This window comes from Solea senegalensis, linkage group LG13, assembly GCF_019176455.1.
Source record: "Solea senegalensis isolate Sse05_10M linkage group LG13, IFAPA_SoseM_1, whole genome shotgun sequence".
NCBI lineage: Eukaryota > Metazoa > Chordata > Actinopteri > Pleuronectiformes > Soleidae > Solea > Solea senegalensis.
Genome location: NC_058033.1, coordinates 11,282,534 through 11,403,727, shown reverse-complemented (window position 1 = coordinate 11,403,727; position 121,194 = coordinate 11,282,534). Strand labels below are relative to the sequence as shown.

At 41.4% G+C, this 121,194-nt stretch overlaps 2 protein-coding genes and 1 long non-coding RNA gene across 5 annotated transcripts; 2 read left to right on the top strand and 1 right to left on the bottom strand.

Moving 5' to 3' along the window:
* Positions 1-666: 666 nt before the first annotated feature.
* On the top strand, positions 667-30,951 carry zzef1 (zinc finger, ZZ-type with EF hand domain 1). The gene is made up of 54 exons (XM_044042012.1): positions 667-1,225; positions 2,234-2,378; positions 2,495-2,689; positions 2,837-3,020; positions 3,147-3,346; positions 4,792-5,002; positions 5,127-5,243; positions 5,737-5,915; positions 6,021-6,119; positions 6,205-6,296; positions 6,393-6,538; positions 6,766-6,871; positions 7,345-7,563; positions 7,695-7,786; positions 7,892-8,115; positions 9,159-9,292; positions 9,381-9,451; positions 9,541-9,655; positions 9,811-9,976; positions 10,619-10,740; positions 10,832-10,954; positions 11,287-11,456; positions 11,546-11,627; positions 11,741-11,942; positions 12,186-12,310; positions 12,427-12,667; positions 12,801-12,880; positions 12,974-13,064; positions 13,167-13,653; positions 13,730-13,894; positions 14,501-14,620; positions 14,748-14,909; positions 15,062-15,194; positions 15,552-15,690; positions 15,792-15,957; positions 16,046-16,308; positions 17,052-17,224; positions 17,909-18,104; positions 18,205-18,368; positions 18,565-18,845; positions 19,157-19,331; positions 19,432-19,564; positions 19,644-19,870; positions 20,002-20,310; positions 20,712-20,812; positions 20,928-21,063; positions 21,312-21,671; positions 21,775-21,918; positions 22,083-22,251; positions 22,362-22,460; positions 22,602-22,767; positions 23,513-23,663; positions 26,381-26,452; positions 28,622-30,951. The coding sequence occupies exons 1-54, from the start codon at positions 812-814 to the stop codon at positions 28,700-28,702; spliced, it is 9,117 nt and encodes a 3,038-aa protein (XP_043897947.1). The 5' UTR covers positions 667-811; the 3' UTR covers positions 28,703-30,951.
* A 34,180-nt stretch (positions 30,952-65,131) lies between these two features.
* On the top strand, positions 65,132-118,581 carry atp2a3 (ATPase sarcoplasmic/endoplasmic reticulum Ca2+ transporting 3). 2 transcript variants are annotated; one of them, XM_044042005.1, is made up of 22 exons: positions 65,132-65,510; positions 78,912-78,929; positions 79,278-79,360; positions 86,436-86,540; positions 87,357-87,495; positions 95,557-95,637; positions 95,861-95,946; positions 96,585-97,049; positions 102,193-102,281; positions 103,487-103,589; positions 104,898-105,029; positions 109,007-109,123; positions 109,237-109,455; positions 109,716-110,051; positions 110,863-111,083; positions 111,174-111,376; positions 112,788-112,873; positions 113,205-113,338; positions 113,887-114,004; positions 114,570-114,687; positions 114,884-114,917; positions 115,044-115,111. In XM_044042005.1, exons 1-21 carry the CDS (start codon positions 65,393-65,395, stop codon positions 114,886-114,888), a joined length of 2,976 nt encoding a protein of 991 aa, XP_043897940.1. In that variant the 5' UTR covers positions 65,132-65,392; the 3' UTR covers positions 114,889-114,917; positions 115,044-115,111. The 2 variants fall into 2 exon arrangements, with proteins under 2 accessions (XP_043897940.1, XP_043897939.1); XM_044042004.1 differs by lacking the exon at positions 114,884-114,917 and having other exon boundaries at positions 115,044-118,581.
* Positions 66,064-68,050, bottom strand: LOC122779538. 2 transcript variants are annotated; one of them, XR_006361579.1, is made up of 2 exons: positions 67,215-68,050; positions 66,064-66,242 (listed from the first exon to the last, which is right to left on the bottom strand). It is a non-coding gene; the product is annotated as an uncharacterized LOC122779538 (long non-coding RNA). The 2 variants fall into 2 exon arrangements; XR_006361578.1 differs by having other exon boundaries at positions 67,579-68,050.
* Positions 118,582-121,194: the final 2,613 nt, after the last annotated feature.

Below are 121,194 nucleotides of genomic sequence, written 5' to 3'. Positions count from 1 at the left end.
TCTGCATTTTGTCCCTTTCAAAGGGACGTCTTATGAAGACCAACATAGAGATAATTACAGCAGTGTAGTCGAGATGCAATGAAGGCATGAATTGATCTCGTAAAGTCTTTCAAGGGAAGGTAAGCCTTCACATTTGCAAGGAGCCTTAACTGGAGTTTAAAGGCTTAAAGGTGCTGTCCATAATCACATCAGTCAAGCTGGCGGATTTAATCAGTAAGTCCTGATTTTCACCAAATATGTAGTTGCTACCTTTTAAATGACTCGACTTTAATGAAGTATAATGTCAGGGGAAAAAAAAATCAAGTTATTGTTTTACAAAGAATGTGGTCAACCATGGTTTTATATGGATTCAAAATCCAGAGGGGCAGCTACAAGTTTTTACAATTGGAACACATATTCACAAAACACTATATAAACATGCCTGTGAATGTGTCTTAATGAGGGCAATTTTCCATTAAACAAGAAGATTATGGTGTAAATAAGAATAAGAGAAATAAATAAATGTGCAGTACGTCATAATATTTATTCTACAACAGCACTCAATAAAGTGAATGAGAAAAACGAACATAATGAACTGACACTCCGTATCACTTGGTGGCGGTAATGCTTCGAGTTTTGCTGTACAACCGCCCAAAAAAGAACAACAAGGAAGAAGAAAAGGCTGACGTACAGTACGTCAATGCGGTAGTAGTGAACGGCAGAGTTTCGCTGTAGGTGAATGTTGGAAAGGTCTGACCGGCTCTACGTCGCTAAACTGACAGCCAACGGGCCGCGGGGATTGTCGGAGCCGCCGTAGGTCGGTGAAACAGTCATGGGGAACGTAGAGAGCGGCTGCGGTGGAGGCAGCGGTGACGAGGAAGACGTAGAAACGGAGAGCCCCGGCTTCGCGGAAGACAGTCCGGCCTCTGCGGCCACTGGCGGCGGTGTTGGAGCAGTCGGAGGCTCCGGTTCTGCCAAAAGCGGAAGGGGATCGAATAACGTGGCCGTGCCTACCGGTGGACCACCCACCCCCGGTGTACTCTTAGAACAAGTGAAACTGAGAGAAGCGGCGGCCCGTATCGGTGACTCGGGGGTCGCCATTCAGGAATCTGTCTTGGCAGGGAATGAAGGGGCCCTGGTGCGGTGGCTGGAGGACCGTTTAAACCGAGGAGAGGAGTCTGTTAATGTCGAACAATTCTGTGAGATGTTGGAGGGCAGAGATGCTCCGAGAGAAGAATGTGAAGAGGTATAAAGACAGACAAGTGTGCCTGTCGCAGAAGTGCAGTGAAATGCCATAATTGTAGATATGTCCCCTCGCAGCTGAGAGAGCAGAACTGCTGATAGCTGATGCCATGCCCATTTACGATGACAGATCAGGAAATATCGAGCAGTGAGCTCGAGATATGAGCCGCAGATATGCTACATAATCATTTCAGGTTGGCAGTGAAACGATGGGAATGAGCTGTCAACATGTCACCTTTGCCTGCCAGGTTTTTTGTCTCTGGCAATTGTGCCCTGGTCTCTTTGGGCATAAAGAGTTGCTTAGTTGTCAGTTTGCTGTCATTTGACGTTTAACCAATGGATGCAAATGAATGGTTTAACTTAATGCATGTGCACTTTATTTCACTTTTGGCTCTGTGTGACTATTGCTCATTGATTTTCTCAAAGTATTCAGATGTACAGTACCACTTCTCCTTTTAAATTCTGAAGACACAGTATATAACGTAACAAGAAGAAGTACTCCACCAGGGCTGATCTTATTCTCCTCAATGTCAATCCATGTCTGTATCACCACCAAAATCTAATAGTTTTGGGCCATAACTTATGTCCCCAGAAAATGTGATCATAACAATGTGTGTAGTCAAAAACATAATGTCAAGAGAAAGCACTCAGAGAGTGTCTCAGTCCAGATTTCTACCCAACTACATGGTAACATAGACCTAATTGATCTACTATAACTTCATGTTTTTTCAAAGCAAAATTGATATTAATTGACAGAGTTATTAACAAAAGACTCTCCTAAGGTTGCAAGGTTAACAGTTAACACATATAAACCTGTTATCAGATATCTATACTCACAAAATATAATAATTCCTTCCTTGTACCATAACCTACATCTACTGAAAATACATTTGAATCTGTCTGTTTCTTCCTGATTTAGTCCATTTTTAAGAGTCACTGTTTGTTGTTTTGTTTTTTGATTATGTGTATACTCAAAGTTTCTCCATGTTTATTGTCCTTGTTCCCATCTCAGGCTTTTGGGCAGTTTGACGCCGAGGGTGATGGGGTGGTGGATGTCGAGAGCATGCTGATTGCATTGAAGAACTCCAATGGAGCTAATCTACAGGGAGAGCTCAGTCATGTGATAAGACAGCTACAGTCTTGCTCTCTAACCCCAGGTACAAGATATGATTTGTTTACCTGGCTGAATAAGATCGACCTCATTTGAGTAGGCACTGTAGAGGAGTTAACCCTTTAAACTAATGTGGCCTTGTTTCTTGAATTTCTTCCACAGGATTTGTTGACATTTTCTCCAAGACCAAAGACCGGTTAGGGGCACATGCATCTAAGATCCTTAAGTTCTTACACAGGAATCGTATCCCCAGCAGTGCCATTCCATTCCCTGTCTTAGAGGGCTACAATAATATCTGCACCATGAGGTCCAGTGTGGTCCAGGACTACTTGGAATTCCTTTTGCAAAAAGAGAAAGGTGAACTTTAACTTTAAACTTTAAAATTCTAAACAATATCATTTGTATTTTAAGCATATGGTAACCATAGACTGTATATAAAAATGAACATTGCTTTTTGTTTGAAAAATGTAATTTAACCACACAGTCTGTATTTGTTTCTTTCAGATTTAGATATCCAATACAGAGCGGAACTGGACCGCGACCCAGAGGTGGACAAGGTCAAGGTGGTCACGCAGTGCTACAGCGCAATAGAAGCTTCATCTAATGTTGCTGACGTTTACAAGATAACAAATGGTGAAACTTCAACTTTCTGGCAGTCAGATGGCAGTCCACGCTCACACTGGATCAGGTAATGATATGTGACTCAAGACTTTGCCGCTTGCTTGATCCTTGATATATGGATGATTTATTGCATGTGTTCTGAATATTAATAATACATCTGAAGGAGGAATCCTAACGCTTTTCTGTTTTCCAGGTTGAAAATGAAACCAGATGTGGTTTTGAGACGGCTGGCCATTGCTGTGGCTTCAAATGACCACAGCTACATGCCTCAGCTGATCTCACTGGCTGTGGGGAAAAAACGTCGTTCCCTGCAAGAAATCAAAGAGGTCCGCATCCCCAGCAATGTCACAGGCTATGTTGTTCTCCTGGAGAATGCCAACATAACACTCCCCTGTGAGTAACTACCTTACTATGTGTGGCTGTGTAGTTGAGTGTTTATTTTATCTATTTTTTTAATCTGTGGCTTGTGTTTTACTTTACTGATGCCTGCAGAAAACACCCTGCAGAGACAGGGATGGGTTCTTCATTACTGGTTATGTGAAACACCTCACTTTTGAATCAGCATATCAGCTGCCATTTGCCACACTCCTGAAATAACACCTGTGTTGCCACACGTTTACTTAATAGAAGCTGTCAATCCAGACCACTGTGGACTAAAACTGCCAAGCCTGGTTTTTGTTCATGGGGATCATTTAATTAAAATCAGATTCAGCTATAAGATGGAACAGAGCAATATTAGCATAGATTAAAAACATGGTGGAAAGCACCCCATCTGTATTTTAAAAGCAATCTTGTATTATTTGGCTCCAACTATAGGCTACTCTTGTTGTTTCTAATCAAAACCTTGTTTTTCAATTGAAGAAGCAGCCAATGTTTTCATCTCTTAAGGGCAGATACCCAGGGTGAACACATCTGCTCTTTAGAGATGTAAATTACAGAGGATTAAAGGGACTATCTCTTACTTTAACGTAATTTCCTGCTTAACTCATCTATCCACATTAGTCTTACCTTACCAGTAGTCTCATAGAGCTATCCACAGTGAAGGAGTTGATACTAGTTTCACAGACATTGTGAATACTCATCTTGATCTCTGATCTTCAGGGTCCAGTTTTGACAAATAGTTTATTTTGCCAATCTCCAAAAGATGACATGCACTTGTCTCTGGAGAAGGGAAGCAATAAGGATATTACATCTATCTAAATTCAGATTATTCTGAATTAATAATGTGTCCCCCTACTAACCTTGGTTGTTCCCAGCCCTAAATTGAAAATCTATACTATTCTTATAAAAGCCATAGTCTGCGTTCCCAGCATTCTTTCCCTCATTTTGACATTGTTGCTTTCACAACTCTCTCTTTCATTCAAGTTATAACTTAAATTTGAAAGACAAGGTTGTGCGCTTCAACAGTGAAATTTTCTTTTGCTGAACCAAAAATCCAAAAACCATGTAAAAAAAAAGAAAGAAAGAAAAGAAATCATCCCAAATCAAAAAGTGGAAAAGGACAAAATACTCACATTTCTGTGGTTTATTTTGGCTCACATCACAAACAAACACTTCAAACCTGGCAGGTGACTTATTAAGAGCACAATGTGTGCCGTGCCAAATTTGTCATAGTTTGGATAAGATACACTAGTATAATGAGTGAAACACTTGCTGCTTGTAGGCATTTTTGTGTCTGTGAAAATGGTTGTTTGTAGCAGTGATGTGTTTCACTCTTGGCTCCCTTCGTCAAGATCTTTTTATAGCCTTCTCAGAAGATCGAGCAATGACTGCTGCATTTTTGCACTATGTATTCCATCAGTGTACCCTAACAATATTATCTCTTCAACAAATCCCAGACATCCAAATCAACATCAAGCGATGTCTGAGTGACGGATGTGACACCAGGATTCATGGCTTGAAGACTCTCGGTTATCAGATTACCAAGAGTAAAGAGGTGTCTGTTTCGGATGCTTCAGCCATCTGGTACCTGTCTCTCCTCACTTCCTTGGTCACTGCTTCTATGGAGACTAACCCTGCACTGGCCCAGACTGTCCTTCAGAGCACGCAGTAAGATACTCAATTTTGCCTTTACATGTAAATGTTGGAAGGAAACATCAATAACCTTTGTATTAAAAGCAATATGATGTTTTCACTTTGTAGCTTTTCAGGTTTGTTTGTTTTCTCCTTCTAGAAAAGCCTTGCGCCACATGCCACCATTGTCCCTGACACCAACATCCACGGAGTTTCCCAAGTTCTTCTCTTTGAACATCCTAGAGGAGGTGGATGGATTTCTGCTCAGGATAGCAGAGTAATGACCTCAACACACACATTCATTGCTGCCACACTGAGCTCATAATGCCGATGTCATCACAATGAAAGCAATGGAGTTGATCAACAATAGCTGCAACAACAGGGCTGAAACCCTCTCGATAGTCATTTAATTATCATGTTACTGGCTCTGAGGACAAATGGCTAATGACTAATGGCTGCACAGTTGAAGGATTTAAATTGGAATTGTAGATGGTATAGCAGTTATATTTTGATGGTATCTCATGATGTAAAGTAAATATTAACCAATGCTTTACTTTACCGATGTTTTATCACAACTTAAATTGCAATGCAATGTACTGTATATCTGAAACATTACAATTAGGTATTTTACTCAAATTGGTGAGTGGTTTACAACAGTCACTAAACTTTACCACAACCTGGAATTACTTGGGACACAAAAATCACCTCCTGAATATCACCCACTGCACCTCAAAACTAACTAACACTTTTGCTGTTTTGTTCCTGTGTAGCTGCTGTGTGAGCCGTGATGCAGAACTGACCCTGCTGGCCTTCGCTCTGGCCAGAGGCAGCGTGGCAAAAGTGCTCCAGGCCTTGTCCTGCCTCAACAATCATTTAAATACCGAGTACAAGGCGTCCTCCCTCATTGCATCTATGGCCTCGGTTAGGCTGCGACTACACTACCACAACGGTAAAGTAACTAAGCTAACTTAGTTACGTTAAGTTAGCTTAGTTAACTGACTTGTATGATTGAAACGCTGTTATCATTGTCATAATGACTTGTATTGCGCTGCAGGAAAGCCCCTCCAGCTGCACCTACAGGCCTGTGATGTGAAGAGTAAAGAGGAGAAATCCGGACCAGAGAACATGCTCACAGAGTCTTCCACTGGTGATGGTACAACTGAGACAAATAACACTTTATCTCTCTTGCTTAAGTGCAGTACAAACATGCCAAGTATAACAGAAATGGTCCTCTGCAGGTTTTCTCACAGAGACTGGCAGAAAGAAAGCCAGTGTGATACTGTCCACTGAGGACCAGAGCAACTTCCAGGTCACTCAGATGAAGATCAAAGTAAGGCTCCCTATGATTTGACAGAATTTGTGGCACCACAGACATTAATGGAGAAGTTATTGTTGTTAAATGCTGCTGTCTGATTGGTGTAACAAGGTGCGGAAAGGAGCCATTGGAGCAAAATGTGGCTTGGTGTTTGCGTACAAAGACGAGGACCCTTTTGATGCAGAGAAACATTTCAGGAGGTTCAAAAAGTATGACTCGTGGAACTACAAGGACTATAAAAAGTTTGTTCAGGCCAGGTAAGGATCCATTATTAAATATTTTACTTTGGATTTTTGTGTTTACAACTTGTACATGTAACAAACTTTAAGAGAAGGCAGCTGTGATTAGCAAATTTATGACTTTAGTGAAGATAGTGGTACAACTCGTTTACTCATATTGTGTATACACCTAAGCAGGGTGAGGGTCTATCTTAGTGAATGTGAATGTGAGTGGCTGACACACCATGCTGTCACCTGACCTGCAGTGTGAAGATTCCAGCAGAGACTGAGGACGAGCCGATTGGCTGGTTCGAGCTTGAGGAGGACTGGAACGGCGTTGAGATCAAGCTGCAGCAGTATCGAGTTGCAAAGGTACTGTACTGCATCCAGTGAAAACAGTAGCGTGTAATGATTTGAACCTCACTGTCATATTTTGTATCTCACCCCTCGAGTATTTTTATTCTTTTTTTAAAATAACATGGTATTTTTCTTGTGGTTAGCAAATCCCACAGTGGGAAAATAAACGATGAACTTATTCTACTACTGGATATTTTCTGAGTATGTGAAACATTATATCATACCATATATCATATTCCACTGAACCATAGAGTTTGTTGTTGATCACAACTGGTAAATGTACGTCATGTTAGGCTGATACCAAAGCACTGGGTGGCGTGTTGTGTCGTTATAGAAAACACAGGCATTGTGTTATGTGTCAGTCAAACACATGTTCCTTCTCCAGTTTAAACACTTAACTTAAAACTTTAGTTCCCAGCTGTTTTATGGAAACGAATTTACACCTTGAATTGTTAAACATTTTGTTTGTTTGTTTTTTGTCTTTCTAGTTCCTGATGGTGAAATTCCTCTGCACCAGGCAGGACTCTGCTGAGCGTCTGGGTGTACAGTCCATCAGCTTTAGTGGCTACTTGTGCCCTGGGATGGAGAAGCTGGGGGACCTGGATGACCTCAGTCTAAAGGGAGAGCGCTTCGACTGTGATGCTGTCACTGGCCTTTGTCTACTTAACAAGACACTTTTCTTCATTCAGCAGCTTACACGAGACATGGTAACTACTGATCACTGCTTGAGGGACAGTATGAGTATAAGTACTTGTTTTTTTTCCTGCACTTTTAAAATGATCTGTTGTTACACAAACAAAGATCTAAAAACAATCTAATCCATCCTCTGTTTCTGTAGAATACTTCTCAATTCAAGCAGAAATGTCTCCTGGACTTCAGTGGCCTCACCCTCAACCTCTTCTGGAAATTCTACAGTAAACTCAGAGAAATGTGAGTGAAATGGCACCTTGTTGTCTGTATGCTCTTTACATCAGTTATTACCACTTTAAGCCATATTAAGGTAAGGCCTGTATAAAGCTCATTTCTTTGTTTCAGTGAGGGAGAAGAGGTGTTGAAGAGTAGAGTTCTGCTGCTCCAGTTGATGGAGAACTGTTTCCCTGTGCTGCCCAACCCACTGGAGTACGAAGGCGCACAGGAGAGTAGGGTGCCGGATGCAGAAGGTGCTGCAGCAGCAGCTTGTCCATCCACATCCAGCAGTGAAGAGCCTCTGAATGACTCAGTTAAGGCTGTGTGTGAATTTTACACTCACCTCTGCCAAAGTAAGGACATGTTCTATTTCATTCAAGTTTAAGACGTTGATGAAAAGTATTTGTTTTCCTATGTTGATTTTTAAAATGTTCTTCTGATTTATTCTGTTTTGTAATTATGTTATGGCAAGCTGTCTTAGTCAGGATTCCCTCAAAAAATCTAAATCTAAAAGGACTTCCTGGTTGATAAAAGGCTTTATTAAAATAATTATGAAAAACATCAGGAAAAGTATTTGATTAAAAGGTTTTTCTCTCTCGCGTGACTTGTTTGATGATAGTAGTATGTCATGCTAGATGTCTGAGAGAATCTGTGTTAAATAATAATAATAGTAATAATGATCCATTTTATTATAACAGATTTTAAAATGAACAACGGTGAAACAATCTAAGAACAAAAACTTTTTGTTTGGGAATGGACTTGAGAGAGACTAAAGAGAAGGGAGTTACAGTAGTCTGTGCAGGTGTAAACTAGTTTAGCAGCACGACAGGGTGTGAGGGATGGGTGGAGGCAATTAATGTCGTGTACGAAGTGTGCAGACTCGGTGACCTTATTGATATGAGCTTGTAATGACAGTGCTATTAAGGATGACACCCAGACTTTAAACCTGAGTGGAATGGAAAAACTTTCAACTCTGATTTGGAGCCAGTGAGGAGAAAAGTGAGAGGTTTTATCACTATTCAATTTGAGAAAATGAGAACCAGTATTTGATTTCATGAAGGCAAGATTCAAGAATTTTTATTGTCATTATGAGGACATAATGAAATTTTTGCAAAGACTCCCGAGAAATTTTTGCAGAGACTCCCGAATTGGAGAGGGACTTTGGAGGGAGGTAGGAGTTAGGTTTGACTGACGGGTAGAGCTGGGTGTCATTGGCATAGCAATGGAAATTGATGTTAAATGTATGGAAGCTATGGCCAAGAGTTAGTAGATAGATTATGAACAGAAGTAGCCCCAGGATAGAACCGTGGGGAACACCGGTGGTAACTGGAAATGGCTGTGATTTGAAAGGTTTGAGCTGGATGTTGTGATAATATTTATTATGTTTGTGTTTTAGTTGTGGACGATCCAGTGGGTGAAACATTGGTGGAGAAAGCTTTGCACAGTGAAGCAGTCAAGGCCATTCTTAATGGTGCTGCTGTTTTCTTTCCTGATAAACGCGTACGTCGAGACAGACTCTTCCACATGATGGTTAGTGGCCTAACATTAATAATGATAACAATTTGTTAACAACAGCACTATAATAATAATAGTGATATAATCCATGTTCTTTGTTCAGAAACATATTACTGAAGAGGATCAGCCAGAGTCAGTAAAGGTGACATTTGAGTCACTCTGTAATTACTTCAGGTAGGTATGCTATAGGAATGTAAATACACCAACTTTCTCATCACAAATCACAATGGATCAGTAACACATCAGTGTTTTTTACTACGTAGTGATCAGGATCCAAGTGGCCTTCTTCTGCTACCACCTAAAGGAGCTCCTGCAGACTTTGACATCAGCCCCATGCTGTCAGTCATGGAGACACTGCTTCTGGTGGCAACCCGAGAGGTAAGACTTCTAGGCTAAGTCTCATATGTTTCATCAACTTGTTTACTATTTATCAACAACCCTCACTGTCTTATATTGCCTTGGTGTTAAATCACATGTTTTTCTAATCTATTTTTCTATGTCCTGCTTTGTTGGACGTGTCTCCCATCTCTCAGTGTGAAGTTATTATGGTGGATGGGAGTAGTGGACCCAGCAGGGCGGTGTTGTTGTCCTTGTTCTGGGCACTGCAAGGAAGTCTGCTCTCCTGGTGCTACCTGCAGCTTAAAGGAGGAACTTCAACAGCCATCGCCATGGAGTTGGCAAGAGACATCCTGCTAAAATGTGAGATACAGAGATGGTAGCTAGGTTTTTCACTAAGATGTATTGCAAATGTTGTCCACATTTTCAAAAATCTAGTAAAAGAAAAAGAGCCTTAATTTGTGTTTCCAATCCACTGCTGTTGAAAAAATATTCAGAGTAACCAGTGTAAGCAGTAGGTGGTGCAAAAGTCCAGGTTACCACAGAAGGATAAAAAGGCACAACTTGATGACATAATTTAAGAGTACCAAGCAAGCTTGTGATGATAAAGCATACTGTTGCTGCTTCCCATCTATTATTAGTAGTAATAATTGCTTCTTGCACTAAGTGGAGGGATGCTGTGGTTTCCTCATTAGTCCATGCAGCATGCCTCCAGAAGATGGAATAGCACTTCAGTCTTGTGATTTCTAAACGTTATCCTTTATTCACTGAATTATTTTTCCATAGCACTTACTCACATTTAGCTTTAATTGATAAACCAACCTTTCGACCTTCCTCAATCATAAAACCGTAAAGATTTTTTGGAATTTTCATTCAGTTTTTTTTGTGCAAATCAAAATGTGAGGTGGAGTAGTGGAGTAGTGAAGATCAGTGTAATCTAACAGATACCAGTTTTAGCTTAAGGGTAGAATAGAAAAAGTAATTATCAACCTGTCTTCTCAACAGATGTGGATCAGTTCTTGGGAAATGTTAAGACTGCCTTTCTTTCCCTCCTGGAGAGATACACTGGTGCTGAAATTACTGACAAACTTGGCAACTCCATCCTAGCCACAGTCTTCAGACAACTGGTAACGGATTTTGAAATGCACTCTGGCACAGATTTTCTTGTTGATCTGCCAAATGTGAATGTGTTAATAAAATGTTTTCTGTTCCTGGTAGTTGATCTTCTTCCTGGAGTTGTGTTCTTTGGACATCCCTCACAGTGTGCTGCTGAAGAGCTTCTCTTCCCTTGTTGAGCTCTTCAAAAACCTGACCACTGACACTGGAGACATACTTTCAAAGGTCAGTCCACTTCAACTTTAGATGTTAATGCTCCTGACTTTGCATGAATGCAGTGTCCCATCCCACTGTAAGAGATTCGTTGGAAAGTACAGTCCAGCATTTAGTGCATGGGGTACAAGAAGTTCAGTAGCATTACTGTAACTATTTAAATGGCCATCTATCCATCATCAGAAATTACAAAATTAGAAATGACTATTTATATTAATGTTTTCATAATTTTTTTATAACCTACAGATTTAGAAGTGATGTCTTTTTTTATCTTAGACTGTGGCATTCATGTTGTAAATGTGTATTATTTCACTATAAGTTGCAATGTTGCTCTGCACTGTTAGGTGGATCAAGAGAGCTGGCACCAGCCGCAGCAGCCAGTGGTGTTGAGAACCTGGAACATGGAATCTCCTCACAACTATGAGAACAGCCGCCATGAGACCACCATCTTTGCGTGTCCCGGTGCTACTTCCTTTGAGGTCGAGTTCGATGAGCGCTGTGAGACAGAGAAGAGGTGAATTATGTAAAATATTTTATGACCTTTTTTTATAACCCACAATGGGGATTTTACTTACCCATCATGTATGCTTTTTATATTAACAGATATGATTACCTAGAATTTACAGATTCTAGAGGTGGCAAAGTTCGCTATGACATGAAAGTTGGAACTGAGAAGTGGCCAAAGGTAGGATATGGGAAACTTATGAATTTGTGCCCATATGAAACACTATTGTTGTTGAATTCCTTTCATATATATATATATATATATATATTAATTGTTTCACGTTGCTCCTCCAGAAAGTGACGTTTGATGCTGGCCCTCAGCTCCAGTTCCTCTTCCACTCTGACAGCAATAATAATGAGTGGGGTTATAAGTTCACTGTGACAGCCATGGGGTTGCCGGACATCACCATTTCCTGGATGTCAGACCTTCAGCTGCTTGTGGCTCGCCTGATGGGTCGTCTTGCATCTAGAACTCTTGCACTGAAATCCCCTCATGGTAAAACTGTTTATTGCTTTATTTATTTTACTAAACACAATAATCTCTGTGTTCTAAACTGTCTCTCTGAACCGTAATTGGAACATTTCTAATCTTAACTGACAAGATCTAAACTGCAAAATATACTGTCTGAAATTATTTGATGGTCCAGTATGTTCCAGAGTGTTTCAGAATGATGTTGTAGTCCAGCAATTGCAGACTTTTTATGCTATGCTGACATTTGTGGTGTTTTCTCTATTACAGAGATACGCACCATTAAAGAGCTTCCATTAGGGAAAATGTCCCATGTTCACTCATCTCCTTTGTGGAAACCCATCCTGCGACACGGCCTGTGTGAAACAAATCAGAAGAAAATACACTCAGATCAGGTATAGTCAATTCTGCTTCATGTCATACAGTTATGTAAAAGAAGAAAAATCAATTTTTCCATTTCCTCAGCTGGTCAGTATTATTCCATGTCTGTTTTTGTTTTCCTATGTGGTAGACAAATACATGGACTCTTGATGATGTAATGAGCTTCCTGGAGGACTTTGCTCGATGGAATCCTTCACAGGAAATGACAGACAGCAGAACAGAGTTGATGAAGACACTCATGCACTCCTGCAGAAAACAGACAATGAGGAATGAGATTGCAGCCGGGTCAAAGACGGACCAAGCTGTGAATGCCATTTGGGCAGTTATGGTTTACCACACACCGGCCCTCAACCAAGCCCTGATGACATATGGTAATAGTTGACTGTAATTGGTAACCACAGAATAAAAACTGTTTCTCACTGTCTTTTAGATTTTCATTCCACATGATGGATTATTTTAGCTGATTCACTTTGTTGATCTCTGTTTTTTTTTCCAAATGTGTAGTTAATCAGGATTGCAAGTGCTGTCTTAGTGAAGAGTTTGTGCAGGTGTATTCATTAGCAGACAGCATCAGAATGTGGATGGTGAGTGATAATCTTTGATTATATGCTGCTGAAGTTCTTTGATGGTTGCATTACTTGACTGTTGTGCTGATGATGTGTTTTTTTCCCTGTCAGCTGGAGATGAAGCAGCGACACCTAGTTGGCAAAATGAATGTTCCTGATGAGAATGAAGGGGTTACTGATGAGGTTACTGCGGAGACTTTATGTAAGGATTTTAGAAAATGCAAATCCAAATTCCATGTTTGTTCTCTTACTCGTAAGGTAATCTCCTGAATATTTCTGACTGTGTAAATTTGTTTCATTCTAGCTGAGATGTGTATCGAGAAGAGCCTCTTACTGTTCAGATTTGCCCCTTGTGGAGTAACATACCAGGACAGTGAGTCATTGAAAGCTGCAGGGGGGAGCAGTGTGCCACTCTTCCACTCCAGTTCGATCGTGGAAGGAGACTTCCAGCCCAGCTCCTCTCCAGGAGCTCAGACTACAGGGGTTGATGAGGGCAGTGAGAGCAAGGCCGCACAGGACAACTCCCACGGTGCTCAAGTCCAAAACTCTACTACTTGTTTGCACAGCAGGCAAGGCCACAGAGGCTCCACAGAGAGCCTCTCATCTCAGACAGCAGACCCAGCCTCACCCTCAGCTTTCCCCCGTAAACCCCCATTCAGTCGGGCACGCCTACGACTCCTGTCCTGCCGATCGATGGAGGAGCCCCACATGACTCCTTCCGTCAAGGATCGCCACCCGATACTCAAACACATACTAAACTTTATCAGGGACCAGGCTCTAACAACTGCAAGGTTACTGTCTTTTGCATTTTATGTTAGTGTAATTTGTCACATGCATGGTTAGGTTAACAGATTCCTCTTCTTTTAGCATTCTGCAGACACTCTCTCTGAACAAAGCCCAGGCTCTGAGCGTGTGCAAGGTCCTTGAGATGGTGCAGCAGTGTTTGCATTCCCTTGGAAAGCCACATCTATTCCAAGCCCCCTGCATCTTATTCCTACAAGAACTAGTGGCATGCCAGAAAGACTTCACCAGGTACATCCACAGGAAATCTTTTCAGTTTAAAACTGTGATGTTTCTTATGTTATTATTCAACCTCTGTTTGGCCTTCATCAACAGAAATGTTAACTTTATTTGTATGTTGGAAATGGGCTCTGTCAAACAAAACTATCAGACCTGACTGTGGGAGCATTTATATGTATACAGCGGCAGTGTATACACTTACTAAACTTTTATTTATATGGCACTTTTCTTTACAAATGTTACAAAACTGCTTAACAGTCCAATCAAGACTAATGTTGCTGTTGCCTCCACCTGTCTCAACATAAATAAATCACTTCCTGTGTGCATTGCAGGAATGTCTCCAGGTGACACAAGTTTAAGCATCGCTATACACAGAGAGTCAATTTTATAAGGTGTAGGTAAATAGATAAATAGGATAAATTGTTTTGATTTGAACGTATGTCTTAAAAATGTATCGTATACTGTAGGAACTGTAGTTTCTACAGTATATACGATACATTTATAGGATAGTATTGGAGATACCAAACTTGTGTCTCTGAGGATTGTTACCATTCACTAAAATTGTCTGTTCAAAGGTATTTGAAGTAAAGTGTTTTCCTTTGACTTGGTCTTTTTCAGTTATTTCTCCCACCTGTCAGACAGTGGGCAGAAGCTAGGAGAGGAGGTGCGGCGTTCCTACCATCATTTGATGCTCATGCTTGTAGAAGCGGTACAAGGCTTCAGCAGCCTCAATGAGAAGTAAGCTCTTATCCTTGGAACCCTACCATGTTCACATACAGAATTTAAAAAGCGATTGCAGAAGTGGTTTGTGTAATTCCAAGCGTTTATCCTGTAGTGAATAGTGACCAGCAACTCTTTTCTCCAGAGCGCTGCTTCCAGCCCTGTCATGTGTGCAGACATGCTTGTTGCACCTTCTAGACATGAGCTGGGAGCTGCAGGACCTACCTCTTTTCCTGAACATCAAGCTTCCTGACCTCCTACTTAGCATGTCCCAGGAGAACATCAGTGTCCATGACATTGCCATCAGGTAAAATCCCTTTATTGAAATGAATTGCATTTCCTTGTGTTAACATTCGTATGGCTATCAAAAAACCTTTTAAAGATATTTAATAGTTTCCCGAAATTGTAGTCATATTGCAGAAGTGATTTGATTCTGTTGTGGTTTGAATTTACCATCAGTCAGTGGACAGAGGAAGATGAAATTGCAGACTACAAGAAGAACCAGGAGTGGATGGATGAGTGTATGGACGGGATGTTTGAGAAGTGGTACGACAAAATAGATGAGGAGGAGTCCACGGAAGACAGGAGAAAGGTAATGTACATTCCATTGCATATACAAGTGTATGCAATGATACAAGAAATAAAAGTGCAACCATTAGTAAACCATTAAATAAACCAGCGAAACAAAAGGCCCACACTGTTTCCCTGTGCATGACAGAGCAGATATAGACTTGTAGGTCTTGTAATGAAAAACAACCTTCCATTTAAACATTATGGGTTTAAAGCCATGCCCGAGCAGCTCTGCCATGCTTATGTGCATATGTGTTGTGTGTTCAGGTAATTAAATGTTTCAAAAATGATTGATCATATGTCTGTGTGCAAAGGTTTACTTGATGTTTTGATGATAATGCTTTTTTTGAAAAACAAATGCACCTGGCCTTATTCACAGATGCACATGTTCATTGCACGCTATTGTGACCTGCTCAATGTCGTCATCTCCTGTGACGGCTGTGAGAGGATGGCACCGTGGCACCGCTACCGATGTCTGCAGTGCATGGATATGGACCTCTGCAAGACCTGCTTCCTGAGTGAGCTCACACACTTCACTGTCTCACTCATACACTCGTGGTACTTGCACTAATCGTAAGATGGATAAAATAAAAATGTTGACGTGTGTGCATTGAACTAGGTGGTGCCAAACCTGAAGGCCACGAGGATGACCATGAGATGGTGAACATGGAATATGCGTGTGACCACTGCCAGGGTCTCATTGTTGGCAGCAGGATCAACTGCAACGTGTGCGAAGACTTTGACCTGTGCTTCGGGTGTTATAATGCTAAGAAGTATCCTGACAGGTGAAACATTTGAACTTTACACTTTTTTTTGCAGTATTTTACCTCAGACCTTTCAACTTAATGGTGTTTTTATTATTCCCGTCTCTAGCCATCTTCCCACCCATCGGATCACAGTGTACCCCATGGTGACCATACGAATCAGCGACCGCCACCGTCTGATCCAGCCCTACATCCACAACTACTCGTGGCTCCTGTTTGCTGCGTTGGCCCTGTACACATCAGAACTGAGCAGCGAGAGGCAGATGGAGGGAGAGATGTTGGACAGCAGCACGTTGAGTGAGGCCTCAGCCCTGCAGACACGCTGCTCACAACTCATCACTGATTGTTTGCTCAAGGGGCAAACAGGAAAAGGTGAGGCCTATGTCGAATTATGTTGCCATTTTTTAAACAACAAGGTCTTACTTAGACCATAGAGTATTAACAATGTTGTATTATTCTTGTATTGAAAGATCCTAAACCACTGATTTATGTGCTGGTTTAATTTTTTGTGTCAAAAAGACATGAATTGGCTTAAAGTTGTTATCTTAGAAATGACTGGCCAAACACAAAAATATCCCATGCACCTTTATTCAGAACAGGTCCTCAGAAAGGCATATAAAACTATTAGTGACCCCAGTCTTGTACTTTATGAGAAGAGTATATTTAAATTCAATTAGTTTGTCAAGATTTAGTTGAAAAAATATATTGCTAAATGTGATGCTAGACTGAGCAGTTAGTTTAAGGCAACCCCCCCAAAAAAGAGAAATGGGCTAGTCTTGCTTCGTTCAACCTTAAAAAACATAAAAACAATAACATGGATAGATTATTTCTTATCTGGGAGCATTGACACCTGCTGGTCATCTGGCAAACTTACAGCAATGACACAACAGTCTTGTTGAGCATCTCATCAAACTGTAAATGAAAACCTTTGTTTTTACCTGCCTGAAAAAAGACATCCCCTGCCATTAATACTCAAGATTTTTTAAACTTGCATCTTTTCTTCTAGCTTACATCATTGTTAAGGGGTGTTGCTTAAATCAGTTTGTCACATACTGTCTTCTGACTCTTATACCTGTCATTTTAAGGCCAACTTTTCAATGCCTCTCTCTGTGTAGGTCTACGTTCCTCGGCTTTGCTTGCACTGCTGTCTTCCACTGAATCGGCATCTGATAGTGAGCTGTGTCCAGTCTCTCCTGAGTCGTCTCAGGAGCTCAGCACAGCCACTGACACCTCCTCTCTTCCTGGCAGCACTGCAGCGATCTGCTCCCCCTCATCACCCAAGGGCACGGTAACGAACCACAGTCATTTTAAAATAATAATATTACAGTCCGAGCAAGGATACTTGTTTAATACACATTAAACAAAGAGCAGGCCCTCAAGTAAAACATGACTGGAAGTATTATAGCTGTATGTATAAAGGGGATACAGTACATACATGTAACAAGGTCTGCTTTGGATCAATATCTTGTTGTAAAAGCCAGACTTCTCCGCCATTTTATAAATGCCAGAGTTGTCACTTTTGTCACCTTTCTCCTGCTTCAGCTTGAAGCATGGTGTGAGCGATTGAGGGGCTTGTCTCACAGACCACCTCACACGGCTACAACTCAGTCAGATTTTAACACCAGACCGTGCCCCCTGCACTACACCACTCTCCTTCCCTCCTCCTCTCCCTCATTCAGCTCTCAGACCACTTCTTGTCATTTTACAAACTCAAGCATTAGGCGGAATTAGCATCAGAAGAGATCTTATAGCCTCCTCCTGCTTTGTCATTATTTAGGGTTCTTGTCAGAGCTTCAGTCTGTTACAAGTCCTAGTTAGATTTGATATGATAATTACATTTTTTTAGTTCATTCTAATATGGTTTTAACTTGTTTTTGCTTCCAAAATGTGTTATTTGACCAGGAGTTTTCAAATGTGCATGCAACTGTACAGAATATTTAATTATTCTATCAAATGGTCCTCTCTCCACCAGAGTAAACCACCAGGAAAGGAGAAACATTTAAAAGAGGTGGGCTCTCCTGCCCCTGCTCCCCCTGAGGTGTTGTCACCTCCAAGCACCGTAGAAGGAGAGAAAAACAAGCTGGTTACTCAAGATACTCTGGATTCCTCGAGTCTTAGCCAGACACCCTCCGTATCCAGTGAGGATCCTCTCTCTCCAGTGATCCGACGTAAGAACATAGATTACCTCCACCACTCTGATTATAAGGCTGGTTATGGCTGTCCCTCAGTCGACCACATTAATCATGTATGTTTTATTATAACTTTCAGTTTCAGAATCTGGACCAGGAACAGTCAACTCCCCATCATCTGAACTTGTCAAGGAGACAGATGGGAGGGTGCCACAGGTTCCCCTTCAGGAGCATGTGTTTTCAGAGTGTTCCAGAGAGAGGATCCTGGGACTTCTCGCAGCCATGCTGCCGCCAGCCAAACCAGTATGTCAACATCAAAGACCAGTACTTATGGTATAGATTTTATATAAAGTGAGATACTGTAGACATTGGTGTCATAGTAAAGGAGAAAAAATGTTGTTTATTAGTAATGAAATCATATCCAGCAGCCAGCTAGCTTAACTTATTCACTTTCTTAAAATTGTGTAATGTAATCTAATGTTATTTATTGTATCCTCAGGGCAGGACACTGTCTCTTCGCAGTCTGAGTTCCATCCTGCCCCAGCTTTTCAGGGCCATCATTTCCAATGCTGGTTCTCTCAACGAGACCTACCACCTCACCCTGGGGCTGCTGGGTCAGCTGCTGCTCCAAGTCCCTCCACTGGAGGCCGACGTTGCTGTTACAGAAGCACTGGCTGACAAGTATGAGTTGTTGACACAAGGAGAGAGGGTCACTTCAGACGCTGAGGGTTGGAAGACAACACAGCTGCTATTCAGCCTCGGAGCCATCTGTTTAGACAGGTAATATAAAGCGAACCATAGCCGGGAAGTTTTTCTTGCTGGCACAGCTGCAGACATTGATACGTTTTGCACTTTTTGGCACCTACATGGATTTTATTGTGTCCAGAAAAGTGATATTTTCCCACCTTGATGAAAGCCAAATGTTTGTCCAAATAGTTTCAGTTTTCCCAGTGTCAACATGCATGAAGCAGCTATGTGGTTTTAACCGTAAGATTTTAGTTTGGATCTTATTTTGTTTACCAAGATCTTTGTGAAGAAACAGTTGCCATCTGTCATTTGTTTACATGAAATTATCTTCCGTTCTTGTGCAGTCGCATCGGTCTGGATTGGGCCTGCACAGTTGCAGATATTTTACACAGTCTGAATGCTTGTCCCGAGTGGAGCCCAGTCATTGCTGCCTTCACTGACCATTGCGTTCAGCAGTTGCCACAAACTCTCAAACGCACCAACCTCTTCACCCTGCTGGTGCTGGTTGGCTTCCCTGAGGTAGGGAGAATACACTTGTTACTGCTTCACTGGGTTCTACACCTATTTCCAGTATTCCAGATCATAGTATGCCTACACTCTGTGTGCGTATGTTCGTCAGGTGCTGTGTGTGGGCACTCAGACGGTGTTTATCGACAACGCCAATGAGCAGCACAACATGATTTTGCTCAAACACTTCACAGAAAAGAACCATGCCGCAGTGGTTGATGTTAAGACTCGCAAGAGGAAAACAGGTTAGTGTTATAAAATGCAAACAACAACATTGATCTAAACATAGAATTAGTCCTATCTGAGCTGTTCCTTCTTTTATAGTGAAGGACTACCAACTCATTCAGTCTCAGGACTCCACAACAGCCACTCTCCCAGGACAGCCAGAGGGCCAAGAGTGCCCAAAGACACTTCTCAGCCGCTACTTGAGTAATTTCACCTCCATCATCAGCCACCTACTGCAGGCCAGTCAGGATAATGGTTCACATGATGCTGTGGAGGCCTCCTGGGTCCTGTCCTTGGCCCTCAAAGGTCTCTACAACACACTCAAGGTACCTGTACAGATCTAACAGAGTGGTAATGGATTTTATCCCCATTGTAGAACTTGACTTGTGGGCAGTAATATCCAGTAACAATATTGATTTTATGTTTGTTTGTTTTTTTCCTTCTTTTTCCTGCATAGAAACATGGAGTGGAGCAATCTCAAGAGGCCATCCAGCAGTCAGGACTGACCCAGCTTCTGGTGAGGAAGTGCAGCAAGGGGACAGGCTTTAGCAAGCTCTGGTTGCTGCGAGACCTCGAGATTCTCTCCATCATGCTCTACTCCTCAAAGAGGGAGATCCACTCCATGGCCCAGGACCCAGAGAGAGACCAAAGAGAGCAGGACAAAGAGCACGACTCAGACCATTCCAGTTGCTGCACTGATGAAGCTGATGTCAACAGGCCAGATCCTTTAGAAGGTCTCGATGAGGAGACCAAGATTTGCTTCCAGGTGATGAAGGATACTACAATTTATTTGGTACAGGGGTAAACTAACAAAGTGGTGTGGTCTTCTGCTGCATGTAGCCCAACTGTGTCAAGATTCAGTGTGTGGTTCCTGCAGTTACTTCAGTTATCATTTTAAACCAGACTTTTAAACCAGACAGCATTTTACTCTGACCTCAAGCATCAAAAAAGCACTCAGAGAATAGCAGCTCACTGGAATTTGTTGGGCCCTTCTCAGTAAACACTAGAGGTAGTTGTGCTTAAAAATCTCAGTAGATCAGCCGATCTGTCACCAACAACCATACTATGTTCAAAGACATTTACTGTAGATCAACTTTCTTCCACAAGTGGCTCGTGAGTGAATACAATATGGTGTGAAATAATCCTAAATCGTTGTTTTCAACACAGATCACCCATGATGCCTTAAACGCCCCTCTGCCCATCCTGCGGGCAATGTACGAGTTGCAAATGAAGAGAACTGACTCTTTCTTCCTGGAAGTACAAAAGAGGTTAGGCCCCAATTTCCCACAGAGAGAATTTCCTGGCGAAAAACATTTCTATATGCAAGCCACCAATTACAAACCTGCCTCCATTTTATGCATTGTGCCTTTCTGTTGTTGTCAGATTTGATGGCGAAGAGATCAAAACAGATGAGACAATTCGCACGCTGGCTCAGAAGTGGCAGCCGAACAGACGGCCTCACTCGGAGGAGAGGAACACCAGGGCTGTGGACACTGATATGATTGTGGTGTCCTGTGTGGTACGACTTTTATGCTTCTAAACAGCAGACATTATGAGCAGCTAACTGCATTCAGTAACATTTCAGTCACAGCTGTGCTTGTTTTTTTATTTGGTAAAGGCTGTTTGGAATTTGGAATTACAATACCAATACAATACAATGCAGTACAATATACATATATACAAAAATAATGACACAATGACAGAAAGTTTGAGGAAAAGTTTTTCCATGTTACCTTACATATCCTAATCAATACCTTCCTCCCACAGTCGAAACCCAGTCACTGTGAAAAGGCCACAGACGAGCTCAACGTAGTGGCCCAGAAGCTCATCACTTATTCAGAGAGTGACCTCCAGCTCAGCTATGCCAAACAGAGGCGCACCAAAAGCTCAGCTCTTTTGCACAAGGAACTGGATGTGCGCAGCAATCGGGCAGTGCGTCAATATCTGGTGAAGGTCAACCAGGCCATTGCAACGCTGTATGCCAGGCACGTGCTGGCCTCTCTGCTGGCTGACTGGCCTGCTGAAGCTGCACTCAGCGAGGAGGCACTGGAACTGAGTGGTGCCTCACACATGGCTTACATCCTGGACATGCTGATGCAGCTGGAAGAGAGGCCTCTCTGGGAGAGGGTAAGCACAAGAGTGGTTCAGTTGGTTAAGTGAAAGTTTGTCTTATACGCAAAGGTTACTCATATCACATTATTGCTGATTGTGATGCTCTGTTTATGATCAGATTCTCCAGAGGGTGCTGAAGGGTTGCAGTCAGAGTATGCTGTGCAGTCTGTCTCTCACTGCTTGCCAGTTCATGGAGGAGCCGGGTATGGCTGTGCAGATGAAAGAGTCCAAACACCCATATGACAACAACACCAACTTTGAGGTTAGAAAATGTCATATTTTTGGTCCTCACCAGCTATAACCCAAGTTTTCCATCTTCTCATTTATCCTACTTTTTTCTCAGGATCATTTAATGATGATCGGAATAATATATATCCTTTTTTCTGTTAACTTGAAGACTTAGTTATGTCCATCATCTCTTTGCAGGACAAGGTGCACATCCCAGGGGCCATCTACCTGTCCATAAAATTTGACTCCCGTTGCTACACAGAAGAAGGCTGTGATGAGCTCACCATGTCCAGCACCAGTGATTTTGTCCAGGATGTCCACAATTTCAGTGGCTCTCCTCAGAAATGGTCTGATTTTGAGATCCCTGGTGAGGCCATTTCTTCAAGATCAATAATTTCTTTTCATTTCCTTCACTGTAAAGTATGCGATTGAATATTTATGTGCACCATATGTGATTCATGTGTGGGTTTCCCTCAGGTGATACGGTGTACTACAGATTTATGTCGGATATGAGCAACACTGAGTGGGGCTACAAATTCACTGTTACAGGAGGCCACAGAGGACGATTTCAGACAGGTACCTTACATTAAATCTGATGCACAACTTTACATTTGTGAAAGCTGCTTCAGTTACTCTGCATAGATAAAACTCAACATTATGATTACTCAGCTGGATCTAATTGTCATTCTCTCTGAACATTTCCATGTCTCTAATTAGGGTTTGAGATCCTGAAACAAATGTTAGCTGATGAGCAAGTGCTCAGTCACCTGCCACTGGCTGACATATGGGAGTGGCAGGTGGGTGTGGCCTGTCGCCAGACTGGGAACCAGCGACTCAAAGCCATTCACTTGTTGCTCCGCCTCTTGCAGTGTCAATCCGAGACGTAAGCCTGGCCATGCTTATACACTTTTCTTTCCAATTCTTTCCCTTTCTTCTCACACTTCTCACACGTCATGATTCAAATACTTTTACATTTTTTTGGATTATATTGTCACGCAAATCCAAATTTGGGTATCAATCCTGTACCAGATCCAGTACAAATTTTTACCTCGGCAGTGTGTTTTGCCTCAAAGGTGCAGGATTGCATCACCACACAGGGTTTTCATAAAAGCCGTCAATAATCCCTCATGTAGTTCCGGGGTATTAGTAGTGGTCATCTCCACGGAAATGAGGTTACGGATGTGTTTAGGGATTTGCATATGTGCAGAATAACCCAGCCACTGCCTGACATCAAACAACATGTAAGAACAAAGATGGCAGTGCAGTCACGTCATTAGCTGTCTCCACAATGATGATGTAAGCCGCTCATTAAAGTCATGCAAATTGAATCCTCCAGTTCATAATGTAGCTGAGGAGGGACTCATTAGAGATATCAATGTGAAAGAGTACAAATTTATTTACAATAAAACCATTTTATATGTATAGTTCTCCAGACACCCGTTGCCTTATAAATGTGTATATGTGTTAATAATAGTGTACTTCACATAGTGCTATAAATATTATGATTAATTCAATGATTATGTTACAGAATGTTGCATAGGTATTGTTCAGTTAGTGGACATTAGTTTAATTTTCAGTTTTTGCTTCTGGCAGAAAAAGAACAGAACAGAATTTTTGTGTCTCTCCAGAGCCTGTGAGCTGACACTGCTGCGACCTCTGTGGCAGCTCTTCATGACTATGGAAAACACCCTTAACCAGGATCCCACCTGTATCACTGTGCTGCTGCCTCTTCACAGAGCCCTCACTGAACTCTTCTTTATTGCAGAGGCCCGAGCTATGGTGAGTGATGCACACACACACACACACAGGTACATGTGCACACAAGGTCAAAAAAACAGGTCTCATGTTTTGTGAGACCTGTGTATGTGTTGTTGTCGAAGCTGGGTGTGTGGAAAAGTGACATTTACATATTTATTTAGTCATGTTTGTTTTTTCTCTTGTGCTCACAACATTATTGACTTTGTAGGCAACATGTAAAGTGGATTCAACGACAGTGAATGTGTTGGAACTAGGGCTGCACAAAAAACGTTTAAAAAAATCGCAATCTCGATTCACAACTACACATGATCTAATTTCAACGATTTTATTTCATGAGCTACATCGCAAATAAACAATCCTATTTTCCTCTCTGGAGTTTCTCAGCCTCTCAACAAGTGCCTTTACATCACATGATTCAGTAGAGCATTTTCCCTGGTTATGACGTCATGTGTTGAGCTAGTGGAAACACTCCATATGTCACTTAAGCCACTACAATATAATAATAATAATAATAATAATAATAACAATAAGCCCATCATGCAGAGCCATGTTCAGGGCCTAAAGAAAACTGTGTTTTTGATTTGAGATTTCAGAGAATTGTGATCTCAGTTCTAAGCAAAAAAAAAAAACGTGATTCACATTTTCTCTAGAATCGTGCAGCCCGAGTAGGAACCATCTTTCCATGCTGCCCTCCTTTAATACAACCTGTCCATTTTATGCTTTATCCTAACTGTTTGATACAATGGCATGTGCAGAATGAGGGAATTTGAATGAAAAGAGGAGAGTAGTAATTACTGAACATTTTATTCTTAACCTTTACCCCACCAACTCTCTGTCTGTATATGTCTCTCAGTGAGATTAGCATGTTTTTCTTCAACCCACCTGTTCTGTGCTGGGCATTGAGCCAAAGCCTGGCCCTGCCATCTGCCAGGCAGCAGAGTCCCACACAGCTTGGGAGAGCAAGAGATTCTATCCATCCTGCGATGAGCTTGGGTTCTCTCGCCTTCTAAATTGTCATAAATTATTAATTTAGAGACATCTCAAGGACTGTGAGCGCGTTGTCAGCCTGGAGTTTCCCATCTGTGTGGATGTAATTGAACCAGACAGTCTCCGAAAAGTTGCTCTCTTCAGAACTGTCGTGGAGGCCTGAGGCTGCTGATCTGACAGTAGAATTACATCATCCGACTTTTCATTCATGACGGATTCTATGCTCCCATCTGCACCCACTGAAAACAGTTGAATGAGATGATGCTCAGGTGGAGCGTTGCACGTTGACAAACCACTAGGGGGCAGTAGAAGCACTCAGCATCCACGCTCAGTGGTTTTAAGCCTCACAAAATGAATTCAGTATTTGAAATGGTCTGAGATGGAGGTCTCACTAGTATACACACGCACTTTCTGTGTTTTGTAGCAGTGGTTGAAGTTAGTTGCAGACATCTGTGTTATCCTTGGTTCAGTATGTGGTTTTAAGTCTGAATAGCCACTAAAAGGCAGTGTTGATTGCTGCAAAAAGAACTCCATTTGAACGGAATGGAATGGTCAATTAGAAAATGAGCCCACTTATCAGTTGATTTATAATGTAAATTTAAGCTTAGATAATGGACTCAATGGCTAGTGTCAGGCCTTCTTTAATAAAACATCATGTCAGTTTTGTAAATTATGTTCCCATTTAGAATAGACTTTTGGAGTAGACACCAGTGTGACTGACATTTAGTATTGCCGAATGGGAGCCTGTTTGCAGGAGACATTTAAACTTTCAGTTGCAAATCATTTTGTCTGGACCCTAAGTGAACCTGAACTTTGAACCTGGACATCACATCACGTCATAATGTGACAGGACTGCTGCGGTGCTAATATATAGAGGGAAACATCTGTGAGGGTCACTGCTCTACTTGGAACAAAGTGCACCATCTGTCAGCTTCCTCCCCAACAGTAAAGATTGTTGTGGACTGAGGTTATTGTCAGTCATGTCATGTTGACATATGAGCTTAATAATTAATAGAACAGTTCATCAGCTTTATGTGACCTATAAAATCATGAATGACTAATTATGACACATCTGTGGTCATCACAGTTCTGAGGCCAGAAGGAGATTCTTTTAGGTCACCAGCATCATTTACATACTGCCATCTCGTCTTTGAATTGCTTGCATCCACATATAGATCATGGCCATATTGACAAAGATTCAATGCACTCTGTACCCCAGGAAGTTAGTTATATTTAGGAATCAAAACAGTATGGCATGTGCTATTGACTGTACAAATTGTCCGAGGATATTGCCCAGCATAAACATCTGGGGTGCCGTGAGATGGATGACGGACTCTGGCTCTGGACTGTGTCTTCAGCTCCATTTGGCCTGTCTCAGTCCATTTAGCCTCTATGCAGTTTTTTCTCTGTAGCCTTATCTGTTTTCCCCAACTCAAGGTACGTCTTTCCACTGGGCTTCAGTGGAAGATGTTTTCAGTTTGTTTATAACTTTGAAGAAGTTTTCCAACATTCCACTGTTCAGTCTGACACTGAGATGAAAGGGAAGAGCGCTTAGGGAACCAAGCCTCATTTATGACTGCATTCATCTCATTATGTAACCTCTTATGACGGTGTGTCTCAGGAAGTTCATTCTCTTCTTTTATCCACTTATGTTACCTGTGAGGCTCACTGTGTTTCTTTTGGAAGCTGCTTGTGGGGATGCTGTGTGAAATGAAGTACTAATTATTAACAACATTTGATCCATTCCCCAGGCAAAGGGCATCCTTCAGGAGTACTTATTAGCCATGACTACTGATGAGCAGCTCCTCAATCACACTGCTATGGTAAGACTTTTACTCTTTGTTTGTCTTGACATAAAACGCTTGCCTTTATAAATGTAAAGACTTTCATCCAACCGTGCTCCTTCAGGTCATCTCTGATTGTTTCACTTGGGAGCTGTTATCTGATGTGTAGGAAACCTCCGAGTAGTTGCCTGCACCCTGAAATGTTGTGATATTATGCAACTGTCTTACTTAACCACGTAGTCCCATTGACTGAATGGTCTTTAGTTGCCGTGAGTCAGCTAGCAGCCAGAATCTCTCTTGCTAGTGAATCACCAAGCTGTGCTGACACCCAGCAGATCCCTTGGTGCCTCCCTCCCCTTGTTTTGAATGTGTGGGCCGCACTTAGGACTAATGCACTTGGTAATTACAGTCCATTAGCATTTGTGGCAATATGCGAGCCACAGCTCTGTACTCGGGACCCAGTGTAACAGTAGAGGAACCTGAAGGCAGCAACAGGAGCAGAGGATTGTGGGTGATGAAAAAACACTGTGGGTGGCTCTGTTGAGCAGTTACCCAATACCTGTCCTTGAATACCTTGAAAACAAAACCATGGGTGACTTGGCTCATCTAGTTAAATCATAACTATAATTATAACAATGATTGAGTCCAAGAGTAAATTAGCTGAGGTATAAAGGACTATGTGGCAATGCTGCCCAATATAAAACATTTCTACCTGTGTTTAACTATGGACTACATTCACATTAGGACACAGTTATTTTTTCTTCTTCACCAAAAGGATGATTTGCTTTTTTCTACCATCTGTTTTTGAGCAGCATAAAAGTTATGATGTAGGTTTTGGCTCAAGGAAGAAATTATTTTACTGTGGTGGTGATCCAAATTTAGTTTTTGAAAACAATATTTAATTTTACGTGTGGGAAAATGAGCACCTTTGGCAGAGGTTTGCAGAGCTCTGCTTTTGCTAATTTCATTTTTCTTTCTTAAGTACCATAACACAGACTGCAGATTGTTTAGAGGATGTTGTTCACGTCTACTCACTGTCAATGTGCCCGTTTGTTATGACACCACCTACTGTTTCATGCATTGCTTGGCTTGATGTGCGTAGACGAGGCCTATGTAGAACAGACAGCGAGTCCTAATTCTTAGCGGTGTTGTGGACACTTTACACTGTCTTTCTCCGCCGTGGCCATGAGATTTCATGCAGAACAATGAACAAGTAACGTTAAGCAAGAGGAAGGGAATTACGTGACGCTCGGGAAATGTAAATTCCAAGATCTCTGACTCAACAAAGAAAATTACAAAGACCGGCTTGTCCAAGATCTCAAGGACAATCACTTGGCCAGATGCAGAGCACAGCAAATCAATAAAAGTGAACGCCACGGGCAAAGCGGCAGTTGCCCCTCCAATCTTAAGCTGTTTCAGCACATTCTGATCTTGAATATAAGGACATTGGTCCTGGAAAGTCCTTTAAATGTCCTTGAACTTGATATCACCCAAGGTGTGGGAATTATTATTATATTATATTATTATATTATATTATTATAGTTATTATATAAAAATATATATATATGTACAGCGGTTACGGTTGAATTGTGTTTTATTTAAGCCTTAAGAGCTCTGTAGCTGTAGCTGTGCCTCTACCCCTCTGCTGTCCCTCCTTTGCAGACAGAAATATTAGGAAACTCTGAAACAGTGAAATAAATAATTGAATTTCATGCCGTGTAAGGCGTTTAAGCTGCAGGTGATGTTAAAGAAAGGTATTTATCCTCTGGAGATTCTTCAGTGAATTCAAAGAAAAAAAAGAGCTGAATGAAAACAAATGACACCACAACTATAACAAATTCTCCCCCTGAAAAATCCATACCAAGTCCTCTGGTCAGTTAGAGCACTAAACCAATGCAGGACACTTTAAGTAAACAACAGAAGCACCAACCTGCAGCTGGAGGTGAACGGATGCCAAGGAAGAAAACTACAGCACTGTCTGCAGCTCAGCACAATCTGTCAAGCACTTAGCTTTTAAAGAAGGTGAAGTAAACCACGTTAGTGTCCTCACATCATTTATCCACCCTCACTTTGCCTTTTCATCATCATTCAACATGCAGAGCAGGACGTTGATACAGAACATGACATCTCACTGCTGGATTTTTCTCCTTGTGCCAGTTCCTTTGTGTCATTCACTTACTAATGCACTTTTGTTATTGTTTTTTTTAGGCTCTGAAGAACATCGCTGCCATCAGCCTGGCTATAAATTACCCCAATAAATCTACCAAGCTACTCAACATGTCCCCCTGAGCTATCTACAGAGAGAGGAGGACGAGGAGGACGAAGAAGAGAGCAATCTGAAGGGGGACACGTCGTGCCTTGGCCAGTTTACTCTAGTCAAGGTGCAGAGATGTGATAGAGGGGAAGCCTCTCTCTGACCACCCAGTACTTTTCTTCTAACAGGACCCCCCTGTCCCCCGCCTTCCACACTGGTAACTCCCTGAAGTGCTGTGGACATGAGCTGTGGCGGTGATGGTGGTGGGGACACACAGTGCACTTTCCACACTTATTTACAATCCTTTTTGCCTTAGGTGAATCCAGTATATCAGCATGTTCATTCACTGGAACAGGAACAGAATCATTATTTTTTATTTTTTTTTCCCTATGTTTTTACTTGAAGATGCCATGCAAAAGGACACGATGCGTGCCAAATTCTTGACCTTTGCTACATTATTCCTTTTTGTCCCTGGTTTTCATTATCTCCATCCTCAACATTAGCCACATTACATAGTTGATGATGCTGAAAACAGGTCACCTTGGTGACTTGCGTGCCTCGGTGGACATGTAGAGCATCCTAAAAATACTGTCCAGGACAGAAGAGTCTCATTAGTCACCACTGGGAGAGAGTACTGACCTAGTAGCTCCCTCCACTCCACTCCTTTCTTTCCGTCCTTCTGTCCTTTTAGCCCAACCTTTTCTCTCATTCCTCCTTTGCTTCTCAGGCAGCAGAGGTAGACGATGGCATTTTTGGGGCTCTGGGTGGAAATCAGGATCATTACATCATCCTAAATATACGAAACACGTGTCACATCTGCAACTTCCTGCTAGTGTAGTTGGAAGAGTGTCCCACTTCTGATTGATATTAGTTTAATCAGATTGAACAAGATAAGGATGATACTCGCGTACAGTCGCTAAAGTCTTTGCATAGGATAAGAATTGACATTACAGCTGAGGGAAAACTGTGGTATTACACCATTGCAATGCATTCCTCCACATTATTCTGTTAATATGTCAAATCATTTTCATTGGGACATCCTGAATTCATGGTTTTATCCACCATTATTTTTCTTTTTTTATTATTAATTGCTTTATTTAATGTATACTTAGATTTCAGCAGTGAATCATTAATCGTAGTCTATGACACTATGATGTTCCACTTCGGAAAAGAATCACTCAAATGCCAATATCATAGTTCGAGACAGAAAATCTTGCCACTGTTAAGAATTGAAGCTTATCCATTGATAAATAGGAAGGTGACTGACCCAATCCACTTGTCCACCTTTAACACAGCTATCGCTAAAAAGGCTGGGTTCTTAAGTACTGAGTAACATAATCTTTTGTAATCACACACACACACATTTGGTGTGAAGCTTCCTCAGATGTTATAATTAAATAGTGATTTTAACTCTACATGCGATAAAAACTGAAATCCAGTCGAAGCCACATCTGTCACATCGTACATAATATCAGTCGTAAATATCATATATATACACTCGTACAGTTTAGACTGTTGGTGCATTTAGTTACAAAGAGAGTGTTTTCCAATCACCGCTGTAAGAACTTCAAATGGAGAGGTTTTTAGCTGTAAGAGATGGTGGTGGTTTTATACCAAAGAAACCAGTCATTGTGAGCCATGAAACATCCGTGACAGAGTTCTGTTTCTGTTAGTCACCTATCAGAAACCCTGTGAGACGCTGGAGCAAAAGACACCTTTAGACATTGTTCAGTTTCTTTTTTTATTTTATTTTTTTACTTTTGAACCGGTCCGTACAAGGACCCAGTGATAGATCAGTGATTTTGTTTACACAAGCATTGGCTGCAGTGGTGGGAAAAGAGGAAGAGTTAATAGTTCCTGCATTTGGCTTCTACAATGCCTCACCTATCTACAACGTGCCTATGGTTAAAAATGAAGCAATCATAATTTAACTCATGTTCGTGGAATAATTATTAATTATATTTTAAAGAGAAATATATTGTTTAATTTGAGGTTTTTGTAACTTTTTACTTTTAATGTTGGTTTCTTTTTTCGCGAGGATGCTTGATATTCGAAGCTGACTAATTTGAATGTACATATCTGTGAATATTAATTGCACAAAAGAAAAAAAAGACTTTGATATTTACTCCTTACAAATGTAAACTTCATTGGGCACTAACAGATGGATACTGATTTTGATTTTGTATGCATGGCACATTGAAGGTATGGAAGAAAAAAAAATCAACAAAAGTACAGCTTGGGTTGAAATGTGATTCATTTGTAATTAAAATAGAAATTACTTGAATGTAACTTCTGATGTCATTTTTATGATGCACTGGCTCTGTAAAGCATGAAATAATGTATTGATCCCTTAGTTTGCACTGAATAATTTCTGCTGTTAGGTGTCTCTCAATCTGACCAGGATGGATGGGATTTAAAATGAGCATTTTCGAGGGACAGCTCAGGTTGAATGGTTTGGAATTAAAGGGAGTCAGGGTTGAGATGGTTTGGTCATAGAGGAGGAATATTCCTAGACAAAGAATGTTAAGACGTTGTTGTAAGTCGCTTTGGATAAAAGCGATAAAAGCGTCTGCTAAATGACATGTAATGTAATGTAATGTAATGTTAAGGATGGAGCTGCCAGACAAGCCATGGCCAAGAGGAAAGGAAATGGGTGCGTTACCAGAAGGTCACCATTTCAAAGGCACCCAATCCCCAAAGTTTCCCCCGGGTATAGATAAGTGCCTAGGTCACATTCACTACTTGGTATGTGTTCAAAATTCTTCTAATTCTTCTCTAACTCGAAGGAGGAAAAGAGGAAGACCACAGAGGAGGAGGAGGAGCTTCATGGATGTTGTGAAGCAGGACATGAGGACAGTTGGTGTAGCAGAAGAGGACACGAGGGTTGATTTGCTGTGTCTCTCAATCAAAACAATAACATCAGGTAATGGCTTGGGGTCATGGGAATTGTTGTCACTTCTTGTAGTCAAATACACACAATAAAATACAAAAACAAAACAAAATACACTCACTAACCAGTAGGGCTGATAATTTCTTATCTCCATGAAAGTGTAGCAGAGACATTAAAGCAGGTAAGACATTGAATGCCGACCAAAATAAAATGGCATGGTTTGGTCAACAAAATATACAACATTTTTCAGCATTTTGAGTTATTTTAATGCTGAAAAGTGACATAGTTTATGTTAAAGCCCACACACTCGCCTCCAGCAGATACTGTACATCTCTTGCCTTTTTTTTTTTTTTACAAATTCCCCGTACAGTATGTGCACGTTTGCATCTGCCTCCATCTTGCCCTCTTTCTTGTGTCCTGCTCTGTTACACCAACTGTCCTCATGTCCTCCTTCACAGCATCCATGAACCTCCTCTGTGGTCTTTCTCTTTTCCTCCTGCCTGGCTGCTCCATTTTCAACATCCTCTGTACAATATAATCACTATCCCTCCTCTGCACGTGACCAAACCATCTCAAGTTCATGTTGGCTCTTTTCTACTCTCTAATATTGAGTCCATTTCTGTGCTTTTGTGGCCAGACAGAACACGGGTATGTCTCTCTTCTGTTTATTTCCTCTTGTACACTTGGTTTTGACCTCAGAAGCCCCTCAGCCTCTGGTGTTCCTCTCTATTTCCTCCATTGCTCCACTTGCTTATAATCTGGACTCTCTGGGAGGGTGCTGATGACGGGAGAGATGCTCACTGTGGCGATAATGACATCAAATAGAGGAAATGTTCAATAAGGTAACAGATGATTCAGTGCCCCTCTGCGCCACCAAACCAAAGCCCCCACACCAGAGTGAGTCAGCTCTCCTCACCCCTCTCACCCTCCTTTCCCTTCCCTCCTACTGCGTCTCCTCTCTCTGCTCTGACTCCTTCTTGTGCTGATTGTTCACCCAGGATCCCACTGCTGTCATTTACTCCAGATGACAAGAACCAGCTGTGAAGGTTCGAGATAAAAAGAAGAGGCTGATAGTAGCTGCAGTGCCATTGTGAGGGGGGGGTGCCTGGAAAAGACGTGTGAGGCTCTGTTGAGATCGTGCGTTTGTGATACAGGTGAGAGTGTTTCTGTGATCTTTATGAGAAATGTATGAATCACAGGTATTCAATCAGCAGTCGGTGAATATGATAAACCATACAGGCAAATGCACCATCGACAAATTAATTATCAAAAGAGTGTATAGTATATCAACTAAGAAAAAAACAACAACATTCAAAGCACACAATAGTAATAAATGAACCAATTAGAGAAACACAATTTGTCTTGTCTATATCTGTTTAAAATGACATGTTTTCATTTCTTCAGCACAGTTTTTCCATAGATTAACTCCACCAATATTACATCAAAATGCCCATAATTGAATCAATAAATACACAAGCATGTAACTATTATTATACAATACATTCAAACTGAACTTGTAATTATACATTTTCATTATCATGGCGTGCGTGTTACTGCTTTCTAACATTTCATCCAATTCAACTAGCAAGGTGAACAACTGCTTTCAGAAATATAGAGTTCTCAGCACTTATGCTGCTCTTATTATATATATATATACATATATATATATATATGTATATATATATATATATATATATATATATATATATATATATATATATATATATGTCACTTATACACTGCCATCTATGATTTCTTTCATCATCATTATTTGGTTAATTTCAAGTTAATAGTTCATTCCTTTCCTTTCAAGAGCTTTTAAGAGACATTTGCACGTGGACTCGACTGCTTCACTAATGTGGAGCGAGGACGCTCAGAGGAGACAGACGCAGTATTTTAAAAAATGCCAGGTGTAATTTGTGTTGGAGGGAACGTGGAGCAATCTGTGTAAAACCTTCAACTTATTTTGGTCATGTGAAGTGTTACAGTCGTACTCAAATGGTGTGAAAAGGAACAGAATGTGTTTTTTTTTATATACAGTACTTTATACATATTAGGTGTGAAAAAAATAATGTAAAACAAAAAGGGCACACACACAGTTACTTAATTGAATCAGTTAAAGTTAAAGATACTGTTTGTCAAACGTTATGAGTGAAGTTGCAGGTTGCGGCTGAATATCCCTTACCTCACCCGTCCCTACATGGTATGTTGGAGAACCTTTGTAGCCTTCAGTCAGCATCAATACTCAAAAGATTTTCCATTGTGGTCTATTGTAAAAACATGATGGTCCAAAATGGCTGCCTCTAAAAAGCTGACCCAGCTTCTTATATAAATACAAAAGGCTCATGCTGGAGTAATACAAAAAAAACAAATTAGAGGAGCTGAACAAATGGCTATTACCTAACAAATTACCTAAATAAATAGACTGTATATAAAAAGGGAAAATAAAAATGGACGATTTGAAAAATGAAACCGAGGAATTAGAGAGGGAGAGAAACTCCCCTTGAGATGTATGACAGATTAGTTTTTACAGAGCTTTTTTTCCACACACTTAAACATGACAGCAGCGTCATGCCTCACACTCACTGGCCATTTATGTTCGTCCCCATCAGCTGTTTACACACATGAATCACAAAGCGCCATTAGGAATCAAATGAATCAAAAACGTTAATGTTTTCCAAAACATTGCCTCCAGCACTAACACAGCAGCGCCCTCCCTATACCGCATCCTTAAATGTATACGGTATGTCGCCTCACTTCCTCTCACCTCATTTTACTGCAAGAACGTTGAGATAAATTAAGCCACTGCAGCTCGACTCCCATTGTCAAGGTCAGCTGAGGGACATGTTTTTTCCATTTGAATGTCTTCATCTCGTCTCTCTCTCCTGCTGTGTGGATCATTTGTGACCACCAGTGTGTTCTGGTTGGCTGTCCACTGGTCTCTGAGACTTTATGGTTATTGTTTCAGCATCTGTCTGTATTACTGTGTCAGGAGAAACATGTGAATAGTGGTTATAGGTCAACTTTAAGGTAAGGTACTGAGTGAGGATTCAGGATAGGTAGGACTTCTTAAATAAGCTGTGTGGACCGTTAACAAACTTATCTGTGTGGGGACATTTTCACTGTGTGGGGACATTTTAGCTGGTCCACACAACTTTAATGGTCTTTTACTACTAGTATTGGTTTTAGGGTTAGAATTAGGTTTAGGTAAGGTTAAAGGTTAGGGTTAGGCATTTAAGGTTAGGGTAAGGGGCTAGGGAATCCATTATGTATGTGTGTGTGCCTGCAGCTAATTTGGGAGACAAATTTCAGACAAGTCCAGCTAATTGGGGACAAAAGCCAAGTTTGCAATTTTCCCAATTGAGGAATAAGGGGCTCAAGCATGTCAGGTAATGTCCTCTACTTGCACGTTTCCAAAATTTAATTTAACGAGGATTCTTTGTGACACTGATCAACAGAAAGTGTCTCATTAAAGTCACACCATGCAACCTTTTCAACCTTAAAATAACAGCCTCAATGTCATTTGATGGCTGACTGGGTTGCAATAAGGAGAATGGAGCCTCTTTCATTAACACTCTTGTAACTGAACCCTGGGTTTGGTGAGTGTGCAGGAACACTGTGAGAAGTGTGTAACTTAATGATAGTCTGCCACAATCAGACCCTGCAGGTTTAAGGAGTAATGCCCCACTGAGGTCTCTTAAAAAGAGGAAAAAAAGAGGTCGTCAAAGATCTGCCTTCATTGTTGAGCGTTTGCGTCAGAGACGGCTCATGAAGCAAAAGTGACACAGTGACATTGTGTCGCTTGTCTTTTTCTGGGCTTTTCCCGTCCTTGTGCTCGTCATTTTCCCATCACCTCTGACTCCACCTGAACCTGCAGCTCTGCTGATCAAACTGTTGCAACGCTGCAGGAGACTCCACCTCCATTTGTCATAATGAGTCCTACTTCCTGTCAACCTTCTGGGACAGAAGCCCATGTGGGTCACCTCTCCTGAGGCCTGGGGATAATTGCTTAGTTAAAACAATCCAGTGAGAATAAGACACAAGGCTACCCCTATTTAGCAGCTCTGCACATGCTATTGTCTGATTGCACTGCAGGAGAGAAACATTTGCTGTTTTTGATCTAATTTCTCTGGCCTGCCTCCTATCTGGGTTAGAGGTGGGCTGTTATTGGAACAGCCACCTGTGGCACCAGGAGAAGGTGCACTATAATGGATAGCTGGGGCTTCCAGCATGACAGCATCTGTGCCAGGCCTCTTTACTAATATGGACCATTGAAAGAGCGACTGTGTGTGACTAAAAAGGAGACAATAGCTCTAATGTGATGGGGATCAGAGGAGCCGTGCACAGAGCTGGTGTCAAATGGAATCCTGCGCTGTTATTTCTGAAAGCAACTGGTCTCTTAACAGCCAAAGTTGCTTGAGGACAGGCTGACACACTGATCCTGCAGGGCCAGAGACAATGTTTAGCTTACAGTGAGACGAGGGTTGCTGGTTTAATGGTTTGTATCACTCAAATAAATCTGAGCAAAAGACTTCTTGAACTCTGAAGTCACAAATAAAAGAACACATTTGAGCTTGTGGGTGGAGGCAGCAGTGGATCAACAACTCCTGTGTGACGTGATGTGAAGTTGCTGATTTTCTCTTTGGGGCAGGGAGTGGTGTTTTTGTCTTGTGTCCCTCCTGGCAACCATGTTTCCAGTCAGAGCAAGTGTGTTAGTACCAAATCCAACCAACTAGGACAATTAGGAAAATGTCTCCAGTTGTGTATCCTAAATGGGTGTTGTCTGCGTCCTGACCTGGGTGTGTGTTTCTAGTGTTGGCTGCAGCACCTGATGTCCCCGAAGTTTCTTTTTTTTTTTGTCTTTGAACAGCCTCGTGTTGGATGTTGCAGTAAAGCCCCTGCAGCCAACCTCTGCTGGCTGGAACATTGCTTTATTAGCCATGTTGTTACTCCTCACTCTTGTGTCGTCTCCCTTTGTAAACAAAATTCAAAAGCTTTAGATACTGTATGACAACACCAGAAACCAGTCTTGTAAAAAATACCTAAAAGGGTAAAAGTAGTTTATTACCAGAAACTACACTTTGGTAGAAGATGAAGTCACTTTTTTATAATATTACTTATGTGAGAGTCATAGGACATAGGACATTTACTGTCCTAAAGTATCAGAAGTAATTTTCTGATATAAAATGTGCTGAGTTGTCTTTCAACTGGAAGGTTGTGGGTTCCATTCCTGGCCATGCGGGTCTATAGTCAACCCCATGTTAAAGTGTGTGAATGAGTGAATGGTAAAACTGTAGTGTAAAGCAGCTCATCAATACTAGAAAAGGGTGGAGTGGCTCAGTGGTTAACACCCTACCTTGTGTACCAAAGACATCATGGTCGCAAGTTCGATTCCACCCCTGGCTAATTTTACTTGATTCCATTGTAAGTCGCTTTGGTTAAAAGCGTCTGCTAAATGACATGTAATGTAATGTAATGTAGAAAAGCTCTATATAAATACAGACCATTACTGCACCAACTCTTCTTCTTCTGATTTTATTTGGTAGTAAGGACTAACAAAGATAGTTAGATGAAATATAGTGGAGCAAAAGTAAAAGCTGCTAGAAATTTACAGAGATATGTTGTTACATCTCCCCTCTTGTATTTCTCCTTATTGGAAACAAGAATCCACCTTGTTTTTAACCATTTTCAGACAGCCCTTCAGTGTGTTGATTCTTTCTCCAGCTACAGTATAAACATGGCTCCAGAGGAAATCAGTGACTCTTAAACATCAAGTGGGCTGTCTGTGGCTCCAGAGTTGACTTTGTGTATCCTGCTTCCTCCTTTCTACATCTCAGAGCCTGTAAAAGAAAAAAAAAAAAAAAGAAGAAAAAAAAGCAGATCGAGTAAGAAATCACCACAGGATACAGTGTCATCAGCTGAAGACACAGGAGGCCCGTTTGTTGTGATGCCGTTGCTTGTAGGAGGCTGTTTGTTGCTAAAAGACGCCTGAAAGCTTGTATGGCCGTAAGATATAAACCCTCATAAACCCTCCATTAATATGTGTCTCCACATTGCTGAAGCAGCTGCCCACGCCAGGTGAACTGTACGCCTGAAGGACAGCAGCGTCGATCCTTCATCTCTCTTTTATCTGCGTTCTGTGTTTGTTTTCTAGTCATGGCTCCCTCTCTTGTTTCTCCCTTTGTTTGTTTTCCTCTCTTCTTTTGAAGGTCAGTGTATTCATTTATTTTTTGTTCTCAGTTCTAAAGCTACAAACTTGCACAGCTATTCATTAGAGAGCGCTTACACTAACTCACTGATCCTGTAACTTTGTTGTTATAATATATACAAATTTATTGATTTGTTTGGGACAATGCAAAAAACCATTGTGTAATTTGCAATTCCTGTCCCTGGTTAAACCTTTTCCTTGTTAAAAAAAGAGGCCATTATGAAATGGAAGAATACTTATGTATGTCCACTTCCTCCAAAGGAAGTGGGCATATATTGAATAGCCACTAGGGGGTGACGCCGCTGGTTGCAACAAGAATTTAGAAGTCTAAAAATAAGTCTAATTACCACTTGATTTATAAGGTCAGTAACATTTTCCTCAGGATTTGTATTATCTCAAAAGAATTAGGATCCAGGCGACATTCGCTTGCAATATCTCAACACCTTCCAATTTAATGATTCTGGAAGTTTTAAAATAGGAGTTCTGTGTTCATTATGTTGATAGGTGTGTCTTAAAATGTGCTTGTGTGCGCTCGTCTGTCTCTGTCTGCGTATTTAAGTAAGACAGTTTATGTTTTTATAGTACATTTCAAGATTGCAAATATGTCACAATGTGCATCACCAAGGCAAGCAAACATACACCTATGGAGACATCAAACGTGATAAAGGTAAAATAAACAGAACATTGAGAAATAACACACATGCACGGATAAAGAAAACTGAGCCAAGCAGCATTTGAGCACTGGCAACAGCTGCCTCTGCTGTAAAGTAACCTACAAAATAACAACAGAACAAGGATAGGAAAGTAAATGCAACAACACATGTGGTAGTGGTCTCTGATAAGTGCAAATACACATGAACACTGTGTGTTTTCCTCACATTAATGCAAAATCATGTTCTTTTGGGTAAATGTTCTGTTAAAGATCCTCTGCCTGCAGGGAATTCAGCTGACCATAGTAGACTGCCATTTACAGTATTTAGCAACTGGCGGCACGTGGGCCAAAACAACGTTAATGTGCGGCCCAGTGGGCCACATTTTTGAAAATGTAATTTAAATTGTTTACTTTGAAAAATATATTGTCCTTAGCTAAATTTACTTGCCGGCCCCTGCTTTAGATGATGGATAAGATGGAGACACATAGAGGAAGGATGTGATGTGTGGTGGATGTGATGTGACTGAAAGTTGGTCTTATTGCTTGTTTTGAACGAGTTTAACTCACACCACATACGTACATGGTGCTCAATCATGTCTTGAATAAACCTCACTTTTTTATAGCAGATATTTTTCAACATGAAATAGAAGGTTTAACATTAGTTATGGTTCCACTCCAGAGCCAGTGTCGTGCTATTTTTCAAGTGTAGGTTGACATTAAATATACATTTTTAAACTGCATGGCTCCTGTATCTAGATGGGTTCCAAGAAAGTAATTGAGAAATAATGATGCTGTATGGTCAGTATAGCATTGCCAAATCAAGAAATCAAATGGTGGCCTTAGACTTTTTCACAACAAGTGCCTTTGTTTTATGAGTTTGGCTATAGTGCCAGGTATTCCTTTTATTAAATTAAGGAGCTGTGCGCATCTCATCTCGGTCTCTTAAAGATATTATATGTAACATTTCTGCCAAGATTAATGAGACTAATGAGTCTTTATTGTAATATATTTATTGAACTTGCTTCAGAATAAAAGTCCAACCCTTTTTTAAATCCAGGAAAATCTGCATTTTTATTAAAGGTAATGGACTGTTTCATTTTGGGAACCTTTTAGTGTCCACTTTACTATCTCTGCTGTAAATTCCAGTGCAAACCCTCCATGAAACATCAGAGTGAGTACGGAAATGTTCGGCACCATGAGTGAGTCGGTGTGTTTTCTTAGTTTTTTTTTTTGTTTTTTTCATTTTATTGTGTGTATTTTTCACAGATGCATCACAACAACTTAGAGCGGTTTGCTGCGAGTTCTGCCACAGCAGCTCCCCCTGTTAAGTACAAACTCACAGGGGAACCAAAGACAATAAGACAACAATTTCCATGAGCCCCTGCTGCTTCCTGACATCCTCAAACTAAGTCTTTTGTTTTTGTTTTTACTGAGAGACGTCTGGCGGGAAGGGTTTGCAAACTGTGCATTCAAGTGCGGTTTATAAAAGGAAAATCTTGTCGGGGTGAGGAGTGTCGGGCTTATTTTAGCTCTTGGTTAAAAAGGAAAAGGTTGGCCACATTCACATCCAGTTCATACAGTCCGTCTTTTCTCTCACTGATAGTAACAGCGCGCTGCAAATCGTGCCTCACTCGTTCCACATCCTGCCCTCGATTCAGGTCACAATTTGGTGCACAGCAATGTGCTGCAGTGGTCTACTTCTAACTCTATCATTAACTCGGAGCCCTGCTTCACAATGTGATATTCGTGAGTGCTCACTGTACTAGAACACATTCAGGTTGAATAGCAATGCATCAGCGGAGTCATGGCCGTGTAAGATGATATTTTAATTCCCTCATTTTTACACAGGCCCTCCTGCCTCGGTATCTTTTCTCAGACAATGACCTTGACGGACAAAGACGAGGCCCAACAGAAATGAAAAGGAGCTGCTTAATAGTTAATGATCACCTCTATTATTACTTGGAGCCATGCCGATGGGTTTGTTTGTTAGGTTATTGAGCATGTGTTTGACCGAGAACGATGGGGCTTTTGCAAGGAAAAGGAAACCTTCTTGTTTACAAACGACAAAAGGAAAATGTCTTAAATAGATGTTTTAAATAAATGGCCAAATTTATTGGAAATTTCACTGTCAGCGGGAATGACTCTGGAAAACAGATCATTAAAGAACTGAGAGGGAAAAATAACCCTGGATGATCGTGTCTTTGGGATTTCCCTTTCCCAAATTGGCATGTTTTTTTTCTTCTGACAGAGAGAATTACGAGGTAATTGTGCTTACAATGTAGCATGCAGCATCTGTCAGAGGCAGCTGCTGTGTCACTGCAGTCAGGAGTCGGGTGTCTCAGCCACCTGTGTGAGCGCTCAGCACATAAACCAAAGAAATGTTCCATTACACATGCTCTAATGGAGTCCAGGAATAAGAAGTGCAGACATGGAACTTCCTTCCTTTCGGCACATCTTTATAGACCGCTTCCTTTTAACACATCACAACATCCATCAAATAATCTGTTCCCTCTGTGCTGTATCACTCTCACATCGTCCTGTTTTTAATCAACTGTTAATGTGGATAATTGAATGACTGAATGAAATGTTGCTTCCGACACAGTTTTACCTCATCCGGTGTTTTTTAGTTTACTTGTGAAAACGAGCGCACCGTCATGTTCATGACAATTTAACTAACCGTGCAGAGTCAGAGTTCTCTCAACCAGATGAAGATGAATGAATAAACTTAACAATAAAGGCAGCTCTTAGTGTTTAGTGCTAACAAATGAGGTTGACCTTTTGGTGAAGATGTGTCGTTAAACATTCCCTTTCATTGTAAATAGCCTGCGTAAATAGAGTTGGTCCCTCTTTTGCGGTTTCAGCTTCCACACTTTCTTCAAGATGTTGAAGTGTTTCTATGTGAATTTTGTGTCCATTCATTCTGTGAAGCATTTATGAGGTCAGACGCTGATGTTGGACGAGACACCAAACTCATTAAACCACGTGCACTGGGGCACAGTTCATGTTGCACTAGAAAAGGTGCCTTCCTCAAACTGTTGCCACAAAGTTGGAAGCATAGCATTGTCTGAAATATCCTGGTATGCTGAAGCGTTAAGATTGTCCTTCACTGGAGATGGTGTGGCCAAATAATTTTGTCCATATAGTGTATCTCATTATGGGAAGCGCCCCCCCTGCTTGACCTTTTCAGAAGCACAAATGTCATTATGCCAGCCCTAATTGGCTGGCACTTGTGATGTCTTTGTAAGGAGAGGCTGGCACTCTCCTAATAGGAGGGTAGGCTGATTTAACAGAGGTTGACTATATGCTTGGTCACTTCCTGGCTTTCAGATGTTCTCCAGTACAGGTGCAGAAGTTACCAAGAGTATTGAGTCACAACGCTGAAATTTAAACACCTTTTTTCATTTTAGACCATGTTAAATCCCTCTCGGCTAACTGCTAAAACAACTATTATGTTTTCTCTCGATAATTAATAACCTCTTTTATGTAAGTTTATGACCTGTCGTGGCCCACTTGCAGTACCAATGTAGCCCACTAGGGGGCACAGCCCTCACTTCCACTTCATTGATTTGAGTATTTTGTTCTTTGTTGGGTATTTCTACAGTGGGGTATATGACGTACTTGTCCATACATTGTTCTGCTGTAAACTGGTCCAGCAAAGATGTAGCCCTGTGACGGAAGGCCCAACTGACAGAAAAACAAAAATGACGAACACAGACATTCGTTGGTAGAATATTACTGGATTTTCGTGTTGGGGCTGATAATCACCCACAGCATGTCATTAATGTCTTCTGAAAATGGCCCTTTTAGATTGACTGCATGTCTGAAAGCGTAGAACAGAAATTAATCTTATCTCAGCAGGTATAGACTCTCGTCACAGCTGATGTTTTTTTGTTTTTTTTTAATCTCTAAATGATGACACTGTGTGACACACAGAGACCAGACTCAGTCCCTGTTACCTCAGCCTCATTTGCATCCAAGTCCTTTTCCTGCCTGCCATCGTTTGTTAAGCAAATATCATACTGGTTGACCAGCTTTTACCTCATGTCCTACACAGAATGCTGCCTGTCACAGAGGACACTACAGTAATGTGTATTCTTGTAGAGATACCTTAACAAATTTGGTTAAAAAAAACAAACAAATCCTTAATGAAACTATTTTTAAAAGACTTACGGCCACAAACTACTCTAGCCTACCTCATATTTCTAATTACCAAGCTAAGCTAAGCTCTGTACTTGAATACAGCTGCCAAGATTGAACGACACACACTCAACGTTACCGTTAAGGTTCACCGACCTGAGACTGTTCTCCCCAGGGTGACAGTAGATGCACTAAAATGCACTAAAGTATTTGTCCACACCTGTTAAATATCTCAATCAGGCTTTGTCATCTTCAGTGAAGAACAAAGTTAATGCTTCGGCATATCAAGACATTTTTGACAATGCTATGCTTCCAAATTTGTGGCAACAGTTGGAGGAAGGCCCTTTTCTATTCCAACATGACTGTGCCCCAGTGCACAAAGCAAGGATCATAAAGACATGGTTTGGTGTGGAAGATCTTGACTGGCCCGCACAGAGCCCTGACCTCTGACCTCCACCCCATCGAGCACCTTTGACATGAACCGGAACAGGGATTCAGTGCCTGACCTCATAAAACTTCATATTAAAGTACTGTATTTATATTTAAATACATCATTACAGTCCCAGTTGGTTTAAATACTTCAGTAGTGTAAATGGTCTCCATTGTCAACTGTCACGGCCTGACAAATGTTGTGTTTCCTTGATTAAATGGGCAAAGCAAGAACACTTGCTCACGCGGGGGTCATTTCACTCGACTGATTTTACACAATAACAAAACTCTACATAGAAAAAAGCCACAGTTTTCGAAAGCAGACATTTTGTATTTTGAATGAAGCCGATTCATAGTTAGATAACCTTAAAGGCATGGTTCTGTTTGTGTGGTTTGTGTTGATTCTATCATGCACAAGCACAACGGCAAACAGTCACTGTTTTTTTTTTTTAAATATAATATGCAGACTGAACAGTATTCTTTTCTTTTTTTGACTTAACTCTTTGCTTACGGCCTGTTTTAGTGAAAACAAACACGACCAACCACTTACCTCATTCAGCGATTTGCCCTGAAAACAGGTGAAATGATCTCACTGCTCTGGCAGCGCTTCACTGTGTAGGTGGCGTCTTAGATAACACGTCGATATCTGTGCTGTCATCTTACTTTCCACTTTTCACTCTTGTTTGAGTCTTGTCGGACTTGCCACCCCACCCCAGTGTTGTATTGGAGTTCACTTTACTGTACTGTGCTGGCCTTTGCATCTAGGCCATGTGGGCACGCTGCTTTCTGCTGCATGTGTCTGAAACCGAGCGCTGTACTAGGAAGAGAGCAGTATATTAAGGCCAGCGTTTTATTTAAAGACTGTAACGTGGGCAGCAGCAATCCTCAGGGACCTTCATGCTTCACAGCACAGCTCTCATAGAGGTGATCAGATCTCCTTCTAACTTTTTAACACCTCAGCCCTTTTCTCTCCCCTGACTTGGACTGCAGTGCGCTCTGGAGCTGGACAGTGTGTGCTGGGTTCTTTGTTAGCATAGCATTGTTAGTGATATTTCAGGCAGAAGAGGACAGTGTGGACATCTGCTCAGTCCATTTGTCACTGGCTGCGTGTCTCACTGGTGCAATAAACATGTGGGTGGGCCTGTACTGAATGTCATGTGCATGGTGACTGGAAAAACATGACATGTCCATGAATCGCGTGTTGGTTTTCTTCTGTAAGTGTAAGTGTGAGCCTGGAGAAAACACTTGTGTTCGTCACCAAACTCTCTCATGTGTGTTTCAGTGGGTGACTGTGAGGCCCAGTTACTCTATACAGATTAGTATATTAGAGATGTAGCACCGCAAAGGACAAACATGTGCCTTGAGAAACGGTTATAAAAAAAAAGTGCTGCACAGTGCATAAATATAAAGTTTACAATAGTAACTTAACTGTCCAGGGCCCTATGTCAGCTGCGATTGGCCCAGCACCCCCTGCGACCCTCATGTGGAGGATAGTGGTAGAGGTAGCGGTACCATTTTAAGTGGTAGAAAATGGATGGATGGAAGTTTTTGCACACACTCCAATTAGTGATAGTGACTTTATCCTCTGCATTGAACTCATCCTTATTACTCACCAGTAGTGAACACACACAGGCGAGAAGCGTCACATTTGCTCATTTGAATACATGTCTGGATCATTGATATGATGCCTTCTGATTGATTGGATGTGAGCATAAATCAAAAATAAAACAATGAAAAAAAGGCACAAAACAAAAAATAACATGTCTGGTTTGCAAATACATCAAGGCTGAGGATCAAGGTGGAGTATAGATGGAGGTGCTGTGATAATTATGTTGACCGTGGAGGGCTTTGTATTATTTAGAGTAATAATTAACTGTCTGTTAGCTTTTAGAGAATGAAAATGATATGGCAACTATGACTAGTGTTTGTGAAGAGCGCGGCTGTTGTATTCTGTACAATCTGAAGACGGCAGACGGCTGCTTGGCTTACAGATGAGAAGGTTTTGTATTTTGTACACTAATTAGGTGGGAGACGATGAAGGTGTGATTTAACAGTTGGAGGTCTCTGCGGAGAAGCATGACTTTGATTTTGGCCAGGTTTTTTTTAATTGGGAAAACATGTTTGAACAAGTTTATTTATTTGGAGGTCTAAATTTAGGTTTGGATCCAACGTTATGCCAAACTTTTTTGCAGAGGAATTCATACTGGAGGGGAGTGAGCCCATGTAGGGATGTGAAGACTTCAACCAGTAGAAGGAGGAGGTCAGATGCAGAAAATGTGTATAATGTAGTTCAGTATTATGACACTGTAATGCTCAGGGGAAGGAATGCAGTGAACAGTCTAAAAGCTCCATGAAACGTGGGTTTGTGCATTTTGGCTGCAACTGTTGTGCAGTGCAAAGGCAGATGTTAAATGTTGTAAAGTAACAATGCTTTTGCACATATAAATTCTAATTGTTTTTTTTAATCAATTTACAAAATGCAAAGTGAGCTTACAGAAGAAAACATTTGGTGTGACCATCCTTTGCCTTCAAGTAGCATCAATTTGTCTAAGTACACTTAGACAATGTCAGGGATTTCGTAGGATTACAGTTATGTTATAGTTACAGTTATTTTTATAATGTAGGATAAAATTCAGTCATTTGACTGAAATATTTCCTGGCAGAAACCTGTGTGACCCAGATACACCCATCTGCTGTATGCTCATAAATACGCTTGTTCGCTAATTTGGATGTGGTAGTTTGATAGGTGTAGGTGTGGCCGGCAGTCAGCTGCAGAGGGACGCTGAGGTGTAGGGATGACTCATGAAAGCAGTTGCAGGTGAGCTGATTATCATTCATAATCATAGAGCATTCATAGAGGCCCCGGACAAAGCTTAAAGTTGTGTCTGTCTGATTGATGTCGAGTGAACTCATGGTAACAGACTGAGCAGGTTGAAGCCACTCCTAACAGTTTTTCTCCGTGATGTGACTCAGAACTAACTTTTTGTCAGGGTTGAGAGGACACCCGTGCTAATTTTAATATTCAAATCAGACTTGAAGGCTGGGTTGGGGGGTTTTTCCCTGATGAAAACAAGTCAGATTTCATCTGACAACATACTGTATGTATATAAATACGTGGAAAGTTTTCTTTGACAAGTTATCTGTTGTTTATTGTTTATCTGTTATCTGTTTTATTATAGCATTACTTGTTCAGGCTGCATCCAGGAAACTAGGAGCAGTGAAGTGTGGAAACAGGAAGATTGACACATGCAGGCATGTAGTCAGGCAGGTTTTTTTTTGGACACAGACATGCATGCAGTTTCATCACATCAATTTATAGATTCTTGATTTTTGAATCAAGGAGGTATACTTTTATTAGTAGTAACCATTTTGATGAATAAAAGGTAGAAGGAAGAGCATAGTATAAGTCTTTTAATACAGAGATTATTCTAACGATGACTTTTGTCATCCGTGTCACTTGTTAACACCGTGACAAAGATGGTGTTTACTGACACTTTTGAAATGTGCGACCCAGCCCATTTTGTCAACACCCTCCGCCAAAGACATGAGCTGATATGAGTGACCTTTGGTGACCAGTCCTTTATGTCATGCCCTGAACAATGGGATCTTAAACTCATCAAACTAGGAGATGAGGAGGACAGGTGGAACACACTTAAAGTAAAGTGCATTCAAATGTTACTTAAACAAATGTAAAAATGTTAATAAAAGTCTAGAACTCTCAAAGTAAACATGAGTCACTTGAGCCTGGTAAACTAAACTTTTTTTTTTTTAATCAAGGAATGGGAGGACGACCTGTAAAAAGTGACCTTAGGTAATGTACATTCCATGCATTGATGGTGGAGCTTCTGACTTAAGGGAGGGGTGTGTTTGTTTTGTTGATGAGTTCAAACCCCTCCTTTAAGTCTTAGTATTACCTCCATCAAGGAGGTTATGTTGTTGACTGACTGTGAACAGCAGAATGAAACAAATTTAACGATGAATTTTGATTACATTTTCTGGAAATGTAGGTTATGGCCACAGGAATTAACTGATTGAAATACTAATCTGGAGTTTAGTGTGTGTTGAGGAATCTATGAATCTAAGGGAAGGAGCCTTGGCAGAGGTGTGCGCTCTCAAAGAACATTCGTTATTCTATGCATTTCCACCACAAGGAGCACATACGGTACATATGGTGTCAATAGTCATAACATTTGTAATTTTTTAACTTTGGAAAATGAGCAGTGGTTGTCATCTGCTTCATGGGCTTAGTTACGTTACTGTTCCCCTGATATCATCTTGAAGCAGTCAGGCAATTCTCCTCTGACCTCTGGCACCAAACACGGCATTTTTGGGATATTATAGTCGTAGAGATTTTCTCTTTTTGCACCAATCTCTGGAAACCCTCGAGATGACTTTATGTGAAAATCCCTGCCTGAAATGCTCAGACCGGCCCACCTGCCACCATTAAGTCACATAAATCACATTTCTTCCATAGTCTGATGCTGGGCTTGATCTTCAGCAGGTCTTCTGGTCTTCTTGACCATTGCTGCATGCCTAATGCACTGAGTTGCTGCCTTGTGATTGGCTGATTTGATATTTGAACAGGTGTCTCTTATGAAGTGGCTGGTGAGTGTTAATCAATGCGTTTGTGTCTAACAGAAACAGGACTATCCACTCATTTTGTCCCACCGACAGATGAGATGCAGCTTCTCATGTAAGTGTACAATACAATAAATACACACACATACACACACTCAGGTGTATAATGGCTGCTTTATTCTCACCTTCCACTTGAGAGGCTGCATGTTTGTCCTCTTGCACATTTTTCTCTTGATATGTCTACAGGATGAAATAAACAGTGACCCCTTTTTGGCTGCCCTGAACAGCGATTAAGATCTGTATGTCTTCCCTAGTCTAGGGGAGCAGGGAGTCAAACCCACAACCTTCCAGTTGAAAGACGACTCGCTCAACTGTCCGACTATTTTGTATAAAAAAAGTAATAACTGTAAAAGGTTATGGAGAAGTGTTTGCCCTCAGATCATAGAGTTTATAATGGTCTATATTAGTATTCTGGTTTCTTCTGGTTGCCAAAGGACAACCGTAGCAACCGCTAGATGCAAAAAGAACTTGAATATATTGTTTGAATATTATGGGAAAATGAGCCTAATTCTCACTTGATTTACGAGGTCAGGTTACATTACCAACAAAGCATGATGGAGCATCAATTTTGCATTTTTGGCCCCATTTAGATGAAAATAGGGGAGGGGGTAGACAGAGGGGGGTTGAGAGAGAGAGAGAGAAAAGAAATGAGGCATCAGGAGGACTTAAAGGAATTTCATTGGCTTTTCCAGTGAGTCTATAAAAAGAATGATACTTCCCAGAGGACAAGCAATCCCTGAGGTATCAACATCCGCTTGCCTAATCTCTGACCCCCGTTGCAGTCCCTCCTCCTCTCTTCCTCTTTCCCCCCTGTCCTCCATCTTCCTTTACCTGCTGCCAGGAGACAGATGTCAACTAAAGGGCACGGGCATGCGGTCCAGCGAGAGGCAGACACATGAACCCTCCATTGATATTACAAAATGGCAAATTTTCAAGGTTAATTATCCGTCTGAGTGCAATGGCATGACAGCTCATTAAACTATTACAAGGCTGCGTACTATGTCCTCCTCCTCCCTCTATTTAAATTCAGCCGGCGTTGTGAAGCCTCTGGCGAGGGGAAACCATCCCTGAGATGGCGAGCCGAGCATGACCAGACAGGCACCATGGGAGAAACCAGAGAAGGCACAAACTCACATTCATGATGCAGCATGCACTGGTGTCTCGATAACCATAACAAGACAAGAGAGGGAAGGTTTTCCACCGTTAAAGTGGGGTTTTATAGTGATGTGCAGCTCTGTAAAAAGCTGGTTGTGAAAAAAAATCTAAGCCAAGAAAGATGACGCTAAAAACACTCTAAAAGTAATTTTATGTAGAAGTATAAGTTGTAATTTCTCTTTTGGAAATAGCGCCTGCACCATAAATTAATGGCTGTCTGATTTCCAGCTGAATTATTCAGACTTTGTTTATGAATTTAATGTCCTTGTCATTTTAAATGGAGCAGCTCCAGAGTGTACTACTTCCTTGTGGGTTGAGAAAATGCATAATATAACACAGGGACATAACAAAGTGATGAAGTGCCTTTCCACAGAAGAACATCTGCGGAGGCAACTCATTTATTTACATTAGACACTAGCACACAAACGCACATGATCTGAATGAGCGCCGTCTAAAAAATTATTTTCAGAGCAGTCGGAGAGAGAGAGAGAGAGAGAGGTGGGACTCTATTTTCAAGATGTTGCTAATGAAATGAGAGTTTAATCTGCTCCGAGAAGCATTTACTTTCACATTTCACAAAACAACTGCCTCTTTCTTTGTTTACTAAAACATAAAATGTGATGCCTCAAATTAGTTTCATCTGTAATAGTGAGGTTTCCTCCCTGTCAATCATTCCACAGCCTCAGTGGTGTCCATGGGGATTGTATCTATGACAAGCACATCAGCCGTTTTACAGTCACAGTGTGCTGGAAAATGAGGGTCCCTGAGATAACATATGTTGTCATAAATCCACTCGTGCTTCCCGAGAAAGAACGTGTCAAGTTTATTGCCCATTTTTTGGGGGATGAATGAGGCCAATGTTGAGTATCATTACAGCTGGAATCATGCTGCCCAGCATAAGTTGCAAGGACTAATGAGCTTAGATAAAGTTACTGATCTTCAGTTGGATGCGACATAAGGCCACACTATGTCAGACAGAGACAGTTTCCTCGTTGCCCCTGAGGAGCAGCACGTGCTAGACAAAGTAAAATTTGTTTGCAAATATCGCTTCATTCTTTTCTGCCAGAGCAATTAAAAAACTAAGATGACACCTGAATATGCTGATGTGTGTTTTCAAAGCTCCTTCGGGCATGCGAAACTAGGTGAAAAGTGCCAAGACATGAAGAGTAAACAACCAACACATTTGATATTCAGTTTAATTTGGCACAACCTGATGAGCCTGATTTCCTACAACGTGAGATTGCTGAGCTGTAAATCAACATTCATTACTTTTTTTTTTTTAAAATGTATTATTTACTTAGGGAAATTGACTGAGCCCTGAGCTCTTTGACAACAACGCCTGAGTTTGAATTCAAACGGGGCGACACATCATCGACAATAACAAGAAAACAACAAACAAGAAAAGTCAAACAAAACAAATGGAGGAGGATAGAGAAGACTGGTGGTGAGAAACATGAATATAGCAGTAAAAATGACAATAATGTTCAAAGCAAGATAAGGAAATTAAACCTGTATTTTATTAATATTGAGGTTCAGACGTTAAGCTAATTCATTTATTTGAATACATTTACTAAAAATGTTTTTTTACAGTATTTACATGATTAACTATTTATATACTTGAGTTTGCATGATTATCATTTATATATTTACACATTTAAATCTGTACATTTGGATATTCTGGACCGTCGTGATCGTTTGTTGAATCTGCCCTATCTGGTTCTCTCTCATTTACCTTCATCTAAGTCCCCCAAGCTTCTGATTGGTTAGTTGAGTCACATGTGCGCTGCAGAAGCAATCTTTAGGTGAAGGAATTAACTCCGGTTCTCTGAAACATAAGTTTCATGAGCAACAAACAAATCATCACATGCTGTCATGTTTCAGTTCATTTGGTGCAAAAGCTCAGAGAGGTTCAGGGGAAGTTCTGAGTAAGTGTAAAATGTGCTGTGAATGCTTTTGATGGCAGATGGATGGATGGAAGTGCAGTAGAAGGGGAGGGTGCTTCATAATGCCGTGTAAATGAAGATAAGGCACTGTCTTTCCCTTCTGTCACTGAGGGAAGTCCCTCCCTTGACAACCTCTGACCTTCAAATAATGTCTCCCAAGATCATTTGGATAGAACATCAACTTACAACAATACATATACAAACATGTGTGTGGTAGTATATTCAAATTCTGCCAAGAACGTAAATGTTACTCACTGGACCTTTAAGACTGACTAACTCAAACTAAGTTATCACCTGCCTCACGACACAGAAGCAGTCACAAAACTTTAATTGGCCCTTGAGAGGAAAAAGGTTTCCTACCCCTGCTTTATGTGGCTGTCGTATGAGCTTTTAAGTGTTTCTTGTTGCCATTTGTTTGCAGCTGATTTCATTATTTATTTTTGAGGAAAAAAAAGTCTTGCTTTATTTTATATTGTTTCTCCAGTGCATAGATGTGGAAGTGTAGAATCCTAAAGTATTAAACTGGTCTGAACTTTCACCGTGCATCTATTTTTCCTCTGTATGGTGTGGGTGGATCATCAACAGTTTTTAATCTGTAGCATCTTCACTGTAGCTCCTCCCTCTTCCTGTGCAAAACTCTGTAGCCATGACTGTGGTTAAAATGTACAACTGCCGTAAAATAAGAGGAAGAATTTGAAATGTGCAAAGTGAAACGTTCAACCGTACATGATACCCAAAAACAAACATTGCGTACAGTACACATTTGAGGACCCATTAAAACGTGTTCAGGGTGTCTCTGTTCGTGACTTCCTGAAAAGACTTCAAATGGCTTCTCACGTTGTAATTACAGGATCACATGTTCTGCTTGAGTGCAGCAAAAGGCACAGAGCGTAATGAGCCTCACGGTAGTGTTGTGTAGTGAAAGGCAGATTGCACCGAATAGCCCAAATTGTCTAAATTCATTACTGGTGTTGATTAAACAGTACACTATAAAAATAAATGAATTTAGTATTAAAGCTGCAGGGCGCTATTTTTTTTTCTTTGATTTTATTCTGATCTATTCATTTTTTGGGGTCTCGATGAATGGTAACAATGGAACATTTGTATGCTGTGCTGTCAATCAAAATCTATCTGACCTGACTGATGGAGCCTGTGTATGTATACAGCAGCACAGCATTGGCTGTGTTGATCCCATCATATTGCTGATTATGGACACGTCTGTACGTTGTCAGTCATACTCCAACCTGTTTGCAGTTGTCTCACTTTACCAGCGGTTTTGTTGCTATTGTCTTGGTATAAAACAAATCACTTCCTGTGTGCGGTGCGGGAATGTCGCCAGGTGACACGAGACTTAGATTTGTGTCAGTATTTCTTTTCATGAAGCAAGCAAACTTTTTTTTTAAAAAGCAAACAACAATTTACAAATTGAGCAAACAAAATTGAACCATAAAATCAAAATACACAAACTGCAAAACAAATGTGATTTAATCATTCAAAAATATTGTATTTTATTTGTTTGAAAATAAAATTGTACTTTTTGTTTGCAATGATTGGAATTTTGTTTGCTGCAACTCTTTTGCATTTTTGCTTTCTCACTTGTTCTTTGCGCTCCCTGATTTGTACTTTGCGATTGTGACCATGAGCGGGCCTTTGTAAGCTGCCTGCTGATTGGCTACTGAGATTTGGAGCAACAACTCAATGGACCAGAAGTCGTCGCAGGCTTGGAGTCGCAAGTTTTCCCTGTCGACACGTGACAAAATAATTGTAAGTATCTAACGTTTATAATCTGACAAACTTTAGATATTTACAATTAAGACCGACGGTGACTCCAAGCCTGTGACTATTGACACAATATTGACACATGTCTAATTCCATACACAGCTGATAGTTTTTGATTGTGAAAGATATTTGTTTGTATTTAAATGTAATGCACTTCCTCTCCCTTGCCTAATGTACCCATGCCATCAATTGACATTTTCCACAAAAACATCCTGTTTGTGCTAATCTGTCTCCTCTTTGAACACCTGTGACAGGTTGCGTGGGTAGAGGGAGAGAATAGGACGATGTCTGCCTCTGTAAAGCAAGGCCTTTGTCTATACTGCTTATAAAAGGCTAATTGTAAGGCTATGATTGTACACGTATACAAGCATACTTAAACCCTCCTACATGGTACAAACTGGACCTTAAAGTTTTAAAGGTTAAAGATATTTATTTATTTGTTGGCAATGAATAAATAAATAATTCCGAAGCTTATTCTTATTGAAATCTATGTATTTTTCAGTGTCACACAAATGTCATCAGATCCAGGCGAAGTGAGTCATGAAATGCGGTGTTGCTGCTGTTTGATTAGACTGAACCCAGTGACTCTTCTCTTTAATCTCTACCAGGTGAAAGAGGAGGCAGGACTCAAAGAGAGGAAGTGTGTCTCCCCGAGCTCATTAGAATAAGGGTCATGTAGTTATTCTGAAAGGAGAATTGTTGATATTCAAACTGGCAGCTTACTCTCCTCGCCCATCTATTCTATCTGACAGTGTTTGTCAAAAGCCTGACTCTCTGAATTCACGCTGAACAACATCCCCTTTACTGTCACCAGAGAGGGAAGTCCCTGTATATAAAGGACCTGTAAATGTTGCCACCAGAGCTTTTGTCATTAAGTTGCCATTCCTCTGTGTTTCCTTTTTTTTTGTTACACTGTAGACTGATAAAAAGATGACAAACGGGAGAGATGCTGACAGATGCAGGTGATGCAATGTCCTTCACTACAAACTTTTGGAGGAGAGGGAGTGTGCTCATTCAGAAAGGTACATGCACACACACACACGCACACACACGCACGCACACACACGCACACACACATATTCATGCACAGTGAGAGATTTCCCCTGGGGTGCTGGATCAAGTGCGACTCCCTGTGTTCCTTGACAACTTTGTGCAAAGTATAATAGTGTTAATAGTGTATGTCAGACAATGTGCCAAGAGGCACTGGGTTCTGCACATGATTTGAATCCAGCTCAGGCTTCACCTGCACCTCATTACTGCACCTGTAGGGTGACATCACAGGTGATAATTTAAGTTTTTTTCTTTTGTTTTGTTTTTTGTCCCACTGTGTGATCGGAAATAAATGTGAGTAATGTGACAGTTTTTGCTCATCATGGTGATCCCTTATAGCAGGTAGACACAAATCAGTTATTTTCAGCTCATTGTTTTGGTTTTTAGGTGACTTTGCAATTTAGGTTTACTCTGAATTTCAAGTCAGTGTGTTTACATAAAGTAATTATTGTGTTAGTCTTACTAATACCCAGACTTAAAATACATGTTAACATGGGTAATTTTACAAAACCAGATTTCTGTGTTCAATCTGACCCAACCTGGACTAGGTGCTCTGCACTTGATCCTCAGTTCCCACACTCAGCCGTAAAAGAAGGAGCTGGTAAACAGAAGAAGATAAAAAAGATGGCAAAATCAGACCTGTGCAGTTTTGGACCGATGACTGAGCTCATGCTCTGCAAGATCAAATAATTTAATATCTTAAGTTCATGGATGGGCCACACAGTTGGTGTAGTGGTTAGCACTCTTGTCTTTTCCCCATGTGTGTGTGAGTTTTCTCCGGGTTTCTTCCTCCCACAGTCCAAAAACATGCAGATTTGGGGATTAGATAAATTGGACATTCTAAATTGACCATAGGTGTGAGACGATTGTTGTTTGTCTCTATATGTGGCTCTGTGATGGATTGGCAATCTGTTCAGGCCGTACCCCACCTATTGCCTTGTGTCAGCTGAGCTTGGCACAGCACCCCACGACCCTCATGTGGAGGATAAAGCAGTCGAAAACCAATGAATGGAAGTTCATGGATGATAGAAATGGTGGTTAGCTCACCATTCTATGGTTGGAGCTGTTGACTTGCAGCAAAAAGACCCAGTCGGAAAACAAAGGCCTTTCTGGAGGGATTTCTCAGAGTACTCCCGTTTCCAGTCCAAAAACATGCAGACGTTAAATGCCTGTAGGTGTGAAAGTGAGACTGAATGTTGTTTGTCTCCATGTGTTGACCCTGTGATGGACTGGCGACTTGTCCACGTTGTGCTCTGCCTTTCTCCCTGTGTCAGCTGGGATTGGCTCCAGTGACCCATGACCTCATGTGGAGAATAAAGTGGTAGACGATGGTAGAAAGGAACAACACTCAACATGATCACGAGTAGCTGCCAGCTAAAGTTGTTTTGGTGTGTGACATAATTGGTCAACCAGAAATGGGGCACATATTGCTGCCTAGACTAGCAGGATGAGACACACTTCATACAATAAACTGCATGCAAACAAACTGCATGTCCAACACCAGTCAACAAATGTTAGTAATTAGTTGGTAAAGCATTTAGCTGTAATGAGTAGCTTCATGAATCACAGCTAACTGTTGCACTTCACCTTAGATAAATGGGATTGTCAGTTCCATGGCTGCACATACCTAAACTCTGTTTACCCATCTTCAAAGAACCAGCTATGAAATATAATCAGCTCCCTCTCTACTCATTTATTTGGATCTTACATTATTGCTTTGTGCATATTCACCACCACCTCATCAGAATGCATCTTCCCAGGTCACTGATTGGTAATTGGAGCTGTCCGACAGGAAGTAACAACCTCCGATGATGTTGTGCTCTGTCTGTTGTGGTGTGGAGAAGCGCGTTCATTGGTAATTTACATGAAAACCCTGGAGAGAACGAGTGACCTGGCACTTGATCCTCCTTAATGGCCCGGTCTGTCCTTGGTGTTGATCAGTGTGGGGAAAGTGATTAGAAGAGACGGGGAACCCACACAGCAGAGCTGCCTTTCAGTGGAAGCGTCTTTAGGCGCATTCTTTATTTTGTAACCAAAAACAATATGAACTATATTCCCGAGACAGGAACAATGACATCTCTTGAAGCCCTCAGACCGATTTGCAAACGCTCTCATCGCTGCTCCCTCCGGATAATTAAAGCGGCAGCTGTAATGTCACGTCAAAGCCCAAACTTCTGAAACTGCTGCACTTGTTGACAGCATTTCACACTGGAGTTAATTGGTGTAGATGACCTGTCAAACCAGCAGCCTCAGGAGCAGATGGAGCAGAAGGAGGTTGATCATCACTGCTATTAATAGCACCAACAGGCTGGAGCTGAAGACATGCTTGAAGAGCAAATCCTTCATGCAAAATTCAATCCATCACCAGGACAGTGGGATAGCCCTGGTCATTATTATTCAGTGTTTTTCCTTTGCCTGTGGATATTCAACTTCTTATTTTAACTATTGGTCCAATAGTCCTGCTTATTTACCCACTCTTATCTGCTCTTGATTTACAGCTTTACAATGTTGAATTCATACATGTGAAAAAGAAGTTGGGTAAACCATGTAGGAGCTTTCATAAGGTCCACTGTGGGTATACAGTGTATGATTTTTATTCTAATACAAAGTGCATTTCATTGTCAGTGTGCTGAGTAGTTTGCTTTTAACCGTGTTGGTGTTTGTCTTCTAACCAAGAACATATTCAGCCCCAACTGATTAAAAGGTCTGGTCCAACTTTATCAGTTCTGTAATATCTTAATTGGACTGTGCTGTTTTTAGAAGGTGAGAAGATCTTAAGAGGCAGGCGGAATGAAAAGATAGATTTTAAGTGTCAGAAAAACACAAGACAAGTGTGAGTGTCTGCACTATTGATCCTGTAAGTAGGCAAGTAGGACAAAACATCATTGATCTCTCTGTAGATGAACTGTGTTTCCTTTTCTCTGTAGACAAAATATCTGCGATGTATTTATTTTTCTCTTTTTTTCTCCAATCAAAGTAATTGCGTGGCATCTATTTTCACTCATAGTCTGTTAATGTCTTTCTTCCCAGATGGCAATAATGAAACTTTTGCCGTTACATATGCCCGCATCTTTGACCAGAGTCTGGCTCATATACTTCCACATCTGGGCTGATTCTGGCTGTTGTCCTCCAGTGTTGGTTCACAGCCAAGAAGCCTTTCTGTGTGTGCGCCAGAATCAGTACATTCTGACAGCTGTGCCGTCTGTGGGCCACGCTTGGGCCGAGGAAACATGTCGAGCCAGAAGAAACTCAAATATCAAGCCAAAATATTCATCAGAATTATTTTGATATTTGGTTTGGAGACCAATTACTTGATTGGGAGCTGAGTGAATTGTGGGTTTATCACTGACACAGGGCGATGATGCAATGTGATGCACAATCCCAGTTTCCATCGTGTCATGTATCTGTTTGTGTGTGTGGATTCAGCACAGACCTGCATTGAGATGCTTTTTTTAATACACACCATCCACAACTTTGATAATTGTTTCATATGCAGCAATTAGATCCATGACTGATGGATTGATTGAATGGTGTGTGCGTGTTTGTTTGTTTATGTATGTTTATGCATGTGGGGTATGTGAGTCGAGCCTATCTTGAATTGAAGCTGTGGAAGGGATTTTAAAATGATTGCAAAATGAATCAAACGTGTAGAAAAGGGGCTGTCAGAGGTTGTGCAGTGAAATCACGCCAAGAAAAGCTCTGACAATTTGATGATTTGATCATTATTATTTATACTGGGGATTAAGAATGACTGATAGACTAATTACAGAGACTTAGCAAACGAAACTGAACTGAAATTCAAACCACTGATGGGAAACACGTTTCCAACACCTTGGTTGACATAAAATTCAAGCACTTTTTAATGACTTTCAGGACCAATTCGCTCAAATTCAAGGACCAAATGTACTGTCACAACTTGAGATGGGAGAGCAACTTCGCCCATGGAGTCCACTTTTATTGATTTGCAGCACACTCTGCATCTGGCCAAGTGATTGTCCTTGAGATCTTGGTCAAAGTCAGTCTTTGTAATTTTCCTTTGTTGAGCCAGCAATCTTGGAATTTGCATTTCCTAGGCATCACATCATTTACTCTCTCTTGCATAACGTTACTCTCTCATTGTCCCGCATGGAATCTTACATCAACAGCAGAGAGAGAGACAGAGGACAGTGTCCAGAACATAGCCTATAGTTTACGTACATCAAGCCTTAACTTCTTTCTTGCACAAAATTCAAGCACTTTCAATGACCCATGTCTATTTAGGACTCAACAACTTTCAAGGGCCTGGAAATTTTCTTTTCAAATTCACAAACGTTCAAGGATTTCAAGGACCCCTGGGTAACAAACACACTGGTTTCCTCAAAGGACCAGTTGGTACCACCAAAACGGATGTCGGGTCAGACTTAATAGAAACAATAAATAAGTAAAGTGAACTCAGCTGAGTTCGTCATTGGGATGTAACCTTGCCCATTCAGTTAACATAAGAGTATGTAATGTTTGAGGAAAGAGATCCTAAAATTATGGAAATACAAATCAAAATAAAACAATTTTCTGTGTTCATTTGAATACATTTCCGCATTTACAATTATCTCATTATTGCCACAGTGGGCAATGCTTATCAAAGTTAATGTGCGCTCACAGTAATATATAGCTTCACCCTGGGAAATACTCCAGCACTTCAATATTTCCATGTCTACTCAGGGTTTTTTTTAAAAAAGATTTGGATTGCCAATTTAAATCAGCACAGGTCAAGTGATTCTTTTCAAGTAATAATGAGGAAGTGTGAGTTTTCCATTATAGGAATAAATAATAGGGAATGCCTTACCTCAGGGGAAAGTTACTTTGTATGTGAATTCAAACTTTCACGTGTCATCATACATGGCACTGTTTACAAACATCCTAAAAAAAGCTGCGGGTGTTTGTAAAGAGAAAAAACCAAGAGGTCAAACCAAACCTCACTTGGCTTCCTCTCCCCAGGTTTCTAAGTATTGTCAAATAAGACAAAAAAAAGAACTGTCACTCTATTTTTATGTATGTAAAAGGCTAAACTCTTCTAAAAGGATTCCACCCTGAGAATAATGTCCTCAAACATTATCAAAATCCTATACACTGATCAGCATTCTGTGCCATGTTAATATAATGTAGATGAGCCACTAAACACATGAGTCCCAGAGAGATTTTAACTGCCCAGATGTTAACTTGCGCAACTTTAACTTGAATAAACAGAACTAAATTGCCACTAACTAGGAGCTGAATAATGAGGCTGCAACGAAATTCTGCTTAAACTTTACTACTTCGCTGCTTCAGGATGGACTCTGAGGAAGGTTTGTAAACCGTAAAATGGCTGTTTGCATTTGCTTGTTTGAATGTCAGGTTTTGAATCTCATGTCATCAACAACATGCACTCTGGCCTGGATGATGTTTTTCCTTCAGTCCAAATAAAATAGAAGCTGCAATATCCATCCATCCTCCACACGAGGGTCACAGCTGATATCAGGATATACTGTGGACAGTTCACCAGTCCATCATAGGGACACGTGGAGACAAACAACCATTCACTGTCACACCTATGGTCAATTTAGAGTGTCCAATTTACCTAATCCCCATAATGCATGTTTTTGGACTGTGGGAGGAAAGCAGAGAACACGGAGAAACCCCCCCCAAAACACACACACACACAGGGACTCCATGCAGAAAGACCCTTGTTCTGACGCTGGTCTTCTTGTTGCAGAGGCAAGAGAGCTAACCACTGCACCAACCGTGTGGCCAAGCTGCAATATCGCTTGGTGCAATTCAATCGCTGATGTGAAAGTTGCATTGACTGGTTACAAGCGCCAAACAAATATTATTATAGCACAAATAAATGACATTACAAAAGAGTCTGGTGTGCAAAGGGCTTCAGGGTGAGTCACCACTATTTGAGTTTCCAAATGAACTGCAGTGCTTATTATTATTTCAAAATGTTAATTTTCTGTACACCTGAAGTTTGATTTATGTAATGCATCTTAAAACTGTAGGCTGTGAAAGGAATATTTCAATATTGTATGCCAAATTAAGTCCTAGAACACAGAGAATTTAGGCTGTTTTTTTTAATACACAGGCGACAAGAATGTGCAATATAGAGTGTCTTATATCCTGTTTTCCAGCACAACTTATAGGCAATATGATGAAAAACATTTTTATGTTATACTATATGTTATACTATATAACTATATAAACATACCTGAACAAAAATAACTAAAAAAATGATGAATTTTGGGAATATGTCACAGTTCACAGTTTGCTTGGCTCAAAAATAAAATAATAAACGGTCTATTTTGGGACTTTTGCAGAATTATCACGACTGTTTTTTTTTTTTTATCCTAACTTTAAGGGTTAAGGTCCATTGTGTAGGGTAATTCATCAGCAGAAATTCAATATAATTGAATGACTTTATTCCTCCCCCAGGGGGGAAACTCACATAATGCCACAAAATATACTTGTATACATGTAAAACAGCTTTAAAATACTACTAATAATAATAATAATAAAAATAAACATGTGGTTTTTCTAGGTTTAGAATAAGCCTTCAGGCAAGAGCCTTGCTTTATTAGGGCCGCCATCTTGTGCCACAGTGCTTTTCAGCATTTTGAAGCGGAACTTACGATGCAAATAAAGTACAACATCCATACTGGGGTTGAAAGGCCATTGTAGTTCCACAATCTGCAGTCTCACCTGTAGATGTCACTAGTTCTTACACACTGGAGCTTTAATATAGCATAACTATAAGCTCTTCATCTATATCATTTATACGTCCATCTGTCATAGTTATATATATATATATATGTATATATATATATATTGTCTGCTCATTAAAAGCACGTGGATATTAAAGTTGTTTCCTGCTACTTCAAACATTAAAGGGGTAATCATTTTTTTAAAAGGATTATGTTATTATTAAGACAATAAAAGTTAAATTCTTTCCTAATATAAAATATATCCTTTCTTCCTGCTGCACCAGACAGTGAAATGATGACTTTTTCACAGATGTGCACAAACTGGGATAAGGAAATGGAGACGGCTGGGTGGGTTGATTTGTCACTTGGGCTTCTTGTCAAGTACAGCTGCTCCACTTTTCTTTTTTTTTCACTTGTATCTCATTGATTCAAAATCAATGGCAGCAGCAGTTGTTTGTTCCCAACACTCCAGTAGTCAGCGGAGATGTCAAATTTAACAGAGGAGAAAATAGCAGTTCCTCGGCTAGTCAATTCCAAAATATAATCTTCTGTCAAATATGAAAACGTTTGTCCTCTGCCATCAGGGAGGAGGTTAATAAAGTTCAGCAGATATCTACTGTCTGTCTGTCTGTCTCTCTGTCTAACTATAATACAGGCTGGAGTGCACAGAGAATGGCGCATCTTGTCTTAGATGGAGGTGACAGATTTATGATTCATCACGTGCAATGTGGAGGGAAATATTGATATTTTTTTATATGCTTGGGAGGCCATGGCTCATTTCCCTCATGCAAATGGAAGCTGCAAGTGAAAGGGGAAGGCAAATGCCATTGGAAGGCTGACAGTGCTGTGTGGAAAATGTTGTGTGACTGGTGCTGAGACGAGCACAGTCCCCCAGTGTGCTCCACTGAAGGGAAAGAGGGAGTGAGCCAGAGAGAGGGACGGGGTGGGGATTTCCTTTTCATGAGTGCCTCAGCATCGGAGGGGTTCGTTCAAAATGTGTGGGGTCTGATGCAGAGGATTTGACTCACGCAGACACACACACACATGCACGCACCAGTTCACACAGAACTTGGAGCGATAACTCCGCTGATGACTAACGTTAATCTCACCAAGTGTGTGTGTGTGTGTGTGTGTGTGTGTGAGTGGGCAGTGAGCAGAATGAGTGGGGCCTGTGACTGTAGCCCGTGCCGCTGCTGGGGATCTGTGAATCGCTGTCGTGAGGGCTGGTTATTAAAATAGGAATCTCATATTGATGCAGAGGCAATGACAGAACCTCCAAAGCAAGTGAGAAGGCACTTTTAGGCACTTAGCATCCAAGAAGCCAGCTACCATCCTCCAGACAGCAGCTCTGCAAGTTATGTAAGCCCCAGATATAAATACACATTTTTTTTGTCACAGCGAGAGAAGGGGCCAGCTGTGAGTGAGGACAGAATTGGAGCACCTTGTTCCTTTTATACTTTATACCCAGCGAGGTCCCAGTCCAGTGCCTGTGGTTTCCAACAGCAGACCCATTTCAGCATCTGCATACTGTAGGGAGATTGTGCTGCAGTAACCTTACACTCAGGATAAAGTGATGGAAGGGAAATGTGGAACACCGGTTTCCCTACTTGCATGAAGTTGGCAGATTCTTCCGCAGTCGACGATGAATGTGCAAATTCATAAAACTTCTGCCTCGGTGTAAAAAAAACAAACAACCGCTGATTTCTCCCATGAATCACATTTCTCCAGGGGACTTATATTTCGGAGATGTAAAGCACAGTCAACAATAATGTTTTGTTAACATAAACAATGTAGGTTTGTGCGAAAGGTTGAGGGAGACTCGGAAAAGAACAAAAAAGGCCAAAAGAAAGTGCAGCGCATCATATAAATGTTTCAATAAAGAGGATATCAGTGGGATTTGACAGCTGACACAGATTGGCAGCGTTTTTTTGGCAAATGCATGCAGGTGTTTGTTGGTCAGACCTCTAATTTATAATTATTATTATTATAATACACGTAACAGAAGGTCACTTTGCTGTTTTCCAGGATGTATGGTGTGTTAGATGATATGCAAAGTATTGTTTTTGTGTGCTCTCACAGAGAGTTGTCTTGTTACTGATGCTATTTTTGTCTGAGCTGCTCATGTGCTTTAAAGTGATACTTGAAGTATGGTCGTATGAGACACATATGGCGCTTTCCTGCTATGGCGCGACTCTTTTGTTTTTGCTTTTCCATTAGCGATAGTACCTGGTACATTTTTTAGCAACAGCTCTGGCTAGGTTGCAAGTGAGCTGAGCCGTTACTATGTGTGACGTCGTCAGACGGCCAGAGTGTTGACGCTGGAAGATTCATGAGCACGACGGGCGACACTAGAATCAAACCACACAATGCCAAACTGTAGCTCAGTTAAAAAGACTTAAAAAATCCTGAAAACGCGTTAATCGCCAACATTTGGCAAGGAAGTGTCCAAAATCTCAGTGTTTAACAGAGGAGTCTATTTAGCGACAGCACTGCTGCAGCGTGCCACATCACAACCCTCTCCGAAGTATTGAACACATTTTTTTTACTGAACTGATTCTAATGATGCAGTGCATCGAAAATAACTGCTTTACAAGTCACTGGTGTGTATGTGCCGCGTATAAAAAGAAGTCACGGCAGTTTCATGCAGCCATGCTGTGATGACCCCGCCCACATCGAGGCGGTACTATGTTGTAGTGGAAAACCAACCAAACCATGTAGAGTTGAGCCGTGCCGTCTTTTATTGTGTTTTGTTAAATGAAATTCAAGCGTCCATGTTCTCAGTGGGGTCAAGGGGTCGGAGTACAGTGCTACAGGCAAGCACACAGGCAAAAACGGAACTTTTTGAAGTGACAGAGTCTGTGCATTTTCAAGTGCCGATGCTGCATTTACTTGTATTTCTGGTTGCAACAAGTTGTTGTAGTTGGACCAAAGTAACTGAGTGTGCTGAATCCCAATACACAAGGAAAGTGACTTTGTGCATAAATGTGGATCCAGTGATGTCATACATTATTGATTCATAAAATTGAATTATTTGCTCGAGTCCCAAGGATTAATTGATTGGGGACAAAGCAATGTCAAATTTGCTTCGGAACTTGCGATGACTTTGTTTATTACGACACATGTCACTATAGAGAAAAAGAGTGATCGCGTGTTGTTTTCAACAATTCATTTGAGTACATGTAAGCAAGTATGAAAGTACATTTTATTACGTCAGAAAACATATCCAGAGTACATGTTTGGAGTAATATTTTCACTTTTACACCACTAGTTTGTACTTCACAGAACTTAAGGGGCATCTGGTAATAGTCCTTTGTCATGTTCCTCCCACGACCCCTCTCAAGTCTATCCAAAAATCACTCTGACTTGATTTAGCTCAACTTCAGATGTACCATCTCATGACCACTTAAATCTACATTGGGACCTTTGACCCTAAGGTTGGGAAAAATGTATCGCAGTCAAATGCTGCCAATGCATTCAAGCTTTGTGTAGATAAACTGTGTTTTAGTCTCACAAGCCATTTTACTGCGTTCATTTACTCAGATACTTCTCCTACATGTTGATAATTCTGTAAGTAAACATCTGGATTATGATGAGATTGCTGAATGATCATCAAATAAAGAATGTAAATGCTTCTTCTGTGGTTGCTTACATGTTTTTGTAAATAACAACAGCAAATGTAATGAGTAGAACAGTTACCTCCTTGGTTTTCACGAAAATCCCGTTTTTACTCCAGTTTCACTTCGCATTAAGCGTCCTTTAACTGGACTGTCTTGGAGACAGCCCCTGCATTAGTAAACATCCCATCAGGAGCAGTGGTATTCAGCAGTCATGCTGCCGAGGACTCACATGAACAGCCAAAAATGGACTTCACAGGCCGCTGGAAGCGAGCTGTCTGGCGAGATTGCAAGGACAAGGAACACTGCAGCTGTCAGAGTTTGGGACGTTCTGTTAAGCTTTTTATTGTCCGGCTCAGAATGTCCAGCTCACTTCACCAGCAACAGAAAACGGCGCCATCCCACCACACTGTGTTTGCATTACATTTATCTCTTTGTTTCACACTTCGTATTCCACTGATTTTATTTCTTACGCATGCTGAGAGTATATATATATATATATACATAGGTTATTTTGTTCTATATGTAGAAATGGTTCATGTCATCAGTCATTCTCGGGTCAGGCTCAGGACGTTTGAGTGATAAATGTGAGTAAATGGTGACAGCTTATTTGCAACCTTTGTGATTTGGCAATTATGTTTTTTAAGTGTTGTACCATAACTTAAATGGACATGGGATGTCTCAGTGGTGTCTGGAGACATGATTGTTGAAGTCAGTGGTGAGCATGTGTCAGTACTTCTGACACAGTACCAAGTGAAGTATGTCTTTAATGTTCAGAAAGTGTATTTCCCTGCAGACTTTCAAACAAACCAGTTAGTCATGTTGTTGTTTTCTGTCTTCTGTGAGGGCGACAGTGGAAACTGACCTCGGGGTGCAATAACTCAGCCTTCTTCTTGTCTGTCTTGCATACAAAGTGGTTGCAGATTCTGTTTAAAATGTACACAATCTTTGTGTGAGTGGCCTCAGAGCTGTGGTTCCTGACAAACTGTGATGGAGGCTTCACGCAACATGTGAGACGCATCCCGTCTGTGTGCACTGGCAGCCCCGGGGGCGCTGATGTGCTGCAGCTGAGCGCGTTGAAATCCGCGGAGCCACGAGCCATAAACATGTCAGCAGCACCAACCATAAGCTTTGCGTATCCTGTTTTTCAAACGAACATGTTTGAATTGTTTGCATGAGCCAGGTACGCGCAGCCAATGGCAGCGCAGGAGGGGAGTTGCTGAGCAGCGGAGAGGCGGTCCGCTCCGGCACAGACAGAGCACACCTTCAGATGGAGATGAAGTAGCAGCGACAGTCGACCGACAGAGAAACAGCAGTGTCTGTACCGCGGATCTGACTGGAGGTTTGCTTCGGGGGGATACAGAGACAGGTGACAGAGCAAACCGAGCAGCGAGCCTCATCCGCCGACTGACTTCCCCCCCTCCCTGCCTGCTACACCTCCCGCAGATCCCCCACAATACATGCATTTCGATACTACATGCCTTTGAATCTGATCGGCTAAAGCCCGGTGCATCAAGATGGAAAATTCGCACACTAAATCGGCGACTGAAGTTTTGGCCAACTTCGGTGTGAACGAGAACACTGGGCTGACTCTGGAGCAGGTCAAAGTCAGTTTGGAGAAATATGGACCGAACGGTGAGTAGTTGTTTATTTATTTGTTTTATTTTTGCTCAGCTTCTGCCGTGTGTTAGAGACTGGGGCGACTCGTGTGCCAGGAAATACACCGACTGATGTTAGATCTCAGGCTGGTGCTGTGCGTAAAAACATGCGCGTAATTCCCTGTGGCGCGCAGTCAGTGGAAATGAAAGTGGCACCTTTCATTGATGCACATGTCCGTGTTGAAATCGTTCAGCTCTCGCCGCACTGGTTAAAGTAACACACACACACACACACACACACACACACGCAGGTCTGCGTATCTGTTCTTGTTGAATCCCATTCATTTGGACAGCCTAACCAAAGCCTCATTCGTAACCTTAACCTTAACCATTTCATGCCTAACCCAAACATTGACCTTATCCACAATTTACGTTTTTTATCTTAACTTTACCCAGAGCGTCAGAAAGGAGGCTCTGCCTCATAAGGACCAGGATTTGGTCTTATTGAGGACTACTTGTTCTTTTCATACCAGAAAAGGAACTAAATTGACACATACAAAGAAAGAGGGAGAACTGGACAGAGAAGGATATGAGATGCTGGTTCATCCATTTATTTTTATTAACTGTCTTCCTTGGGGGTCACCTCATGTCAGAGTGGTTGGTGGGGGGTAGTGGGGGGTGGTCAAAACAAGACATCCCGGACTGTCATGTAGGATCAGGAAGTACAGCCAGGCACGCTCGGGCTGCTACTGCTGGAGTGGAAGATGAACTGGGGAAGATAATGAAAGAGAAAATCTTGAGCAACCTGTTTTCACTTTCAACAGACGTGCTCCACATGGCTTCTACTTTCCAGTTCAGATTACAAGATCACAGGGGGAAGTGGATGTGTAGAGCCACTTGTAACAAATAGACAATCTGAGAACGCTAGCAGCCACAGGGACAAAAATTAATTTATCAGGTGTTGCAGGTGAGGATAGAGTTTCTGTGTGTGTGTGTGTGTGTGTGTCCATCAGGAAGCAGCTCCCACACCTGTAACTTGAAAGCCTGTATCATTGTCTAAACTGGAGCTTGGTGTTCGATGAGTGTTTTTGTGTGGAGAGCAGACCTGACATCACCACACCTTCCTCTCCTGGCCTGTCATTTGCATGTGTGGCCAAGCTGTGTGTGGACTAGAGCTGCACATTGTGCCAGTCGAACAGTAGCCCTTTTGTTGCAGCCAGCCGCTCTACCCAGGGGCTCGTGATGACTTCATGGAAAAAAAAGTAACGTCTTGCCGCAGATAACATCTCTCTCGCTTTCAGCTGTGAACTTCCTGTCTCATGCAAGTGTGTTCAAGAGAAGTGGAGGGAGGGAATACCCTTTCCCCCCCCTCCTTTGGCGCTGACTGCAAAAAAAAAGGTTATCCACACCAGCTGCTGCCCCCCCTCCCCTCCCCGACACAGTCCAAAAAAAGTGGAAAACAGCATTAAATTGGTTTTGGTTTGTTTACCATTTTAGTACAAGTCACTGCTGAGTGATACATGGCTGCTTAACGGCTCCTTCCCCTTTGCACACAAACCGCAGACTTTGTAGTTGACTGCAAGGACTCTCTGTGTGAGCTTGGGTGTTTTGTTCCAGCGAGCGTCTGTTCAAAGCTGTTTGCGGGTGGTATGATTACCCAGCTCCCCTCCCCGACATGCATGCACCATGTTTCACTGTGCTGTAATGGTTAGCAGGATCTGATTAAGGGAAGGATCATTACCTCGAATCAACAAGTCCACAAACAAAAAGTCTCCACAGTGCATCTGAGCTCACTGTCAAGTGCTGTTCCTGTCGTTTCTCCTCTTTTGTACACTGCTTAGCATGTCCACAGGACGAGATGACAGCATGCAGGACGGAGGAGGAGGATGTGTCATGTTTGGCTCAGACGTAAAAACTCCTCCGTGGGACCGGAGAGGTTTTTTATACGCTCAGTTTATGTAGTATCTGTGGGATGGATGAGGGAGTTTAACCACCGTTGGTTTCCAGTGTGAGGCCTGTTTGCAGGCTCTCTGCTGTCCCCTCATCGCCACAATCAATACACGACGAGAGTGCGTACTGCCTCATTACCACTAGACATAACTTACCCAAAAATGTGGTCTGGTCTGGCCTGGATCTGGGATCTGTATATAGCCTGCATAGATTCTTACTTTTTCCTCAAAGCACATACGATTTCCTCTTCAGTGAAAGTAAAGTCAGCCACATGGAGCCGAGGCTTCCTGGCTTTTATATCGATGCTTTCACGTGCTCCGACAGAGAAACTCCACTGACTGACCAACCTCAGAGTTTCTGCTCCCCTCCGAAAGTGCTGGAAAATGAGCTTAGCCACCACATCTGGAAGGTCTGTGCTGCAGAAAGACGGCGGCTGACCTTAAATTCAAGACTTCCTTTTATGGTCCACTTGCAGCTCCTTTTTGAGTTCAACTTCATCCTCAGACGTGCACACGGCAGGACTCTTCTCTAATTTCCTGTTGAGAAATACAAGCACTGTAATTTACTTGACAGGTGATCACTTTCATCGTGTAATCGCTAATGTAGTAGAGGCAGTCGCTCTCTTTCTCAAACACACACACACACACACGTGCTGTGTGGGTGCACCAAGAATGTTTGTGCTGTTATAGCTTGATGATTGTATTCTGTTCCCATCACAACCCCATTGTCAAAGGAACAGTCCGTTCATTTTTAGTATCAGCAAAAGGCCATATTTTCCCAGTGAGCAATCTACTTTTCTTGGGGGAGAGCAGGAACAAGACAGATTTGGAGCCGACACTCATGAGGAGGAGTGTCAGTGGAAACGGGAGGCGTTAATTTATGGATTCTTTTGAGATAACATGCTGGAGAATTCTGTGCTCTAATATGACAAAATACACCAAAACACCAGAGCTTAAACTGCAGTGAGTGACTTTTGACATGTTTTTTTTACACCTGTCATTGTCAGATTCACACATTAAAAAGCTTGTCAGCTCCACACAACTCTCTCAGCATTTCTCAGTGTATATAGACAGAGGCAACGGCAACACCGAGTTAGCAAAGCAAGACGGACTGTCCACAAAGACGCTTCAGAAGTGAATTCTATTGCTCAGTAAACCTGGATAAATGCTGCCCCTGCGCTACTGTTGTATACACACAAACACTCCCTCTGTCAGGTCTGGTAGTATTGCTTGACACAGCCTGTTTTCAGATGAAGGAAGGAACATACAAATAACGTTGAATCATGTACAGAGGCAGAATAATAACATCACCAAAAAATTAATCACTGCATCTTTAAATTCTTTGGAAAACATGTAAAACATTAAATATTAGTTTAGAGGATGATTAATCGGATCATTCTCTATGTCTCTTTGACTCTACAGATGACTTCACAGCTGGGGAGCCTTTGAGATTTGTTTACGTTTAAAAAAAAATGTCTCTTGACACTCCCTGCAGGACAGGAGTACAATTGCGCAACAACCTAACAATGCATGTCATTGCACTATCATGTTACAGTGTCCAATGTTGGAGACGTATGTTGACTTACAGGCAGACTGTGTCAACAACAACGGAGCTAACATCTGTTGGAGGCAAAGACAAAGCTGGTTGTCTGTGGTACGATGTGCTCACAGGCTGCTTCTGTTGCTTTCACTCGTATGAGGACATATAGTTCATTATTGTTATTGATTCACTTGTCTGACATGTGAGTTTACAGCAGCGTCCCGCTGGCACCTGAAATGTGTTTTTGTTTTCTGTCACTTTTTCCCTTGCACTTTCCTCTCACCCTGGTTTCTGCCGTGAATAATAATTACAACTTCCTCTAGCGGGATCTCACGCGCACTGTTGTTGTCTCTTCCTGTTCTGCAACTCAACATGAAGGCAGCCTGAATTACCACGTTTGAAATACGAGAGGAGCTGTGCTGTTTCCTGCTCCTCCTCCGTCACGCACAGACGCACTCGTTCCTGACGGCACACTGACTGCACCGCACTCCTCAATCTGGAGTTGTCAGCTTCCACTGCACTGTCACTTCTCCCGAAAACCGCACATTCAAGCGTTAAATATGCACAGACAGTGCTGCAGTTTGTGGCGTGTGGGCTGAGAAGGCAGAGTTAAGTTGTAGGAAAAGTCACTTGAGTCACTTCCCTGTTCTAGTGCAGGCCCTGTGTGTGCCTGCCCCGGCTGCTTTCAGAGGAGCTAGGGTCCTGTTCGAGCCTGTCACTTCTCTCCCGCCTCTTCATCTGTCAGTCGCCGCTGTGATGATGTCGAGTCGCTGGGGTCTCATGCGACGCTGCTGATTTATTAGGAGAAAAGACATAATTGGGATTTTGCTGACAGATAATGGGATTGTCGTTTGATTTGTGATGTATTCCCCCCCAGTCGAGTTTTGTGTAAATAGTCATCAAAACACAGAGACACATTAAAGCATGACTTCTACTATCTAATGACAGGATGAGAGATTGAATTATTATTATTAATTATTATCATAAATAGAAGCTATTTATTAATTGATTAATTGTTCAGCCCTATTAATAGCTCTGCAGCAGTCTGGAGAAGATAAGTACACAAAGGTGTTTGTGTTTTTAAGCAGTGTCGAGTTCAGAGCATTTATTGAACGCTGGTCTGCCTTTCGGTGTATAAGTGAAAACAAAGTCTTCAAAAAGTGCTTGGAGAGGGAGAGAGACGAGCTGTTTGTTAAGTGTAATGACATGTATGTAAAATGACTCATTCTTAAATCAGATAGATAAACCTGTTCCTCTTCACCGTCAAGTGTTTTGTTTGCCTGAAAGAAAACAAGGAGCAATGAAGAGAGCAGGGAAAATAATCTTTTCTCCAATTATTCCACTTTTTGACTTTCAATAAGTCCATAAGTTTACATTTTAAAAGTAATTTAAAGAGAACGTGGAAGAAAAACCAAAGTGCTGGTGGGCTCGCGCTGTCACATCTGTTGTTATGAAGCCACCAAAACCTGGGAGCTGCTGACATGACGTTGCTGCAGTTTCACTGAATGAATTCATGTGTTAGACTAATAAAAACAGAGATTACCAGTAATGCCTCTCCCTCACCCCAGCTTTGTTGTTCAATAAAAAAGGCTGTGTCTGGGTTAAGCCTCTCCTTCACCCACTGATCCAGAACTTCATGTGGATGATCTTAGGTTCAAAGTTTATTTCAGAGTCGATCAATTTGACATACTTTTTTGTTTGGGTATCAAAGGACACGCTTTAAGTGCTTGCTGCACGTGTGTGATGTGCATTGAAACATGTGTATGTGTGTATGGTCCAGTAGTATTTGCAGTAATTGAACATATCACCCAGGGCACTAATATGGTCACTTTTGGATAACCTGAATGACACAGACTCACACGCACAGCCTGTCTGTCTTTTAAAAGACTATTTTTTTTAATAACATACACATCTAACATTGTAACTTTATTACTTTTACCAATCGCACCACTTGAAATTGTCCCCCTTCTGCTCAGATCAGTGAAGTCCTACTATATCTTTCATCGTTTGATTGGGAGAAAGTGATGCTCTGGTTTCTAAACCCAAAATAAACCGTATAAATAGTGTGATGTTAACACAGATATTTCAGTCTGTCATTAGGGGGATTGCTGACCAATTTTTTACAGCAGTGAGCTTCTCCGCTTGTCTGCTGCATGGCCGGCTGCCATCTACCCCGCTAGTCTTTTGAGATGCTCAAAAAAACGGTTCTTCACACAGCTGTGATCATAAAGAGGAAGGAAGCTTGGAGCCCTGATGAGATATCAGCTTGGCGCTAATCACCTCACGCATGTCCTGCTCAGTTGACAGGCCTCTTTCCTTTTCCTCTTGTTACTTGCCGCGAGTGTTCAACAAGCAGTGTCGAGTAGCTTTGTGTTGAGCTGCAGCTCAGATACTGTGTGTCTTATTGAGAGGTTGTACTTTATCAGGACTCATCTCTTTGTTGGACAAAGATGAAAACTATTGGCACTTTTCTGCTCGACTCAACTCTACTCGGTGTTGTTTTTCCTTTTCCATTAGGGATAGTACCTGGTACCTGCTGCTTTTTCTTTACTACCTGCTCTGGCAAGGTTCCAAGCGAGCTGAGACCATACTAAAATGTGACGTCGACAGACTGCCCACCACTCATCGGTCAGAGAGTTTCGTGTCTTGAGCACGACGTCCGACACAGGCATCAAACTGAACAATGCCGAACTGTAGATCAGTTAAAAAGACTTGGAGAAATCACAAAACATGCTGTTATTCTCCAAAATTTAGCAGGGAAATTGAGGAGTCTGGATTCACAACCTGTTCAGCTGTATTTCAGACGTCAGATTCTGTGCTCCGCTCATGCAGGAAGTACTGAACTATTCTTTTTCTTTTTAATTAACTGATCGTAATGATTCAGTACGCTGAAGGTAACCGCTTTGCCCGTAACGAGTTTGTATATTTTGTGACGCGTATACAGGGAAGTCATGGCACTGTCACACGGCCGTGCTATGACGACCCCGCCCACGTTGAGAACGTACTATGAAGTAAGGGAAAATGACGTGTCTGATACCAGACAGAGTAGAAGAGTCGAGTGGAGCAGAGCAATGTTCAATATTCAAGAAGCGTCGGTTCCCATTTGGGAAAATGGTAAAACGCCCAATTCAAACAGAAAAACAAAGCAATGCTCCAGTTGAATTTCAGCACACTGTATGTGTGCAACACCCCAAGGAAAAACCCAGTTTCTCTTTTTCCCTGAGCTCAGCTCAGTGTCAGAAACAGTCCCACCAACGGGCATCAGCTGCAGCAGCAGCAGCCGGCGGCGGCCGGATGGCGATTCCTCCCTGTGTCTCCAGCATGACGTAAATTACAGGCTAATCAGATAATCAAACATAGCAGCTAAAATAATATCACTGATAACTCCCCATATCATATTCTACCCGTGTTATAAATGTAATCTCACTGAAATTAAACCGTTTTTTTCCTTACTTTTTGTGTAGATTATGTCTCAGAATGGACCTCAATCACAAGCAATGTGTTTAAACCACTACTTTAATCCAACAACATAGATAATTAGCACTCCTTTTATTTAAAAAAAAGGCTTTAAAAGACAACAATATATTTATTTCAAGTGAATTTAATCAACATGGTGACCATGATCAACATTATACATACTAAACATACATACATAGGCCAGAAACAATCACTCCATTAAATTGATTACTAAATTACTATTTTGATAATCAATTAAGTGTTTTGGTTTGTGAACCAATCGAGACATTTGAGGAACATTTTTCCATTTTTGTTAAACACTGCTCAACATTTTATGGACCAAACCAAACAAAAACAAATCGACAGATTCATTGATTATGAGAATAGTTGACGAGCAGTAACATGGCACTGAAATGTTTTTTATTGTCATCTTTTAAAGCCTTAGAAATAAATAATAATAAGTGTTAACGCACTATGCAGTTGGATTAATGGGTTTGTCATTTGTGCACACACATGGTCTGAGGAAGGTCTAAAGGAGTTTTTTTTCCCCCCATAATAATAATAATAATAATTGTTACTTGCAGCTCCATACATATGTTAGCATTATTATTGTTATTATAATAATTATTATGAGCATGTTATGGTGACTGAAGCGTTCAGATCAAATGACTGTACTTAAGTAAAACCACATGCAGCTGAGCACTGCGTGTTTGAATTCATATTGGGTGTCTTTAATCGTGGATCCTGCTCTCAGTCGCAGGTTTCTCATGACAACTGGAGGGGAGCTGTGTGTTTGAGCTCTTTTCTGTTGTTTACGCTGCAGAGGATTGATAAAGCACTAGAAACACCTCTGCTCCTTGTTGTTTGTGTGTTTGGCGGGAAGACTAGAGCACTTGACACGGCTGTGAACGACTTCCTCAGAGGACGGAAGCCGGCGGCCACCATCATTTGCGATGAAGGAAACTTTGAATTTGTGTCAGAGATGGAAAGGTTAAGTAGGAGACTGTAGTACATTCGTAATTGACATATGATATGGTCAATGCATTAGAATGCTTGTACATTAGGAAAGTGATCAGGTGTATACTGTAGGAAGCTGCACCGTCATTAGTAGGGGGTGTAAGAAAAAATTCCGACCCTTAAGATACGGTGATTTTATAGTGAATATGTGTTGAAAATGGAAAAACGGTAATAGAAAAAAAGATTTTATTAGGTGATTTTTTTCTTAAATGTTTCATACATGAACGAAAGTTGGTACACGCTCTATTCATGTCAGGACGGTTCAAAAAGTAAATGAGGACTTTGCCGTGGGTTGAACATTTTTCGCGTTTTTGGTATTTGGACGAACTTGTCCTAGAGCTTTCGTGCGATCATGTTGACATTATTGTTCTGTCTCTGGTGATGGTGAACAGAAACAAATGTAATGTTATTTGTATGCCGCGTCCTTCATCTAAAACAGGCTCTGTCAAGCAGAACTATCAGACCTGAGGGAGCGTTTGTGTGTATGTAGCAGCAGCGCTTGGGTGAGAGGTGCAAGAAGCGTTAATCACACCAAACTGCTTTTTTTTTTTGTTTGACAGAAGAATTCACTTCAACTTTCCCCTCTTTGTGTTTTCAGTCATACTTAAACCTGTTTGAAGTCGTTGACGCCGTCTGTCGTCTTGTCATGTGGAGCTAATAGACTGAATTTTATGAACTCACTAGACAGTGGAATGCATTTGTTCATATTTAGGAATTCCGCACTACAGTTTTAAGCCTATGACCACTAGTTGGCAGCAGATTTCAGCCATTTCACTCTGTTCTCCTCCTTCCTCTCCTCTCACAGTCATCGTTGCCCATCGTGTTTTTTTTTTAGTAGGATGTATGTAGTAGGAGAGAGTATGTTCTTCTTGTGCCTCTGTGCTCACGTAAGCACCTGCCTGTGACTTGGAGGTTTGTGACTCTCCACTTGCTTTCCCTCCAGGTAACAAAGAAACGGTCCATGGAGGTTGGAACTTAGCTCGTTCACCTCAGAATGTGTGGCGTGTTTGATGCCTGAAGTCAGAGTGTGCTGTATTAATGCCCTGCTGATAGCATAACAGTAATTCTTGGTGAATTTTGACAAACCCTGGCACATTACCTCATATGAGCCATCATGATCCAAGTTGTCATGGTAACTCCCGAACCCTTCTCATGTTTGCAGTTTTCACAAGATGGCCTGAACTCGAGCTTGTTAATTCTTGCCTTTTCGACACTCAGATGTGATGTTTACTGGAGGTCCTCATGATTTGTTCATGGATTCAGACAGACTGGGCAGAGAAGCACAGCTGGCAGTGAAAGCTCATTTATCAGAGCGTGGTGTGCTGTATGAATCGATACACGGCCAATTTCCTGCTCTGCTTCCTGACTCTCTGGACGCAGAAACCAGCCTCCTGCTGTTGTTGGCAACTATCTCCAGGAAGTGTCTCCCCTCTGCCCACAGCTGCTTGCTGTGCTGCAGCTTGTAAACAAGTTCTTTTATTCATTGTCTGCTCCGGGAGGGCAGAGGTGGGGAGGTACTGTGGGGACACAGTGAGTCGGGTGGGGGTAGTGGTGGTGGTGGTGGTGGCTGAAGTCAGTAGTCAGGAATGTGCCTGGGCAAGCCTCGGGTTGACACAGCCCAGATGACTGAGGGAATCCTTGGCAGAGGGAAGCGGGGGAACCCCGTTCAACAGCTCCAGCCCTCTTACTCCCTCCCTCCCTCCCTCGCTTTCTTTCTCTCTCTTTTCCCTTCGGTTGGTTTCGTCCTCTCAGTCAGTCTGTCTTTGTCTCCTGCCCTCAAGCTGCAGCCAGCCTGTCTGCCATAAAAACATTATACAACCGATGAGGAGGAGGAGGAGGCACAGTGATGGGGAAACAGGCTTATGTCAGACTGGTGGAGCATGGAAAACAGCAGAACCCATTTCTCCTCCACATTTGTGCTGCTGCGGGCAGAGTGTCAGCCAAAAGTCCCTTGTGAGTTCAACTGTGTCCAACCTGAACTCTGAAAAGCCTCCAGAAAAGCAAGTTTATTCACAGTGACTCACCAGCTGTTATTACACATGCAGGCGACAGACACAGGTGACCTCAGCACAGGGGTCAGTCCTCCTAAAAAAGTTGGTGACTATGAAGAAATATTGGTCAAGAGATCGCATGCGGATTTGACTGGAGGCGTTATCAGTTGGGCTGCAGCAATTCATCTCTCAATTGATTTGTATTCAACTGCTAAATGAATCATTTAAATTTAGCTTCTGAAATGTATTAATGAATCATATTTCACGTCTGCAGTGTAAAGCAGAAAGATCCCAAATTGGATTTTGAACCCAAATCTATCAGTCCTACTCTTATTTTTTAGTTTTATCGAGAAAACCGTAGGAAAAATGTAGGATTTCAATTTGATCAACATTTATCAACATTTGTGTTCTGGTAGCTCGTTGCCCAATGATAAGAAAATCAACAGTGTCAACATACAGCAATACAACATGATATCTGTTTAGCTGAAGAAAACAAGAAAGCATCTCTTAAGGCCCTGGTGTACTCCCAACGAGCACCGTGCGCAGATTTTGAAATGGCGAGCAAAGAGTGCATGGGTCCGTGTAGCCAGTGCATGTGCAAACTGAATATCTGTTATCGAAATCATGTTGAGGCCAAGGAGAGTCATCAGTCGCTGTAAACTCCCTCTTCTTCGGCCAGGTAACCTCCGCATTCATGTGAGCGGCGCCGCCGTGAGGAGACATCAAGTAGTGACGCCTGGCGAGTGAAACTGGCGAGGACTGTTTACTTTTAAGTGCCTTCATTTATGAATCCAAATATCGACATTTGCCATGGCATATTGAATATCGTATTGAACGAGGAAAGACGACAAAATATCACCAAAATGATATTTTTGACCCACCCCTACTTCACCCCTATATTACCCTCTGTTTTAACTAAATGAAGAAAATCCCTCCATCTGAAATTGGCAAGCTTTTTAATCTTCCAGGAATGAAATTCCCACATTTGCCCATCTTTGACCAATGAAAAACACATTGTCCTCTGAGAATTCATGGACGTGAAATGATTTCTCTTTCTGCCGCAGCCATGTGTAATTTGACTTTGTGCAGAGTTTCTTTGTTTGTGGACGGAGGGAGGCTGTGTGTGCTTATGTCGTGGGCTGCCCCTTTTTCCAGCCTCTCTCTCTCTCCTCTCTCTCCGCAGGGTCACGTTTTACACTTGTGTAGTCGCAGTCTGGTCAAAACATCCAGAACAGGATGTTTCCACTGCTCAGTGGAGAACACTGCTGTCATTTAGGGTTACAGCCCGCTGCATCCTAAAAATAGCCGCCTTCCCCTCCTTATTGGGTAACGCGCGTTGTAATTGAAGTCCTTCTAAGTTTGTCTTATACGACAAAAGTAATGGGTATACTTTTGTGATGGCAGATACACTTGATCCGATCACTGAGTTCTTCCAGTGAGGGAAACGCTGTTTGTTTGGTCATAACTCAGTGGACACGATGAGGTCCTGACAAACGCGGTGACTAAGAACGCCTGTGTCTCATTATGGCGATAGCGATCAACAGTGCTCGTCAGTCTCTGTGCTTTTAAAATGTGACTGATGTGTTTATCGGTGACTCACGTGTGGTGGGTGTCGTGTCCGGGTGATCAAACCAAAAGTGGCTCGGAGGCTCGGTTTGTCTTTAGATGGTAAAATAAAGACAAAGACGAAGGAGGAGCAGGGGCTTTTCCATCTTGGCTTTGTTTTTGTGGATGCTTATGCATGAACTGATGCAAAAAATTGAGAAAGAAAGAAAGAAAGAAAGAAAGAAAGAAATCAGCCTGTGCACTGACCACTGAGGCTGACAAATAAACTGGAGCAGTAGAGAGACTGAGGCGGCAGCATGAATGTCAATGACCAGCACAGGTTTGATCAAGGGAAAATGTCATCTGGACAAGCAAACAAAGGTTGGCTTCATTAGAAAAGTCATTTCACTGAGAGCCACGGACATCGATTATTTCCATCTGTTTTGGTTTCAGTTAATAGAAAGTGAAGCAACTTTGACCTTAATTTCTTTTCTCTCTTTTTTTTAATTCTTTGACCTTTTCATTTTTTGACTAATAGTTTAAGCCCACGGTTCTTAAACTGTGGCACGTGTACCACCAGAGGTACGGGAGTGTCCTTTGGTTGTACTTGCAGGAAAATCCAGAGAGGAAATACTGCTCTACTGTATATACCAGGGTATGCTGAGGAATTATGACTCTCTCGCTTCATCTTAATCTAATTTGACTATGCCAGTGTCTGAAGTGTATGTGAGGAAGAGGAGGATGATGATGATGAGAGAGCAAATTGTCTCACTGGGAGTAAATCTGCTTCCTGTCAAAAGTCTGTAGCTGACTTTGCTCGACCTATTTACACGGCTGTATTTTTAATGTTGGCGATAATGGGATGGATGAATTGAGATGTACATTGATATAATGTTGCACGTAACGATGGGGCAGATTTGAATGATAATTGTGGGCGTGCCAGGAAGACATCTTAAGTATTGATATTGATAATGATATCCTGTTTTATCACAACCTTTAATCCAATATGATGATACATCAAATGAAATGTGTTTCGTAGTATAATTAGAATCAAATATCTTTGGATGTGAAAGATTTTTTTTCTTTTTAATCAGTTTATGATATTCAGCGATATCAGAGGAAGTGTTGTTATTTTTCACTGTTGGATTACATAACAAATAGTTTGAATGTGAGAATGTAGTTTGATCCTTGGCAAAGGAAACAATGTCCAATGTGCCGAACTAAAAGTACATCTAAAGAGAGTTGATGCTAGTTTGGACTGAGATGTTAATTTTAATAATCCCTCTCCATACGTCTACGTCCTTATTTACAGAGAATGTTACAGGAGATCAACAATTGTACTATATGAATGGTCTTGGTTGACTTATGAAGCTGTTTGTTCTTCCAGTGTCTGCACTGACAGTGTCATTATACCTCTGATTTAAAACTAGAGGCCAGAGGGAGGAGATTAAAACTCCCAGAATAAATAATCCATGCAGGATTATTTGTCTCGTCTCATATTTTACTGCTACATTGCTAGTTATTGGTTCAGTAAATGACACTAACTCTGCTGACAATTGCTGTCGATAGGAAAAACCATGTGCTGCCATACTATTTAATCATCATTTTCAAGTAGGACAGTGTGTGTGTGTGTGTGTGTGTGTGTGTGTGTGTGTGTGTGTGTGTGTGTGTGTGTGTGTGTGTGTGTGTGTGTGTGTGTGTGTGTGTGTGTGTGTGTGTGTGTGTGTGTGTGTCGTGTGTGTGTGTGTGTGTGTCCGTGTGTGTGTGTGTGTGTGTGTGTCCGTGTGTGTGTGTGTGTGTGTCCGTGTGTGTCTCAGACTGAGGCTAAAATGATCTAATGTACTAATGTCTTTTTGACTTTCTTTTCCACCCCCCGACCCCTTCTCTCTCTCTCCTGCCAATTTGATTCCTTTACAACTGGCTTGGTGTGACATCCACAGAGCTCCCAGCTGAAGAAGGTAAATATTGATTTTTCCACTGAGCTGCTGTCCTCCCTTTACTACCTGATTAAGAATCTTGAGCCTGGATCTTTTCTTCATGTGGACTGAGGATTAAACTTTGGGAGTGTACACAGCGGCTTTACACGCACATGCACGCACATGCACGCACATGCACACACATGCACACACCACTACTCCAGTGTCAATAGAGGGATTGTTTTGCTTTATGGCTGCAAATAATAAAAGAAAACTCATGTTAATACACCACATAGATAGTTTCCAGCCATTTAAGTCCTTTCGGTCCTTCATGTTAAAAGATAAAACCTTGAAATTAAGCTTGAAGTCATTTGTCTATGCATATTTCAGGCAAGTCCTTGTGGGAGTTGGTGGTGGAGCAATTTGAAGACCTCCTGGTCAGGATCCTGCTGCTGGCTGCCTGCGTCTCCTTTGTAAGTATTTCTTCTCAAATGAACCCTGAGGACTGGGTCAAACACACTTTGTTCTGTGTTCTCTGAGAGCCACTTTGCACTTCCACGTGTGCTAACATGCCCACAGTTCCCTTCATACTTGAACAAGCGAAACAGACTGTGTCAGTGTGGTGTTCCACACATGCCCTCATTTGAATTTCCTTATACCCTTTGAGAGCCGACATGTGTGTGCGCAGGTACTCGCCGTATGACCTCGAGCAATTTTCCATGGGTATCGTCTTATTTATTGTCACTTTTGACCAAACGAAGAGTGCACCACCAACTGGGGGCATGTGGCGTAATGGGCGTATGATAAATTTTACGTCACGCGGACCCTAATGGACCTCCATGCACACGCGGCCGTGGAAAGTATGACCCCGTCCTTCTGGGATTTGAGACCCAGATTGGACGTTGGCCTGGAAATTGCCACCGAATAAAATGCTCCATTAGATTTGGGCAACTGTCTTCCCCGCGCAAGGCTATTCAACCTGGTTTGTGGTCCCTTTTCATGTGGAAACTGTATTACAGGCTTTTCCAGTCAATGTTGATATAGTTTCAGTGAAAGGGAACAGGCACTTCAGCTAAATTAGGAAAAATAAAAACGATCAATCAAAAGTCCCTGTGCTGCAGTGCCTCACGCTGTGTGACCTCAGTTGCGTTTGAAGGTGGCAAAGGTCAAATCTGGTGGAGTGGGGCAATTCTGACTGCTTTGCTAACTTTTCCATCAATTACGGCGTGTCCCCGCGTCTCTCGGGATGAAGTTGCTGTCGCTATTTCAGAGAGTAGGAACATTGCTCTAAATATGTAATGTGTCTTTTAAGTGCAGGCCTGGGCTGTAACTGCAGGACTTGTAGAGTGTGCACTCACTTTTCCCTCATGTAAATCCGGCCTGCCTGGTTGTTTATAGTGGAACATGCTTGCTGTTCCACTGCTGCGCAGATGCTAATGCCACACGATGTCATCCCTCCGCAGACAAGTTTCAGCGCAGTAACGACGAGTCACGTTTCCACCTTGTGACCTGGCGCTGCATCCATAAAACTTTCCGGTACTAACAGTCACTTCCAGAAATGTTAAAGTTCTCATAATTATTGCAAAATTCACCCTCGCAGTAAAGACCAAATCGTGGAAAAATAAAAGATAAAAATGACTGAGAGCATCTCAGTCCTGCAAAGAGCTCCCAAGGTGTAAATATATTCAATGTATGGATGACTTTTATGAGGCTCCATAGTTTTTGAGGACAAAAATGGTGTCATGAAGTTATTTATTGTAACATTTGGGTGCTTCAGTCTTTCCTCTTGCTGTGTTCTCACACACACACATCTGCTGCTTGGCCTGCACGGCAACACTGGAGTAGAATTTTCCTATGAAATGAGGTCACGTAAACTGTAAACATTTGTTGCCTATTCTGGTTTATTTATTATTGCTCTGTGAGTTTACTCAGTGGTTTATGGTACATTTACAAACTACTTACTGAATAAGGAGCGGCCAACAATCGCAAAGTCGATGAAGGCTCAGTCATTTCCTCCTCGTGAATATAAAACGTATCGAATACTAAAATGAATGAATGTGAACGGATAAATACAATAACTCTCAGTCTCATGTCAAGGTGAGTGCACACAGCTTTTCAAAATAGTCTTTTACTTTCCGATCTCAGAAGATTATATTGAAATGAAACTTTCATCTCATTAAACGGCTCCTCATTATTACACCATGTCTTAACAGAGACTAAGGTCTATAATTAGATTCTGTGCCTGATTACCTCTATGTTTCTTACTGTATTTATCAACCAGTTGCACCCACACAAATGATACTCTATACTCAGCGAAACACCCACTCACTAAGGTAAAGTTTTTAGTTACTTGTTTGCTTCGAGTTACTTTGATGATTGCTTTCTGACTCCTTACTACAGATTTTTGGTAGTCAAATCTGATACACGGTATTGGTTCGAGAGGAGATATTCACTGTTGTGTTGGTCCAATACTTTTATGTTATTATTATTATTATAAAAAACAAAGTTTAGTACCAATGTCATGTGACCAGAATGTGAGCGAGGAATATACATGTCTGCAGTCAAGTTAAGTCAACTTTATTTCTAGATCACACAACCAAAGATTTAAAGGCACAGCAATTCTTAAAACATAAAATCAATAAAAATACAAGTAAAACAGTAAAGTAGTGACCTAATAGAATAGTAAAATGCTAAAAACGACAGAAGTGTCCAGGTTGATTATTTTTATCCTGAAGTGAAGGCCAAGGAGAAGAGGAGCGATTTGAAATGTTCAATGGTGGGGGCAGATGTAATTTCCATGGGTAACCCGTTCCAAAGTTTAGGGGCAGCCACAGAAAAGGACCGATCACCCCGGGCATCTAAAAGCAGTCTGTTATTAAACCTCAGAGCTCGTGATGGAGCGTGAAGAAAAAGACATTAGCTGAAAAAGAGGTAAGCTGGTGCCAAACCATGAAGAGCTTTAAACACCAACAATAAAATTTTAATATCTAAAACGGAATAGGAAGCCAGTGGACAGAGCGCAACACAGGTGTTCTATGAATTCTATGATACAGTTAAAAGAAAGAAAAAAGAAGGCAAACTGATGAGTGTAAATGTGTAAAAAAAATAAAAATCAGGCTGTGACGTTGGTATCGGACATGATAAAGTGGACTCCATCACAATCCAGAGCTCATCTGATGATAAATTACTGTATAGTTTTCAATAATCTCCTTAATAACTTTTAACTAACTCTAAGGATTTGCTTGCTGCGCGTATCCAGGCTAATCAGTGAATCATCATGTGGCTTTTATTGGGAACATATTCAAATTGAGATTATTTGCATCTCCTGTCTCGTTTGCATGAGAGCATGAGAGCAAAGGTTGTTTCAGGCGAAGACTTACAGTAGTCGACTTTGTAATACAACCATTCAGATATCCACTTTTTTATTTTAGCTGAAGCAATAAGCCGGCCCACACAGCAGCCACCTGAAACAATTGGTTCACTGCCTCGCTTTTTAAATTTAGGGAAGAATGAGACCTGATATTTTATTTGTTTTTCCACCACATGGAGTTGAGTTCAAGAGAGTACAAGAAGCATTTGGAAAAGTCGTCGACGACGGCTGAGGTGGATCTCAAGCCTCCTTTTGTTTACAATGTACGTTTTCAAAAGCTGACCTTATGATCAATTTGATATGTATAACATGTTTATTTTTCCATTTTGCTGATCGCTGTTCAATGTTCCAAAACCTTGGAGTCGTTGAAAAATAATCACCGTCTGTCGGCAAGTGTCCCGGCACTCGGTTATGCATGTGAAGCTGTATGCAGAAGTTTATTATGGTGATGCTGCTTTGATTTCCAAACCCAACAAGATTACAGGAAACGGGCAGTTAATTTTCCACCAAATTTCCCTCAATAATTTCCAAAAAAACCCCAAAGCAATCCCCGTCTCTCCATTTTCAGGGGAAAGAAGGAGTTAGGATTTCAGACTGTGTAAAGTGTCTCTTTGAAGTGCGCTTGTTAGAGGAGAGAGTGTTGCCCTGCAGTCTCAGCTCAGTCACGAAGAGAGATTTATCGTCCCAAATGATGGGGAGTGATGAGCTATCGATCCGGATTAGACTGCCACGGCTTATACGCTGCCGCTCAATGCTCTTTGGGGAATATGCTCTTTATATTATTTCGTATGATAAGCTCATAAATTGATTTTCTCTTTTGTGTGGTGCCATGGTTTTAGTTTCTGTACCTCAGTGGTGACGTGTGCAGAAGAGGAGTTGCTCTGTTGCACTGGGAGGTTTTTCTGTTAAGATCCTCTATTATAACACCATCAATGACACACGCTAACCTCCATAATGTGCCTGCTATCTCTGTGGAAGGTGAAGGGCTGGGGATCAAACTTTTGTGGTATTGACCCAACTTCTCCTGTATCACCTTATCACAAAAAAATCAATATCCAATTTTGATACCTAAGGAGTTGATCTCGTCAGTGTCAGTGAGCCTATAAGCATGTTTTGTTCAAAACTAGGGCTTCAACCATTAATTATTCGCCAACTATTTTGATCATTGGATATGAACTATTTTATATTTTTCTTATAATTACAAGTTTTCACATATTCCAGCTTCTTAAATGTGAATATTTTCTAGTGCCTTTGCTCCATATAACAAATAGTTATATTGGTTAGTTTGTCCACAAACCAAAATTATTCAGACATTTTGCAAAGAAACAAATAATTCATCGAAAAAATAACCGACAGATGAGTCAATTCTGAAAATAACCATTAGTTGCAACCCTAGTTACAACAGATTTCATAAAATTGTCATCAGTATCAAAGATCAGATATTGATATGAATACTGTACATTTTAGTCAATACCCAACCCAACCCAGGTTGTTATTGGAGATTAATTATTTATTTATTTTTTTTAAATGTGAATATTCTTTGAATATGTTTTGTATGTGGACAAGACATTTAAGGATGTCATCATTTTGAGATTTGGGAAACAGTGATTGACACTGGTCCTTCATTGTTCTGTATTTTAAGCATGACACTAAGCACTTCTCATCAGGTTAATCTTTGATAAGAATTGAGCCATTCCTTGTAAATACTACATTTTGTGTAATAGTTCAACTTGACGCCGAACACAGTGAGGCCGTTTACTTTAACGACGATGACCTCAAACAGTTCAGAGAATTGTATGATCTGCTTGTTACTGGTTTGTTCTCCGGCGTCCCCGATCTCTCTGAACTGGACTGTAATTATCAGGTTTCAGGTTGCAGGTGTAGGTGCAGTGCCCCAACTCTTCAGAAAATGGTTGCTTCTGTTGTTTTCTTTCTTTAAAAAAAAAAGAAGAAAAACAACAACTTGCCATTGACCAAAATACTCAAAGGCTTCAAGATGGGGGTTCATAATGGGCCACTTCCAAAAACCAAAAGTACTGATGATAAAAATGTCCCTGCTCAATGTCAGGAAGTTCAGTTAGTAACATTGTCACACACACACACACACACACACACTATTAAATTCCAGTGGACACTCATTTGTAGTTCCCACTTAAACTGCACAGTGATATCAAATGTCCTTCCGTGTCCTTGAATTCATTTTCATCTTGAAAGCTATTTAATATTTGGACTATTTCCCAAAAGCTTGTCTCTGTCTCGCAGGTAAAAACCTTGTAAGCAGATCATGCTCACGGTTGTACTGTAGCTCGTGCTCACACTCTGGCAAACATCATTTCATCTGCACTGCACCACAGAATGAAGTCGCCCTCACAGAATCCTTTATGTAAATGTTCATTTGTGTGCGACTTTCCCACCATCCAAGAGCTGTGGTGTACTGATGCAACCATGAGAATGAAGAGTCAGAGTCGTCTCAAAGATCCTGTTTTTCCAATGATCTAATATCCTGCTGGATTTTGTGGAATTTTATTGCCCTTGTCATTTTAGGGAGTGTATGTGTGTGTTTGTGTGTGTGTGGGGGTGTTTTTGAGCTTTTATTCTGAATTACCTTTGTTTGGTTCATTTGTTCGTTCAATATTTGACTATTTTGATAAGTCTATATTTTTTAAAGAGAATTGAATAAGAGCCTAGCGAGCAAACAGAGCCATGCTGATTAGTGTTGCATACTTTTATGATGTTTGTTTTGAATGCCTGCAGCGATTGTTGTTCTTCAGTGTCTTGCTTTTGCAGTTCATCCAGTCTGAAATGTTTGCAGCCTTTATCGGTTTATTGGCTGCAGAGAAAAGGCATCAAAAGGTATCTGCCGTTTGATTTTGAGTTTGAGTCAATAAAAGGACAAAGTTGTCTCAACTACAATGTAGTTAAATGTGCTTAAAATGATTTAAACTAAAGAGATAAAACCAGCTGCTAAAGGTCTGAGTATTAAAGCAAATATAGCTATATTGAAATAAACAAATTTGTCCGTCAGCGATTTATTCACCTTTCAGTGAGAGAAAGTGTATATTGGCTGCCTTAGAGCTTTAAGCATGTACTTTAGTTAAGGGGCGTTGCTTCATGCTGGCGCATCTCCTCTGCTATATTTCCACTAGGGATGACTTCATAACACTTTTTTTGTGTCTGCTACTAATATTATATAATTTTATTGAATTTTTACCAACACCAATATCGGTCAGATAGTCTTTTACTGCTTTTAAACAACAACTTTTGTGCTGATCCATATACTACCAGTGTTGTAATGTAACAAAGTACAAATACTTTGTTCCTACAAAATTCACATATCTGTACTTCACTTATATATTTCAAGCAACTTTTACTTTAGATACTTTTCCTCAAGTATCCTTTTTAGGTACTTTATACAAGACTGCATAAAGAAGGCATTTGCAGCTGTGTGTAGTAAAGCATCCAGTTACTTTGGCCTGTATGACTGATACTGATACTGAGTATTAGATATAGCTACAGCTGCAACTAACGATGATTTTCATGATCGATTCATCTGTCGATTATTTTCTCGATGAAACCTTAAAAAATGTTGATGGGTGTTCGTCAAACCCGGAATTTTTTTTCTTCTTCATATTTTAATCATAAAAAAACCTTCAAGTCGATTAATCGATTATGAAAATAGTTGTCGATTAATTTAGTAATTGATTAATAATCGATTAATTGATTATTGTAGGTATAGCCTTAACCTTATCATCCATAGTTTCAACAGCAGCCTCCCCAGAAACGACGCAGCCAGAGTGCGAACAGCATCCTTACTGCTGTGCGAAGGCCACCATAGTTCCCTGACATGTTCATGGGGAAAGGGAGGGTTCTTACACACTGGACCTCTTTAAATAATATCCAGTGTGACACAAATCAAAGTGGTGTCAGTGAAGGGGGTCCTTGAACTAACCTGACAGGCCTGTAAAACCTCCATCAGCTATAGCAACACACACCACAGCCGCTGTCCAGATACCCTTTCAGTCTGGCTCTCCTTCACCTGGTTTTTCCTGCACCACCATTCAAACGTTTTTCCTGCCAGACGTGTTTCACTGAAAGCTGTCTTTGAAAGTGTTTTATGAGTCGTCATGGGATTTAAGGAGTCACAGTATAATGTGTCTGTCTGCTGTATGTTCATGTAGGTGTTGGCTCTGTTTGAAGAAGGAGAGGAGACAACCACCGCCTTTGTCGAGCCCGTCGTTATTCTTCTTATCCTCATTGCCAACGCTGTTATTGGGGTCTGGCAGGTGAGATACACTCTTCCTCAATCCTGTGTCTATGTTTGCATTTGTGTAACATCTCTTTCCCTGTTGGTGTTCTCATGGTTACAGTCCACCAGGTGTTGGCAGGGTTCGTCTTGTCCAGCCGCTGCATTCATACTAACACTATAGTGTCAACATCTGTATGTCCACACAGCTCATTGCACTGGAATGAGGCTGTTGACAGTGGAACAGTCAGGTCAAAACCCTGGAGCTCCTGCAAAACAAATGTCTTCCATTTGTTTTTATGAGTCGGAATCCGATCATAATCATTTCCCAATAAATACAGCAAACATGAAGGTGTAACATTGTACCCAAGAGATCAGACATTGAAAACAAAACAGAACACATACAGTGTAACACTCTGTGATAAACGGAAACTAAACAGAGATTTAGATGGAACGGATGGATGTATATATATGTATGTATGTGTATATATACACACATATATATGTATATGTGTATGTGTATATATGTATATACATATAGGTATGTATATATACACATATATGTGTATGTGTGTGTATATATGTATATATGTATATGTGTATGTGTGTGTATATATGTATATATGTATATACATATATACACATGTGTGTATATATATGTATATACATATATGTGTATATATATATACACACACACATATATATATACACACAAGTGAATATTCAACTTAAAAAATGTTGCAGATCAGATTGTGATAACTGCTCCTCATCCTTTTCCTTACATCAAAATATCCATGTGGAGTCGCCAAAGAATTTGGCTTTTTTAACACATTGTCTTGCACGTCTGCGGTCACAGGAGCGCAACGCCGAGAGCGCCATCGAGGCCCTGAAAGAATATGAACCAGAGATGGGGAAAGTCTACCGCATGAACCGCAAGACCGTGCAGAGGATCAAAGCCAGAGACATCGTCCCGGGAGACATAGTGGAGGTGGCAGGTAAGCTTCCTGTCACTCACTTGGACTAATTTGTTTACCTTTTAGAGGATTCGCACTGCCTGTTTGCTTCCACTGCCACTGCCACGCACAGAAACACACACTCGCACAACATTTGCCACCCATTCATGAGCCTGGAAACACTGCTGGAATATCTCAGACGAGATTACATAAGAGTCTTTTCTCTGAATGCTCAGGTGCCAGGGCTTTTATCCAGCTGTGTCTATTTGTGTGTGTGTGAGAAAGAGAGGTTCTGTGTAAGTGGTTGTGGTCACCCCTTGTATTTAAGGCCCAGTTTAATTTTCCAGCTCGCTCCCCATCCCTTTGCTTTCCGTGCTCTCAGTCTCGCAACCTGGACACTGCTGGATGTTTGTCAGCTCCTCCCTCACTCACTCACTCACTCACTCATTCACTCCCCTACGTTACATACATGCAGTTCCCCTGCAGTAAACTCACCCACGTGTGGGCAGCCTCAGCTAAGAATAGTGTTGTGTAGTCACATCTGTGTATGCCAGAGTTAGTGCAAACACACGCAGCACCAAGGAGATCACTGTGCCGTAAACATAACCTGTTTAAGGAGAAGAATTTTCACCATTGCACGGTCGGTGATTCGCCTCAGACCAACGCGGTGATGTGTGGGGGGGAAAAGAGGCAGGGAGCGCGAGAGATGGCAGCGTTCATTCATAAGCACAGCACGGATCATACACGCTGCGGCGCTTACACTGAAGCCTCGGCTTCATTTGTTTTCGAAATGAAATTAAAATCATCCGTTCAAGTAATGATGTCTCTGCACACTGGCGCCCAAAGGCACGGTGGAGTTTTTACATTTTATAAAATCAAATCAAACTCAAAATGATTTTGTGTGCCATTTACAATTTATTTTATTTGAGTCCATGAGGTTGTTCAGACCTCTTCTGGTGCAAACACAGACTTTGTCAGGATCAAAGCCTGATCCTAATGTGGCAAATGATTTCTGAATAAGTAGAGCTGAAATAATGAATCTACAACTATTTTGATCATCGATTAATCGGTTTGAAGCTTTTTTCATGATTAAAACAAGATTACCAATTGTTTAAGCTTCTTAAATGTGGATGTTTTCTTTGCTCTGGATAACAAAGAAATCATTAAAAGTGATTTGTTTTGGTTTGTGGACAAAACAAGACATTTGAGAACATCATCATTTCCAGGTTTGATGAACACCGGTCAACATTTTTTAAGGTTTTCTGATATTTTATGGACCAAATGATTCATCGAGAAAATAATTGACAGATTAATCGATTATGAAAATAATTGTTAGGTGCAGCTCTATAAATAAGGTTAAGTTTGTGTTAAAACATGATGCTCTTAATTCATTTATAAGTTACAAATACAATTAAAATGAACCCCACGATATAAAGAATGGTGTCAGAGAATGCTGAGGGAGTATCTCATTTATTATTAAACACTCACTCTTCCTTTCAAAGGCTGATTAAAATTATTGCAGGAATAAAAAAGCGGAAACCTCCAAATAAAAAGCAATAAAATATGAGATGCATCAAATATGTATAATAGTAAAAAATAGAAGACGAGGAGAATGATTTAATATGGAAAAAGTTGAAATGTCTCACAGTTCCTCACAGCCCCAGAACTTAGTCATAAAGTGGAAAGCTGTGTTAAATAAATAAAATGCACAATGAGATTTTATTCATTTTAGAGTTGGGTGTAATATTAGAAAACACACCAGTTTCATTGAAAATTATAATTGAAGCAGTCAATGTAAGAAGTGTATAAATAATTTGAACAGTTTCTGAATAGTTTCTTTGCGCCACATCACCAAGATATCATTGAAACGGAATCATTTTAGGTCGTGGACAAAACGAGACATTCGAGAACATCATCATTTCCAGGTTTGGCAAACACTGATCAACAGTTTCCAACGACCAAACAAGTACTTGATTAACTGAGCAACTCATTGAGAGATGAATGAATTTGGAAAAGAATCGTTAGTTGCGAAAAGACAGAGAAATATGTGTTTAATACAGGGGACACCATTTAATGTTTGTACACGTTTTATTTAAGATAAAAAATGTTTCGGTTTCTGTCCGATTAGGGCGCTGTCCACACGGAAATGGGTTTAGGCCAATATGCATACTTTTATTTGCCGGAGAAGCGTTCCCGGAATGGGAAAATCTCAAACCGCCGGCCTCACGTTTCCGTGTAGACAGCGAATACGATACTTTAGGAAAACGGTGATGTCATATTTCCATATTTCTTGCGCTGTCATTCATTGTCTTGTGTTTGGAGCTTGTTTGACAGTTTATCTAGATTTACTTTTATTTACTTTTAGATTTACGAAAAACTACGCCGTCTTTTCGAAAAAGCAAAGAAAAAAATCGTTTACATTTCGTGCCGTTTCCGTCTGGACATGGCCTAAGAATTTGTTAGGCTCCATGGTCCTAACAAGGATAGGTTAGTGTGTGTGTTTGGTGTGTGTGTGTTTGGTGTGACATGTAGCACTTCCCTGGAATGTGGGCTTGTTCCAGCCGGTGCCGAGACGCAGACAAGCCCACACAGGTAGACGCAAGCACCAAAAATGACTCCACTCAACCCCCTTCTGCCACCGCTACTGTCACCGTCAACAGCGGCAGTGTCGCCATGACGACGCTCTGTGCTGCTCGGCTCGTCTCTCAGCGGTGCTGAAGTTCAAGTGGCTGAGGTTTAACGACACCTGTGATAACGGTGTGAATAATGGGGAGACAGATGACTTTAAATGAAGCAGCTGCTGCTTGAATTAGGGATCGGAAATGATTGAAAATCTTAAAAATGACCATATTTATATGCAGAGTAACATTTAAATTTGAAATTGGGCACCTGCACAAGTTTGATTTATTAAGAAATCCAGGAAACTTCCCTTTAAAAGTCTCAACTTTGTTTACTTTAGATGTACTTGTTGACTTTACTCATGGAAGTTTTCCAAAAAAAAATAAACCTTCATAAAAAGCAATAAATAGCACTCATAATTTGTCGATCGTGGTGAATTCAATGTTGGGCTGGACTTCAACCAATAACATTTTGTCTTAGAGACTTGAAAATGTGATTTATGTATTTAGTATTTATTTAAGTGTCACCTTGGGAAGTGTACATTTTTCCTAGAGTTATTTTTAGACTTTAAAACAGATTTTTTTTCCTCCAAATTACTGAATCTCAAGATGTAATCTCAAGAAACCCAACTATTATGGTCACTTACAATACAATATTCACCGATCATCATATTGTCCCAATGTTTTGTGCACTCTTCATTTAGTTTAATTCACAATTGTCGCCCTTGTGCTGTATGTGATGCAGCAGTTTGCAGAGCTTCTATTTTTGCATTGTGTGTTTGAGAGAGTGTGTGTAAGAAACGATCAGTTGAAGACGAGTCACTTATCGTGCACTGTCAAAGTTTATTTTAACAGGAGGTATGAAGTTGGCGCCATGCACCCCGCTGCTTCATTTCTCTCAAATGTACACAGTCGTATTTCCTCGCGCTTCCTTTTTGCCTGACATAACTTTGTTGCTAAGCAGTTTTAAACAGCAGTAAACAGCTGAGGTAGCTCCTCCGCCACATGCTCCTCTCACTGAGAAAGTATGTGTGTGTTTCAGTGATATTTCACACACACACACACACGCCTCTGACTGCAATGTGTACAGAGGTTATGACAAAGAAAACAAATGAATATTATCCTTTCCTACACCAAATTTCCCAGGCTTTGCCTGTGCTTCAGATTAGACGGCCGTTATGTTGCGGGGGTTGGGGGACAGAAACTGAATCCACATCGGAAAAGGACTCTGTTGACCACTAGAGCCTTTGAGGAGAGAAGGAACATCGATATATTTACTCAAGTTTCTTTGGCTGCTGTCTGCCGGCCTTTTTGTCGGTGCACTCCTGCAATGCCAGTTATGGCACATTTGTAATTTGCTCTTTAGCTGGAACTTTCCTGTTTTTTTTGTTTGTTTGTTTTTTTGTAATGGACCGACAGCAGTGGTCAGGAACTAAGTGCAGTTTTCCCAAAATGGAAAGAGACAAACCAGCTGACTTCCTTTTGTGTTTATGATCCAATTTACTCATTAAGAATTAGGTACAATAGTATCCTTTGAAGCCCTTTGATAAGAAAACTTATGAAATCAATTGTTTGGAAGTACAGTGTAACAATGTGCATGTGTTGCACAGTGGGTTGCAATGAAAAATGACTGTTGCACAGGTTTGAACATGTGATTGATCAATACTTCTTCATGCCTGTCATATGCCCAAACAAATGCCGCATGGCCTCCCCTTCCCGACACACATACACAAACAGCAATTAGACGGGTATAAACATCGGTTGTTAAAATCGGCGCAGTTTTACTCATTGAACCGATGCCGATATGTTAAAAAATGACGAACGGCCGATAACAATATTAATGCCGATATATCGTGCATACCTACCTGTAATAGTATCTCTTTATTACCATTATTCTTACTAAGCTGGATATTGTATGTATAGTTAGGTATGGTATTATTAAAATATGACCTCCTGTTTTATAAAATGATGTTCATACTATTACCACGTCGTACTGTACTGTCATGTTTTACCTTCATCTTTTAACAGTTGTGAGTAATGAAGTTGCAGCATGTAGATTAAAAACTGGGATTTCTCGTTAAAACATTGTTGTCATTGTTCAGATCGAGATCAGGGTGCGTTATGATGTCAGGCATTTACAAACAAAGGTTGCTTATCTGCACTCAGCATCGCTGTATTGGAATTCAAAGTTCTCCTCCAGCAGATTGAGGGTGTCTGTGGGAGGCCGAGGCAGGTTGGAGTTTGTTGGTAGGCGTTTGAAAAGCCTCTCTATTCTGCCCTGGGCCAGTCCTGCTGCAGTGAACCTGTAGCCCCCAGCAGCCTCCTACACAAACACACACACACACACACAGACATTTCTCTCCCTCCACGGCCTCTCCCACTGTACTCCTCTCACAGCCCATGGGTGTCAAAGGGAGGAAGGTAGAGAAATATGGAAATGGGAGTGCAGCCTGTTCAGCGCTCACGGCGCGGCCACTCCATTTGTCTCCGTCGCCATCTCATTTCTCAGTTTCATCACATCTCAATTCCCCTCAAGTCTCGGACCATCGAGCTCATGTCAAAAGGAGATGATGGAGCTCAGAGAGAGACGAGGGAAAAGAACAAGAAATAAACGGATCGTAGTGAAGACACTTTGAAAAGCTTTTCTTAGCTTTTTTTGTGATGAAAATGTATGATAGATTCTAGAGCTGAATGACCTGAAAAATATTAATTAATATCAATACCTTCATTTTCAATCTTCAGTGTGTAACAGATTTGTAATTTGGAGCAATTCAAAGTGATCTACCAAAAGGAACAATTATCAAAAGGTGTGATTTTTCCAAAAAGGTAATAATACAAGATAAAATAATCAGAATATGATGGCTCATTTTTGTAATCATTATCTGACATTGAAATAAGTAGATGAAAACCACTGACAATAGAGCAGGGGTGTTGAACTCAAATGAACCGAGTCTCGTCTGGTTAAGAGGGGACAAAGGTGGGAATGGAACATCCGGGACAGTACGACCTTAAAATGATCACGCAACTAACATATTTATGATGATGTTTTGCTGAATTTCAAAGTAAAAGTGCTTGTTTTGATATGGAACGGCGTCTACGTCACGATTATGACACATTTATGATGCAAAAGTAATGTGTTTATATTGAAAACAGAATGTTGAATGTAAAACATTTAATAACGTGACAATTGCAACCGAATGTCTTAATGCTATTATTAAAAAAAAAAAAATATTACTTGCAAATATATTTAGTATTATAGTCGGATCACCTCAGTGTGTTTAAAGGAAGAGGAGGTCAGAGGTCATGTTTTCAAATAACAAGATATTAACCCTTAGTACTCACACGGCACAGATCAATGCCACAGGCGGGAATAATACACAACGCTTATATAGAGTGTTTATAGGTCACATCTTCAGGCTTTACAAAATGCATTCTTATGTGTTGTTGAGTCAAAATTCAAATGTGAGCAGAAGCCACAAGATAGACACTTTTTCTTTTCTTTTTGTTCATAAAAGTGAGCCAAGCGAACTTTTAACTGTGACATCTTTCCAAATTTCACAAATTCCCGTTACTTTTTGCTTTGGTGTGTTTATATAGTTGGTGAAAATGAAAAAAAAAAGGATATAAGACACTCTACTGCACATTCTTATTGCCTCTGTATATACTGTACGTTTTATCATAGTAGAAAAAAAGCAGCCTAAATGCTCTGTGTTCTAAGTGTTGACAGCAGTTTGACAGCCCTGCAATAGAGTATAAACTCTGGGTTAGTAAAGCTCTATACCTCATATACTAAACTTGGCGATTTGCTAATTACTTTGTGTGGTATTATGATTTCAGTTTGAAAACAGTTCAGCCTGAGTGGATTCCCAGGAAGTCAATATTGTGGTTGTGAACAGCACTGTGAGTGAGAAGTACTGCTGGCTGGAGATGTTGACTTGGCACGCGTGAGACACATAACTTAGGATCACATGTCCCTCATATTAGAAACCACTGAAGAATATTACGTCTTCCTTCAAGTGTCCAGAGTCATTTCCCTCACCGCTCTGAGCTGCTTTCATGAAAAAAAAGATTTCCGGTCGATGTTAATTGTCCAGTTCTGACAAAGAAAAAGCAATAACAGTTTGTTCTCGGGGCATTAGAGGCTGAGCCAAGAAATATATCTGCATCAGTGCCGAGCCTTAATAAACAAACCATCAGACCAGAGTGGAGACAGTTTATAGCAGACTTCATCGGTAGTTTATGTAATTTGTGAGGAATTTGTGTATCAGGGGAACGCGGAGAGAGAGAGCTGCATGCAGCGAGGAGAGAACAAACAGGAGGTGAAATAATTGATCATTACAAAATGGCAGAGCGACTCCATCAAGGCTGTATCGAGCTGCCGTTGCAGCCTGAACTCACTGTGGAGTCTTTGCTCAAGGATTTATTGTTAAATCACACAGATGCTCAATAGGGTGTGAGTGTTAACTGCCATGACACAAGCTGAAGGTCAAAGGTATCCCATCTTTGTCCTCTCTTGTTTTCTTTATATTCTTTGTGTAAATTTGCAACTGCTGGATGTCCTTAGTGTGTTTTTTTTAGTGACACTAATGTCTCTCTCTTGTGTCTCTGTGTCAGTCCTCGCTCTGCCATTCTACCACTTCAATGCAGGCTAAAAAAAAACAATTAGATGTAGTATAACCATGAAGAATTAAATCATTAGTAAGAGTTAGAATTAATAATCCGTGTAAGTGTTTCTTTAAAAGAAATAAATCTTTGGATTGGATTCTACTCACAGTTTCTCACTAGAAGTTTGCCCCTATTTGCACAGTGTATGGTTGTATTCTTTGTCGTATGATGCCGCTTATAGACCCTGTCGACCTGTCATGAGTCTGCGCTCCGGCCGTGCAGGAAGTGCCGAACGATTCTGTAAACAAATCTTTTCCCATTAACGGAGTCTAATGATTCAATAAACCCAAAAATAACAGCTTTACAGGTCACTAGTCTGTCTGTGTGTCGCGTGTAAAACAAAGTAACAGCAGCCGTGCTATGATGACTCCACCCACGTTGAGGAGTAGATACTATAGTAATGGAAAACCATACCAAACCATGCTGTGGAAAAGCGGCATAGTTGTTACTTGCACAAGAGATTTTAATTTTTTTTAATTTAATTCTCAGTGTGACCACCTAGTAAAATGGAGGTGAATTCACATACAGTAAATGTAAATGATGAATGTCTTATTATTCAGTTTTAATGATTTCTTTGCTGTGTGGAGACAATAAACCAGAAGATATTCACATTCAAGCTCTTATTTTAATTAAAAATGATTCCATTATAAAAGATTAATACAGTACAGTCATCACTGGATGATGACATTTTATATCATCAACTTTAACGCTGTCAGCTCAAAGAACTGGAGAGTTGTGGGCTCTGAACCAAACCTTTTTTTTGTTTGGTGGTAATTTCATTTCATTTCTTTTGTGCATTGTCTCTCTGTTTGTTCATTAGTTGGTGACAAGGTGCCCGCTGACATCAGAGTGACCTCTATAAAGTCCACCACCCTGCGAGTGGATCAGTCCATTCTCACAGGTAACTCTCATCCCTCATCTCTGACTGAACAGGCTTTTCAAGGCTTTTATATAATTTATTGAGAAAATCGTCCCCAGGTTATGTAAAGAATTTAATATTTTTAATGTGATCATAGTTTCTACCCTCCAGGCTGTGCAGGTTACTGCTAAAACGTCTCATTATTGGTGTCACACTTTCAGATCTAGTCGTGTCTACAGTTGTCTGTTTTTTTCCTTCTCTTAAGGGGAGTCAGTGTCTGTTATCAAACACACTGACCCTGTTCCTGACCCCAGAGCTGTCAACCAGGACAAAAAGAACATGCTGTTTTCCGTAAGCGCACCACACACCGCTCACAACAGTCTTTTTCATCTTCTCCCTTCATAACACACTCAAACCTATAAATCTATAAATGAGAAAAAGCTGTAAAACACTGAAACTGCAAATGACTTTTAGACACATAATTAAACACGGGTGCTATAGAGATTTATGTCTCGTGTTTAGAGATATATCTGATTTTTAGAGAGTTTAGAAAGTGACCTTGGTCAGAGAAATGGTCTTCACACGAAAGAAACTGAACTCGTGTTTTAAAGCCTCCTAAATCGAGAGGTTCTGAGGTGTCTCCTGCAATCAGGGTCCTAATGGACTGTTCCAGCTGTCAATCACACTGGTGGTTAGCATCTGTTTTCCTCAAATGTGAACATACTTTGCAAAATTTTTATTTTCTACAGCAGAAAACTAGCATTTGAGACCATGAACTTAATCTATAACTAATGTTATAGATTAAGCGAGAAGTAGGCTAATTTTTACATAAACTTAATTCCAACTTGCAACAAGCAGTCACCCCCTGGTGGTTATTCAGCCTAAAATACTGGAATACTGTCTCATTTACACTCTTTTGTGTTCACTTTAAAGACGTTTATGCTTTGCTTTCTTGTTTTCCTATCGCTCTTTTCTTAATTCCCTTCTAGGGCACCAACATTGCTTCAGGTCGTGCCATAGGCGTTGTCATCGCTACCGGTGTCAACACCGAGATCGGCAAGATCCGAAACCAGATGGCGGCCACAGAGCAAGAGAAGACGCCACTGCAGCAGAAGCTGGACGAGTTTGGACAGCAGCTCTCCAAGGTCATCTCGCTGGTGTGTGTCGCGGTGTGGGTCATCAACATCGGCCACTTTGGAGACCCCGTCCACGGCGGCTCCTGGGTCAGAGGGGCTATTTACTACTTTAAGATTGCCGTGGCTCTGGCTGTGGCCGCCATCCCCGAGGGCCTGCCCGCTGTCATCACCACCTGCCTGGCTCTCGGCACACGTCGCATGGCCAAGAAGAACGCCATTGTTCGCAGCCTGCCCTCCGTGGAGACCCTCGGCTGCACCTCAGTCATCTGCTCTGATAAGACGGGCACTCTCACCACCAACCAGATGTCTGTGTGCAGAGTAAGTAGCAACCAGGAAATGAAAACGAATATTATTTAATGAAAGCTCGACTGGATTTCCTCCAAAGCAGGAAGTAATAGTTTAATTTCCTCATTTGATTGACACTTCTGAGAAATCGTGCAGGAACTCCCTTCTGAAAAAAGGGCTGCGGAGGTGATTTCTACAAAGAATTTGCTTTTCATTATTCCCAGTCCATCCCTCTTTTCAGATTTTCCCCTTGGTGTGTGTTTTTTTATTTATTTTTTTATTCTTTTTACGCAAGTGGAGCTTAAAGAAAGGATGGAAAATCCTCGTTGGCCTCCCTTCTGTTTACCTACTTTTTAAAAGGCGTGAGATAGCTGCTGCTGCTGCTGCTGGTGGAGTAGTACAGCCTGGCATGACCCCGCAGCACCTACAGCTCTACAGTACACAGCCTCACACACACACACACACACACACACACACACACACACACACACACACTTGGCAAAGGTTTCGTAAATGTCACACTGCCTAAATAAACACCACACAGGGATCTGTGTCCTGAACTGTACTCGAGGGTGGTTCACTATACCTAATGTTTGTATTAGACCTTAAGCGCAGAGAGCTGTTATCCACAGGTATTCATGAATGCTCTGTTGCACGAAGCAGCCTCACCCTTTTCCTTTGTGTCTGTATGTGTGTGTGGCTCTCGAGCAGTCTTTGCTTCAAGCACAGGGTAAATGCCAGTGCCTCTGTTTGTCTTGGCTCCTGTTAGGGGCCCTAACCGCGCACACACACACACACACACACACACACACACACTTGGGATGAGCTAATAAGATGCTACTCTATATCTGTGTTGGTCCGATACGAGTCAGAATCACTGAATTAAAACGTAGGAAAAGGGAAAAACGCAAAATCTGATATAATCCAAAAAAACAAACGCAGTGGAAACAGCTTTTTAAACAGAGTCATGTTGTGAGCTCGTCTTTATGCGAGCAGAATATTTGTTACTTAGATTTAGTTATGGTTTTGAAATAGTTCATTATGGCTTAATGCTAAATGCATCAGCACAAAGATGTAAAATGACAATATCAGAGGGGTTATCAGTATCTGTAGATACTCAGGGTTTCATATTTGGTATCAGGCCGTCCCTACACACACACAATCTCAATAACCACTTCTCATCTTGCAGTTCAAGTCTCAAAATCAGCTTTTGATCTCAAAGATACTAGACAGTAGGGATGGGACGCGATGTGCTTTTGTCACAGTTCGCTTGCATCATGATTGCAGATTAAATTTGATAGTATTGATAATTGCAATTTTATTTTCCTCCTTGAACCAAAATGAAATGATACTGTATATTCCTTGAGACAATAAGCCACAGGTAGAATTTTCAAAATGGACACACATTGCATGTCTGTCAGTCAGTCTGACATTCATCTAAGTAAAATGGGACATGTACAATAGAATATTTGGGGTTTTGGGGTTTTCAGAAAATAAAATGAAATAAAGGCTGGACCAAAATAAGGCTAAGAAATAATACAGTGTTGGAATTGATACCATCACATTGAGATACCATGTCTAATTACTGAATTTGATTTGATACAATCAATTGGAATCTGGACAGCTGATAGTTATTCAAATCATAAGCGATTGATCTAACAGTGCGAGAGTGCACTTATCATTCAGCCTCATTTTCAAGTCCACTGTAGGTGTTTTTATAGGACGTGAAAGGAAAACCTGAGAAGCACAGCAATCAGCTGTAGTTGAAAATAACACATTTAGAAAAGGTGATAGATGATAATTCCCCAAGGTACTTGTTTTTAGGCCTCGAAACTGATTGAAGTTCTCTCTCTCCTCAACAATAAACCAGTCTTAGCCACCATGCACACTCGCCAGTAATGATGACAATAACAATGAGTGACGAGTGTGAATCATCAGTCTTTTGCACTCAGACTTGATTAACTCTGATGAGGAGAACCAGGAAATAAAAAATACCTCGACAAAAACAGTGCAAGTCCCTCTGATCCTCTGTTTTTGAAATGTGGTTTTTAATGAAGCCCGTGCTGCAGAATCCTAATGCCCTCGTCATAGAAAGGCCCCTCCCTCTCCTCTCAGAGATGATGTGGAGCATCTGTGTGATGAATGCGTAGCAGCAGGGAGTTCCCTCTCGCACACCGCACACCTCCCAGACAGCGACAGAGTGAGGGAGGCAGTTTGACGTTGGTCAATATTGACCCTCTGCAACTCCCCAGCTCGCTGCACTCAGCTGTCTGGTGTGAGATAAGAGGGCACACATTGTCATGTTCTCAGTCACAAAAAAAGAAAAAAAAATCCCACTTCCTCCTCGCTGTTTTTTTCAGCATGGTGTTTCCTGGAGATAGTCACTTTCCTGGTTGTTAAACTGGTGTGTCTTGTACGCTTGTGCAATGCCTTCTTTATGGCTTTTGTGCGTCATGTTGTAATGTACACATGAATGTTTGCCCAGGCTTATCCATCTGTGCTTATTCTTGGACTGCTCTGCAGTCTGTGGCCCTGATAGGACCCCATGCTTTTCCTCGGGGTATCCCCATATGCACAGGATTTCCAGGGATTCCCTCCTGAATCCTGACTTTCTTTTTCCTTTTTACACACACACACACGCATGCACGCACGCACACACACACACACACACACACACACACACACACACACACACACACACACACACACACACACACACTCCCATTGAAACCACTCATCCCCACATCAGCTCAGAGGAAGGGAGTAGAGGAATATAACTTGTGCCAGCACCACTGAGTCACATGGATCACACTTGTGCCTTGTTTCCTTGGAGACCACAGCATATCTGATCGTGTGGGAAAACTGACCAGGGATGAGAAAACAACCTGATTTTATTCCTCAAGCTCTGCTTCGTGTGCTTCGTCTCTCAGTAGTCATCGCTCACTAGATTTTAGAACAGAGACCTTTGTGAAAGCAAAAATTGAGCAGAAGGCTGAGGCTATTTACAGATCCTTAAAGGGACATACATATTCTATTGATATGAAACTTAATATTATTTCTTTTTTATGTTAGCAAGAGGTTAATCTGACTGTGAGGACCATAGAAGCAGCCTAGAAGCACATCAGCCTTAAGTAATTATCCAGAGGCTCAGTCGAGGGTGCTGTACGCACAGCTTGACCTTAGATCCACTTTGAATGCCCTCTGCTGTCAGAAATAAACAGTGATGTTATGTTGTTTTTGCTATATCTTATATAGTGTGTTACATAATATTCATTTGATTTTGGAAAACGACTTCCATGCAAATTGACTTGACCATCATGTACTTCTGCTCTCCAGTACCTGGACACTCCTTCCTTTTATATATACTGTTTGTTTATGAACAGTGTGATATGACTGTCAGTTTTATGATATTCATAATTAGCTCTGCTGGACTTGTTGACACCACTGTTTAGTAGTGGCACGGCAACTAGCGTTAGATAAGACATATTTATTATTATTTAAAGGTTGCAATAAAACAATAACGCTGATACTGAGGCTATTTTGAGTTTGTTGGTAGTGTTTTTTTTTTAATGGCAGCTGGCATGTGACAGTCATCACTGAGCTACAGAGTTTGCCGCACAGCAAGAGTCCCCGTTTGACCATCGGTGAAGACTTTCTGTTAGATTAGGGTTGGATTCATTTGACACTCTGTATGTTGCTGACTATGTGAGAGGCTGCTGACCTGTCTGGCTCAGTTTTAAACACACATTTTTTGGCGCGTACACAAATGTTAAAAGTTGCATGTTCTCACCAAAATCTCTAATGTCACAACATGACGTGAGTTTGATTTATTATTATTATTATTATTATTATTATTATGTGTTTCATCTCGTCCAAAGTCAAACACCAAAGCAGGAGAGTAAATGTAGTACGACACAGCCGCAGCCGAGTTGTTGAGAAACACTCACTCAACTAAGACGCTTAAGCGTACATTTAAAGGCTTGTATGCTACAGGGAGCACAGCTGCCACACATCTCAAGCCTCCCATTGATTTTGTGTTTCTTTTTAAATTAATGGCCGCTGTTCAGTCATTCACACACACACACAGACATTTACTGACAGACGAATGGAGGAGGAAACCAAGTTTAACGGAATAGCTGCTTCATTAATTCTTTAATCAGCTGGACTTAATGGACTCTCAAGTCAAGGTTAGAGGGTTGCTTTCCTCTCTGTGGATGTGTGTGTTTTCTCAACCTAAAGGTCAAGTTATTTTATAAAGTGAATATTGAAAAGGGAACGGAGATCAAGGGCGGTCTGTTGGTCTGTTTTGAATTTCTATATTTAAAAAGGTGTTTGAGTGTCTCAATCGTATAATGCACCAGCCACAGGCTCCACTCCTTTCCCTCCTCTAGCACGTCATAAATCGCATGGGAATTTCAGGCAGATTTGCCAACCGAGCAAATCTTTGGACAGCTCTGGGACTCCTGCTTTCTCCGCCTTGCGTTTTGTTTTTCCGCAGCTGACTGGAGCGTGCAGAGTAGTGTGCGTGTGACCGATGGAGCTCTTGCAATGTGTCGAGACGAGCGATGATTGAAGCTCACGTGTTGCATATGTGTTTGGAAACATGTGGGGAAGAGGAGGCAGCACAGTGACTGCTGCAGTACAGTACCTGCTTGTCAGCGAGGTGTCTGCTCTCCTCCAGGTTTTCCTCCGTCGTCATTTGAGCTCCATCGTCTCCGGAGACCATTTTTCCAGTCTACAAAGTACTTCCTGTCCACAGCTGTTATTTGATTTTCATAATGACATAGAATGTTTAATGTATCCGCAGCAGGTCAAGGAGTGAGGCATGAGTAATTGGCCCTTGTTCGCGGTATCCTGCCTCTTTGCTTTCACTCACACTAACGCAGCTTTCATTGTTTTGTTTGAAGTATGTTTTGGTGGTGAAGTGGCCATAAATCAACTGTTTAATATGTGCCAACAGCACCACGACCGCTCATTATGACACCTGTGAGGAGATTAAGGATCATAACACGCTGTCAGTTTATTATGAATGAAACCCATCATTACTGTCACGTTTGTCCACAGTATTCAGAGAGGGACTTTTTACAGATCTAAAGACGTTGACCCATGCTTGCTGTTGAGCAGCCACACTTCTGAATGACTAACTCTGTGTTTGTTTGCCTTCTCTCCTCTCCAGATGTTCGTCATAGACAAGGTCCAAGATTCAAACTGCACACTTCACGAGTTCTCCATAACTGGATCAACGTATGCCCCCGAGGGACAAATGTAAGTATGACTGTTTAGAAAAATAAAAACCGTGTTCCTTTTTTATCCAGGAACATGTGTTCACCTTTATTGCCTTATTAAATGAAAAAGCTGTGTGTGTGTGTGTCTCTCTGCAAACCTTTTACCCCGTGTGTTTCACAGTGAAATCAAAGTCCCTCTGAGCTTTTATCTTGAAATACGAGATATAACAAGCTGTGATGTGGTTTCGTCTGCCAAGATGTTACATCACTTACCAAGATTTCCCTTCGAAATGGGGAGAAACTTTTGAAAATGAAATGAGGAAAGAAAAAAAATCATTATTTTTATGGGACCCAAAGCAGCATGAGAGAATTTACACTCAGTTTCTCAGACATCTTATTACAACTCAAATCACAAATATGGGAGTCTTTTTTTTTTTTTTTAGACCTTCACTTTACTTACACTTTACCAAGTTCATTAAAACTGCATTTTTTTCGTATTAGCATTATTGCCAGGCGTAATTTTACTGAAATTTCCCTTTTTGCTGAATTAACTGAAAAGTCCATCGAGAAACTGCAGCTCAAAATAAATCCTATCACCTTGTTGCTAACCAAGATAAGGAGTTCCTTGCCTCTGCTGTATTTCCGTTGAATTCAACGTGCTCTGTTGTTTTTGCAATTGTTCAAGATTGAGTTAGGGCAGAACAAATGGATTTAAACTTGCCGTGTCGGAGGGATCTTTTTCTTTTTTATCTCTGCAAATATGCATGTGTGGGGGAATATAGGTAGGTGCGAGTCGTTATGTAGGAGAAGGACTTCTCCAGCTCGCTGTGTATGCATGTTGTTTATTTCGCTGTTTGTCGAGTGCAGCATTCTGACTCTGCATGAACCTGTCGATTTCATAACAGCAGAGTGTGGGTTATTGTGTGGGAGCTTCGATAGCAACCGTTGCAGTCTCTACTGGGAAGGGATCCATGGTTGTCATGCAATCAGCACTGCTCGTCCGAAAGACACACACACACACACACACACACACACACACAAATACACTGTTTACTACTCTACGACCACTGTGCTGCTAGTTAACTACGGAAAGCTAAACAACTGTATGTCTAGCCTGCTCATAAATATTGATGAGGATACTGTGTCTGAGTTGTAGTGAACTGTGAAGCGTTTTCCCCCTGTGTATTGTGACTGATGTTTGTATGTGTGTGTGTGTGTGTGTGTGTGCGTCTGTTTTTCTTCTAGCCTGAAAGGAGACAGGCCCGTCCAATGTGGAGACTATGACGGTCTTTTGGAGTTGGCCACTGTGTGCTCCATGTGCAATGACTCCTCATTGGACTACAATGAGGTCATTAACACACACACACACACATTTTTGTACAGCTGTCTTAATGAGGACAGAACAAGGACAGAATGCATACCCTAGTCCTGCCTGTTCCCAAACCTAAGTGTGCCGTGGTCTACTTTGAAATCCGAAACATTCTCTGAAGCCCAACCAAACCTTAAATCACGAAGACAAGAACCAATCATTCCCATATATCATGTGAACAGGGGAGGTACAAAAAAATCAGATTAATAATCAGTGCACTTCACTTTATTTCTTAAAACCCGTGCACACGTTTCACAACACAGCACATTATTACAGCTGGGCTCCATGTAATAGCTGAAAGAATATAAATGCCTTATTTATCACGTATTTGTTCAAATCTATCTTGTGTATTTTACTGCAATTTTAAACTTAATTCCTGATTGAAAATGAATAACATATCCATTTATTTAAATTTAATCTAATTTCACAGAGTCCTGTCACAGCCCACACTGCCCTGGCCCCTTACCTCAACCTTAACCATTATTAGACTAACTAAATGTCTTAATTCATGAATAGCTCATTTTCCCAAAATGTCTTCGCTCTCTGTGGTTTGTGAATCACACACTTCGACATGTTAGACGAGAGCCTTCTTCTCCTCAGCAGAGCTAATTTTACTCAGTCCTATTCTGGTTAAGATTGCTTTCTCACTTCTCTGTTATCGCGAAGTTATCATGGTAACCTTGCTGAGAGGAGAGGCCGTGGATACAGCTCTGCTCCAGTTTGCATATGTCCTCCTTAGACTAATGGTTTCTGTGAGTAGTCATTTTTTGTTCCCAGTTCTTTTCTTTCTTTTTCTTTTTCTTTTTTTTTTAAATCAAGAACCTGAGCGTGAAATTAAAGTGTGCTAAAGCAGAGTGAGGGGCTGGTGGGTTGGTGGAGCATATGAGTGCTGGAGAGGTGGGAGATGTGGAAGATGTCTTTTATTGCTTTCCGTGCTCACACAAACAAATAATGTGTGGTATGCCATTACTACCTCATCTCTTCTGCCGCACTTCTCATCTCCTCCTGCACGGGCACACGTTTCAAACCACTTTGCCTGTGTGACTCAAAGTTTGTGGAGGCAGAGGTGAACGACTGACACATTTTGCTCGCGGCGCGTTTGCTCTCAAGTTGTTTTTGTGTCATTTTTGAAAATAATTGTTCGTGCTTGATGGAGAAGTTTGTGAACGAGTTGACTCTCCGTAGATTTGAGCTAGAATACGACACCGTGCAGTAAATGCATCTGAATTTTAACATCCTAATTGCCTTCTGTAAAATCCTCTCCACTGTTGCTGTATTTCTTCCTAGGCCAAAGGTGTTTACGAGAAGGTGGGCGAGGCCACAGAGACCGCTCTCACCACCTTGGTGGAGAAGATGAACGTCTTCAAGAGTGACCTGTCCGGTCTCAGCAAAGTGGAGCGCGCCGGGGCCTGCAACTCGGTAAGCTTCTCGTGTGTGGAGTTCAAAAGAGGTCGATTTCTCTATGCACATGTGCTTAAATAAGCACGTTACTACCACAGCTCACATGAAATTCATGTTGCATTGTGGGTAATGTATTCACTAGATTTTAATGTGTGGACTAGATAAGATGTCCGTGATTAATGTGAATGGTTTGTGGCTCTGTCCACATTACTACATTAAACGTTAAAAAGCGCATATATTGTGATGCAGATAGTCCTTTGTTGTTTTGGCGTCTCAAAAACTTGACAACCACAACTTGTCAATCAGCTGTTTCACATTCATCTCACATCGGTCTCAAAAGAAATCCTTTCTCGTTCAAAGTACTTGAATGAAAACTAAGTAAACATCTAAAGGGGAGAGAATCTGTTTATAGGTTTATACGCATGAATGCAGATTACTTCTAATACAGAGTAGAAGCACTCCGTATCACATGAAAATGCTTGTTGTTTTGTTTTTTTAAATTAAAACTGGGATGCCCCAATGCAACCTTTTCACTTCCGATACGATACCAGTATTGCAGCCTTGAGTATTGGCCGATATCGATCCGATATGATATCAGCACGAATCATACATACTTTAGTTTCTTATTATGTAGTGTGGAATGTTAGCATAGGCTTGATCAAGTGATATTACTTAAACAGAGAACAATGGTCAGCAACCATAGGTATGAGAAAAACTGACCCATTTATTATTAACCAATGGTTACAACTTTAACCTTTAACATAAGAATATTGGACTTTTTGTCACATTCATTTCATTATTCGCTGCTGGATAGAAGTGCTAGAGCGGAATGGACTGCTTGTATCCGATACTCATTTTTATCCCGTATCAATGTCGGATCGGGATATCCCTAATTAAAAAATACTAGTATGGATGTAGCCTGTACGTATGTTCCACTAGTTAGAGGCTAGTGACCTTTCAAAATGGTCAGTGGCAGCTCCCCCCATGACCCTCAAAGGACAATTGGTGATGGGTGCATGTGCATTTATTGCACAGAATCACTTTGAAGTGTTTTTCTAACTGCATTAAACAATTCAGCGACTGTTGGCACATTGTTTGTTGCCACAAATGATGCAAGTGTGCGAGCAAGTTCAGACAGTTAACCCGAGCGGCACTTTTATATCAGGAGACACGCCTCGCTCCCTCTCAGCGTGGTGGGATATTTGAGCTGCATGATGTTCCCATCTCTCCCTCTGCCTGTCAGTGCTGGTGTTAATGCTTGTGCTTTAAGCCCCACCTTCACCCCAGCATCCACCTGCGGGGCGTTTAATGTGTTTGCTGTTCACTCCCCAATATGTCTATGTAAACATATCTGCGGGGGGTCGATTAAGTCAAAGCCTTGACGCCAAAGCTAAACCATTTGTATACGGATGCAAATAAACATTCAAATCCTGAGTTCTCTGGCTGAACTGACACGCTGTTCCTGTGTGTGTTCCACAATATGACGCTTCCTTTACTCCCCTCATTATATCGCAGTGTTCACTGCACACTGTGCAGCATAATCACCAACATAGAGCCCCCTCTTATACATATTTGCACAAGATGATATTTGCGTTACGGTGAGTTGACTTGTCAGGTTTCAGGGTGTTGAGTTTGTTGATCGTCGCATGTGTTTGCTGTGCGGGCGTGAACCTGCAACTGTTTGGTTTAAAATGTCAGATATAAGAATGTTTTAAATGTCACGGCAAACACAGTGCGCCTGCCTGTTGTGTTTGAGTTTGACTTTGAATTGATTCTTCTCATAATAAACATCAAGCTCACCTCCCCTTTTTTAAAAAGACATCGGGTTCTTGTGGAAAGTGATGACAAGGCCACCAGTGAGATCACCGGTGTGCCGATGCTGGTGTTTCAGTGCAGTCGTCAACTTTGGGTTTTGACTATTATTGTTGGTCACAAAGCTCATCGGATGAAATGAAACTGGCTGTGTCTCAAGAACATTTTCTGGCTGTAATGCAAACTTCTCAACATGCCCTGTGCAACATTCCAGATATCTTATCTGTGGTTTAGGTTGATTTACACAAAAGCAGCAAAACAACAGAAAAAAACAAAAAAACAACACAGATGTTGTGCAGGAGAGATTCAGAAAAAGCTCCTCAATATCAAATATTAGCAAACACAAAAGTGCAATGACTCAAAAAAACAGACAGAGAAGCAGCAATATTGTCTTTCAAAAGAGAGGTGACACAAATCAAAAAGGAGACGTATAGCAGGATGAGGATGTGGAGTTTGTAACCATGTTGAATATTACACACATTTATACATGATACAAAAAAGAAGAGGAACAAGTCTGTAAAAAGCAAACAAACCCCCTCTGATGTTCCATTGCTGAGCCTCTTTATACCTAATAGAGAAATGATGGAGCTCTATAAAGAACATTGGGAGGTGTAGCAATTTTGCATGTCTCGTTTAATAAGCAGGGAAAGTAGGAAGAAAATGGAATAAGCTATAATGTCATTATAGACACAGCATACGATGAAATCAGGAGCACGCACGTAAAACACCAAACCAGAAGAGCCGTCGCACTAGAGTGTGTCGCCATCGTCAGTGGGAAGAGTCATTTCTCAGCATGGCACGACATGTACTGCCTTCCTTCTATCATAGAGGGGGACGACTTTTTCCTCACACAGATCTTTGTGATCGTGATGTTTCCATTCCCCCTGGCCGCGTCTGTGCACTCGACAGCTGTCTGATGGAGCGGAGTATTATCAGTGATAACCTTTCAACCTTTTATGTGCACTGGGATCAGCATGAAGACTCAGTACCGGAGGGCCACCTGCTGGTAGAACAAGACTTGACACCTAATGTAAATAAGGCAAAGTGGAGGGTATATGGTTGATTTTATCCTGAGTTATGTCACATTATAATAAACCTGTTAGGATTTGACTTTGTCATCAGCGTCTTGCTGTTGTTTATGAATCTGGGGTTTCTTCAGTTCACTTCAGGTCACTTCAAAAGGTTTTTCTGGTATATTCCAAAATGAGGAAACTCATCACAAGATGCTTATTGATTTTAGAGGAATCCACCTGCTGTGTCCACAACCATCAGTGTTACAATGTGGACAAAAAGGTCAACCTGGGGCTGATCTTTATGAGGAAGCTGAGGGGATTTAACCTTTTTTAAAAGGTTTTGTGAACTAAGTGCAAACCCGGACATATTAAGCTTTGTAGGAACATTGTTGGCACTGCCTTGATTGACTTTGGCCATATTTTCCAACTGAGAGCCACTCAGAAGGCTGAGGTCATCCTGGGAGACCCTCAGCATCCTCTGCATGCAGACTTCTGCCAACAAGGAGGAGGTTTGCCTGTGTCAGGAGGTCCAAATCAAAAGGATATTTAAAGTCGTTTGTGCTATCAGAGATTTTTAAACAAGCTGTAGTTGCCATTAAGTCACATCGCTCATTGCACATCAGCATGATGACATCCATTCTATTTATATCCTATGTTATAAGACCAAGATTTTCCAATCCAGGATTCATCAGGCAAATGTGAAAGAGTGGTTCAGGGAGCATGAGTCATCATTTTCACTCATGGATTGGCCTTTATAGAGTCCAGACCTTCATCCCATTGAGACTCTTTGGCATGTGCTGGAGAAGACTTAACATAGTGATGCAGCTCTCCTATCATGAATACAAGGTCTTGGCAACAAAACCAAACCAAACCGTGGTTTGAAGTAAATATTGTGACATTCCATAAGCTTATCAAAAATACAAAGCTTTAGTGGCTGCTGTTGTGGACAGAACTCTGGCAGCAGGCAGACATCCACACAAGGTGGTTAAGTGCTTGGTTTAAATGTCATGCTGTCACTAGCTCAGCCAAACCTCTTCGTCTCCCACCAGCTGCCGTCCTGACAACTACCCACGAACACTCACTGAACTCAAACTATTGACCCATTTCTAACCACCTCCTTCTTCTCTCTCCTCCTCCTCCTCCTCCTCCTCCCCTGCTCTTATCCATCAGGTGATCAGACAATTGATGAAGAAGGAGTTCACGCTGGAGTTTTCTCGAGACCGCAAGTCAATGTCCGTCTACTGCACGCCAGTCAAGCCGGGCTCCCAGAGCAAGATGTTCATCAAGGCATGAATGAATAATGCTCACATCACCAAAACTAACACAACCTTTTCCATCACTTTCATCACAAGTCTGTCTTTATAAATCACTGATTTCCCTCCTGTGTCGGCTACTATCAGGGAGCTCCAGAGAGTGTCATCGAGAGGTGTATGTACCTGCGGGTGGGAAATGGAAAGGTGGCGCTTACTACAGCCCTGCGTGAGCAGCTGTTGTCAAAGATCAGGGAATGGGGAACGGGCAGAGACACTCTGCGCTGCCTGGCTCTGGCGACTCATGACACACCGCCACGCAAGGCCGACATGGATTTGGAGAATTCCAGCAAGTTTATGGAATATGAGGTAGAGTACTGTGGCACCTTCTTGTTTGATGTGTTAACGAACAATCAGGAAATAAGTTTCATTTGACAATAACTCAATCTTACACATAATCCCAGCAATAAAAACAACAATTAAATTCATGAAAAAGATTTCTGGTATCAGCAGATATCATTGTCCAGGTATCTCAATTGGATCCAAACTGAGAAAAGTGGATCACTGGATCTCTGTTTTACACCTGAAACACCTAACGCTCCCTCAATCTTTCTTTTTTCTTCACTCAGTTGGGCCTCACCTTCGTCGGCTGCGTGGGAATGCTCGACCCACCCAGGAAGGAGGTGATCGGCTCCATCAAACTGTGCAACGAGGCAGGTATTCGCGTGATCATGATCACAGGAGACAACAAGGGCACAGCCGTGGCCATCTGCAGGCGAATCGGTATCTTCGGAGAGGAGGAGGAGGTGACGGGAAAGGCCTACACGGGCCGCGAGTTTGACGACCTCCCGGCGGACGAGCAGAGGGACGCCGTCAAGCGGGCCCGCTGCTTTGCCCGCGTCGAGCCGGCTCACAAGTCTAAGATCGTCGGGTACCTGCAGTCATTCGACGAGATTACTGCGATGGTGAGAAGAGCGATGTGATGCACCCGCTTCAACTCGTATGTGCACTTTCTATGTCATGACATGTATATTCCACCTTCCCCCAGCGGTGTAGTGTTGTGTGAATAGGATGCACGAGAAGAGGCCAGTGAGGTGACATGTCTCAGGTCCGCGTGACGCAGCTCTCTCTGTCAAACTCTGCTATCTGAAGCTGTCATCTCCAGCCCACTCTGCCGCTTCCTCTCTGACACACATCTCAGAAAAAGGGTGAAGATGGGAAGGAGGGCGACAACCGTTCTCACCGTTCCCCCGTCACACACAGACATTCAACACTATAAAGCTACTTTAGGCCCTGGTACAACAGATCGATATGTCTCTCAGCTTTAGCCTAATCCTGTCTGGATGTGAGACAGTTGTGCATAATGCGATGGCAGTTTTGCAGTTTGTTAGACTTATCACTTCTTAAAGAATAATAAAATTACATTTGGGCCAAGTATTTGAGAAGTGATGAAGTCTCACATAAAGCAAGAAGATAAACAGTTTAACTTTTTTTTTTTCTGTCACATTAATAACCTCACAACATGATTTATGGCCACTTTAACACCAAAATGTTCTCTGCTTAAAGGTCCAGTGTGTAGCATTATTTTTGTTTGTTTAGTGCATAATTGCTATAAAATAAAACTATTTTGTACTAAATCTTCTATATGTACTTTAGGTGAGGGCCTTTCTACAGCAGCCCAAGTGTACAAACCAGTTGGAGCGTGCATTTTGTGTTTTCAAGCAGAAGTGTGTTGTGTCACAGGTTTTCTGATGGGAGTGTCTCTTCTTGTCTCAGACAGGAGACGGTGTAAATGATGCTCCAGCCCTGAAGAAAGCAGAGATTGGTATTGCTATGGGCTCCGGGACTGCTGTAGCCAAGTCGGCCTCTGAGATGGTTCTGTCTGATGATAACTTCTCCACCATCGTGGCCGCAGTGGAGGAGGGCAGAGCCATCTACAACAACATGAAGCAGTTCATCCGATACCTCATCTCCTCTAACGTGGGGGAAGTCGTCTGGTGAGGAACAGAGAAACACACAGACTTTCTTCACCTCAGTCTGACCTCCTCCACTGACGTTAGCGTGTCTCATCTCTTGTCTGTCTTCAGCATCTTCCTTACAGCCATACTTGGTCTGCCTGAGGCTTTGATTCCAGTGCAGCTGCTATGGGTTAACCTGGTGACTGATGGTCTGCCTGCTACTGCCCTGGGATTTAACCCCCCAGACCTGGACATCATGGACAAACCTCCCCGCAACCCAAAGGAGCCTCTCATCTCTGGCTGGCTCTTCTTCAGATATGTGGCTATTGGAGGTAAAAAATAGAAAAAATCAGATCTTAGAAACGAAATCAGCAACTTATATTTTTGGCCTAAACTTTTTTTTATTTTAAAATCAAGTGCACGATGTAATGGCAACAGAGAAACAACAGCGTGTGCATTCATATCGGTCACCTATAAGTCTTGCTTTCACAACATTATTGTGTTTGCCTCTACAGTATTCACAGAAAAAAAAGACCACTTGATTTACGGCATAAGGGAATCACGTCACACCGTATCCAAAACACTGCAGAAAATAGCATTAGCCCTGTTTTTATTGTGTTTTCATGCATGTGTTATGTTATTATGGCACAAGCTACAACAACTGCTACCTTTGACAGTCACCAAACAATAACACACCCAGAAACAACAAGGGACATGAAAGCTTGTCTGTTGCTTAACTCCTGTTTAACAGTGTAAACTTGTGAGTTGGCTGAAAATTCATTGCTGTGCAGTTTATATACTTTTCATAGGCTTTGTCAATATTCAAAAAAAAAAACATCAGCCACAAATAAATTTTTAGAGGCATCTGAAAACTTTTACTGCACACATCACTTTTCTAACAACTGTTGTGTAGCAAGCAAAGAAATTGTGTGATGTTAAGTGGCATAATATGTGATGATGAAATGGCATGTATACATAACAATCATCCCGTAATATTACAACCAACTATCTGTTTCTATGTTATGACTGAGAGTATCATCAAAGATTCTATTTTTTTTTTCAGTCAGTAATATACTGTAATTGTTTCAGATCATTTCTGTATACTTTCTCAGTTTCTTACATTTTATTGGATTTATTCCTGCAAAAGACACAGACCTTTGTGTCCTTGTATCCTTAATCCATTCATCCATGCAGAATAGTCTGTAAGTTACCAGTTGTGCCCAGAACTGGTCCAATATGCAACATTCTGCCCTGAGTCCTGGACTCTTGAGCAGAGAGAGAAGTCAAACATTTAGGGACTAGTACATAAATATACTGCAATCAAATGGGGCGAGACGACCACATGAACACTTCAGAATGAACAGGACACAATGTGCATGTCATGATTCATTCTCAGTAAACGCAGGTAGAAACAAGCCACAGGCAGTAAGATAAAGTAGCTCAGAACTGTTGTCCTGAAGGTGACTCACAAAATGATCCTCGTAAGACACCTTCAGCTTCCTCACGCTTCCTTCTTCTCCTGGACTCATAAGTAACTTAACGCGTGTATATGCTGGTTTCTGCTTTTCATTTGCTGTCAAGTTTGTGCTTGCAGTGGCATATTAGACCTTTAACGGTTCTTAGTTTAGTTGCTTTGCTCATGCGACAACCTGTTCACTCCATCATGTACATGTATATTGGCATGTGTCTATATTTATACATCAACCTTAAAACTGATTGGTGTGTCACTTGTTTCTCTTGCAGGATATGTGGGTCTTGGAACAGTAAGTGCTGCCACATGGTGGTACCTGTTTGACGAGGAAGGCCCACAAGTGTCTTTCTATCAGCTGGTAAGTTGTTGTTTTTTCTCTGTCCTCAGAGGATAGGGCTTACGTCGATACGCACCACCCCCCCTTGTCTTTTTTTTTTACATTCTCTGCTGTTGTGATGGGTCGTGAGTCCATCAGTGCACAGAAATAGACAAGGAAGCAACAACTCATGTGGTTTGATTGCACTCAGGGTAGGAAGGAGGCCAAGGTTGCAACAACTGTTCCCCAACAAATCTGAGCTACATCAAACCAGGTCACCAAGGTCCTGGTGACACATATAAAAGCACAAGTACACACACACTCCCACTAACTCTTCCTGTCTCCCCCTCTCCCCCTCTCCCTCTCTCTACAGAGTCATTTCATGCAGTGTACTGAGGACAATCCCCTGTTCAAAGACCTGGACTGTGAGGTGTTTGAATCCCGCTATCCCACAACCATGGCTCTGTCCGTGCTGGTCACTATTGAGATGTTCAATGCGCTCAACAGGTCAGTCATCTCATGTTCTGACGCTGAGGTGAACATGATTTAAATGTCACTGCCGTCAGATATTTATTAAAAAACATTTTTGTCCGACAGACGGAGAGCAGCGATATTTCCAGGCCAAAATAAAATCGCATCAGTTCAGTTCACTGCTGTTTTTTTTTTAATAACGGCCACACTTTTAATATCCTGCATTTAGTGAATGTGGCTTAGCCGCACATCTGAACAAATGGAATAATGCTTTTTTTCTTTTTTTTGTAAGGAGACAGAAACTAGAAGGAACAGTGGTATAAAGGGAAAAGTGTCCCTGGTGTTTTTGCCAGCATCAATCATGGAGCAAGTCAGTCAGTTGCTCCATATATGTCTCACTTAGGAAAGTATCTGAAAAGGGAAGGTTGAAATGAAGTGAAATAACTAATAAAAGTACATGTTGTTCAAAACTAAGAAGGGCCAGAATGTTTTTGTCTGATTTTTGTAACATGACTATAATATAACTCAGACAAATTGCCAACATGTTATTTGTTGATTGATGGATAAAATCTTCTCTTCAACAGTTTGTCGGAGAACCAGTCCCTGCTCAGGATGCCTCCCTGGGTCAATATCTGGCTGCTGGGAGCCATCATCCTCTCCCTCTCCCTCCACTTCTTAATCCTCTATGTTGAGCCTCTGCCGGTGAGTACTGAGACGGATGTTTGGGTGGGTGACAAGGACCCTGCCTCAGTCAGAGGGCCTCATTTTGGCAAACGTGAAAAAAGCATTTGTGTAATACTTGAAGTTTTGCCGTGTCGGTGGTGATGTTTCTAAAGTGTAAAAATAATGAACAATTATTCTTCTGTCTTTGTCGGTACATTTTTCTTTCTTTGCGTACACATGGAGCCTCCTCCCTCCAAATAAGCACAGACGGACACACATGATAATATCCCACAGATCTTTTTTTTTAGGTTGTTTTGCATGTTGTTGGCAGTTGATGCTGATGTTGGAGTTGTGGTCTGTCCCCCAAATGACCTACATACAGAGTACATGTAGTGAAACAACCAATAAGAGCGCCTGCTTTTTTTTCGATGACCTGCTCTGTGATTGGACAGAAAGAGCAAAGATGGTGCTGAAAGCTCATTCTCTCTCAGATCACTTAATGTACAGTATCCCAACAGATTATAATGGAATAACTGATATATAATCTCACCTACTGATGCCAATGCTGTGTCCACCCTCTAATTCCTTCTGCTCTGTCCATCAGCTGATTTTCCAGGTGACCCCTCTGCACTGGTCTCAGTGGATTGTGGTCTTGAAGATTTCCATCCCAGTCATCCTCCTGGATGAGGCTCTGAAATATATCTCCAGGAATCATCTGGAAGGTATGATGAGCCTCCTTCTTCTTTCCACTATTTCAATGACCTGCTTTTACAAGTCTGGAAATTCCTAAACTTGGTGATTCCTCTTTAAAAAATGAAAAAATAAAAAATAATAATCAATGCATGTTTGTGTCAAGGTTCAAAATCAGATTTCACTAACGTGTCTCTTCTGTATTTCTTCTCTTTATTTCTAATTCAGCCTAAGTTTTTCTATCTCACCTTCTGTGAACAAGGTACTCTACTTCCAGCCTTCTTTATGCCGCCTCTCTCCAATTGAAAGTTGTAGCTTTAAGTCAAAAAGGAAGTGAAACAGTTTCCCTAACTTGTTTGTTTGTGTTTCCTTCTTTGTTTCTCTGCAGTTGATGATGAGAGCAAATATCGGAGGAGATGGCTACAGAACTAAGACCTCTCGCTCTACACACGCACACAGTTAGACACACATCTACCCTCTCCCCTTTTCTTTTTTGTTGAGCTAAGAGCCTTCCCTCTCTCCCCCTGTCCTCATTCCCCCACTCCTGCATGTCCAACAAACCACCACTAGAAATGAGCAGGGTTTGCATGACAATGAGTGTGTGTCTCTGCGCGCATGGCTTGGTACAAGTGTGTGAGTAGATGAACACGGTGTGTGTGTGTGCGTGTGTGTGTGCCTGAGAAGGGGCCAATGCAGGAATGTCTTTAAAGAGAGCAAGACACAAGTGCAAAAAAAGAGATAAATATGGCTCTGCTTTTTAAAGATTTCTGCTTTTTTTTTTTTTTTTTCTTTCTTTCCTTGTTTTTTTTTGACTGTACAGTACAAATATAGTGGTGCAGTAACTGGACTGTGGGGAGGAAAGGAGACAGAGGACAGGGCAATGTGGTATGATAATATTGTGTGGGAGGGAAGAGGGTTTGAAATCCACACTGAGACTGAAAGAGAGGTTTGAGAGGGGACAGGTTGTACACATTGGCAAATGAAGAGCATCAGCGAGAATGTGGGAAGTGGAAAAGAAGCGGCTCTCGAGGCGGTGGGAATGTGTGCGAGACCGGCGTGGAGAGCCTCTGTACCTGTGTGTGTGTGTGTGTGTGTGTGTGTGTGTCCGTCCACAAGAGCATTATCTCGAAGTATACTGACCGGACTTCTTCCACACTCACACACACACTCTGCTGCTGCTGGATTCCAGTCAGCTCTGCAGGAGCATGGCACGTCATCAGCACAACTTAGTTGTTCCTCTGGCCGTTTTTTCTTTCTTCCACTGCTGCTCCTTTGTCGCCACTTTCACCACATAAAAAAGTCCTGTTGATTGTATTTTATGCGGCGTTACTCTTCCTGGTTTTTTTTTTGGCTCTTTCTCTCCATCTCTCTTTCTTTGCTCTCTGTTGTGGAGGCAGCTGTGCCCCCCGTCCCGGTAGGTTGTAGTGTTTTTCTGCCCTCTTGATTTGGGGGTGTGGAGATGTCGCTCCCCCACATAAAGGTGTGAATAGCTTTATGCTGCTTGGCCGCTTCTTTTAGGCTCTTAATTTTGGAGGAGCTGAGGTCCGCGCACAGACTTCCCAAAAAACAAAAACACAGAAAAACTGCAAACAAACCAGCATATTACAGCATAGTGTAGTCGTCAGCCAGTTCTGTTTAACCTCACTTTAATGTCCATCTGCTGTGCTCTCATTTTTTAGTTTAATTAAAGGCTGATTTCTATTCTGTGCCGACGAAAAAACAGCTCATCCTTAATTTCAAACCCGTCATTCGAACCTTGCACCAGTACTGACACCTGCACGCTTCGTCCACGCAGAACTGAATCCCATGGTAGATGTAGTAGAATTAATGAATGAAAAAGTCGCACTTACTCATGAACCGTTTATACACTCGTCCATGCCTTATACAGCCCACTGTACCGCCACATCTAATGTGTGTGGTCCAAATGAATGTGTTTTAAGCTGTAGCCTTTAATGACATTATTTACCCACTGCCACCACCACTCTCGCTCCTGCACACATGCCCAGACAGCGATCACAGTCTCCGAATGTCCGGCCCGAGGCCAAAAGGCTTGTTTGATAAAGTTGTGCTTCTGTTGTGCGCTGCTCCCTCAGCTCCTCCTGCTCTTTCAGTGCTTCAGCGCGACTCGACGTGGGTATTGTTTCGTAATAAATAAATAATAATGTATTTGACTGAATGAACCCGCAGGGGTGTGGATTGTGTCTTTAAGTCTTAATTAGGGGTTTTGTGCTGGGCCCTGGTGCTCTGTGGACTGGGTCAGAGGGGGCTTTGGTCTCTCGTCACCTCCATACAGGAGAGGAGTTTTAAAAAAGAAATTCACAAAGGTGCTGCATCAGGACATTGTGTCGTCTGCAACTATTTTGATCACAAATGCAAACATAGGCAACCATTTCAATAAACAATGGATGATTTTTCAAACATTAACCTTGATGATATAAATGATAATGACATTGTTACAAGATATAAAACCATTGGCATTTATCAATATTTTCCAATGATTTATGATCCGAGGGATGGGGTGAGATCATAGAATCGGATTAAAATGATCATTTGTGGCAGCCTTGCTCTCCTGCAGCTGTTGCCTCCTGTAAATCTGTGAATTTACTGTCAATCAAATCAAACTATGAGTTATTACAACACAGCTACAGAGCAACATAAGTCGTGGTGTAGAACCGGAAGACAAATCCATTCTACAAACCTTCACCGGTAAATAAATATATGCTGTTACTGCACCGAATGTTGGGCCATCATTGCACTTTGGTGCTTGGCGATGTGTTTCCCTCTTACATCAGGGGGAGCACTAGCCAAACCTAAATGGCATGACATCATTTCCAGATATTTCCTGTACCACATTCAATAACAGCACCAGAAACCAGTAGTCTAATTCAGGCAGACTTTGAACGTCAAAAAATGACCCCAAAATAATGCCTGCAGTGTGGAATATTCCTTTAATTCCATCCTGGAACCTGGCTTGTAATTATATGGACATAAACAGCCTACTTGCTCAGTGATTTCTCAGTGAGTTCTATATTCAGATTTAGTTTCCACCTCCGTGACAGTCAGTCAGGCACCTCTGCCCCGGCCAGCAGACCACCTGTCCCCCTCCATGGCTCTGTAACATTCAGGCACTCTAGGTCTGTATAGCCTTGGTATTTACTACTGAATCCTCAACTCTGTACAGAAGAGGAGAATATGACCGCATGGAACCCTGTTACTGTAATAATAGCCTATACAGTATGTAATATTTAATTTTTGATAAATTACATCCATGAAATCAACCTGCCAACAACAGTCAGACTTCCGAAAACCTTTTCCCTTCTTCTTCTTCTTCTTTTGAGCACTTTCTCTATTTGTTTTTGTTTTTTTGTAGAATACTAAGGTTGTTTCTTCGTTGTTTCCATTTGGTTTTTACACTTACTGGGGTTTTGTGTCTTTTACTGTAGGGATAAAGAATATGACGTTATCATGATAAAGATAGATAAGAATCATGCTTACGCTAATCACTGAGGTCGATGGGCGCTGATCATTTCAGTGTGAGGATGTTCGAGGGTTTTGTGTTTGAGCTGTGTCTGGTTTACACTGAGCGATAAGCAGTGATGAATCCTGGCTTATGAAGTTCTCTGACTGTACTTTGAAGGGCTTGGTGTGGATGCAGGCTCTGGAGACCACAGTCGGCTACAAACTCTACAAAGCGGTAACCTCCCTCACCGACGGTGAAGGATTGATCAGCTTTATATCAGTAACATTTGACCAGTAGTTCCCCTTTTGTCTTTGTCTGTGTAGACAAGTAAACAGTCTCTAGAGCCTGAGTTCCACCTCTGAGAAATTAAAATGATTCTCTGTATTTGCCTTGTTAATATTAATTGTGGACACATAATTTTATAAATGACAGATGTGGAAATAAAGATTATTTATCTTGTTATTTATTCAGAGGCCGTGTAAGTTTATGTAACATTGTGAATGTACTTTTTCCTCTGAGCTGTATTTGAAAAGACATCAAAGCAAAAAAGAAATCATCTTCAATCCCAATCCCAGTTTACAGTGGAATAATGTGTTGTATCCTGAGTAACCAGCAACTTGTTTTTATAATGTTGTTTCCTCTTTGTTGCTTTGAGGACAGAGGTAACTGAAAAACCTGGGCACATCATATACATTCATCTGTTTAGCAACAATTGGGAATGTGTTTTCTTGGAGTGGGATTAAGCAAGTTTGTCTACTAAGTTTTGATGCAGTGTCGGGGGGGATGATTTGTGAAGAAGGGACACAATCTCTAAAAGAGTTTCATTACTATATTTTGCTATGTGCAATGTTTTTAAACCCAGAGCTTCCATATCCAAAAGATAAATGTATAGATGCTGAATAAAAAAAAAAAAAAAATATTAATGAAATGGTGTACAGTATGTAGTATTAAATCTAATGAATGAAGATATGGGACAATGCAAGACATGACTCATACTGCATTCATCAATTTAAAACTGACCAAAACAGATGGTTATATTAATACAGTGTAATTTATATTATCAGCAAAATGATACGTAGACCAGTTTTCATACACAGCTCGTGAATTCTTAAAACCAGTGTATAAAAAACTTCATATTCAATTACACAAAGTCTCATTTATGTGAAGAAAAAAACTAAAATCAAGAGAAGCTATGATTATTTAAAAAGTTGCATACATTTGCTCAAACTGAAAAGAGTCAACCCAAGTGTCGGCATTTTAATTTGTGCCCACTTCATCGCTCCAGCTGCAGCACTCATTTGTCAGACGTGCACAAAATCAATGATCAGTCCAGTTTGTGCACTGAGACTTTTTGACCAGCAGGTGGAGATATACACCCTCTTTCCAGTATGCGTATCATCCTTTACAATGATGTAATGTGGAGTCTGTAACTCAGTGTCAACAAAGAAAGGACAGAGAAGACGGAGAGACCGAAGCTTCTTTTCCTTCACCGTCACACTTGGACAGTGTGCACATCATGACTAACCCAGCCATAAATACACCGTTTATTTCCAGTTTTTATGCCGTGAGCAATGCACTCGCTCCCTCAAATCCCACATGTAGCAATGACACTTCCTCTCCAGGGGAAGTTCCTGGAGCGAAGGTGGAATCCCAGGGGCTGCAGTGAGAACAGGAGAGAATCTCATTAGTATTGGGCTGCTATTTCCTCCCTGATTCTCAGAGGGATGCAGGGCAGGAAATCTCAGCAGGGGAGCTGCCCCATTGAAGCCACTCAGGCCTGCTGGGAAAGCATGACGCAGTCATGATCCAGCAGGGAGGTCATACATGGGAGCAAAGGTTGCCAAAATAGAATAAGTTTTTGTCTAGATTTGAATTGAAGCGAGTTCTGTGCCCTCTCTCCTTTGCTCAGCACGAACACTGTCTGTAACAATAGGGTGCAAGACGTGTCTGATTAAATTGGCTCTGCTAAAAAAACCAAAAACAAAAACAAGCATGGAGAGACAGCCACTTCAGAATGCATGACAAGTGGCTGTCAGGGAGGAGAGAGGGAGTTTTTCTAGAATAGACACTGGTAAGAGTAAGATGTCCTGGACTCAGTGCAGGTGAAATAGCAAGGAGCTTAATCCAAGCACACATTTCAGATTAAGCACATAAAGGTTAAACTGAATTCACTGGTCATGCACCGTTCTTGATGTGGCCCGCTCTAACTGAGGACATTATGACAGTGCAAGCAGGTTGCTGCCCGATTTAAGATATATTATATGAGGGGGGTTATTTGTTCTATGAGGGAGGACACTCTGCCCCCTTATCCCACTGTGTCAGCCTGTGTTGTGCTGCAAGGCTGAAGCTGTTGCCAAGAAACTAAATGAACTTGCTATGAACTTCCCCCTCAGCTGCCACAGGGAAGAGAATACCCTGAAAGGCTGCAGCAGCTAAGAGAACCATCATAGACGTTGTTCCAGTGGTTGTGCAGTTACATCCCCGCAGTTTGACCGCTGATAGTAAGTTAAATATACTGTGTTTGCTAAAAGTAACTATTACCATTTGTAGTTTACATTCTTCAGAAATGCAAGATGATTTACAAAACGCACAAGCTGGTAGATTCACAAACCAAGTAACACTTCTCAGTGTTTGATGACATTTCACAAAACAAACTATCAACTTACTCAATTGTTTTATTTATTAAATGGTGAGACTGCACATAGCAACACAGGGAGGACTCCTCTGCCCCGGCCTTCCCCAAGTGCAACAGGGAACGGCAGGACAAGATGGCAGCCTGTGAAAAGCAAGGGACTTGCATGAAGTGCATATAAAAGGCTGATTCTAAGGACATATTTATTATTATTTTATAGCAATTATACATTCATATAAACATACTTATAGATAAAATAAACAATTTCAATGGTACTAGACATTTAGTAGGAAAGAAAACCTGGATTGTTATACAGATCTGCACTATATTTGACCTAATGCTACATATTCCATGTTTTACAATGTTGAGAAATGTTTTTGAATAGCTTTAGTCTGCTTTAGTCCAAACCCCACCATCCAACTCATTTTTAAGAAAATTGTTTCACAC

Excerpts from the sequence above, each read along its gene's own strand:
- zzef1 (XM_044042012.1), top strand. The coding sequence starts at position 812 with ATGGGGAACGTAGAGAGCGGCTGCGGTGGAGGCAGCGGTGACGAGGAA. Across the intron at positions 7,787-7,891 it reads TACAGTAAACTCAGAGAAAT|TGAGGGAGAAGAGGTGTTGA; the intron begins GTGAGTGAAATG and ends TCTTTGTTTCAG. Across the intron at positions 21,064-21,311 it reads TGATTGTGGTGTCCTGTGTG|TCGAAACCCAGTCACTGTGA; the intron begins GTACGACTTTTA and ends TTCCTCCCACAG.
- atp2a3 (XM_044042004.1), top strand. The coding sequence starts at position 65,393 with ATGGAAAATTCGCACACTAAATCGGCGACTGAAGTTTTGGCCAACTTC. Across the intron at positions 79,361-86,435 it reads TGGCTGCCTGCGTCTCCTTT|GTGTTGGCTCTGTTTGAAGA; the intron begins GTAAGTATTTCT and ends ATGTTCATGTAG. Across the intron at positions 109,124-109,236 it reads AGAGCAAGATGTTCATCAAG|GGAGCTCCAGAGAGTGTCAT; the intron begins GCATGAATGAAT and ends GGCTACTATCAG.